Source organism: Zeus faber (genome assembly GCF_960531495.2).
Source record: "Zeus faber genome assembly, chromosome: 8".
NCBI lineage: Eukaryota > Metazoa > Chordata > Actinopteri > Zeiformes > Zeidae > Zeus > Zeus faber.
In genome coordinates, this window is record NC_137195.1 from 31,968,451 (window position 1) to 32,112,629 (window position 144,179).

Here is a 144,179-nt window from a genome sequence, read left to right on the forward strand (position 1 = left end):
ATGATGAATGCGACTCAATTCCAGGCACATTTAAGGGAGGTGAGAGGCACCCAAGTGTCACGTCAGACCATTCAAAACCGTTTACATCAGCGTGGTCTGCATGCTAGACGACGTGCAAGGCGACCTGACCACGCCACCAGGTACAGGCATCGTCTTGCATGGGCCAGGGAGCATTTACGCTGGACAAGGGACCAGTGGCCTCAGTGCTGTACTCTGATGAAAGTCGATTCTAGTTGAGCAGAAATGATGGCCGCCAACGATGTTGGAAGACGTCAAGGAGAGCGCTATGCATCTGCCACTGTTGTCACCAGACGAACCTGTGGTGGTCAGGTGTGTCTAGTCAATACAGAACTGCCCTACACTTTGTGAATTGTACAGTGACAAGCCCATACTACCTGAATAACATCATTAATCCAGTCATTGTGCCCCTGCATGAACAACACAGGCCTAATTTCATCTTCATGGACCACAATGCTCCAGCTCATCGGGGTCGCATCATTAGGGAATGGCTGCTGGAGACTGGGGTACCTCAAATGGAGTGGCCCGCACTTTCTCCAGACCTGAATCCCACAGAAAACCTATGGGATCAGCTGAGTCGCCGTGTAGAGTCTAGGCTCGTATCTCTGTACCCCAGAACCTCAATGACCTGAGGGCCACCCTTCAAGAAGTGTGGGGTGCCATGTCTCAGCAAACAATAAATCGACTTGTGAACAGCGTGAGACGTCGTTGTCAAGCTGTAATTGATGCTCAAGGGCACATGACAAGTTATTGAGACATTGACATTTTTTGTTGTGGTATACCCACCACTGTTGTTGGCTTTTGTTTCAATCAATTGTTTGAGATGAGGAAATCACCATTGCATGCTTCTACTTAATGCCCTACTTTCATGATATAATATCACTGTAGCGTGAACTTTTTACATTTTCCATAAATGTCACCCGAAAGCCAAATATCCCTAACTTTTTGTGAGTAGTGTATCTCAAAATGATTGGACGACAATGTAAAAGATATTTAATAGTCAATGTTTTATTATGAACATACAATTCAATGACTTGGAATCTGCAGGTCAGACTTGTAAAAAATCTGCCAAGAAAATTGCAATCGGTGCATCTCTAGTTGATAAACATGTTAGGTAACTTTTTGAGGTGATGCACTTCAAGGGGTATATCTAAATAATATGAATTTGTTTATTGTATATACTCAGCCTCGTTACGAGTTAGCTATGGTGTGAATAACTGAGTAATTTAGCTGCAGTAACTTGAACGCCACAGACTCCCTGTTCCACTATAATGGTACGCAACATATTAAATAAAAAAAAAAAGTGTAGTTCCATGCAAGTAGAAAAAACGAAGACGCGAGATGGAAATGTTCTGGATTGTTGTTCCATGTGTGAATAGTGTCACCAGAGGTGCCGGAAAGGTCATCCCTGTAATTTACCGGGAACTATGTGTGAAAGGGGATCAGCACAGCTCTGAGCTGAGAGGGAGAGAGCGGCTCTCGCCCTCTCTCTCCCACGATGAGTTCCAGAACACGGTGAACTGCACTTACACGGTACACCGTTTAAACGCTCTGATTTTTCTTGGCGGATTAAAAAAAAAAAAGTCGTTAATAGGCATTTTTGCACCGAACATTTGTGGGGACTCCCTGAGGGGAACTGGGGAGGTCCCCTGAGAGCTAAATACCATGGGCTTTTTTTCTGGTTGTATTCGCACAGCACTGGAACTCTGAAGTGGCTTCAGCCAACGGGGTTTCAGAACGAGTTCCGTGTTGTATTTACTACGTAACTTTCACTGATTGCACCTTATCTGTATTTTTCTTTCTTTTTTCTTTCGGCTAAGCGGTCCCTCTAATGTACTCATTCCTAATCCTGTCCATCCTTGTCACTCCCAATGAAAATCTCAACACTGCCACGTCCAGTTCAGCCACCTGCCTTTTTGTCAGTGCCACAGCCTCTCAACCATACAACATAGCTGGTCTCACTATCGTCCTGTAGACCTTCCCCTTCACTCTTGCTGGAACCTTTCCGTCACAGTTCACGGACACTCTTCTCTACCCACTCCACCCTGCCTGTACTCTCTTCTTCACCTTTCTCCGGCACTCTCCGCTGCTTTGGATGGTCGACCCCAAGTACTTGAACTCCTTCGCCTTCTCAACCTCCACTCCTTGCATTCTCAGCTTTTCGCCGCCCTCCCTCCCATTCAGGCACATCTATTCTGTCTTACTTCTGCTAACTTTCATTCCTCTTCTCTCTAATGCATGCCTCCACTTCTCCAGGCTCTCCTCAACCTGCTCCCTACTCTCGCTACAGATCACAATGTCACCCACGAACATCATAGTCTACAGAGAGTCCTGCCAGATTTCTTCTGTTAACCTGTCCATCACCATTGCAACCAAGAAAGGGCTCAGAGCTGATCCTTGACGCAATCCCACCTCCACTTTGAATGCCTTCCGCTTAAATCTGTTTTTGAACAAATTTGAGGCGAGAAGTAAGCGATCCAGTTGCTGAGCTTTCCCTCATATTAGGTCTGACATAATTTAAAAGTATGTTCCGACTTTCGTAAGGCACGGAATGGCCTTGGGAGGATGCACAGGATTTTTTTTTTTTTTCATTCAATGAATATCGGTAAAAGAAAATAAATACATCTACAATAAAAATAAAATTTTTATTGTTTTATTTTAATTGGTTTTTATTTTATCGCTGAGTGTACTATGGGCTGGTCCGCACCCAGAGCGATACAACTTGACCGGGCGGACTGTCCAAGGGACAGGCGAGGGACCGTGGACATAGGTCTGGACCAATCAACTTAGGTCACTGAAGGTTCCTCTTGTTCAGGTTAGTTCTTGCCCTGGAATAGGAGCTTAAAAAAAGTCCCTCAAGAAGAGGGTTCAAAGAACTACAATCGTTCCTAGTTCCTGCAGTGCGGACACAAAAAAGAGACGGTTCCTTGAAAACTTCTGAGATCTATGAAAAAGTTCCTGCAGTGTGAAAACGCCTATTGTCAATTGGCGATCAAGAGAGACGATTGCTGAATTGTCATTCTGCCAAAGCCTATTCCATAGCCATTACACTGTACAGTCAACATTAACTTCATAATAAGTAAAAGCAAAAATCTTTTCTTTTGCCCCTTAAATTACCAAGCAAGCAATTAAACCAAATAAACCACATATTGAAGCCGTTGTCACGGTCCTGACGTGGATTACTGAGTTTAATGAACAAACTAATACATTTGGTTTCCATAGTTATGGTTCTCAGTACTGGAATACCTTGAAAATAGCCCCCTTTTTGGACGAAGTTGGGAACCCACAATCATTAAAAACCTGTGATTACTTGGATGGCTTGGATTCAATTTACATTTCACTGGCATTATCTGTGTCGTAAAAGCCATTTTTACGTTACGATTTGAATAACGAAACGTAACAAAATAAAACATTTTCCAGAATGGCTTTTACAACATAGAAGATGCCAACGAAATGTTAATTTAATCCAGCATGGTTAGATGGCAATCAGATTAATAATTGATGGATACTTTATTGATTACTGGAGGGAAATATTATACATATAGAGAATTATAATAGATATACTAATATGACAGAATAGACAATGAAACAAAGCTTATATTATATTTGAATTAATACAGATCACATTGAAAATTGATGATAGTTGTTTTGCCTTGAAAATGGAGAAAAATACTGCTTGGGGTGGGGGATAAAGTCCTTGAACTTCATTTTGCAATGCCAGCAAGCCCAAACATTGACCCACGCACCAAGCGTCTTGACCTCTTTTGAGATTTGGTCGAGTTGCCAAAGTTTGTTTCCGCTTCTCTTCCCAGACTCACAGTGGGTCTGTGTGGAGGGTGACCTGGGCCCACCCAGAATTCGGGCAGGTGCTGGCTTCCTGTTCCTTTGACCGGACAGCTGCCGTCTGGGAAGAGATTGTCGGGGAGTCGAATGACAAACAGAGAGGACAGAGTCACTGGGTTTGTATTCTGCAGCCTTAAAACGAAGGCCTTTTAAGCACGCAGACAAGACAGAGATGACTTGGTCCACTTATACTGCCGCGTCCGCCTCAAGCTGTCTAAATAATCCAACTTTAACCAGTCTGTATATTGAAGTATTGGAATACCTTTGAAATAGCCCCTTTTATGAGGAAGTACTTGAAAGACCTTGAAAATAATTGAAAACCTGTGGTATTTCTCCCTGGTTTTGCTATTCAAATCGTATTGTAACAACATTTTTTCAGAATGGATTTTATGATGGATTGTTCCAGAAAAATATAAATAAATCTAACCCAGCATGTTTGGAAATAGACACATAATAGATGGCAATGAGCTTAAAAAAATGAGACTAATTATGTTTTCTTATATTAGATTATGTTTTAATTAATAAAATAATTTTTGTTTTGTGTGTAGTCTTTGAAAATGGAAAATAAATAGTGCTTAAAAAGTCCTTGAATTAAACTTTGTAATGCCAGAACGAACACAATTATACCAATGCAGGTAGGTTATTGTAGTACAGTATGTAATATCCAAGTTTCTTATCTTCTGTCCCAAAGCCCCGATGAAGCGTTTTGGAAAAGTAGTGCAAAATTTAATTTACACTCGTAGGGAAGAAAAGAAAACAAACAAACTTTAAATAAGAAAAATCCTCTGTCACAACTTAACCTCCAGATAAAGCGCACCACTCTGGTGGACAGCAGGACGTCTGTGACGGACGTGAAGTTCGCGCCAAAGCACATGGGCCTGATGCTGACTACGTGCTCTGCGGACGGTGTTGTGCGGATCTATGAGGCTCCCGATGTGATGAATCTCAGCCAGTGGTCCCTGCAGCACGAGATCTCCTGTAAGCTCAGCTGCAGCTGCATCTCATGGAACCCCTCCAGGTGGGACGCCGGGCACCCCTCATTTAACTTCTGTTTCGCTTAAATTACTGATACAAACTAATAAACTATGGGGAAAAATGTTATCACAGTAAAATATGTCATACCGTTTGATAACAATATTTATCATGATGTGTATGTTATGTATATTATATATACTGTCACAGAAATTAAGGAAAAATTGATTAGAGTAGCCACAGAACCAAATAGTTGTACTCCAGTATACTATGGTATAACTCCCCCTTGTGCTGCCAAAACAGCTCTGACCCATCAGGGATTGGAGCCTCTGAAGGTGTCCTTAGGTATCTGGCACATAGATATTAGCAGATCCTTTAAGTCCTGTAAATTGCGAGGTGGGGCCCCCATGGATTAGGCTTATTGTTCCAGCATATCCCACTCGATCGTACCCTAACCCCCACCATCCACATGATGGAGACCTGCCAACCTGCGCGTATTTTGTCTACCAACCACGCAGTTCTCGCTCAAAATACGCGGGAGCCAAATGCCAGCTGAAACGATGCAAAAAGGAAATATACGGTGGGGCAAAAAAGTATTTAGTCAGCCACCAATTGTGCAAGTTCTCAGACTTAAAAAGATGAGAAAGGCCTGTAATTTTCATCATAGGTACACTTCGACTATGAGAGACAGAATGGGGGGGGGACGAATCCAGGAAATCACATTGTAGGATTTTTCATGAATTAATTGGTAAATTTCTTGGTAAAATAAGTATTTGGTCACCTACAAACAAACAAGATTTCTGGCTTTCACAGACCTGTAACTTTTTCTTTAAGAGGTTCCTCTGTCCTCCACTCGTTACCTGTATGAATGGCACCTGTTTGAACTCGTTATCAGTATAAAAGACACCTGTCCACAACCTCAAACAGTCACACTCCAAACTCCACTATGGCCAAGACCAAAGAGCTGTCAAAGGACACCAGAAACAAAATTGTAGACCTGCACCAGGCTGGGAAGACTGAATGTGCAATAGGTAAGCAGCTTGTTGTGAAGAAATCAACTGGGAGCAATTATTAGAAAATGGAAGACATACAAGACCACTGATAATCTCCCTCGATCTGGGGCTCCACGCAAGATCTCACCCCGTGGGGTCAAAATGTTCACAAGAACGGTGAGCAAACATCCCAGAACCAAACGGGGGGACCTAGTGAATGACTTGCAGAGAGCTGGGACCAAAGTACCAAAGGCTACCATCAGTAACACACTACGCCGCCAGGGACTCAAATCCTGCAGTGCCAGACGTGTCCCCCTGCTTAAGCCAGTACATGTCCAGGCCCGTCTGAAGTTTGCTAGAGAGCATTTGGATGATCCAGAAGAGGATTGGGTGAATGTCATATGGTCAGATGAAACCAAAATAGAACTTTTTGGAAAAAACTTAACTTGTCGTGTTTGGAGGAGAAAGAAAGCTGAGTTGCATCCAAAGAACACCATACCTACTGTGAAGCATGGGGGTGGAAACATCTTGCTTTGGGGCTGTTTTTCTGCAAAGGGACCAGGACGACTGATCCGTGTAAAGGAGAGAATGAATGGGGCCATGAATCGTGAGATTTTGAGTGAAAACCTCTTTCCATCAGCAAGGGCATTGAAGATGAAACGTGGCTGGGTCTTTCAGCATGACAATGATCCCAAACACACCGCCCGGGCAACGAAGGAGTGGCTTTGTAAGAAGCATTTCAAGGTCCTGGAGTGGCCTAGCCAGTCTCCAGATCTCAACCCCATAGAAAATCTTTGGAGGGAGTTGAAAGTCCGTGTTGCCCAGTGACAGCCCCAAAACATCACTGCTCTAGAGGAGATTTGCATGGAGGAATGGGCCAAAATACCAGCAACAGTGTGTGAAAACCTTGTGAAGACTTACAGAATGCGTTTGACCTCTGTCATTGCAAACAAAGGGTATTAGTAACTTTTGTTATTGACCAAATACTTATTTTCCACCATAATTTGCAAATAAATTCTTTAAAAATCAGACAGCGTGATTTTCTGGATTTTTTTTCTCATTTTGTCTCTCATAGTTGAGGTATACCTATGATGAAAATAACAGGCCTCTCTCATCTTTTTAAGTGGGAGAACTTGCACAACTGGTGGCTGACTAAATACTTTTTTTCCCCACTGTATATTGTAACTTCATTTTGGAAAACAATCAATCAGTACAAAATAATTCTGTACATTTATTGAGTTGAAACTACATCCCTTGGAGTGGACCAGATGTTACGAACTGTGGTTCTATAAGTTCTCCTCTCACTCTCAACATCCCCTGATCCGCACACACTGAGTGCAGCGGTATTTCATTATGCACAGATGTTGCATTGTGAGGTCAAATGGGAAGTGGGGGTGTAATAAGCACAAAAACTCGACAGTAATGTTAAGATATAAAGCGATTGATAACAGAGATGGCCCTATCGATTTTCAGTTTGATCGGCCTGCCATCAGATATATACTACTCACAAAAAGTTAGGGATATTTGGCTTTTGGGTGAAATTTATGGAAAATGTAAAAAGTTCACGCTACAGTGATATTATATCATGAAAGTAGGGCATTTAAGTAGAAGCATGCAATTGTGATTTTCTCATCTCAAACAATTGATTGAAACAAAAGCCAACAACAGTGGTGGGTTTACCACAACAAAAAATGTCTGTCTCAATAACTTGTCATGTGCCCTTGAGCATCAAGTTTAGCTTGACAACGACGTCTCATGCTGTTCACAAGTCGATTTATTGTTTGCTGAGACATGGCACCCCACTCTTCTTGAAGGGTGGCCCCTCAGGTCATTAAGGTTCTGGGGTACAGAGTTACGAGCCTAGACTCTACACGGCGACTCAGCTGATCCCATAGGTTTTCTGTGGGATTCAGGTCTGGAGAAAGTGCGGGCCACTCCATTTGAGGTACCCCAGTCTCCAGCAGCCATTCCCTAATGATGCGACCTCAATGAGCTGGAGCATTATGGTCCATGAAGATGAAATTAGGCCTGTGTTGTTCATGCAGGGGCACAATGACTGGATTAATGATGTTATTCAGGTAGTATGGGCTTGTCACTGTACAATTCACAAAGTGTAGGGCAGTTCTGTATTGACTAGACACACCTGACCACCACAGGTTCGTCTGGTGACAACAGTGGCAGATGCATAGCGCTCTCCTTGACGTCTTCCAACATCGTTGGCGGCCATCATTTCTGCTCAACGTGAATCGACTTTCATCAGAGAACAGCACTGAGGCCCACTGGTCCCTTGTCCAGCGTAAATGCTTCCTGGCTCATGCAAGATGATGATGCCTGTGCCTGGTGGCGTGGTCAGGTCGCCTTGCACGTCGTCTAGCATGCAGACCACGCTGATGTAAACGGTTTTGAATGGTCTGACGTGACACTTGGGTGCCTCTCACCTCCCTTAAATGTGCCTGGAGTTGATTGGCATTCATCATCCGGTTCCGCAGGGCACTGTTCACAATGAAGCGCTCATCAGTGTGGGATGTGGCCAAAGGACGTCCACTTCTATGCCTTTCTATGACTCTTCCAGTCTCTCTGTTTCTGTTGCAATCTGCTGATGACACTTTAAGCTCAGTGGCCACTTCCCTCTGAGAACATCCTGTTTGAAGCCTCACACTGGCGAGGTACTGTTGATCAGTTGTTAGGTGTCGTCTTGGTCTCATGATGTCAAAATGTGAACAACATGATGAAGAGGACTGTTTAAATACCAATTCTAATTGAACCAGGAAATGTATTGGTTGATTCATGGATCAAACACCTGTTGTGAATTTTGCTGTTCAGCTCCTTGTTAGAGAACAGCAAGTTGTGCAACAAGTAACATTGAACAGTTGGACACGTGCATTCAAAAGTTTAGAGAAGGTCCAATTAAGTTCACCTTCACGGGTTATAGCGCATTTTTGGTTCATCCTGAAATTTCACCCGAATGCCGAATATCTAAATTTTTGTGAGTAGTGTATTTTCTGATTCTGTGCCGTTCAAATTTACATGCCCGTTACTGAGCTAATGTACCTGTAAATATGCTCAGATTTTCAAACCTGATTCGAACGAAATGTAGCTTCATTACGTAATTGCCGCTCAAAATAGAGAGCGAAAAAAACAAAATGACGGCTGTTTGGAGGTACTTCAAGTGAAACGAAGAAGATTGGACGGATCATTTATCGCCTGACAATATTCAAAAATTGTGCAGACTGCATTTATCGCAACAGCACAGCGTCTACTCCGGTTCGTGGTGCACAAGCTCCGATTAAAAGTTTGACACTTTTTTTATTTTATTTTTGTGGAGACTCAGTTCTTTACTAGTCACGCAGTAGAAGTGTTGTTCCATTCGATTCAGCTGGTTTAATGCACGTGAGTTCCAGTTAATGGGAGTGGAAAGAGTTGGTCATTTATAATTATTACTTTCTTTTTGAAATAATTGCAATTTATTTTGGAATAGCAAGTACCTTATACATATCATAGAAACATATTTGCATTCAAAAGTGAGACTTTCATTTCAAGTTTAAACTGGACATTCCATGTATTCACCACACACTGTGTGTGTGTGTGTGTGTGTGTGTGTGTGTGTGTGTGTGTGTGTGTGTGTGTGTGTGTGTGTGTGTGTGTGTGTGTGTGTGTGAGTGACGTCATTCTGACGTCGTTCTTCTGTCGTAACAACAACGGGTGTATCGTTGGTCTCCTCTGGTGGTTCTTGAAAATATTCTGTTTCATCGTCACATTCAGGTTGAAATCCGTTGTTTGAAATGTTCTCCAAGTCCAGAGAAATATCAGTCCAGCATCGCTGTCGGAGAACTGACTATCATTGCGGAAAATTAAGTCCAGTATGCGCTCCTTACACTGATTTGGATCTATCGCACTGGTCAGATTAAGGTCCACGATATAATTTAGATCTTCCACCACCCGCTTCTCATAGTCCATAACAACACGGAGACTAAAGTTTTCACAGACAAGTGAAACCGGATTCTCGTCTTGTTTACGGAAGTGACGTCAGCATTTCTTCTTCGATGGTATATGTTGGTACATGCCCCTCCACAATGATGTCTCTCTGTGTAAAAGTAGTACAATTTAAAGTTTGAACTCTATCACATTGTTTCACATTGTGAACTTCGGCAAGTCATCCTCACCATGTCTACATGCCTAAATACAATGAGTTGCTGCCAGGTGATAGACTGATTAGCCATTTGTGTTAACAAGCAATTGAATGTGTGTGTGTGTGTGTGTGTGTGTGTGTGTGTGTGTGTGTGTGTGTGTGTGTATCCCACCGCATACTTTCGGGTCTTTTGGCAGCTTTCGACTTTTTTTAGCATCATTTTAAAGTGGAGAATCAGAGCTTCCAAACAAGGTGTCACTTGTGCAAATCAAGCAAATATTTTTAAAGCTATGACTTGTTAATGACAAGGGTGTGGCAAACCGTGTTTCTGAGATAGTCACCTTGAAAGTTTCGCCGAGACTCGTCTTCATTCAGCTGGCTGAATGAAGACATTGGACCTAAAGTCCCCAGTCACCACCACAGCCGCGTCGGGATGTCTGTTCTGAAATCCGCACAACACATCGTACAGAACCGACAGAGCTGCGTCGGTGTCTGCTTGCGGTGGGATATAAACGGCTGTAATAATGACCGTGCTAAATTCCCGGGGGAGATAAAATGGACGGCATAGTATGGTCAGCTGTTCCAGGTTCGGCGAGCAGGAGTGGGAGAGGAATTTGGTGTTGTTGGCGTTACACCAGCGGTTGTTTACCATTAGGCAGACACCTCCACCTTTGGATTTCCTCGACTCTCCCGTTCTGTCGCCGCGGAACACGGAGAAGGACTCGGCTGGACGTATGGCTTCATCCGGCACCAGTGGGTTCAACCATGTTTCCGTAAGACAGAGGACGCAACAGTTCCTCGTGTCTCGCTGGAATTTAATCCTCGCTCGAAGTTCATCCATCTTGTTCTCCAGGGACTGGACGTTGGCAAGAAGGATGCTTGGCAGAGGTGGACGGTAAGGTTGCGTCCTCATTCTGACCCGAATCCCGAATGCAGAACTGCCCTACACTTTGTGACTGGTACAGTGATAGCCCATACTACCTGAATAACATCATTAATCCAGTCATTGTGCCCCTGCATGAACAACACCTAATTTCATCTTCATGGACGACAATGCTCCAGCTTATCGAAGTGGCGTCATTAGGGAACGGCTGCTGGAGTGGAAATAGAGTGGCCTGCACTTTCTCCAGACCTGAATCCCATGGAAAACCTATGGGATCAGCTGAGTCGCCGTGTAGAGGCTCGTAACTCTGAACCTCAGAACCTCAATGGCCTGAGGACGGCCCTTCAAGAACAGTGGGGTGCCATGCCTCAGCAGACAATAATTTAACTTCTGAACAGCATGAGATGTTGTCAAGCTGTAATTGATGCTCAACGGCACATGACAAGTTATTGAGACATTGACATTTTTTGTTGTGGTATACCCACTGCTGTTGTTGGATTTTGTCCAATAAATTGTTTGAGATGAGGAAATCACCATTGCATGCTTCTACTTAAATGCCCTACTTTCATGATATATCATTGTAGCGTGAACCTTTTTATATTTTCCATGAATTTCACCCGAATGCCAAATATCCAATGCCAAGTATTTTACGATGGATATTTACCGTCTTCTTTGGGTCAGAATTTAAATATTCCAAAAAATTCCAGACAATCGCTGTATGTGGCCCTCTTTTATCAACCATACATCAACCATACAACTTTCTCCTTTTTTTTGCTCATTTTGGATACTACAGCGGTTATAATAATTTTATGTCTGTTTTGATGTACCTTTCATATGAACTTTTGTACAAGGTATGGATACTTTGCTTTTCTTATAAAGGCTAAATTGAGTTCATGTCTTAAAAAAGACATGAACTAGTCACTTTCTGTGCCATAATGTGAAGAAGAGAAAGGCAACATGTCTCGACCATCAGATAAGGAAACTTCTGTCTCAACGAAATTTCCCCATCAGCGAAACGGTCTCATCAGCAGGACCCATGCGGAGGCGTCGCGACATCAGCTGACCAACATCTCAACGACTCGTCAGTTTCGCCACTCCTAGAAAATTGTATAAAAACACTCAGATCTCCAGTGAGAATTGAGCACTTCCTCTGTGGCACTTCTGTGTTTTAACACTGAAACTGCTCCTGTGTGATTAAATACTTTATTAACATAATGTATATGTCTCTGATTTCCTCTAACGATAAGTCCGTCCACGAACAAAGTTTATAACAATTTAACTTTTACAACAGCACTCTAGATACCTGCTGGAACGTAAAATGTATGCCAAATCCTTCTTGTTCGTAAATGCTTTACAATTCTGCATGTGGCAGTTTAAAGCGTTGTGCCCCTTGCCACCAGCTCCCGCGCCCACCCACCGATGATCGCAGTGGGGAGTGACGACAGCAACGTCACGTACGGCGGCAAGGTCCAAATCTACGAGTACAATGAAAACACAAGGTGTGTAGTTTTAGCCAGTTACACACACACACATTCCAAATGCAACATGTCCACACAACCAATCTTTTGTTTAAATGTTTTTTATTTTTTCCTATATATCGTTGACCAGGAAATACGCAAAAGCCGAGACTTTGATGACAGTCACCGATGCCGTGCACGACATCGCCTTCGCTCCAAACCTTGGCAGGTCTTTCCACGTGCTCGCCATTGCTACTAAAGATGTCCGAATCTTCAAGTTGGTGCCTTTGAGGTATTTTCAGCTGATGTGCTCGCTCGAGTGAGCGTTGCAAATGTATTAGTGGTAGCTACGCTCTTTCAATGAGTACATAGCTTTTAACAAATAAAAACATGAGTAGTCTCGTCCTGCGATGGACTTGTTAAGAGATAAAACATTAACATCAAACAATCTGGGAGGTACAGTCTGTCATTCTGTGCTGGAGTAAAGTAGTACAGTGTAGGTTGAACTTCATTGATCCTTTGTCATTACGGGTATGGGGGGGGTAATAACTATGAATCTATGCAGAGATTCCTTTGTTTAGCTAGATTATAGAACAATGTAGTGAACATCGGAAGTTAGCAAAAAAAGAACCTTGCAGGCTGTCAAGTCTGTAATTCAATTCAAGAGCGGTCTCCTGAAACCCCTAGAAATGTCACTGTGTACTGACTGCCCCCCCCCCCCCCCCCCCCCCCCACACACACACACACACACACACACACACACACACATACACACACAGGAAGGAGAGCATCTCCACAGGGCCTATCAAGTTTGAGGTGCAGATCGTTGCCCAGTTTGACAACCACAACTCCCAGGTGTGGCGCGTGAGCTGGAACATCACCAGCACGCTGCTGGCATCTTCTGGAGATGACGGCTGTGTGCGCCTCTGGAAAGGTGAGAAGATAGTTATCAGTCCGGAAGCGATAAAAACCATGAAAGAGCAATTATTAGAGGTCCATATCGACGGGCGGGAACCCTGTTGTTTGTGTTCTGATTTTTATTCTACTAGCCATTATCACCGGGCAAAGTGAGCTCAGAATAGTCATGAATATGATTTTGTATTCGGGGCAGTCCACACATGCTGTGGTCCAAGTTTGATCCACATCGGACTAAATCTGTCGGAGGAGCCGACATACCGGAAGTAGCCGAGCAAAGGGACTGGAAGTGGAGTGGTGCTTTGTGACATCATCATCCAATATTGTATACTATATACGCCGATCAGCCATAACATTAAAACCACTAATAACCACTAATATTGTGTTGCTCCCCCTCGTGGCGCCAGAACAGCTCTGACCTGTTCAGGCATGGATTCCACAAGGCTTCTCCAAAGGTCTCCTGTGGTATCTGGCACCAAGACGTAAGCAGCAGATCCTTTCAGTCCTGTAATGCCATGGGCACATTCCACGACTTTCAACAACTTCTTGTCTTGTGATCGAGAATCTTGCAGTCTTGTGGTTTGCACACTATATGACTGCTCGGTGACAGGGTCGAACATTACAACATCTTTCAGGGGCAATCTCCAACGAGTGTGTCGGGTCTCCAAACTACGTTTTGTCACGAAAACACACGCAAAATTTTACATCGGAAATGACGCAATACCAATGCGCGGGACAGGATTATTTATTTTTTATTATATTCTTGATCACTGTAAAAGAACGAACCAGCGCCCATGACCCTGTCGCTGGTTCCCCGGTTATCCTTCCTTGGATCACTTTTGGTAGGTACTAACCACTGCATACCGGGAACACCCCACAAGACCTGCCGTTTTGGAGATGCTCTGACTCAGTTGTCTACCTATCACAATTTGGCCTTTGTCAAAGTCTCTCAGATCCTGACGCTTGCCTATCTTTCCTGCTTCCAACACGCCAACTTCAAGAACTGACTGTTCACTTGCTGCCTAATATATCCCACCCTTTGACAGGTGCTAATGGAATAAGATGAGCAATGTTGTGGCTGATCGGTGTATGACCCTGAAAGGGCTTTCACATAGGATGCTGTGCGCATTGTGCCGGAATCTTTCATCATTAACTGTAAACCCTGTTATTACCCCCTGAGTTCACACACTTAATTCCGGTTGGCGTTTACATCCTTCTCCACGCAAACTCGCAGCACGTGCAGTGGCTGCTTGCCGATCAAATGCTGTATGCGGAGAGAAAGTCCCCAGACTCCCTAGTTATTGTCCTCGGGGTAGGGTCTGCGCCGGGGACAAGAGACAGCTGTAACTGATGCTGCATTCCATGGGAACTCAGAAAACTGTAATTCGTGTCGGTAGGAAGAGATGCTGCTTTTCATGGGAACTTTGAAAACTGTAATTCGTGTCGGTAGTTGCCAGGTTTGGCTTGGGCAGATTTAAGAGTAAATCATCTACTGGTGATCGACTTCATCAATCGCCATTGACATTGACAGACGAGTTGTTTTATTACATTTTTTATCTGGCGGATTAAATGCCAGTTCTAGGCATTTTTCCGCTTTGGGCAAACAGAGCAGCACGGCGGAGCGCAGATCACGGGCACCTGCGATGGTGCGCATGGGGTCATCCGTGATCCACTCTGCTGTGCGCACATCCCGGTTACACAGTAGATACATTCCTCATGAATATGCATATCTTGCTTGGAGGGGGGAAAAAAAAAAAGCCTGATAAAAAGGGCACTTTACCAGAAGTTATTGAAAATAACAACAAAAAAAGTACCTGAGTTCAATTTTTTCCCTGGATCCAATATCCTCTGGTGTTGAGTGGTCTTCTTCCTTGTCCCCGACAGCGAACTACATGGACAACTGGAAATGCACGGGCATCCTTAAGGGAGATGGCAGCCCCCTGACCGGCTCATCCGGGCAGCCCACCGCCATGAGCGCCATTGTGGGCTCCTCGGTGCAGACCTCCCAGAGTGTCCCTAACGGGACGTCGGCCGGAAGGTAGGCTGCTGCAGCATGGTGTGACCGCAGCGCCACTGACTCGATCCCGGCTTGAAATGCAATCTGCAGAACTGACGATTGGACCCAAACTCACCCAAGGCTGCAGTCATGCAAAGAGGCTTGGCTTCTGGTTTCCGTCACAGGAGTTTTCGTTTTTATTTTTTTCCCTAACTGAAGAATGGTATTGCATCGAGTTGAGATTCCTGTTGTGTTGGTTTTGTCCATCTAATAAAATTGTACACCAATTGACTACTAGTAGACAACAGTAGAAATGTCCCCGAGAGGCAAGGTTAGTGAATATTGTTTTTGGTTATTGATATTGAAGTATTTAGGCAATAAGATAAAAAAATATCCATAAGTCTTTTTTATTTTTTTGTTATTTGTGTTTTTTTTTTTTTTTTCACTTACATTGACAGGCTTACTTTAAGAACAAACAAAAACTTATTTGAGGGTAATTCTCGACCATCTTGTCACGAAACTCTTTGCAGAGTGGAGGGGGAAAACCAGATGGGGAGAATATGAACTGACCACAGCCAATTGGAATCATACAAATATTGGCTATATAAATGACATTTTCTACGTCTCGGCATTGGGCACGTGAAGGAAGGATGGACCATACAATGTAGCAATTGAATAATGACATTTTTAAGCCGTGAAACATTTGATTGCTGTTGATTTGGTGTATGGCTGAATTTATATTCCAGTCGATAACCCCTGATTCCAAAGTATCATTGCCTTTTCACATTGGCTTGTGTGGTTATTAGATTCATCCACAACTATAATAACCTGAAAATGGCATTATTTATTTTTTTACAGTACAAGAAACTAAAAACTGCCTTTTTCTGATTAACTGTTTTCACAATGTGATTATGTTTTTCAGTTAAAAAAAAAAAAAAAAAGTGACATTTCTGTGAAGATATTACAATAAAGATTACTTTAAAATGGAGACTTTGCATTAACTCGTACTGATGACAAATGGACGAGGGGGGTTTGGAATAACGTGGCGTTGTACCGCTTGTTGCATGTACATAGGACCACCAAGAAAACTGTTTTTTATGCCCCCCTTTTGATTTTGAAGTATGGTGGATGCATGATTCTGTTTACTTTGAATGTTTGTCTTCACAAAGCGTGATTGTTACGGTCATTTAAAGTAGTATAAAATCAAAAAATTAAGGCTGGATTGGAGTGGGTAACAGTTTCTTCCAGACCTGACTCAAGGCATCTGTTCAGAAGTCCTTCTGCCCCCCTTTCCCCCCCCCAATTTCTCATTTTCCTTTTCCCATCTTGTCTTTGTCCCCATCTCCCTTGTCCACCTGTTATTGTTGTTCATTTTTGTTTGTCCTCTTTTAAAATGTATTTTATTTGTGATTGTCAGGTATTTCTTTCCACCATTGGCACCGCCCAGAGCAGGCTCCACGTACGGTCACCTCCTGCCTCCCTCTTCTCTTATAGAGCACTGTGACACTGAGCCCATCCAGCCCCATCAGCAGGCACCCCTCCACAGATTCTACTCCAAAGCTCTGCTACCCTTACCAGAAGCAGAAGGCTAGCGATAAAAGTGGGAGCAATATTCGGAGGGGGAAACTGGGATATAATCGGAACCTTAAATTCTGATATATGCATACAACTAAAAAAAACACATTGATGGTAAATAGAATGCATTTATATAGCACTGTGATAGCCATTATGCCTGCAATTAATAGTGAATCCACCAAAAACTTTGACTATGATCATTTGAGTTTTTGCTTGTAAATTTACAAATTTGTGTGTGTGTGTGTGTGTGTGTGTACAGACGTGGACAAATTTGCTGGTACCCTTACAGCTCATTGAAACAGTGCTTCATTCCTCCTGAAAATGATGAAATTAAAAGCAATTTTCTCATGTAAACCTGCATGACTTTGGTATGTCAGAGTAAAGCAAAGAAACTAAATATATTCTAAAATGGCCTGGACAGAAATGATGGGACCCAGAACCTAATATTTTTTTGAACAACCTTTACAGGCAATGCCTGCAATCAAGCGATTTCTGTAGCTCTCAATGAGACCTGCTCCTATCAAGAGGTAGTTTGGCCCACTCTTCCTGAGCAAACTGCTCCATCTGTCTCAGGTTTGAAGGGTGCATTCTCCAAGATTCAAGAGGTTGTCACATACTGTATATACATATGGTCAAAAATGCAGTGAAATGTCATGACACCCGGTGATTACGCACAAGCTCTAAAAATACTAAAATGTGCGTAACTGACATGAGGCGCTCGTCTGGGCGGCCGCAAGGGGTGGTGACACAATCGCGGCTCTGGGTTCTATAATTATATAATGGTGTTAATTGTCTGTTGTATTAAATATACATTTAAATCCTCCTAAATGAAACTCACTTAACTTACTTCCAGACTCCATGTTTCAGCTCTTTCCATAGATGTTCGATAGGATTCAGATTAGGGCTCATAGAAGTCCACTTAGGAATAGTCCAATGTTTTTTTCTTATCTAATTTTGGGTGCTTTTAGCTGTGTGTTTTGGGTCATTATCCTTTTGGAGGACCCATGACCTGCAACCGAGATAGCTTTCTGACTCTGGGCAGTACATTTCACTCCAGAATGCCTTTACAGTCGAGAGATTTCATTGTGCCCTACACAGATTCAAGGCACCCAACGCAGCAAACCAGCCCCAAAACATAACCGAGCCGCCTCCGTGTTTCACGGTAGGTATGGTGTTATTTTCTTTGAAAGCTTCATTTTTTCATCTGTGAACATAGAGCTGATGTGACTTGCCAAAAACCTCCAATTTTGACTCATCTGTCCAAAGGACATTCTCCCAGAAGCATTGTGGCTTGTCAATATGCATTTTAGCAAATTCCAGTCCGGCTTTTTTATATTTTTCTTTCAAAAGTGGAGTCCACTGTCACTCAAAAAGCGACTGATGGTGTGATCAGACACTGATGTACCTTGACCTTGGAGTTCAGCTTGTACCTCTTTGGAAGCTGTCCTTGGCTCTTTTTGCACCATTTTCACTATATGTTCAATCTGGGGTCGAGTTTCCTCTTGTGGCCGCATCCAGGGAGGTTGGCTACAGTCCCATGGACCTTAAATTTCTTAATATTTGCAACCGTAGTCACAGGAACATCAAGCTGCTCGGAGATGGTCTTTTAGCCTTTACCTTTAACATGCTTGTCTATCATTTTCTTTCTGATCTTCTCAGACAACTCTCTCCTTTGCTTTCTCTGGTCCATGTACAGTGTAGTGCACACGATGATACCAAACAGAAGTGACTACTTTTCTCCATTTAAATTGACTGAATGACTGATTATACCAATTAAAGAAAATAGTTTGTTTGAAATATCACTAAAATGTAATTATTCATAATCTTTTCAAAGGGTACCAACAAGTTTGTCCAGGCCATCTTAGAATATAATTGATCTCTTTAGCAGTCATTTATCTCTTTTCACAGTTTCTTTGCTTTACTCTGACATACCAAAGGCATTGCTCTTTATTTCATCACTTTTCAGGAGGAATGAAGCCTTGTATGAATGAGCTGTAAGGGTACCAACATGTGTTTAAATAAGTATGTATGTATATATATGTGTGTGTGTGTGTGTGTGTGTGTGTGTGTGTATGTATATATATATATATATATATATATATATATATATGTGTGTATATATATATATATATATATATATATATATATACACACACATACACATATACATGTACGTATATAAACCACACACTCACCGGCCACTTTATTAGGGACGATTGTTCAATTGCTTGTTAACACAAATACGTAGCTAATCAGCCAATCACATGACATGGTGAGGATTACTTGCTGAAATTCAAACTGAGCATCAGAATGAGGAAGATTGGGGATTTAAGTGACTTTGAAAGTGGCATGGTTGTTGGTGCCAGACGGGCTGGTCTGAGTATTTCAGAAACTGCTGACCTACTGGGATTTTCAGGCACAACTATCTCTAGGGTTTACAGAGAATGGTCCGAAAAAGAGAAAATATCCAGTAAGTGGCAGTTGTGTGGACGAAAATGCCTTGTTGATGTCAGAGGTCAGAGGAGAATGGGCAGACTGGTTCGAGACGATAGAAAGATAACAGTAACTCAAATAACCACTCGTTACAACCAAGGTATGCAGAACACAATCTCTGAACGCACGTGTCGAACCTTGAAACAGATGGGCTACAGCAGAAGCAGACCACACTGGGTGCCACTCCTGTCAGCTAAGAACAGGAAACTGAGGCTAAAATTCGCACAGGCTCACCAAAAATGGACAATAGAAGATTGGAAAAATGTAAATGTATGTTTATATATATGTATCTATGTATATATGTGTATATCTATGTATATATATATATATGTGTATATGTATGTATATATGTATGTATAAATGTACATATGTATGTGTATATATATGTATGTGTGTATATATAGGTGTATGTATGTGTGTGTGTATATATATGTATGTGTATATATAGCTGTATGTATATATAGGTGGATATATATATATATGTATGTGTGTATATATATATGTATGTATATACACTACTCACAAAAAGTTAGGGATATTTGGCTTTCGGGTGACATTTATGGAAAATGTAAAAAGTTCACGCTTCAGTGATATTATATCATGAAAGTAGGGCATTTAAGTAGAAGCATGCAAAGGTGATTTCTCATCTCAAACAATTTATTGAAACAAAAGCCAACAACAGCGGTGGGTTTACCACAACAAAAAATGTCAATGTCTCAATAACTTGTCATGTGCCGTTGAGCATCAATTACAGCTTAACAACGACGTCTCATGCTGTTCACAAGTCGACTTATTGTCTGCTGAGGCATGGCACCTCTTTCTTCTTGAAGGGCAGTCCTCAGGTCATTGAGGTTCTGGGGTATAGAGTTACGAGCCTCTACACGGCGACTCAGCTGATCCCATAGGTTTTCTATGGGATTCAGGTCTGGAGAAAGTGCAGGCCACTCCATTTGAGGTACCCCAGTCTCCAGCAGACGTTCCCTAATGATGCGACCTCGATAAGCTGGAGCATTGTCGTCCATGAAGAGGAAATTAGGCCTGTGTTGTTCATGCAGGGGCACAATGACTGGATTAATGATGTTATTCAGGTAGTATGGGCTTCTCACTGTACCATTCACAAAGTGTAGGGCAGTTCTGTATTGACTAGACACACCTGCCCACAGTGTAACACCACCACCACCAAAGGCTCGTCTGGTGACAACAGTGGCTGATGCATAGTGCCCTCCTTGACGTGTCCAACATCGTTGGCGGCCGTCATTTCTGCTCAACGTGAATCGACTTTCATTAGAGAACAGCACTGAGGCCCACTGGTCCCTCGTCCAGCGTCAATGCTCCCTGGCCCATGCAAGATGATGATGCCTGTGCCTGGTGGTGTGGTCAGGTACCCTTGCAGGTCGTCTAGCACGCAGACCACGGTGATGTAAACGGTTTCGAATGGTCTGACGTGACACTTGGGTGCCTCTCACCTCCCTTAAATGTGCCTGGAGTTGAGTGGCATTCATCATCCGGTTCCGCAGGGCACTGTTCACAATGAAGCAGTCATCAGTGTGGGATGTGGCCAAAGGACGTCCACTTCTATGCCTTTCTGTAACTCTTCCAGTCTCTCTGTAACTCTGTTGCAACCTGCTGATGACACTCTGTGACACTCTTAGCTCAGTGGGCACTTCCCTCTGAGAACCTCCTGTTTGAAGCCTCGCAATGGTGAGGTACTGTTGGATCAATTGTTAGGCGTCGTCTTGGTCTCATGATATCTAAATGTGAACAGCATGATGAAGAGGACTGTTTCAATACCAATTCTAATTGAACCAGGAAATTTATTGGTCGATTCATGGATCAAACACCTGCCGTTCACCTCCTTGTTAGAGAACAGCAAGTTGTGCAAAAAGTACTGAAACATTGAACAGTTGGACATGTGCATTCAAAAGTTTAGAGAAGGTCAAATCAAGTTCACCTGTAAAGGGTACAGTGCATTTTACGTTCATCCTGAAATTTCACCCGAAAGCCGCATATCCCTAACTTTTTGTGAGCTATTTATGTACAGTGGGGCAAAAAGTATTTAGTCAGCCACCAATTGTGCAAGTTCTCCCACTTAAAAAGATGAGAGAGGCCTGTTATTTTCATCTTAGGTTTACCTCAACTATGAGACAAAATGAGAAAAAAAAATCCAGAAAATCACATTGTCTGATTTTTAAAGAATTTATTTGCAAATTATGGTGGAAAATAAGTATTTGGTCAATAACAAAAGTTCATCTCAATACTTTATGTACCCTTTGTTTGCAATGACAGAGGTCAAACGTTTTCTGTAAGTCTTCACAAGGTTTTCACACACTGTTGCTGGTATTTTGGCCCATTCCTCCATGCAGATCTCCTCTAGAGCAGTGATGTTTTGGGGCTGTCCCTGGGCAACACAGACTTTCAACTCCCTCCAAAGATTTTCTTTGGGGTTGAGATCTGGAGACTGGCCAGGCCACTCCAGGACCTTGAAATGCTTCTTACGAAGCCACTCCTTCGTTGCCTGGGCAGTGTGTTTGGGATCATTGTCATGCTGAAAGACCCAGCCACGTTTCATCTTCAATGCCCTTGCTGATGGAAGGGGGTTTTCACTCAAAATCTCACGATACATGGCCCCATTCATTCTCTCCTTTACACGGATCAGACGTCCTGGTCCCTTTGCAGAAAAACAGCCCCAAAGCATGATGTTTCCACCCCCATGCTTCACAGTAGGTATGGTGTTCTTTGGATGCAACTCAGCTTTCTTTCTCCTCCAAACACGACAAGTTGAGTTTTTTCCAAAAAGTTCTATTTTGGTTTCATCTGACCACATGACATTCACCCAATCCTCTTCTGGATCATCCAAATGCTCTCTAGCAAACTTCAGACGGGCCTGGACATGTACTGGCTTAAGCAGGGGGACACGTCTGGCACTGCAGGATTTGAGTCCCTGGCGGCGTAGTGTGTTACTGATGGTAGCCTTTGTTACTTTAGTCCCAGCTCTCTGCAGGTCATTCACTAGGTCCCCCCATTTGGTTCTGGGATGTTTGCTCACCGTTCTTGTGATCTTTTTGACGCCACGGGGTGAGATGTTGCGTGGAGCCCCAGATCGAGGGAGAATACGAGTGGTCTTGTATGTCTTCCATTTTCTAATAATTGCTCTCACAGTTGATTTCTTCACAACAAGCTGCTTACCTATTGCAGATTCAGTCTTCCCAGCCTGGTGCAGGTCTACAATTTTGTTTCTGGTGTCCTTTGACAGCTCTTTGGTCTTGGCCATAGTGGAGTTTGGAGTGTGACTGATTGAGGTTGTGGACAGGTGTCTTTTATACTGATAACAAGTTCAAACAGGTGCCATTAACTAAATACTTTTTTGCCCCACTGTATATATATGTATGTGTATGTATATATGTATGTATGTGTATATGTGTGTATGTATGTGTGTGTGTATGTATGTATATATGTGTGTGTATGTGTGTGTGTGTATATATATATATATATGTGTATATATACATATGTGTATATATGTATGTATGTATATGTATATACACTACTCCAAAAAGTTAGAGATATTCGGCATTCGGGTGAAATTTCAGGATGAACCTAAAATGCACTGTAATCTATACAGGTGAACTTAATTTGACCTTCTCTAAACTTTTGAATGCACATGTCCAACTGTTCAATGTTTCAGTACTTTTTGCACAACTTGCTGTTCTCTAACAAGGAGCTGAACGGCAAAATTCACAACAGGTGTTTGATCCATGAATAGACCAATACATTTCCTGGTTCAATTAGAATTGGTATTTAAACAGTCCTCTTCATCATGTTGTTCACATTTTGACATCATGAGACCAAGACGACGCCTAACAACTGATCAACAGTACCTCGCCAGTGTGAGGCTTCAAACAGGATGTTCTCAGAGGGAAGTGGCCACTGAGCTTAGAGTGTCACAGAGTGTCATCAGCAGGTTGCAACAGAGATACATAGAGACTGAAAGAGTCACAGAAAGGCTTAGAAGTGGACGTCCTTTGGCCACATCCCACACTGATGACCGCTTCATTGTGAACAGTGCCCTGCGGAACCGGATGATGAATGCCACTCAACTCCAGGCACATTTAAGGGAGGTGAGAGCCACCCGGGTGTGAGGTTTTTATGGGATTCAGGTCTGGAGAATGTGCAGGCCACTCCATTTGAGGTACCCCAGTCTCCAGCAGCCGTTCCCTAATGATGCGACCTCGATGAGCTGGAGCATTGTCATCCATGAAGATGAAATTAGGAGCACAAATGACTGGATTAATGATGTTGATTAATGATGAAGGTCAAATTAAGTTCACCTGTAAAGGTTATAGTGCATTTTAGGTTCATCCTGAAATTTCACCCGAAAGCTGAATGTCCCTAACTTTTTGTGAGTAGTGTGTGTGTGTGTGTATATATATATGTATATGTGTGCGTGTATATGTGTATAAACACACACACATACATACATACATACATACATACATACATATATATGGGGGGGGGGGCTGTAAAACAGGCTCATGAGCTATGGAAATGACGGAGGAACTCAGGCAAATCCCCATGAAGAATGTTCCCCTTGACTCATGTTTTACTTTCTCTCAAAGACGACCAGCCCGAGGCACCGATGGACATGGTAAACTGTAAATACTGTCTTCTGTTCTCCAAAAAAAAAAGTCCATGACTTAGCATCACATGGTTGTCTTAAAAGATGGACTTTAATCACCAGTCATATTTTCCTCTGAATACTTGGGTGTACCAATGTGTAATTCTTTAAATGTGCAAATGATACTCTGCTTTCTGACATTAGTTAAATTCAGTGGTCATTTATGTAAGCAGTTGTTTTGTTTCGACTCTAAAATGCTGGGAATGCTTCCTCTGACTTTTAAGACTTGAAGTTGGAATTTTGGCCAGCTGTCTGCAAACCATATTCTTGCAGCTGCTGATCTGAACACATGGCACAGCGATTAAATGTCTATTGACTTGAAGGGGCTAGAGAAGTCTATAGTGTTGATGTATTTATAAAAAAAATATATAATGAATCGAATGAATAAATTCATTAAAAATTATTAAATTGTTTTAAAATTTGGTGTATGGTGTCTGCTCCTTATTAGAGAATTAATGAAAATTAGCCATTTTCAGCCACATTTTTTTATTATTTATCTTTTTAGTAATAGTTAACCTCTCATTAGCATGGAGTTCTGTGTTTTTGTTGCCTGTACAGCATTCTCCTTAGAACAGTATCGAGATTCATATCAACCAATCTTAAACGACGCAGGCAAAGTGGACCGTCACGTCACAATGGGAGAGCCGTTAACTTCAACTGTTTTAATTTGGAAATACTATCAACTTCCAACGACGACCATGTACAACGTACGCCATGAGTCGAGCCCTCACGATGCATTGTGGGATACCGTTTCACCGGGTGTTATTCATGCGTTCTATGGTTTCTGGATTTACTGAAAATAAATATATATATATATATAAACACTAAGCATGGCAAAGTGAATTAGCCTGGATAAAACCAAGTCAGAAGTTGTATATTATTTCATCACCTGAATCAAATTAAAACGCTCAATGGGTTAAACATCATGAACCCTTAGTAATTGGTGTTAGGAGCAGGTCGTTGGCACTAAATCCCCACACGACTTGAACGCAACATACAACCTAAGTCCTGCCTTCCAGAAGTGACGCTCGCACGGACTTCCTGCGAGCTCGTCTTCAAGAGCCGCTGAGGCGGTGTGTGCAACTGTTGAGCACTGTGAAGCGGTGTGTGCAACTGTTGAACACCGTGTTCGGTGGGTACAGACCCGCAGTAAGACCAAGTTTTAACCGGTGGAATTCGCTGCGGTAGCGCTTTACCGCTAGCCTCAACCCTGTCCACACCAATTTAACTACACTGATCTTCGCGGAACGAACGTATCCTCCGTTTGGACTCGAGTTAAACGTAAGTTGAGTTGAACCGACTTGAACCTCCGCTGTTTAAAATCGCGACGGATTACATCGGTTAAATTAGTTACATAAATTTAGACATCACCGTTTAAACAAAGTTGCGAGTTAGTTGCGCGATTGCTTTCCACTTTGTCTGGTTTGGGACAGTGATTGGTAGTTCAGTAGGGGACGAGATTATTTTTTTTTTTGTCAAGCTCATTTGTTTTTAGCCTCAAGCTAACACCAACTTAGCTCATTGCAATTGGCGAATTAGTTCTGAAATAACTATAACGTTTTTTCTTGTCAAAAGCCACTCGTTTTGTATAGTGTAACTTAACACTGTAAAAGTGGATGCCAAGGCTGAGCGTTTTAGAAGCGGCCGAAAACTCAATTAAATCTAGGCCTGGGCGATATATTGATAAAATATATCGTAATATGATACTAGATATGATATGGGATTTTGGTTATAGTAATGTCGTGATATAGCTACATGTTGTTAAAGTATACCGTTTTACAATTTTCTGCAGTTTTCATTGAGAGAGAGAGAGAGAGAGAGAGAGAGAGAGAGATCTTTGGATGTCAGGTTTTCTCCCAAATGACCTTCACCCGAACTCTTGCTTTAGGTATGCTTGGCTAATACCCTCTCTGCCGGTCCAACGCCATGGCACAGAGTTTTATCAACCTGGAAGATGAGGCTCTTCCCAGCCTCCTCTACAGCTCTTTGGACAGTACCGGTGACCATGCCACACTGGGGAATGTGACATTTGGCTCAGGCCCTGGGCTTCCAGTGGCTGCCTCAACTGTGTATAAAATTAAAGCTTGGGCTGACAACAGGTGCGGACTATTGCTTATTGTAGAAATACTGATGAAAACCGAAGTGTTTGCTTGGTCATTATGCCACACCTGCAATTTCAACAATTCCTTCTTACTATGTCTTTGAAGGAATGTTACAAAGTCAGTTGTTACATCAATTGTAGCACTTGAGTAAAAGTATTTGATAATGTTTTTGCGATCCTCCACATGATAACCGGAATATCAAATTGCACTGGAATGAAATCACGTTTTAGGGATGCTTCATTTCCCACTAATGCTAGGAAACTGGCTTGGAAGGATGCTATCAAATCAATTTAAGTTCTTTTTGGGAAATGTTGCATGTTTTTCCCTTTCACAGAGGGCCTGCTGTTGATGCGTCGTATCTGGAGGCTGGACAGCTTTCATCCGCCAACCTGCAATCTTCCAAAGGAGAACAGGCCAAGTTTTCCCTCAGTTTTAAAGATGATTTGTGAGTACCTATGTGGTGTTAACAGGTTAATGCATGCTGTGCACCAATAACTGTGACACATGGTTAGAAACAAATAATTCATGCAAGTTTCACTGTTTTCCCTTGTGGTTCTTTATTGCTTATAAATAGTAAGTCGATTTGGCTCCAAATGATGGAAAAATAAGCAGAAAATATACATATCTATTGGGAATGCATGGATACAGATGTTGGGTGTTTTGTCTAATACTGTGCTATAGTATTGATACTTGTGCTGTGAAATGCTGTGATACCTTGGCATAATACTGACTTAATGTTAATAATGTAACTTTGTTGAATTATGCTCCTGTTTCCATGTTATTTACACCCAGTGGCCACTTTAGTAGTTACTTAACTGCATATATGTACGACCGTATGTGTATGTATGTGACAAATGATCTCTTGAACTTGTTTCTTGTACTGGATAGGATTAATTATTCACAGCATTGACCCAACAAGGTGCTGGAAACATACTTTAGAGACTCTGGTGCATATTGACATGATAGCATCACACAGTTACTCTGTTGAATTGAGATCTGGTGTCTTTTGGAGGCCATTGGAGTACACTGAACTCATTGTCATATTCATGGAACCAGTTTGGTGTATGCTTTGACATGGTGCATTATCCAGCCTGGAAGTAGCCATTAGCAGATGGGTAGGCTGTGGCATTTAAACAATGGCCAATTGGTATTAAAGAGCCTGATATGTGCCAAGAAAGCATTCCCCACACCATTACAAAACCAGCTTGCCCTGCTGATAGAAGAAGGATGTATCAATTTAATTATGTAATTTTGCAGGCACTTCTTTTATTTATTTATTTCATTTTTTAGATATTTATTTTTTAATCTGGCCCGTCAGCATGCTGGGCATACAACAGAGTATTTATATGCTATTGTATCTAGGATACAGTTAGTCTACAAGTGGAGTTCAAGTTCTCACCCTGCAATTCAACTCTTTAATTCTTAAATCATGAAGAACTGCTGCAACAACTCTTTCCTGTGGATGACCTATAAAATGACAAGAGCACAATTTTTGGTTATACAGAACCACCGCCAATCCCCCTCTTTGGAGAACTATTTGACCATGTTTGGGTCAAACTCCAAGAGGAGTTTGACCCAAACAAGCGCAAGCCCTTAGCCTATTGTGTGGTGTATGTACTGAGTTTTCACACTGGTAGAGATCGGTGAAGCGCGACCAGATCGATGCAGGGGCGTAGCAGACCAGGGAGCGTGGACCCCACCCCAGACCTGACCGTGCCCTAGCATGCTAACCTCCCATACCTGGTGGCACCCAACCTACAGCGACCAGCCACGGGCACAGAGCGGCCCGCCATGCACCTCTGCTATGCGGGGTAGCTCCGCCCCCCCATTAGGCCCCTGGTCAGCCCCCGCCCGTCAAGCATGTGGACCACAGAACAGAGAGCGGCAGACGGCCCCACCACCAGCAGCACAACCCCCCCAGTGACGAGCGCCCTGGCAACGGTACCCCGGCAGCCCAGTGTGACGACAGAAGTCTGCTCCCCACCGAAGGAGGCCACATGGTGAGCCCCGCGCCGAGCACACCCAGCCAGATTCAGGCCCCCGCGTCACAGGACCAGGCAGGACGCCTAACCAGCCCAAGCACGACGGGCCAGTCCCCAGGAGCACTGCCCCCTGTAGTCATCTCTGGTATTAAGGGAACAGTGAGTGTAAATGTCTTTATCCACAAAGCCCATTTTGAATTTTTTTTGTTCTGTGATATTAACTCTGTGCAGTATCTTATATCGGATGAGTTGCATTTTGGAATTACGGGTCATAGAAAGGTGTTGTTGCAAATAAGCTTCCACAGGTTGGTATCGGTGGGAAACGCAAGGTCTCTTTCCCATTCCATTGGAGGTAAAGATAAGGTGTCATCTGTTTTTAATAAATTTGTATATTCTGGGAAAGGGATCTTGTTAAATTACGGATATGAGTGAGATGTTCAATCATCAGAGGTGGTTGTAGGACGTTATTTGTCAATTTGATTTTAACTTTTAGAGACTGCTGTAGTTGAAGGAAGCCCTGGCCACAAATATTATATCTTTGGGTTAAGGTTGGGAAGGATATAACCTAATTGTCTTCAAAACGTGTTCCAGATGAGTAATTCCGTTTCTTTTCCAAGACCTAAAGATTATTGGTCTTTTTTTTAACCAGAAAATCTGGGTTGTGCCAGATTGGCGTGAACTTATTTGGAGATAGTGTGACCATTGAGTTTGAGGAGTTTCCACCAGGCTGACAGTTGTTGCGATAAATGGTTTTTAACGCAGTTGTTTCCTTATTGATTCAGTAAGGAAGGGGAGATCAGATATTGATAACTCCTGACATTCTGTTTGTTCAGTGTCTCGCCATCCGTGGCCCAGTTGTTGCTCTGGTTGTAACCATTTAATTATAAATTGAAGATGGTTCGGTAGATAGTAGTATCTGAAGTTTGGGGCTGCTAGGCCTCCACGTCTGTGTTTTTCTGTAGTGTTGCTAGTTTAGTTCTCGGTTTCTTGGATTTCCAATAAATATGTGCTGACTGTTGAGTTGAGAGTATTAAACCAGTGTATTGTTGGTTGCACTGGGGTCATTGAAAATACAAAGTGTATTTTTGGAAGTATATTCATTTTCACTGCTGCTATCCTACCAATTTGTGAGATGGGAAGGTTGTTCCATCGAATGAGGTCTTCTTTAATGGATTTAAGCAATGTAGTGAAGTTAAGGGTAAACTAATCTGACAGATTGGTGGAGAAAACAATACCAATGTATCTAATATTGCCCGTTGTGATGGTTAAGAGTAGTTTCGGGTTCACAGCATTGCAGTCCCTTCCACTGAGTGGTAAGAATGTGTATATATATATATATATTTTTTTTTTAGTCCAATTTAATGAATAGTCTGAGATAGCTGAGCATTTAGATACAAGATTGAACACCTCCGAGAACAAGATATCATCTGCATACAAACTGTTTTTGTGAAGAGTTTGCTGTTTGTACGTCCACGATATTACTGTTTTGGCGAAAGGCCGCCACGAGGGGTTCAATAAAGATGGCGAATAGTAAATGGGAGAGTGGACATCAAGTGAAATGCTGTGAAGTGTAACCATTGGTGATGACAGAAGCAGGTGGGGAGCTGAAGAGGATTCTGATCCATTGAATGAGTGACTCTCCAAAGCCAAATTTGTTGAGGATTGAAAACCTATACGCCCAATTAACTCTGTCAAATGCTTTTCCGGGATCTAAAGAAGCAATAACAGTATTTAAATTGTTCCTTTGAGATATGCTGATCAGACTGAATAAATGGCGCTTATTTGCCTTTGACAAAGCCTGTTTGGTCTGGGTGAATTATAAATGGATTTCCTTTTTCGATTCTGTTGGTTAGTGTTTTACAAATGATCTTTAAATTGCAATTAATAAGGCTTATGGGTCTATAACTGGAGGTGAGAGTTGGGTTTATTTTGTTCCTTATTGGGTTTGAGTAAAACCAAAATGAGAGCTTTATTCATGTGTGGAGGCTTGGTGGAAGTTGACTTGACCTTGGTAACCATTCTGATGAATAATGGGGATATACTGTAAGTGGCCAGAAGTGGTGATATTTCTGGAGAGTAATTCAATGAAGGAAGTCCTGTCCTCTGGAAAATAGATTTAATTAAGATTAAATTAAATTATTTCATCCCACAAAAGTGGGATGGTAGCTCAGGAGGTAGAGCTGGTGGTCTAGTGATCCAAAGGTTGCTGGTTCGATCCCAGGCTCCTCCTGCTAGCATGCTGTAGTGTCCTTGAGCAAGACACTTAACCCCTAATTGCTCCTGATGGCTGCGTCTGTCGGTGTTTGAACAATTGTAAGTCGCTTTGGATAAAAGCGTCTGCTAAATGACTTAATGTAAAAAGTGATGTGTTAAACTGCCACCTGCCGGGAGGGTTCCGGTTTGTTTCATTTATGAGGTTGAAACCAATCTGCCTGTGATCGGAAATTTCAATAGGGTGAATTTCAGGATTAGTGATTTTGGATATTGCGGCGTTACTTGTCAAGAAAAGGTAGATTCTAGAGAAACTTTGGAGTGAATAATATGTGTATTCTCTAAAATGTGGGTTATTTGATTGCCAACAATCTCCAAGAGCAAGATCACTCATATGTGTCCTACCACAGCAAAACTCGCCATCTTGCACATTTCTAAAATAGCCAGGAGCAGCCTAATAAGTTGAAAGGAGGAAAATACGATTTTTTTTCCGATTCGTGTTCCTTTGTGTTTTTTATTTATTTATTTTTTTTTTTTTATCTCAATCAAACAGAGTTTGATTTATAAATAGGAGAAAATGTTAAACCGTGCAGTTAAATATTCCTGTTAGATTACATGGGGAAACACAGTTCACTTACCGGGACGATGAACAGTGCTGAATAACGCCGATCGATCGTTTCCTTTAAAGCGAGCGTCCAGGTGAAGATCATTCCTCCATATTCCATGTGATGTGAAACTGTTTTGATAGAGTTCAGCCTTTAAATATTATGTGTTTCATACACACACTGAGACAACGTTTTGGAGGCAGCATGTCACTGACGTCGCCGTCATTTCAGTAAGCAAGACGAGGCTCCGGTTTCACTTGTCTGTGAAAACTCCGGTTGATTAGGAGAAGCGGGTGGACGACGATCTAAATGAAATTGCGGACCTTAATCTGACCAGTGTGATAGATCCAAGTCAGTTTAAGCAGTGCGCGCTGGACTTCATTTTCCGCAATGATAGTCAGTTCTCCGACAGCGACACAGAGAACAACAGCGATGCTGAATCTGATATTTCTCTGGACTTGGAGAACATTTTAAACAGCGGATTTCAAACTTAATGTGACGATGAAACTGAATATTTTCAAGAACCACCGGAGGAGACGACGATACGTCCGATGTTGTTACAACGGGAGAAGTTGATGACGTGATGAAGTCCGTTGAGGTTGGTGACAGATTTTCTGAGATTCATAATATTGATAGACTCGACATTTTTTTGTGTTGTCCATACTTTTAAACTCAAATAATTCCACTTTTATAAAAGATGTAGATTCTTGCTGTTAAGTAAAAGTAAAATGAGTGGTGGTGTTGAGCTGTTCGTGATTGGCCCATTCAGCAGTATGTTAATTAGCCATAAGGCTAAGGCTTTGTCCGCCAACCACATTTGAATTCTGGGAGCTGGCTGAATGAACCTCGTGTGGGGAAAACTTTGAAGGTGATTATCTCAGAAACACGGTTTGCCACACCCTTGTCATTAACAAGTCATAGCTTTAAAGCTATGAGTTGCATAGCTTGATTTGCGCAAGTGACACCTTGTTTGGAAGCTCACTTTAAAATGATGCGAGGGGAAAAAAAAAAAAATCTCGAACCGCAAAAATTACCCTAAAGTACAGGGTGGGTCATTTTTGCAGTTCGAGATTTTTTTCGATATTGGTATTGCGGTTCGATATTGTTTCACAGTGTCCGACAAATGCCAGGATTTGTGATTATTTTGGTTTGAGAACGGTCTAAACTTGGATCCATTACTGTGTTGAAGTCTCCTGCCAATATGATAATTGATTCAGAGAATTCTAAGAGTTTTGAAAATTTATTGTGAAAGAAATTTGGGCCATTAATATTAGCTATGGTTAATTTGATGTTACCTAAAATTCTTCTGGGTCTGATATTGTGGTTTTATTTTGATATGGGATACTTTGATCAATATAGGATATTTTTTTTTGTTTGATGCAGAAAACATCAAATTAATCCATTAGCTTTGAGTTTTGGTGCTTGGATGCGATGAGGTGAGTTTCTTGCAGTAGATGAAGTAGAAGCTGGGGTTCATCCTGGTGAGGTGACTTAGGATTTTGCTACGTTTAGCAGGTGAACCCAAGCTTCTCACATTCCACCAAACAAACGTAATGGGTGTCATTGAAGTTAGTTAGGGGGTTATGGCACAGTGCATCCAAGGCAACAGCTATACTACCGTGCCCATGCTTTCCCATAGCTAAGTCTGAGTTTTCCTCCTTTACATTCCTTTTTACTGTCCTGGTATTGAAGGATGTTTGTAGGGATACATCCCTACACAAACAAATGACAAGTAGACAATGCTAAACATAGAATATTGCAGAGTTAGACATACATATATTGAGAGACGGAATAGTGTGAGATATATGTATGACCGTATGTATATGTATGTGACAAATAAGAAACAGAAGAAGGAAACAGTCTTTATTTGTCACACGACACTCCACAACACATGCTTGTTAGTAGTAGTTTATCAACAACCAACCATATGCGTTTACCCTTCTGCCGGTACTCCTTCAGGATGGGATACAGCACCTTCAGTCGGTCGTTGATCTCCTGGGGGAATTGATCATCCATACCCAGCGTGGCTCCTTTCAGCTCCCATCCTTTGCTTTTAACCAGCTCCTTGTGCTTGAAGTGTTCAAACTTGGCAATAGATGAGCGGGGACGGTTCCTCGGTGTCCAAGTTGGTGTACCCGGTGGAAGGTGATCTGCTTCACTGTCATGGGGAGTTTCAGGGTGGTGTGGAGGAAGTCTTTCACCATGTGTTCTGGGGACTCGGTGTTGTTCTCTGGGACCAGAAAAGGTTAGGTTGTCCTGCATACTTCTGAATTGTACAGGATAGTCTCTTTCATTATTTTATTTTCTTTCTTTCGAACCTTCACCTCCATTGTGAGACGCTTAGGCGGTTTTTAGATCCCCGTTGTCTTTTTGCATCTTGCCGACCGTGCAGTACAGGAAATCAAGGCTGGCTTTGATCTTGGAAATGTCTCCGAAGCGGACCAAGCATGTTCAGCTTCTTGTTAATCTCATCCAAGACACAAACCTCTACAGCACCCGGGATTAGATCGTCTGTGCATGTTGCTGAGTCTGTCTTCTTTCTTTTCGCTGGATTATTGCGGTCCTGATCCTCTTCCACATCTACTCATTATAAAAAAAAAAAAAAAATTATATAATCCTGAAGGTCTCCACTTTGGTTTTGCATTTTATTTTTTAATTTATTTATTTTTTGCAATTCGCTTTATTATTTGTCTGAGTTGGAGCGGATTGTCAGTGTTTTAGTCAGTGCAGAAGGGCGCCACCATGTTCGATCTGTACTCCCGTGTTCTGGCAAGATCACAGCATGGTCCCGTGAGATACAGGAAAATCAATTAATTTAGCAGCAATTCCGTAATTTGGCAGACACTTCTGTCCGAAGCAACTTACAGTAACTACATTTGTCACAGCCAGCTAAACATTCTCTAGAAACAAACAATACGAGATGAATTGGAGAGGGTTTTATTGTATGTTAGTCTGTAAAGGGGAAAAGAGATGCTCATAGGGTAAACCGGTCTACGCAAGTAGGGTCCAGCTGTAGTCTGAAGAGATGGGTATTCAGTCCGTGAAAAAGGATGGGGAGTGATTCAGCAGTTCTGACACATGGAGCTCATTCCACCATTGGGGCGCAAGGGAAGAGTCGCGACTGGGATGAACAAGCCCATGTCGCTACGGAGGAGTGAGGCAGCATGCAGGGGAAGAGGACTGAACGAATCAGCAACGTGACCAGTGATTGGAGATATGGAGTAGCAGTTTGATGGACGGCCTTGTAGAGAACACCAGTTTCTTAAAATTTGATACAGGCAGAGATGGGAAGCCAGTGAAGTGATCAAAGGAGTGACATGAGTGAATTTTGGTTGGTTAAAGAGCGTTGTGGTCTAGACTGGAGATGAACCTTAACTTGTGCCAGCCTTGGGTGCCTTATGCCTTATTGGCTGTGTGTCTTCGGATGCTGTAAAGGGAAAACCTGCAGGAGCACGTTCTAGCAGAAATGTAGGCAGAATTACAGAATGACTCCAACGTTCTACGCAGTCTGAGATTGCGATACCTGGGTGTTCTCAATGGTGATGGCGAAGTCTGTGTGAGGGCATTCTTTCCCAGGGAGAAGGAGGAGCTCCGCCTTGTTGAGACGGAGTAATGTGTAGTATCCATGCACTAATGTGTACGCCAAATGCTTGTTGCCTCCTGTTCTTAGCTGACAGGAGGGGAATCCATTGTCTTCTGCTGTCGCCCATCCACTTCAAGCTTCTCTGTGTTGTGCGTTCAGAGACGCTGTTCTGCACAACACTGTTGTAACGTGTTTTTTTTTTTTTTTTTTAAGTTACTCGCCTTCCTGTCATCTTTAACCAGTCTGGCCATCATCCTCTGAGCTCATTAACAAGGTGTTTTTTTGCCCACAGAACTGCTGTTAACTGGATATTTTTTGCTTCCACACCATTCTCTGTAAACTCTAGGCTAGAGACTGCAGCAGTTTCTGTGAAACTCAAACTACCTTATTCAAGATGTTTTTGTCACATGCATATATGTAGTGAAATAACATTGCTGGTAGATCACCAGGTAGTACGCACCATATACAAGGCTCAGTCCTGACCGCAGCTGCCCGGGTTCATTTCCGGCACGTGGCCATTTGCTGCATGTCACCCTCTCTGTCTGTCCCCTTTGTTCCCACACTATCTCTGTTAAATAAAGCATGAAAATGACAAAATATCTGGAGGTGAGGTGAAGGCCACCGTCCGGTGGCCTTCATCTCAGTGGTCATGAAGTGGTCATTAATGCAGGCTGGGGAGGCGTTCTTCGGCACAGGGATGATGATGGACCTCTTGAAGCAGGATGGGACCACCGACTCGGCCAGGGAGGCGTTGAATATCCTAGTGAGCACCGGGGGTAGCTGCTTAGCACAGGTCTTCAGTGCTTGCCCAGATATGCCACCTGGGCCCACAGCTTTCCTGGTGTTCACACACATCAGAGCCCTCCTGACATCATGCTCAGACACATTGCACGCTTATCCCCAACTCAAATTAGCCAGTGAGCGAGCAGTGTTGCCAGCCACGCATAAAAGAAGTTCAGTTTGCTGGCTAGGGAGGCGTCCACACTTATGGCTGGGGAGGGGCTGCTCTTGTAGTTAGCAATGGTCCGCAGCCCCTGCCACAAGCGTCTGGTGTCTCGTTGCTCCATCTGTGCGCCATTGTGTCCCTGTTTGTCCACTTAGTGCCCTTCACCACCCTCTGCAGTTTATAAGACACCGCTCTGTAATTGTCCATGTTGCCAGATACAAGACTGTCATTGTCAGCAGCCGTGCAAGCTTTCAGAGCACCGCGGCTGTATTTATCGACCCACGGTTAGGAAATATCCTAGCTTTCACTGTGGGAATGATGCTGTCCGCTTACGTGGCTATGAAACTCATAGTAACTTCCATAAACATGCTGACGTCACTGGAACTTGATTGGAACATGTCCCGGTTGATGTCACTCAGCATCTTGAAGCGCGGCCTCTGATTGGTCCGACCACCGCTTTCCGTCCCTTGTGCAGTTCAACGTACGATACTATGCTTGAAAACAGGAAGCAACAAGATTGCAGCGTCGTCCAATTTCCCGAAAGCAGGGAGCGAGATGGTCTTGTATCCGTTCTTATACGGTGTAGCAGTGTGTGGCAGACCAAGGGGCGTGGTCAAGCTGCCACTGCAGACAGCCGGTGCAGGCTCCCATCCCGGGGTCGCTCAGCTGCTGCCAAATCAATGGAGGGACTCCGATCCTCCGATCCTAAACCCATGAAATAATGTTTTGTTGTCCCCACAGTGAGGATCGGCGGGCTTGCGGGACATGTTTGACCGGGCGAGTAATCCTGATATGCAAGCCGCTGGACACGGCTGGAGATCACTTAAACGCTTAAGCACATAGACGATGTTCATATTGGCCTGTGAGCCCATGATTTAACATTTTTGCCCACGAGCCAAAAATTTATTATTATTATTTTTTTAAAGACTGAAAATAGAAACATGCCAACCGCCGTTGTTTCGCCAATGCGTGCCTGCCTCTTCCTCATTCCCTGGCCCTGTGCCAGAACATACCTCCACACAATGGTCCAAAGTTCTAACTCCCCTGGTGGTACACGTGATGTGTTGGTGGAAATTAGGCAGAACCTTTTTAAGGTTTGCCCTATTAAAGCTCCCAGCCACCACCACACCCACGTCAGGATGTATGTTTTGAAGTCCGCAACACATCATATAGGTCCAATAGTGCTATGTCGGTGTCCGCTTGCGGTGGAATATAAATGGGTGTGATGATGACTGTGCTGAATTCCCGGGGGAGGTAGAATGGATGGCACAAAGTGGTCAGCTGTTTCGGGTTCGCCGAGGATGAGCAGGTGAGTCTTGACGTTGTGGGGGTTACACCAGCTGCTGTTGATCATGAGGCAGACTCCTCCACCCTTGGATTTCCCCGACTGCCCTGACCTGTCTACGCGGAACATGGAGAAGGGCTTGGCTGTACGCATGGCATGGCACCAGCGGGTTCAGCCATGTCTCTGTCAGGCAGAGGATGCAACAGTTTCTTGTGTCTTAATGGCATTAACAATCTTTCCACGGTCCAAGTCGCTAAGATCCCATGTCTTGCCCGTTCTGCTGTCTAGTCTGAACAGCAACTGAACCTCTTGACCATTTCTGCTTGCCTTTATGCATTGAGTTTCTGCAATATGATTTCTGATTTACATGTTTGCATTAACCAGCAGGTGTCCAGTACACCTAATATAGTGGTCATTGAGTGTGTTTTGCAACTGAAAACTTAATATTTGTCTCGCTACTCGGCTGGACTCTTGAGTTCTCACTTTTGGATACTTGCTGATGTCTGACTGGCTCAAGATTTCAGTCTCAATTTTGGACAGGCGCTGATTTTGGCCCTGTGTGTTTATTATTTTCGGTAATTGATTCATTAACTGCTTTTTGTTTTAACTAAATTCGCTTGAAGGCAAAAATGTCGCTGAGTTCCAAAGATACAAAACATGGAACAGAACTCTAAATACAACTGACACGATACATATTGCTTTATCAAAGCTTTTTTACAAGCAAGGTATCTATCCTTAGCACTCTGTATATGCAAATACACAACTGTAAGCACCCAGTATTTGTACTCAGTCAAAAACAAGTATCGGACCAACCCCTAATTGAAATCACTGAACTCCTGCATCTTGAAATGCATGCTCTCAGGTGACACCTAACTTATTATTTTTCTTTTTTGACTGAAAGTTATATTGATAGGGTCTTGATACCTTCCGCAGGGACAACGTAGATGACTTCATTGCAGCCCATCGTTTCTCAGATATGCTGGTTAAGATTCGCATGGATGAGTCACCATCCAGGGCCCAAGCCTCCAAACTGGGTCCTCCTCCCAAACCAGGAATGCTCCACGGGCAGCCCACAGAATTTGAAACTGGTAAGAACACCTTTTAAAAATGTGTTTATCCCGTCAAGTGCATTTCCACATGGGGGTTGGTGTATTTAGGTCTGGGGAAAAAAAAGAAATAATTTTTAAATAAAAGGGAATAAAAAGTTAAAATACTATTGTCAAATATATGAAATTATGCACATGAAGTAAGTGTCATTGTTACTGTGTTACACAAACACATTCCTCTCACTGACTTTATGCATTTGAACTTATTATTGGTTCGAAATTAAGTAGACAGGCTGAAATCAGATGTATGTCGGACTGGGCTGGTTATATCAAAATCGGGCGATTGACCGTTATAGTCATCGACACACATGCAAAAGAAGGTTGTAATAGCAAGTTGTTAATGTTGGTCTAATTTGTATAAAATCTACCTTTCCTATAAATATTTATAATTTCATGTGCGCTTAAACACCACGTGATCCCTCAAAACAAAGCCAACACTTCTCCCTGCAACAATCGTGCTGTCTCTGAAGTGCGCGGTCTTTGGAGTTTACCATGCATTGCAAATCCCATTGTTTTTCATCTCCCTTTTGCAGTAGACTATGTAGAAGAAATAATGTTGAAGACTAATTTGGACTCAACCAATGAGTATGCGTTCAGAACGTGTACATCAAGCATATTCATATCTTGCCCAGAAAATAAGTCCGCCCCCTGCTGCTCGTCTGGACTGGAACGTTTCCCTACCGGCTAAATAAAGTAATTTATTCTGGAATATGACTCATTAAAACACTATTGTTACAATGTTATTCTCCTACTATGATTATTAAAAACTAGAGTCGGGAAAGGAGTGCTTGTCTTCTTTTTCTCCACTAAAACCACACTGTGGTACTTGCGTAAATATGGCTATTATTTTGGGCTTATATTTATTCTATTTCATCCAAAGTTGACAGTTGATATTTAGAATTTGAAAAGGGGGGAAAAAAAACAAAAACCACTTCGCTCTAAACTCTGCTCCACCTTTATGCGTCTCTCTGGGAGAAACCGTTGGCCCATCAGCTCCCCCTTTCCAACTGTCCGACTTAAACAGCGGTCTGTCGGGTTGGGGACCCCTCTTAATTCGATATACAGTATAATACAGCTGTTTTGTTTCCAATTAAATCTTGATCCACTTGATGTATGTATTCATTTTTCAATTCAGTCAGTTCTGTTCTGAGGGGGTGTTCTCCAACACTGTTTCCTGTCCAACAGATCTCTCAACAGGCCTCCTGACGTTCACTCAGTGTGGAAACAGAGATATTATGGAGAGAAAGGTATTTTGGAGGTCCTTTTCACACAAATTAGGCAGTTGTATTTCTTCTGTGATGATGCTTTTATTTGCATCTATTGGTAAACCAACCGACAACTCATTTCTGGAGGTGATAATTACCTGCTCAATTCAGATCTATGCTGTTTCTCCAATAATGTTGGCCACTTGGTATAAAGCAGTTTTCATATTTATTATTTTTTGTCTATTCTCTGTGCATGTAAGTGGCAGCAGAAGCGTCTTCAAAAGATAAAGCCCTCCCTGAAGCATTTTTTCCAATGGCTCCATGCCTTCATCAGCTGATGAAATGCCATCTGACTGAAGAAAACATCTGCTATTAAACTACATTCGCTAGGTTTTGTGACACACCGCCTAATAGATAATCCTTCATCTCTTTGTCAGCTTCTTATGAGGATGACTTAAAAATGGATGCATTAATGATTCTGGATGCATGTCACTTTTAAAAATGAATGTAAGCACTTTGATAGGAAATATGTGACCCACCGCAGCAAAACCCGCATTGTCTAAAATCGCCATGAGCAGCCAAATAAGTCGGAAAAAAAACGTTCTTGAAGGAAAATTCGACTTTTCCATATTTGTGTTCCTTAGTGTTTTTCTCAACGTATTTTTATAACCGAGTTTGATTTAAAAATAGTAGAAAAATGTTAAACCGTGGAGTTACATATTCCCGTTAGATTACATGGGGAAACACAGTTCACCATCTGAGAGACAGAATAGCGCTGAACAACGCCGATCGATCGTTTCCTTGTGAAGTCACAATGTGAAACCGTTTTGATAGAGTTCATCTTTTAAATCGTACTACTTTTACACACAAACGGAGGCATCATTGTGGAGGGGGCGTGTACCAACGTCTGCCATCAAAGAAGAAATCCTGACGTCACTTCCGTAAACAAGACGAGGATCCGGTTTCACTTGTCTGTGAAAACTTTCATTGCCCTGTGTTATGGATTACGGGAAGCGGGTGGGGGAAGATCTAAATCATATCACAGACCTTAATCTGACCAGTGCGATAGATCCAAATCAGTGTTAGAAGGGCGTACTGGACTTCATTTTCCGCGATGATAGTCAGTTCTCCGACAGCGATGCTGAGAACCACAGTGCTGCTAAATCTGATATTATCCTGGACTTGGAAAACATTTCAAACAGCAGATTTCAACCTGAAAGTGAGGATGAAATGGAATATTTTCAAGAACCACCAGAGGAGACCAACAATACACCCGTTGTTGTTACAACGGAAGAAGTTGATGACGTGATGAAGTCCGTCGCGGTTGGTGACAGATTTTCAGATTTTCCGAGACTCATAATATTGATATACTCTACATTTTGTTGTGTGGTCTGTGTTTTTATACTCCAAAATAATTCAATTTTTATAAAACACGTCTCTTCTTACTGTTAAATAAAAGCTTTTTTAAAAACAAAAATAGTTGTGTGTTGATGCTGTTAAACATTCCCTCAAAACACAAGAACGCAGTGATTGCCCCATTCAGCAGTATGTTAAGTAGCCATGTGGCTTTGTTTGTCCGCCAATATCATTTGCATTCTGTGAGCTAGCTCAATAAGCCAAGTGTGGGGGAAAGTTTGAAGGTGATTATCTCAGAATCACAGTTTGCCACACCCTTGTCATTAACAAGTCATAGCTTTAAAAATATTTGCTTGATTTGCGCAAGTGACACCTTGTTTGGAAGCTCTGATTCTCCACTTTCAATCGATGTGGGGGGAAAAAAAAGTCGAAAGCTGCCAAATGACCCGAAAGTATGCGGTGGGTGGGTCACACAAAGATTTGAGCTGGGGGGAAAAAAAAAAAAGTTCTTGGCTACTGGCTAGCATCAAGGGAAAAATTAACAATATGACTCAAACGAAAGTTCAGGTGGGAGATTTTTCAATCTTTTACTGCTGAAATCTGTTATTTGTCCAAATGTACCATAGTGAAGATGGAGTTGATGTATCACAGCCTCTGATTACTTTTACTTTCTTCAATACATGCCCAGCCTTTCGGAGCCACCACTGACGAAGACTGCCCGGGCAGTGACAAACAAGACAGTGTCCCGTTCAGCGGCAGTATCTCAAGTTTCTTGGCCAATGAGAAGCTCATGTCAGTGGACAGCATTAACAATGACCTCACTGGTTTGTTTTCTTTCAGTCATCCATTTATCTATTGCCAAAAAGTATCTAAACATTTTTGGGCGTGAACTAGCCGTTCTGGTTGGAAATATCAACAGACGATGACTTGGACATGAGCAATATTCCTGACGATGAGCTGGAGATGTACTTCAAGAAGCTGGTCCCACCATCCATACAGAGGGGCAGAGTGGAGGGCCAGGAAATCCCTGCAGCCGTAAGCCTGTTCTCCGCCCTTGTGCTCAAGTTTCTGTCTATAAACAGTATCTAAAGGAAGGTCGGTCTGTCCTTCAATTATATCGAGAGCTGTCCATCCGATCCACTTCGCAGGGGTATTGCTTGGGATCTAAGGACAGTGCAGTGTCGAATTTGGTGCAATTTTGACAGGCGACACGTGTAACATTAATAAACATTAAATAAACCATCAAACTGCAAGCCGCTCAGCACGCGGGCCGGGCCTTTGCAACCAGTGAGCTGTGTGAAGCAGTGGCACGGGGCTTCAGGGCTCTGCGACAGTCATGTGTCTGCAGTGCAGCCCATTGGCAAAATAATCAGATGGTATTGATCTACACTTATTGGTGTCCATAATTATTGTACCCCTATTGATTATCAATTCTGCTGCGCCCATTCACTGTGTGGAACAAAGTTTGTTGGCGGTCGTGTGACCTTCCCTCTCCTGTGCTTTGTAGGTACTGCCTGGAGCTCCTGACAAGACGCCCAACACAAGCACAATGGATGACTGTGATCAGGTGACTGCAGTCAACTTCCACAGAGTTGTCCTGCCGGTTGACTTTGGTCCCCTGCTCTGACCCTGCGCTCTCCCTCCAGGAGGACTTCCGGATGCTTGATGTGCGGCTGGCTGCGACAGGCATGGACTCTTGCCCCGCCAGTGATGAAGAGGACACGGAAGATGAGCTGGAGGCTGTCAGGACCAACGGAACATCCACCAGGAGCAGGCAGTTGCTGCCTAGCACCTCCAGGCAGCTGGTGAGTACTTAAGAAATTTACCGGAGTTGTGAAAAGTATTATTGTTTGTTAAATCAGATAAAGTGAATTGATAGCAGTTTTTGTAAATTTCCACACATTTTCTGCAGTTGAGGGCGCAGGATTTAACAGCTCAAGTTGATGTTCGTGAACCGCCATGCATTTTCTTGCAGAGCCCATTTTAGCAATTAAATGTTGTACAATGAGTCAAAAGACATAGCTGTTTAAAGAAGTAGCAATGCTGACTTTGTGTCTACGGTCCTGGTCTCTGGAACAGCCTACCTTCCAAGACAGAAAAAATATCTTAAAACACACCATTTTAGCATGGCTTTTACATGAGTGTTTTTTTTATCTTCTGGCTATGTTTTAATCCATATTCCCTGTGTTAATTTAACTTTACCTTAATTTTAAATATTGCTTTTTAAATATTTGTATTTATTTTCTTATTTCATATTTTCTTAATTTACTTATTGTAATCAGTATATTTTATGTAAAAGCACTTTGATTGGCATTTGCTGGCCTGAAAAGTGCTCAATCGATAAAGTTGGATTTGAATTCACTCTCAGCAATGGAGCTCCTCACGGTAACCCTATGCTCCCTGAATGAAGGTGGAACTGCGTTTCAGTCTTCAAACAGTTTGCCTGCGGTTGCCACCCATTACAAATTTTACATTTTTACGATAAGTTGTACCATACACTAGTTGGAGAAAACATAATTATTCTTGAAATGATGGCTGCTTTTTGGTATGATCATTTCGAGAATGCCCGTTCCTGGTATATGCATGTAAATTTTTCTTTTAACGTGGAGGTGGGAGAGAGTAATCGTCCCAGTTTCCGACCGGGGCTGGAAGGAGGCAGCTCGGATGACGAGCCGTTCACCGGGCGTGGCGGACCTTCTGTGTCTGGGATAGAACAACGATGTTCCGCTGAGGGACAGGTCATCAACCCCCCTGTCACAGGTAATACAGACAAGCTAGGGCTGTCCAATATTGCCAAATTGAAATATCACTTTGTTTTTACATAGTACCATTGATCAATTGGTCGTATTTTGTGGACGACTATTGTTGCTTTCATGAAATATTTACACTCCGCAGACTATCGTATATGGTTTTATGATTTTGAGGGATTCTGGTGTATGTGTGTGTCACCATCAGGCAATGGCGGGGACGGCAGCAGTGGAAGCGAGGAGAGCGGGAACGACGGAGGGGTTTCAACCATCCCTCTAACCTCCACCGGCGTCCAGGCCGCCTACAACATGTTAAGGGGGCTGGGCATGGTGGGGGCCAGCGGCGTCGGCGAGGACAGTAGTAGTGATCTGAGCCACCTGCCCGTGTTTGGAAGGAACGTCTTCTCCACGCACTCAGGGGTAGGAATTAAAATAAAAAATGCCCATCATACTACGTAGGAATAATTGTTTTTATTTAATCTATTAGGGATAGGAATCAAGAACCGGTTTCAAATTGTCCAATTCATCAAAATCTCATGCCTCCAAACTAAAATTATAAATTCCTTTTATCGATGCTGGCATGTTTTTCTTGACACGACAAAGCAGTCCTAAGGGTGGCTTCATTCCACAAAGAAAAATGGCAATCTATGCCTGCAGAGTGAAATACCTTGCGAGCCGTGTGGAATAGGCTTCTTGTGGCGTTCCAGCTCCCCCAAGAATGAAGGCGTCCTACTAAAGCTGACTTTGGATGGCAATTGCATAAATTTGCCATCCAAAGTTTATAAATTGAAAATGTGAAATCCCCACAAGTTGAAAGCGTCACCTAATGCCACCTCTTCCCGCTCTCCCACCAATCGTCAGTCCTTTGGCGCATCTGCAGAGACCGATTTGATGCAGCGTATTCATGCCGAGAAGAAATGTTTTCCTTGATGTTATCTTATTGCAGAAAAAAAAAAAACTACAATTTAAAAAGTAGCATCACTTCATGTGACCTGGGATCCCATCACAAATCGAGATAATGACGCTTGTTAATACCAGGTGTAAATGCAAAGGCCTGTGATCATTTATTAAAAAAATAAAATAACTTACCAACTTTTGAGTTCAGTTTTAGCTCACTGATGCTAAAGAGACAAACTACATGTGTTTGGAACTTTGGTGTTGAATCCGACCGAATCTTGATAGTGAAAGCCAATATAGTGAAAGTATTGAATTTGCATACACAGCCTTGCTACTCACTATTATCAACAAAGATGCCGTCTTGTTTTTTTTTTTTCCTTTTCATTAAATATTTGGGTAGACTATATTAAATTACATGTGTTGCAGACATATCGGTGCCAGATAATATACTGGGAAGAGACCATACACCTAAGAAGGAGATTCAGTCACAATATTTAGGGGTTAAAAATAATTTTCCTCAGCTACCGCAGGCATGTACTTCCCTTTCTTTAGTCACAAAATGTTGTTGTGGCAGCACGATGATGCTTATTGTGCGTGTTTTTTGTGGTTGGAATTTTCATCCTCCCATGTCCATTGACCTGAAATTACACTATATAAATATTCAGCCTTATTTCTTGCTAATTTCTATTAGCAATGTATCAAAGTTTTTGCTGTTGTGTTTCAGATGGGAGACCGTGTGGGTCCTGTGGGAACAGGGGAGGCCAGCTCCTCACCAGGGGCCCTAGTTGGACTGCAGAGGCAGTCACCAGTTAACTGGAGTATGACCTTGGACCGACAGGAAGCACTGGTGGGTTACAATTGAAATTAGGATTTTATAATAAATAAATAAATGAAATATTTATTATTCAGCTTTATTGCTGAGTCATGAAATCTCAAAGATGCAACCTCGTATTTGCCTCAAAATAAGGCTCTGCATATATTTAGGGTGGGGGCCACAATCCACAAAAGATTTGAAAGACTTTAGCTGGCTCCAGGAAGAGTTTGCAAGCTGTTAAATTTGCCAACAGTGTTAGTTGGACTGCAGTCAAGACTGTCACTTAATAAATGGTGATTAAAATTCCGCTGTCTTCGCAAACAAAAGATTTTATTGAAATCTAATCACAAGAACCTGCCCAATACCCAGACCCAAAAATCAAGCCCAGTTGTCTATTCTACAAACAACTAAACTACTACTACAACTAAAGCTGGTTGAGTTAATAAGTTTAGATATGTTGGGTTCAGATAAACTGGCTTTTTAAAAATATATTTATTTCTAGGGCTGCCCTCAACTTAAGATTTTCCTAGTTGACTCTTAGTCGTCAGTTCAAGCCATTAGTCGACTATTGTTACATGTTTACAAAATATTTAAATGTTTTTGGAGCATCAGAAAATGGTTTGAGTTCCAGGGCTGAGAAAGAATGTTATAACTCACAATGTTAACACCGTTAACACAAAACCTAATAACCAGCCTTTAAAATGTATATTTAATTGTGCTGCACAGTGTGCACACGGGAATAGAGCTGCCTGTTAATTACACCTGTAACAGGAATGGGTAGGTAGGCAGAGGAAAAGTGTCAGACAGGCAACAATGCCAGAGGCTTTACTTTGGGGGTTGTTCCTTAACTTCATGGTGAACATACGCTAATGCTAGCCCAGGCTCCTGTGGCAGCTCTCACAACGGCCTTTTATCCTTGTGAGCTTCCCTATTGAGCCTAATTGATTGCAGGTGTGGGACACCTGCCCAGCACTGCCTGCAATGCAGCCACTGGGCAGCGGGTGGAGCAAATGTGCAGGAATGTAGAAAACCCTCCACCACCATTCCCCTCAGTCCCTTATATACAGGTTAAACATTACATTGGTTCAACTTATAAGGCCCTTTTATTATCTTATTAATCGACACATTTAAATAACATATGACATCATTTGTACTGAAATCCCCGCCTGTAAATCCCAGTCCAACGGGGACTGGGAGCCAATGCACCCCAGGGCTCAGGCGCACCGCTGACATCCATGCATTTAAATACGATTTGGTTATTGACGAATGTTATTAACAGTCCTAAATGGCACCTATAATATACGCAATATTTATTCAGAGTTTTTGACCAGTCGATTTCATGCGACACGCACAAATAAAGTGAGCCGCCTGGAAATTACCGGCAAAAGCCGCTCATCGAAAGCTATATTCTTCTAAATGTGTAAAATCAACCAGCAAGGAAACTGAACATGAATTTTTGTTACAATGGGTCTCAAATTAAAATCCCTCTTGCGTTTCATACACTGGTGTAGTATATGTTTTAAGATTCATTGTGGGTTTATTTATTTATTTATCTATTTATTTATTTTTGTTGACACAAACCGACCAATGAAAAACTTAGTCGACAAAGACTAATTGGGGGCAGCCATAATTATGGCACAAATCTGTGGTCAAATTCTCCAAAATAATACAAGTACATTGAGAAGTTTATATACATCTGAACGTCCTCTTCAGGATGTGAAGGGTGTATTGTAGGCTTTTAGAGTATCATTTGTTGCCTTAACCCAACTGTCCTCCATCTAGACGCTCCTCCCAGACTGTTGTGGTGCTGATGAAGATGACGGTATGGATGAAGCTGACGGAGCCACGCCATCCCTTAGCTTATGGGGAGGGCCCTCTGGCGACGCCACAAACAGCACCAGTGAGGAGGACAACCAGCTCCTCTCAACTTCCCTGGAAGCCAAGTATTTCTCTCAGACCTTCCACCAGGCGCAAGAGGACTCAGAAGACGGCTGGAGCAGAGGCCCAGATGGGCTCAACTTTCCACAAGGTGGGGGTTTGTGTGTGTGTGTGTGTGTGTGTGTGTGTGTGTGTGTGTGTGTGTGTGTGTGTGTGTGTGTGTGTGTGTGTGTGTGTGTGTGTGTGTGTGTGTGTGTGTGTGTGTGTGTGTGTGTGTGTGTGTGTGTGTGTGTGTGTGTGTGTGTGTGTGTGGCGGGGGAAATAAGTATTGAACACAACATTTTTCTCAGTAAATATATTTCTGATGGGGCTATTGACATGAAATTTTTACCAGATATCAGTAACAACCCAAGTAATCCACACATACAAAGAACCAGGTGCTCCTCACAAGATTTCTGACGGAGTCAAAAGAATAATTAGAAGTGTTGTCCAAGATCAAAGGACCACTCGCAGAGAGCTTCAGAAAGACCTGGAATTAGCAGGTACAGTTGTTTCAAAGAAAACAATAAGTAATGCACTCAACCTCCATGGCCTCTATGCACGCTCACCGCACAAAAGACCATTGCTGAAGAAAAAGCATGCTGAGGCTCGTTTATGGTTTGCTGCACAACATTTGGACAAGCCAATGAAATACTGGAATAAAAAAGTCTGGTCAGATGAGACTAAAATTGAACTCTTTGGATGTCATAGCACACACCATGTTTGGAGGAGAAATGGCACTGTACATCACCCTAAAAACACCATACCAACAGTGAAGTTTGGAGGTGGAAACATCATGGTGTGGGGCTGTTTTTCAGCATATGGTACTGGCAGACTTAACATAATTGAAGGAAGGATGATTGGAGAAATGTACCAAGTCATTCTTGATAAGAATCTGCTGCCATCTACCAGGATGCTGAAGATGAAACAAGGATGTACATTTCAACAAGACAATGTTCCCAAACACACGGCCAAGGAAACTCTCCATTGGTCTCAGAGAAAGAAAATAAAGCTTCTAGAATGGCCCTGTCAACCACCTGACTTGACTTGAATCCAAACCAAATCTATGGAAAGAACTGAAGATCAGGGTTCATCGAGGCCCCAGGAACCTTCAAGAAGACAATTTGTGTGGAAAAATGGGCAAAAATCAAACCTGAGCAATGCATGAGACTAGTTTCTTTATACAGGAGGGGTCTTGAAGCTGTCATTACCAACAAAGGCTTTTCTTCTAAGAATTAAAGAAATTTCAGCCAGCATGTTCAATACTTTTTCCCTGTTTCATTCCACTTTAATACACATAACGTAATTTATGGACATATGTTTTGATTTTTTTGTGTGGATTACTTGGGTTGTTACCAACATCTGGTGAAAATTTCATGTCAATAGCCCCATTGGAAATGTATTTACTGAGAAAAATGTTGACGTGTTCAATACTTATTGCCCCCGCTGTATGTATATAATATGTCAACTAACCGCGTTCTTTAGGGTTATTTGGTGGCATTTGACATTTTTTCCCTGCATCATTTGGAAGTGAAGAATCAGAGCTTCAAAACCAGATGTCACTTGTGCAAATCAGGCAAAATATTTTAAAGCTATGACTTGTTAATGAGAAGGGTGTGGCAAACTGCGATTCTGAGAGACACCTTCAAAGTTTTCCCCACCCTTGGCTTCATTCAGCCAGCTCCCAGAATGTAAATGGTTTGAGGGCCATCAGAGCCTAGCTAGTTGTCACATGGCTACTTAACACCCTGCTGAATGGGGAAATCTCTTCTTTGTTCTTTTCTTTTGAGGGAATGTTGAACAGCGTCATCTTTTGTTTTTAAAAAAGCTTTTATTTAACAGTAAGAATATACATGTTTTATAAAAGTGGAATTATTTCGGAGTTTAAAAGTGCGGACAACACAACAAAATGTGGAGTCTATCAATAATATGAGTCTCTGAAAGTCATTCTCAGTGTGTCATTTAATATATAAATGTGCGTATGCCAAATATCTGATAAGTTGTTGGAGTTATGTTGGCTTATCCCAACCCTACCCCACGCTACACTCTGAGAGCCTGGTTGGGGCCTCTTTTCATTTTCTGTTCATTAGCAGGTAAACTTAAGAATCTTGTGCATTACTACTTGTTCATATGTCAATCACCAACCCAGACAACAGACTTCATCAGTCATCAACTTCTTTCGTTGTAACAACAACAGCCGTATCATCGGACCCCTCCAGTGGTTCTTGAAAATATTCTGTTTCATCGTCACATTCAGGTTGAAATCCGCTGTTTGAAATGTTCTCCAAGTCCGGGATAATATAAGATTCAGCTTAGCTGTTGTTCTCAGCATCGCTGTCAGAGAACTGACTATCATTGCGGAAAATTAAGTCCAGTATATGCTGCTCACACTCACTTGGGTCTATTGAGCTGGTCAGAGTAAGGTCTGCGATATGATTTAGGTCTTCCTCCACCTGCTTCTTGTAATCCTTAACAACACGGAGATTAAAGTTTTCACAGATAAGTGAAACCGAAGGAGCCTCGTCTTGTTTATGGAAATTACGTCAGCATTTCTTGTCGATGGTACACGCCCCCTCCACAATGACGTGTGTGTGTAAAAGTAGTACGATTTAAAGGCTGAACTCTATCAACGGTTTTGCATTGTGACTTCACATCACATGGAATATGAAGGAATGATCTTCACCTGGACAGTCGCTTTAAAGGAAATGATCGATTGGCGTCGTTATGCGCTGGTCAGTGAACTGTTTCCCCTTATAATCTAACGGGAATATTTAATTTGACGGTTTAACATTTTTCTCCGATTTATAAATCAAACTCGGTTTTGAAAATACGTTGAGAGATTGGGGGGGGGGGGGGGGGGGACGCAAAGGAATACGAATCTGGAAAAATCGAATTTTCCTTCAAGAAATGTTCTACTTACTTGGCTGCTCCTGGCGATTTTAGAAATGCGCGAGATAGCGGATTTTGGTGTGTGTGTGTGTGTCCGACATTTTAGTATATTTTTTTCCTTTTTTTTTTTATCACCATGTCCGCCAAAAATTAAACGGCAGTGATCTCTCCTATGGCCGCAATGCACTCGTGGATATAAACATTTTCCTGAAAGAACAACTTTGGGACTTTTTATCCGCGGTTCCAAAGTGGCTGCCGGAGATTTTACGCGCCAACATTCTCAACAACAGCAACAACAATGGAGCCGCTGTTCCACGGAGCAAGCACCGCGGTAAACCTGGAACAGCTGACTATTTCATGCTGTCCATTCTACCTTCCCTGGGAATTCAGCACGGTCATCACAGGCGTTTATATTCCACTGCAAGCGGCTCTATCGGACCTTTTTGATGTGTTGTGAGGACTTCAGAATGAACATCCCGATGCGGCCGTGGAGGTGATTGGGGACTTAAACAAGGCGAACCTTAAAAAAATAGAACTATAGGACTTTGGAGGGAAATTCAGTCTCGGTGAGGATCCTCAAGGCCTTCTACTCTGGAGCAGTGGAGAGCATCCTGACAGGCAACATCACTGCCTGGTTTGGGAGCTGTACTGCTCAGGACAGGCGGGCCCTGCAGAGGGTGATGCGTTCAGCTGAACGTACCACTGGAACTACCCTCCCCCCCTTGCAGGAGTTATACACCAGGTGGTGTAGTAGCAGAGCCCGCAGGATCATGAAGGATCCTCACCACCCCAACAACGGACTGTTTCAGCTGCTGCGCTCAGGCAAGCGCCTCCGCAGTCACACAGCGAGAACAGAGGGACAGTTTCTTTCCGCAAGCCATGAGGCCTGTCAATGCTGAACTCACCAGGGGCCCTCACTGAGCCACTCACATAGGCCCCACTGCCTTTCTGACCTGTATGTAGCATATTGTATTGTATCACTGTTCTGTTCTGGTTTTACTGTATTGCTGCGCCGTACTGTTGTATACTGTACTGTATATTTCCGTACACACTACCCCACTTTATTCACATCCCACTTTATTGCACATAATGTATACACAGTGGGGCAAAAAAGTATTTAGTCAGCCACCAATTGTGCATTTCTGTGTGGAGTTTGCATGTTCTCCCCGTGCTCACATGGGGTTTCCTCCACCTCTCGTCAGTAAGGACCCCCACCAAAAACATGCACCCATCATCGTCTGTCAGCGATGGACACTTATCACTTGGTCCCCGGGCGCGTCCACGTATGCTGCCCACTGCTCCTGGCTGTTCCCCCCCGGAGGAAGGACAAGCCAGGATGGCAGAGGATCCATTTCACCGGCCACCATCAAAGCGTGTGTGTGTGTGTGTGTGTGTGTGTGTGTGTGTGTGTGTGTGTGTGTGTGTGTGTGTGTGTGTGTGTGTGTGTGTGTGTGTGTGTGTGTGTGTGTGTGTGTGTGTGTGTGTGTGTGTGTGTGTGTGTGTGTGTGTGTCGAATAAAGACAGTTTCTTCTTTCTTCTCTCCATGGCGATAGTGGCGCCGCCCCTAGCGGTCGCCTGCGCCGGCGCTCCGGTTACTTTCTTACTCTTTAGTATTTTTTTCCTTTTTTTATCACAATGTTCGCCAGAAAAACATCAACAATTAACTCATACGGCCGCGATGCACTCATGGATATAAAAATTTCCCTAAACGAACAACTTTGGGACTTTTTATCCGTGGGAGCAGAGTGGCCGGCGGAAATCCTACGCGGGAACACTCGCAACAACAACTACCACAACAAAAATGGAGTCGCTGTTCCACGAGCCGGCCCACGGAGGAAGCACCGAGGTAAACGAGGCGGCATTCGGGTCAGAATGAGGACACAACCTTACCGTCCACCTCTGCCAAGCATCCTTCTTGCTAACGTCCAGTCCCTGGAGAACAAGATGGATGAACTTCGAGCGAGGATTCAATTCCAGCGTGACACGAGGAACTGTTGCGTCCTCTGCCTGACGGAAACATGGCTGACCCCACTGGTGCCGGATGAAGCCATACGTCCAGCCGAGGCCTTCTCCGTGTTCCGCGGCGACAGAACGGGAGAGTCGGGGAAATCCAAAGGTGGAGGCGTCTGCCTAATGGTAAACAACCGCTGGTGTAACGCCAACAACACCAAATTCCTCTCCCACTCCTGCTCGCCGAACCTGGAACAGCTGACCATACTATGCCGTCCATTTTATCTCCCCCGGGAATTCAGCACGGTCATTATTACAGCCGTTTATATCCCACTGCAAGCGGACACCGACGCAGCTCTGTCGGTTCTGCACGATGTGTTGTGCGGATTTCAGAACAGACATCCCGACGCGGCTGTGGTGGTGACTGGGGACTTTAACAGGGCCAACCTTAAAAAAGTTCTGCCGAATTTCCACCAACACATGACGTGTGCCACCAGGGGAGACAAAACTCTGGACCATTGTTACACTCCTTACAAGAACGGATACAAGACCGTGTCGCTTCCTGCTTTCGGGAAATCAGATCACGCCGCGATCTCGCTGCTTCCTGTTTACAGGCCTCTGATCGCGCGGGATCTGGTGATGACGAGGGAAGTGAAGCGGTGGACGGACCAATCAGAGGCTGCGCTTCAGGACGCTCTGACTGACGTAGACTGGGACGTGTTCCAAGCGAGTTCAAGTGACGTCAGCGAGTTTACGGAGGTTGTAGTGAGTTTTGTGGCTACACTCGCGGATGAAATCGTTCCCACGGTGAAAGTTCGGATATTTCCAAACCAGAAACCATGGGTTGATAAATCCATCCGCTGCGCTCTGAATGCGCGCACGGCCGCTTACAACGACGGACTTGTATCTGGTAACATGGACAACTACAATGCGGCGTCGTACAATCTGCGGAGGGCGGTGAGGGACGCTAAACGGACGTACAGAGACACCGTGGAGCTGCAGATGGAGCGGGGGGACACCAGACGCTTGTGGGAGGGGCTGCGAACAATAACTAACTACAAGAGCAGCTCCTCCCCAGCCACGAGTGCGGACGCCTCCCTAGCCAACCAACTGAACTCCTTTTATGCGCGGTTCGAGTCTGGCAGCAGCACCGCTAGCTCGCCGGCTAATTGGAGCTACACCGCTGGGGACGAGCGCGCACTCTCAGTGTCCGTGCACGAGGTCAGGAGGGCTTTGATGCGGGTGAACACCAGGAAAGCTGCGGGCCCAGACGGCATATCTGGACGAGTACTGAAGACCTGTGGTAACCAGCTAGCTCCGGTGTTCACCACAATATTCAACATCTCCCTGGCTGAATCAGTGGTCCCATCCTGTTTCAAGAGGTCCACCGTCGTTCCTGTCCCGAAGATCGCCTCTCCAACCTGCCTGAATGACTACCGTCCGGTGGCCCTCACCTCGGTGGTCATGAAGTGTTTCGAGAGGCTGATTAAGGATTACATCTGCGCCTCCCTCCCCCGCACCTTGGACCCGTTGCAGTTCGCGTACCGGCAGAACAGATCCACGGATGACGCGGTCTCCCAGGTACTGCACACCACGCTCACGCACCTGGATGGCCAGAAGGGGGCCTATGTGAGAATGCTGTTCATTGATTATAGTTCAGCTTTCAACACCATAGTCCCCACCAGACTGGCTGTCAAGTTGTTGGAGCTAGGATTGAATGCTCCGCTGTGCACCTGGATCCTGGACTTCCTCACAGGCCGCCCCCAGGTGGTCAAGGTGGGGAAGTACATGTCAAGCTCCCTCACCCTGAATACAGGATCCCCCCCAGGGCTGCGTCCTCAGCCCCCTACTGTACTCCCTGTACACACATGACTGTGTGGCCAGGTCCAGCTCCAACACCATCATCAAGTTTGCTGACGACACCGTTGTCGTGGGCCTGATCACCGACTGCGATGAGAAGGCCTACCGCGAGGAGGTGGCTGACCTGTCACTCTGGTGCCAGGACAACAGCCTCCACCTGAACGTCAGCAAAACCAAGGAGCTGATTGTGGACTTTAGGCGTGGATCACAATCGAGGACGCACGCGCCCTTGTGGATTAATGGGACTTCTGTCGATAGGGTGAGCAGCTTCAGATATCTGGGAGTCCACATCACAGAGGACTTAACATGGACTGTTCATACAGACACTCTGGTGAGAAAGGCGAGGCAGCGTCTCTACCACCTCAGGCAGCTGAGGAAATTCCGGGTCTCGGTGAGGATCCTCAAGTCCTTCTACTCTGGAGCAGTGGAGAGCATCCTGACAGGCAACATCACTGCCTGGTTTGGGAACTGTACTGCCCAGGACAGGCGGGCCCTGCAGAGGGTGGTGCGTTCAGCTGAACGTACCACTGGAACTACCCTCCCCCCCTTGCAGGAGTTATACACCAGGAGGTGTAGTAGCAGAGCCCGTAGGATCATGAAGGATCCTCATCACCCCAACAACGGACTGTTTCAGCTGCTGCGGTCAGGCAAGCGCCTCCGCAGTCACGCAGCGAGAACAGAGAGACTGAGACTGAGTTTTTTCCCTCAAGCCATCAGAACTGTCAACGCTGACCTCACCAGGGGTCCTAACTGAGCCATGCACTAGGCTCCACTACCTACCGTACTGTATGTAGCATACTGTACCGCATACTGTATCACTGTTCAGGGTTGTTCGTGATGCCGTATTGCTGCGCCGTACTGTTGTATACTGTGCTGTATTATCCCAAACACTACCTCACACTATTCACATTCACATGCCACTTTAATTCACATGCCACTTTAAATGCACATATCTGTATATACATAGCCATATTCCTTCAACCTATTCCATTTTATTTCAATTTATTTTTTATTGTATTTTATCCTATATATTTTTTATCTTATTCTATAAGTATTCCACTTACTGTATTACGTTTTAGGAGTCAGTTAGTCGGTCTATTAGAAAGGAATTTTCTACTTTTTATTTTATTTTATTTTTGTACTTTTTCCTAGGACTTATTGTGTGCTATCACCGGGTGCGTTGCATTACATTTCACTGCATATATGTATGGAAGTATGTATATGTATGTGACAAATAAAAATCTTGAATCTTGAAATCTTGAATCTTCAGAATGGGGGGAAAGAATTGAGGAAATCACATTGTAGGATTTGTAATGAATTAATTGGTAAATTCCTCGGTAAAATAAATATTTGGTCACCTACAAACAAGCAAGATTTCTGGCTTTCACAGACCTGTAACTTTTTCTTTAAGAGGCTCCTCTGTCCTCCACTCGTTACATGTATTAATGGCACCTGTTTGAACTCGTTATCAGTATAAAAGACACCTGTCCACAACCTCAAACAGTCACACTCCAAACTCCACTATGGCCAAGACCAAAGAGCTGTCAAAGGACACCAGAAACAAAATTGTAGACCTGCACCAGGCTGGGAAGACTGAATCTGCAACAGGTAAGCAGCTTGTTGTGAAGAAATCAACTGTGGGAGCAATTATTAGAAAATGGAAGACATACAAGACCACTGATAATCTCCCTCGATCTGGGGATCCCACCACAGCAAAACCCGCCATCTCGCGCATTTCTAAATTCGCCAGGATCAGCCAAATAAATTGAAAAAAACTTTCTTGAAGGAAAACGTGATTTATTTATTTATTTATTATTATTTTTTTGTTTTTCCAGATTTGTGTTTTTATTTTTTTTTATCAACGTATTTTCAAAACTGAGTTTGATTTATAAATAGTAGAAAAATGTTAAACCGTGGAGTTAAATATTCCCATTAGATTACATGGGGAAACACAGTCCACTTACTGAGACGCTGAACAACGCAGATCGATCGTTTCCTTTAAAGCGACCGTCCAGGTGAAGATCATTCATCCATATTCCATGTGATGTGAAGTCACAATGTGAAACCGTTTTGATAGAGTTCAGCCTTTAAATATTACGTGTTTTATACACACACAGAGACAACCTTCTGGAGGCAGCATGTCACTGACCTTCACAGTCACTTCCGTAAACAAGACAAGGCTCCGGTTTTACTTGTCTGTGAAAACTGCGGTTGATTAAGAAGCGGGTGGAGGAAGATCTAAATCATATCGCGGACCGTAATCTGACCAGTGCAATAGGTCCAAGTCAGTTTAAGCAGCGCGCAGACTTCATTTTCTGCGATGATAGTCAGTTCTCCGACGTTCAGTGACGCTGAATCTGATATTGCTCTGGACTTGGAGAACATTTCAAACAGAGGATTTCAACCCGAATGTGACACTGAAACTGAATATTTTCAAGAATCACCGGAAAATAAATTCCTCTTTTATAAAACATGTATATTCTTACTGTTAAATAAAAGCTTTTTTCATAACAAAAATACGTTCAACGTTCCACCAAAACACAAGAACAAAGCAGTGATTGGCCCATTCCGCAGTATGTTAAGTAGCCATGTGGCTTTGGCTACCCCATTTGCATTCTGGGAGCTAGGTGAATGAAGCCAAGTCTCGGCTAAACGTTCAAAGTGATTATCTCAAACACAGTTTGCCACACCCTTGTCATTAACAAGTCATAGCATTAAAAACATTTGCTTGATTTGCACAAATGACACCTTGTTTGGAAGCTCTGATTCTCCACTTTCAAATGATGCGAAAAATGGAACTGTATAGAAGTACAGTGCATCCGGAAAGTATTCAGACCCCTTCACTTTTCCCACATTTTGTTATGTTACATGTTTATTCCAAAATGGATTCAATTTCCTTTTTCCCCTCATAAATCCAACACAATACCCCATAATGACAAAGCGAAAAAAGTTATTTTAGAAATTTTCACAGCTATTTTCAGGTCTTTCCTGAGATGTTAAATCGGGTTCAAGTCTGTGCTCTGGCTGGGCCACTCACGACATTCATAGACTTGTCCCGAATTCACTCCTCTGTGTCTTGGCTGTGTGCTTGGGGTTGTTGTCCTGTTGGAAAGTAAACCATCGCCCCGGTCTGAGGTCCTCAGCGCTCTGGAGCAGGTTTTCATCAAGGATCTCTCTGTACTTTGCTCCGTTCATCTTTCCCTCGAACCCTGACTAGTTTCCCAGTTCCTGCCGTAGAAAAACATCCCCACAGCATGATGCTGCCACCACCATGCTTCACCGTAGGGATGGTATTAGCCAGGTGACAAGAGGTGCCTGGTTTCCTCTACTCGTGACGTTTGGCATTCAGGCCAAAGAGTTCCATCTTGGTTTCATCAAACCAGAGAATCTTGTTTCTCATGGTCTGGGAGTCCTTTAGATGCCTTCTGGAAAACTCCAAGCGGGCTGTCATGTGCCTTTGCTGAGTAGAGGCTTCCGTCTGGCCACTCTACCGTAAAGGCTTGATTGGTGGAGTGCTGCAGAGATGGTTGTCCTTCTGGAAGGTTCTCCCATCTCCACAGAGGAACGCTGGAGCTCTGTCCGAGTGACCATCGGGTTCTTGGTCACCTCCCTGACCAAGGCCCTTTTTCCCCGATTGCTCAGTTTGGCTGGGCAGCCAACTCTAGGAAGAGTGCTGGTGGTTCCAAACTTCTTCCATTTACGAATGATGGAGACCACTGTGCTCCTCGGGACCTTCAGTGCTGCAGAATTTTTTCTTTACCCTTCGCCAGATCTGTGCCGCCATACAATCGTGTCTCAGAGGTCTACAGACAATTCCTTTGACTTCGTGGCTTGGTTTCTACTCTGACATACACTGTCAACAGTGGGACCTTATAGAGGTGTTTGCCTTTCCAAATCATGTCCAACCAATTGAATTGACAACAGGTGGACTCCAATCAAGTTGTAAAAACATCTCAAGGATGATCTGTGGAAATAGGATGCACCTGAGCTCAATTTGAGTGTCATGGCAAAGGGACATATATGAGGCATGTACATATGTACATGCAATATTTCAGTTTTTTAGTTTGAATACATTTGCAAAAAATTATAAACCTTTTTCTATTAGTCGTTATGGGGTATTGTGTGTAGATTAGAAAACAAGGAATCCATTTTGGAATAACGCTGTAACAAAGTCTGTGTGTGTGTGTGTGTGTGTGTGTGTGTGTGTGTGTGTGTGTACACTACTCACAAAAAGTTAGGCATATTCGGCTTTAGGGTGAAATTTCAGGATGAACCTAAAATGCACTATAACCTTTAGAGGTGAACTTAATTTGACCTTCTCTAAACTTTTGAATGCACATGTCCAATTGTTCAATGTTTCAGTACTTTTTGCACAACTTGCTGTTCTCTAACAAGGAGCTGAACGGCAAAATTCACAACAGGTGTTTCATCCATGAATCGACAAATACATTTCCTGGTTCAATTAGAATTGGTATTTAAACAGTCCTCTTCATCATGCTGTTCACATTTTGACATTCTTCTTGAAGTACGGCCCTCAGCTTATTGAGGTTCTTGGGTACAGAGTTACGAACCTCTACACAGCGACTTCAGTTGATCTCATAGGTTTTCTATGGGATTCAGGTCTGGAGAAAGTGCAGGCGACTCCATTTGAGGTACCCCAGTCTCCAGCAGCCGTTCCCTTATTATGCGACCTCGATGAGCTGGAGCATTGTTGTCCATGAAGATAAAATTAGGCCTGTGTTGCTCATGCAAGGGCACGATGACTGGATTAATAATGTTTTTCAGGTAGTATGGGCTTGTCACCGTACCATTCACAAAGTGTAGGGCTGTTCTGTATTGACTAGACACATCTGCCCACACTGTAACACAACCACCACCACCAAAGGCTCGTCTGGTGACAACAGTGGCTGATGCATAGCGCTCTCCTTGACGTCTCCAACATCGTTGGCAGTCATCGTTTCCGCTCAACGTGAATCGACTTTCATCAGAGAACAGCACTGAGGCCCATTGGTCCCTCATCCAGTGTAAATTATCCCGGGTCCATGCAAGACGATGATGCCTGTGCCTGGTGGTGTGGTCAGGTACCCTTGCAGGTCATCTAGCACGCAGACCACACTGATGTAAACGGTTTTGAATTGTCTGACGTGACACTCGGGTGCCTCTCACCTCCCTTAAATGTGCCTGGAGCTAAGTGGCATTCATCATCCGGTTCCGCAGGGCACTGTTCAAAATAAAGCGGTCATCAGTGTGGGATGTGGCCAAAGGACGTCCACTTCTATGCCTTTCTGTGACTCTTCCAGTGTCTCTGTATCTCTGTTGCAACCTGATGACAGTCTGTGACACTCTAAGCTCAGTGGCCACTTCCCTCGGAGAACATCCTGTTTGAAGCCTCACAATGGCGAGGTACTGTTGATCAATTGTTAGGCGTTGTCTTGGTCTCATGATGTCAATATATTAATATTGAACAGTTGGACATATGCATTCAAAAGTTTAGAGAAGGTCAAATTAAGTTCACCTGTAAAGGTTATAGTGCATTTTAGGTTCATCCTGAAATTTCACCCGAAAGCCGTGTGTGTGTGTGTGTGTGTGTGTGTGTGTGTATTTTTTTGTGTTACTTTACATTTTGTTTGTGTTGTACCACAGACAGTGTGGTGTACCTGAATGAAGAGGGGAAGTGGGTGACGGACTTGGCTTATTACACTTCCTTCGAGAAAGTGGCAGACGGAAACATGCCTGAGAATGTTGTGCAGTTTCAGTCGGAGGACTTCCTTCCTGCTGGTACGCATCATCACACAAGTCTCTGGCTTTAGTTCCGGATGGCGTCTTGTCAAAAATACTCAGTGTTCTCATAAACAGTAAGCACCGTTAGTTAGTCTGTTAGTCCATCTAGTCATCAACTGTCTGCACATTTGAAGATCCCTAAACTTGTTCAAAAATGTTGAGGGGAAAATTTAGATAACATCCAGTTTTTCTGCAATCACTGCCAATGAGCAGAGGGTCTTGTGATTGACTGATTTATTGATTCATACTAGGGATGCACGGTATATTATGGAACCATTCAGTACGCCCACTACGGTTCAATACGCACACGTAAACTGCAGTAGAAGTCCACTGGGCGCGTTGGCGCGGCGTATGGGTGCGGCATGCCGTAAGTGTACGCTTCCTATTGAATCCACTGTTGGCGATCCACTGGCAGTGTTTTGCGCTAGAGGTCTATTTTTATTTAAAGAATGTATAACTGTGCACGGCTCCGCAAGCCTTTTTCAATTGATACACAACATAAATCTCCATAATAATGTTTTTGTAAAGGGTGCAATCAATCAAGGTGTCAGTAAATTGCAGCTCTAGGAAGCTATTCTGACATTCTGCAAAGAAATTCAAGCAGAAACTCACAAGTTCAATGGATACAAGAACTGTGAAGGTATTTGTTTAGCGAATGCAAAGTCCCTAAGCCAAGTAGTTGCTTCTGGTCTGCTGTATGGAGGGTGACCAATCCTCCTTTCAGTTTTTGAAGAGGGCAAACTTCTACGATGTGATCCATAGTTTGCTGCTCTCCACAAGCACACAGTTGAGTGGGGCTACTGCCCCATTTGTGAAGGCTGGCCAAGCAGCATGTCCAGTCCTGAAGCGATTGAGCGTAGACCATTGTCTCCTTGGGAGGTTGGTGCCAGGGACCTGTTGATTGGGGTCTGACAGAAAGAGAAAGAAGGAACAGTCTTTATTCGTCACGCAACACACCACACTACAACACATGCTTGCACACACGCACATGCTTTGATGGTGGCCGGTGAAATGGATCCTCTGCATTTGACCCATCCTGGCTTGTCCTTCCTCTGGGGGCACAGCCAGGAGCAGTGGGCAGCATACGTGGACGCGCCCGGGGACCAGGTGATAAGTGTCAGTTGCTGGTCAGACGATGATGGGTGCATGTTTTTGGTGGGGGTCCTTACTGACGTGAGGTGGAGGAAACCCCTTGTGAGCATGGGGAGAACATGCAAACTCCACACAGAAAGGCTCCTATTTGGGAGATAACCTGCTGGAGCACGGTGCCAACAGCGCCCCAGGTGGGAATCGAACCCAGGACCTTCTTGCTGTGAGGCAGCAGTGCAATGCACTGCGCCACCGTGCCACCAGATGTCTGGCATTTCAAGCACCAGACTTTGATGAACTGGAACGGGTGCTCACTGATGACCTTGCCAAACATTGCAGCTAAGCACTAACCTTAGCTGCCGTCCCTTTTAGGTGTTCCTTGAAGGATAGGGTCATGTCAAGGGTCACTCCCAGGTAGGTTGGATTAAAGGCATGCTTCAGCTTGAGTCCGCCATGATAGATGTTTAGTTCTCTGGCAGCTTTTGTGTTATGGAGGTGGAATACACTGGAAACAGTTTTTGCTGGACTTTTAGGCGCCAGGTTCTGCAGAACTGGTCCAGTTTGGCAAGGTCATCAGTGAGCACCCGTTCCAGTTCATCAAAGTCTGGTGCTTGAAATGCCAGACTGATGTCATCTGCATGGATGAATTTGCGAGATTTGGTGGAAGGTAGGTCATTTGTGTAGAGGTTGAACAGAGTTGGAGTTAGAACTGAGCCTTGTGGGAGTCCGTTTGTTTGTCTTCTCCATGCGCTTGTGTTATGACCAAGGTGAACTCTGAACCTCCGATTTGTCAGAGTTTGTATTATTGCCGTTGCCCAGGCAGGGAGCGCCTTTATGAGTTTGAGTAGGAGGCCTTTGTACCAGACTGTATCATAGACGGCTGTGAGGTCGAGGAACACAGTCCCTGCCTTCAGTCTGCTCTCGAAGCCATTTTGGATGAAGGTGGTTAAGGCCAGTACTTTTTCTCCTGTGCTGTGCTCCTTGCGGAAACCTGCCTGATCCACGCAAAGAATTTCCTCTACTCCTGGAGAGATGCATTGTAGTATTAGGCGTTCCAGGATTTTGTAGGGAACGCTGAGTAGGGAGATTGGGCGGTAGCTGGCAGGTAGTTTGTGGTCTTACCAGGTTTTAAGATGGCAATAACTTTTGCTGTCCTCCATTTCTTTGGGATTGAGTTCATGTTTATGATCTTGGTATAGAATTGTGTCAGCCAGGTTAGGGCTCGGGGGCCAAGGTGTTTCATGAACTCTGGAGAGATGTTGTCATATCCTGCTGCCTTTCCACATTTCAGGCCCTGCAGGACTTTCTCCAGTTCAGCAACCTCAAAAGGTTCAGGGTTTCTATGGCCTCTGAGCACTTTCTTTAGCTCAGTTGTAACTGCTCTTCTGGTGGGCTTGTCTTGGGTTGCTTTTGCAATAAATAGTCAGTAGGTGGGATGCAACTTGGTTGGGTGTGACAGATGCTCTGTTTTGGCTGGGGGGCTTCTGTGCAGCTCCTAGACGGCAGATGAGGCTCCAACATTTCCTGCTAGAGTGTGTGAAGTTCAGGTCAGCTACTGTCTCCTCCCATTTCCTTCGCTGAGCTGTATTTAGCGATTCAATGCGATGGTCTGCTGTCTCAGGGTCCCCTGATGTTTTGTAGGCTTGTAGGAGTGCAGCACTTTCTCCGTCCGGGCATGGGACGTAGAGGGGTCGGTTGCCTCGTGGGATTGCTGAGTGGGCAGCTTTGTAGATGGCGCCGCATAAGCGGTTGTATGCTTCATCTACAGTGATGGTGTGGGATGGTAACAACACTCCGCTCCAGGATTTCAGTGTATTTCTTCCAGTTGGCTTTGCGGAAGTTCCAGCGCTTCTTCCTTGGGCTGTCTATGACTGGGAGGTGTAGGCCAACGTGTACAAGCAAGGGCCGGTGTTGACTGTGTTGAAAATCGTCAAGAATGAGGATCCTAGCAGGATAGGGCGTTCCATTCAAAGAGCTGACCCAGCACAGGCCAGGAGAGTAGTCTTTTTTTCCACCTGGCGGAGTGGAAGGTTCCTTTTTTTTTGGGATCATGTATCAGAACAAGGTCATTTCTAGATGCCCAGTTGAAACTGCCTCTCCATCACTATCCACTACTGGATATCCCCAGTCAGGGTGGTGGCTGTTGAAATCCCCCACATAGATGGCGGGGTGGGGTAGGGTGGGTAGGCCCTGCAGATCCCAGTTGGCACTAGGGGGCTTGTACACATTGACAATGTTGAAACCACCAATAGTTATGGTATCAGAGAATTGTGTTGTTGTCAAGTGATTTGCTTCAGCTATGTCAGAACGCATAGGTGGCACGTCCATGTTTGGCATGTGGAGCGTAACACAGGAGATCGAAGCCATTGATGGTGTAGCGGCCTGCTTCCTCTGTGCCAATGTGAGTCTCTTGGAGGCAGGTAACGTCAATCGAGTGTTGGGAGGCGAGGACTTCGATGGGCTGCAGAAAGGCCTTCGACGTTTAGTTGTAGTATTCGAAGGGCAGGTCCCACTGCAAGGTGCTCTTGAGGCTGTCTGCTGTCGGCTTTGGGACTGTGACTAGGATTCTTTGACTTGGCTCTCAGGCGTCGTCTCTTAGAATTTTAGTCTGCTGGGAGGATCATTTGCTTCCCCGGGCGGGCCCAGGTACTGACGGGGGGCGCGACGTGACACTAATCCATTGACCCCCCTGTGAAGGTGATATCAAAGAAGGGGTCCTATGTTAACATGTAACTTGGCCTGTTAAGATGTTTTTGATTGAAATAGCTTTTGATTTCAGTAAATATGACCTCCTAATGCTGCAAATTCAACAAATGACCATTTTCAGTTCTTTACAACCTATAAAATGTTTAAAACTCTGTTGTGCATAATAATTTGGAACCGTGCATTTAGAGTTTTTTATTTCTGAAAAAAATACTGTTATCATTGGGAGGTTTGTTCAATAACATTCAAATCAAACCCTAACGGTTGATGACTTGAAAATTATACTGACTGTCATTTGCATCGACTATTTAGGAAAATCTGAGAAAAAGAAAATTTGCATAATAATTTGGAACGCGGTGTAAAGATACCTTACCATGGCCCAAAAACTGATATATATATATATATATATATACAGTGGGGCAAAAAAGTATTTAGTCAGCCACCAATTGTGCAAGTTCTCCCACTTAAAAAGATGAGAGAGGCCTGTAATTTTCATCATAGGTACACTTCGACTATGAGAGACAGAATGGAGGGAAAGAATCCAGGAAATCACATTGTAGGATTTTTAATGAATTAATTGGTAAATTCCTCGGTAAAATAAGTATTTGGTCACCTACAAACAAGCACGATTTCTGGCTTTCACAGACCCGTTACTTTTTCTTTAAGAGGCTCCTCTGTCCTCCACTGGTTACCTGTATTAATGGCACCTGTTTGAACTCGTTATCAGCATAAAAGACACCTGTCCACAACCTCAAACAGTCACACTCCAAACTCCACTATGTCCAAGACAAAAGAGCTGTCAAAGGACACCAGAAACAAAATTGTAGACCTGCACCAGGCTGGGAAGACTGAATCTGCAATAGGTAAGCAGCTTGTTTTGAAGAAATCAACTGTGGGAGCAATTATTAGAAAATGGAAGACATACAAGACCACTGATAATCTCCCTCGATCTGGGGCTCCACGCAAGATCTCACCCCATGGGGTCAAAACGATCACAAGAACGGTGAGCAAACATCCCAGAACCACACGGGGGGACCTAGTGAATGACCTGAAGAGAGCTGGGACCAAAGTACCAAAGGCTACCATCAGTAACACACTACGCCGCCAGGGACTCAAATCCTGCAGTGCCAGACGTGTCCCCCTGCTTAAGCCAGTACATGTCCAGGCCCGTCTGAAGTTTGCAAGAGAGCATTTGGATGATCCAGAAGAGGATTGGGAGAATGTCATACGGTCAGATGAAACCAAAATAGAACTTTTTGGTAAAAACTCAACTTGTCGTGTTTGGAGGAGAAAGAAAGCTGAGTTGCATCCAAAGAACACCATACCTACTGTGAAGCATGGGGGCGGAAACATCATGCTTTGGGGCTGTTTTTCTGCAAAGGGACCAGGACGACTGATCCGTGTAAAGGAAAGAACGAATGGGGCCATGTATCGTGAGATTTTGAGTGAAAACCTCCTTCCATCAGCAAGGGCATTGAAGATGAAACGTGGCTGGGTCTTTCAGCATGACAATGATCCCAAACACTCCGCCCAGGCAACGAAGGAGTGGCTTCGTAAGAAGCATTTCAAGATCCTGGAGTGGCCTAGCCAGTCTCCAGATCTCAACCCCATAGAAAATCTTTGGAGGGAGTTGAAAGTCCGTGTTGCCCAGGGACAGCCCCAAAACATCACTGCTCTAGAGGAGATCTGCATGGAGGAATGGGCCAAAATACCAGCAACAGTGTGTGAAAACCTTGTGAAGACTTACAGAAAACGTTTGACCTCTGTCATTGCAAACAAAGGGTATATAACAAAGTATTTTCCACCATAATTTGCAAATAAATTCTTTAAAAATCAGACAATGTGATTTTCTGGATTTTTTTTTCTCATTTTGTCTCTCATAGTTGAGGTATACCTATGATGAAAATAACAGGCCTCTCTCATCTTTTTAAGTAGGAGAACTTGCACAATTGGTGGCTGACTAAATACTTTTTTGCCCCACTGTATATCTATATATATATATATATATATATATATATATATATATATACTGAACCGTCGGCCCACTATACCACTGCATCACTAATTCATACATGCGAGTGTTCTGTAACACTGTCAAAACGAACATTGCTTTAGCTGCTAGTGTAGCTTTTTGAAAGGCTCATTGAGCTAAAAAGGATCATTTTGGTTGCGTGCACCCTGAAAGCCAGTAGTATGCAGTAGAGTTAAAACTATTTTTTCAATAAAGTTTGGCAACGCTGCCTCCTTTATGTGATAATTGATATATTTTGTGTTTGCAAATTGTTTTTGGGAAGTTACAAGGTTTTTTTTTTTTTGAGGATGCCAAAAACTAATTCCCCTTTTCCACTGTGGCAAAAACCAGGTAACACCCGCTGACATCAGGCATTTGTCATCAGTGGGGAAACGTTACACCCAGGTTTAAAATTACCCTGCAATAGACACTGCAATAGACATAGGTTTTTATCACCTTCGCCTCCAATCGGCTCTGACGTGAACAGGACACCCAGATCAACCTGCTAATTTTGGCCCCTTTACCTGGGCGATGCGAAGTAGGTCGACATTCCGGACGTTGGCGCTTAAATAGACAGGAATATCAGTGTATCTTTCGATCATTTCATATCTGATTTTGAATCCAAAATCAGAAGTTATTGACTTTTTCCCACATGCGGGACCATAAAATGTTTGTGGGATCGCTCCGTGGGAACCACAGCAGAGAACCCCCACGCTCCGACCCCGTTTACCCCCGGTAAACCCACAAATTTTGGTGTAAAAACGGTATAAGTAATCAATGTTGACCAATATTTTCCATTCATTTCTGAAGAATGAAGCCATGAGAGTACATTTTAGAAATCCCTTCTGTCAGAAAGGAATCTCCTCTCCCGCTAACTGGCTACATTATCCAGTTGGCTGACTAATCCAAACTGTATTGAGAACTTTGAACCCCCTTATTGAATGTTTTTAAGCGCTTTAACCAGAATTCTCCCTGCCGCAGGTAATTCCATTGAAAAGATCATCAATGATCAACTGGAGTTTGAAAAGGAGCACCAATTCATGCAGGTGTGCAATTGATTAATGACAGTATTTGGGACTAGATGGTATGAAAATATGGCATCGCTACAGTGACTAAAATTCCTAGGGTTGTTGGTATCGTAGTGTTGTGTCAAAATAAATAGAATTTTAAATATTATGATGACTATTGTAAGGGCTTTGGTATCAAATTGATTTATTTTATAGGCCTTTCCTATGGAATTTTCTCTTCTATGCTCAGGAGGAGCAAATTGAAGCGACCAGCGGTCCCAGTCTTGGCGAGGCCTCCTGGAAACCCCCGGTCAGTGGCCACATCTTGATGAGGGCTTCGCAGGTCTCCTCTGAGTTTGAACAGGGGAACCGTAGCTACTTGCGCCTCTCCTTAGGGGAGTTCTTCCAGCAACGCTCCGAGGCCCTCGGCTCCCTGGGGAACGGGCATGACACAGAAGCCATTAAACGGGTCAGTACTATTTAAAATGTCTTGAATTGGAACAAAAACATGTATTTCATAAATCTGTGGACAGTGAAATCTAAGTGCCATCTCTGCTCCCTTAGCCGTCCTTTGGCTATGTCATCACCTCTCCAGAGAAGAGGGAACCCTTTGCACTGATCCGTCCTTCAGACTTCTCGTCCCAAGACAGCTCACTTCTCAACATCACCGTGGAGCTGAATGAAGCGGATCAAACGCTGAACACAGGTTTGTGCTGTTATCACTGTTATCCGTCCCCACACAAACCATGAGAGACTTGTATAACATTGACGTTCTATCTTTTTTTTTTTCCTCTTTGCAGAGGACCTAGACAGAACTCTTGAAGCTCCAGGGAGCAGGTTGTCTCCTAAAGGTGACACTGATCCAGAACCTCATGAAAAGGAGGTACAAACAAGCATATCGATTATTTCGTCTCTCTCTCTCTCTCTCTCTCTCTCTCTGTGTGTTGAGCCTCCCAGGACCATTAATTAACACTGATTGCTTTGTAGTTGGCTAACTTATGTGACCCACCGCAGACTTGAAGTACTTTTGGTGGCTTTTGACTTATTTTCCACGTCATTTGAAAGTGAAGAATCAGAGCTTCAAAACAAGATGTCACTTTGAATCAAGCAAATATTTTTGAAGCTATGGCTTGTTCATGACAAGGTGCGGCAAATTGTTTCTGAGAGAATCACCCTCAAAGTTTTCCCCAAACTTGCCTTCATTCAGCCAGCTCATGCAAATGGTTTGGAGAGCCAACAAAGCCGCATGGCTACTTGCCACATGGCCACTTGACACCCTGCTAAATGGGGCAATCTCTGCATTGTTGTTGTATTTTGAGGGAATGTGAAACAGCGCCATCAACACACATCTTTTGTTTTTAAAAAGGCTTTTATTGAACAGTAAGAATGTACATGTTTTATAAAAGTGGAATTATTTAGGAGTTTAAAAGTGCGGATAACTCAACAAATTGTACAGTCTGTCAATAATATTAGTCATTGTATATCAACCTCAGTGTGTCATTTAATATATAAATGTGGGTACACCAAATATATTCAATGTTCTTGGAATTATGTGGGCTAACCCCAACCCGACCCTAGCTACACTCTGAGAGCCTCTTTGGGACTGCCTCTTCTGCCTGGTGGTGCTAGGCAGGTGATTCCCTGGGCATGGTCATCAGAGAACTTTCTGATCTTGTGGAACAAGTAGCTCTGTCTGCCTCTGTCCAGTCCAGGTGGCGACATAACAATGAAAATTGTCGTTGCGATTTGAGGCTTTGATGCGCACACACCAAGGGATTTTGGAAAGACTAGCCCTGACAAAATCAAACATGTTCGATTGAATCACGACCTGGCCTATTGAGATCACATTGAAGGAGATTTCAATCTTTCACTTACAAACACATATCGATGACAGCTATGATTCTACAGCGCAAGTCTTTCTACACCGAGCTCAAATCGTTGCCAAATCAGCCTTGAATACTACATAATGTGGCCCTAGTTTTAGAGATACATAGATCTTCAGAGATCGCCAACACCAGTTATTGAGAGTGATCAATGGCTGATCCGGTTTCCATTGGCAAGTGAAGCCCTACTTCTATCATGAATTATTGTTATTTACATTCTATTAGATAAAGTATGTGTACACCAGTCACTGTACCTGCACTAGTCACTTCATGGGAGACGCCACTTAAAAGGACACATTTTCTGGCTCCAGCCTCTGATGCAATTACTTCTACATCAGTATATTTTATATCTTTTCTATCAATTTTTCAGTGATTCCATGAGTTGTCTCCTCCTCTTGTCTTATCTTTGAGCAGTAGCAGGATCTTTTGTGTTTGCAGAAATCCAGGCGTAGTTTTTTGCTTATTACACAAAACAAGCATATCGGGCTGGTGATTTTGCCTATCCAGCTTTTCTGCACACAAAGTATGAACATCTCCATGCATATGTTCGTGGTTGAGGCACACTGAGACTAAAATAAATTAATTCATTTAGATAGATTAAATTGTTTATTCATTTGTGTTTTTATTTTTTTTTGTTTTTTTTAAGGATCCATCTATCGCCGCTGGATTACCTTTCAACTCTGGATCTCCTGGTGCTGTGTCAGATATTACTAACCAGAGCCTCATCTCCCTCAACAACACCAGCACTGACCTAATGCTAAGTATTAGCACCATCGCCTCAGCCATCGCAGATGCGTCCATCAGCACCGATCCCTCCCAGCTGGCTGTCATGATCATAGAACTGTCCAAAAGAAGAAAGGCCAAGAGCCACCTTGCAAATGCCAGACCTGCTGAAACCGCCTCTGGTGCCCCAGAGGAACCTACGCCAGTTGAATATGTAAGTTGTGGTTGTGCAGGTGTTTGATCTACTGAATTGGAACATTTTTTGATTCATTAATCTACAGTAGGGCTGAGTATTGGGCAGGATCTCAGGATTTGATTCCATTTTGATCCAATATTGTGACAAGACTGTCTGTTGCAGGGCAGAGATGAACCAGGAGGCAGGGAGAACAAAAAACAGTTGTTGATGGGTGTTTATTTACGCAGTTGCCACATTTGTCTTTGCAGTCAAACATATAAATAATACTTGGAGGGTGGGAGGGATGGAGAGAGCACAAATATATATGATATTCATATGATACAGTTCTACATTGAGATATTATCTGTATTCCATAGATAATAAGAACTTCAGTATGCCATCTGACGTGCTTTACAAAACGTATTTCACAGAACAAATTCTATTTTTCATTGTATGGTTGTGTTTAATTTTCATGGATGTAATGGATTTATGACTTCCAAACAAAAATATTGATATTAGAATTTTCAGATTGATTCACATATTTAAACAATGGAATTTAATTCTATCACGAGTATCCCTTTTTATTTTTATTTTTTAATTTTTTTTTAAACCAGCCCTAATCTACAGTGGCCCTATAAAGTGTTTGACCCTGAAATAGTTGAGTGAGTTGAAATCATCAAATGAGTCAAGTGAAATCTCCAATGGCAGGAAACCCTTGGGTCGACACAAGTTCTTGTATTTGAAGTGTTCCGCACTGAAAAAGTGTAACCTTTCCGACTCCAAAACTCACCCAGTGATCAGTCTAGATATTGTCTCTATCCAGACCAAGCCAGCTCAGGTGGACCAAAGTGCCCTTCACGATACGCTGCAGTTCGACATGGAGAAGTACCTGAGGCAGGCTGACGTTTCTGGCAGTAGCCCCAACAGCGACTCTTCGGTTGCACACAGCACTTTCAACCTGACCGGCTGGAATTCCCTGGATGGACATCCTGCCGAGGTGCACGGGGACTCTTCTCAACCACAGGGAAATTATGTACGGCAGAAGTCGGATCTCCAAAATGGGGACGGAAATGGACGAGGAGAAGCTGTGACATTCTCTTCAAATTCAACTAGAAGCTCTATTCCTCGGCCCAAGGCAAGCTGTATTCCAAAGCCATTGTCCAGCTCAGCCAGGAGGTCCACGGGCTTTGGACCCTCTTACACACTCAAACCATCTGCGGATGGCAAAGCAGCTGCCACAACTGCTGAATGTCACAGCCCTCCAGCTAACAAGGGGAAGCCAAAGGCCGAGGCCTCCCCAAGAGGTGCCTCAAACGCACACAGAGTCGCTCTCGGAACCGTGCGTCTGCAGGTGTCCAACATCAAAGCTTCCTCAGCTTCGCAAAAGGGCCAGAACAGTCGTGCAGTGTCTCCTGGCAGTCAGAAAACTTCCCCGGGCCTGAGGAAAGTGCGATCAGGTCTGCCCTGCCCCAAAGCCTCCTCCCCCCCCTGCCAGAAGCTGAGGAAGTTGGGCCAGCTGCAGCCTGAGCAGGGCAGTGACATTCAAGAGAAGAGCACTGAGCCAAGGAGTTCCGTGGTTTCTCCGTCGCCACATGCTGGTTTCGCCTGCCAAAGCCCTCAGCATACTGCAAATCTCATGTTTGGTAGGTACAATGTTTTATCAATCAGTTAATGGGAATAACTTTTTCAAAATCTGTAATCTCGCCACCGCTGTGACAAATGTCAGTATTTTTATCATAATACTGAACAAAACAATACTGGCGTATCCCTAGATAAAGTTATTTTTCTCTTCCTTCAACAGCTTCTCACTCCTCCTCTGAGCCCTCTGTGGTCGAAACGGGGGAGAGCCCTTGTAACTTCAGACCCTCCACGTCGCCTCTCATCCACTCCTCTCCCAGTCAAACTTCCTTCCCTAGCGCTGACAGGTAGAAGCACGATTCTCACAATCTCTGCTTGTCTAACAATGGTTTTCATGTTTCAGACCATCGCTCTACTATTTTCCATACCCCGATATTTAGGCCAAACTGGTTTTGGATCATTGTTTTTCCTGTCATTTATTCATTTACAAATGAAGCAGAAACGCCAGTTAAAGGATAGGTTTCACTATTTTGTTAACCAAGGTCTTTGTCCAAATGCTGGTTGACTTAATTTCTAAATGTTCATAGCACAACCTCGCTGAACACCTGCATTATCGTCACATGCTTTTTGAACATGTTTTCGAGAATAATATGACATTTGATTTAACATTTTTTTCAATTGCTGAAGTACATCCAATACGTTGGCAAAGGTAGGTTGCCAGTAATAAGTGGCGAAACTTCCTGTTTCAAGTGTTGTGTATTTAATTCACATTAAATATGTTACGTACTGTATAAAGCCTTGCTTGCTTGCCTAGGCTATTGGGATATTTTTCAATATAACATCCAAAGATTGTTCAAATAATGCCTAGGCTGGGGGAAAACCCAATCTGTGTGAACCTGGGTGAACCTATCTTTTAATGTTGAATATTTAGTCTCTGGTTCTGCTGCCAAATGAGCACACTTGATGGACCACAGACATTAGCACCTCGCTGCCTGTGTTGTGTTTTCTCCCCCAGCACGACATCTCCCCCTTCCTCCAACGGCGCTGTGGCGGACAGAAGCCCCGGCTGTGAGCTCTCTCCACAGTCCACCTGCTCCAGCCCCAGCCCCAGCAGGCTCACATACATCTCCATCAATGACCGTACGGTCATTCCGACACCAGAGAGGAAAAAGGTACTGCAACATGGAATCAAACCGATGTGGTATGGCCTGGGACTCCATATCTTTGAAAACTTTCGAAATCTCGGTCTTCAATCTCAACCGTAAACACTATATCCTGTGGATGCATAACCAACAGACCCAGTGAGCAATTAAACTTTCGGTTGCAGAAAAGCAGAGTATGGATTAGGGTGTAATGATTTGGGAAATTTTTCTATTTGTGTTTTAGTCCAATATTGTGATTTTGTATGGAATTATTTTTAAGTCCTTTATCTTCTGTATTATTCACTAAACACAAGCAATAAATCTTTCTAGTATGACCAACACAGCATTGGATACAACATATAAACTGCTCTTTCCTGTCAACCAGGCCTACGATATGATGAAATGCAATGAATATTGATGCATGAATTAATATGAACATATCTTTAACTATTGAATTGTAAAAAGAAAAACCTTCAATCACAGTAAAATATTAACTGATTGATTTAACTTCAAGCCTTGTAATTGTTCGCAATTACAAGACAATTGCTGTCCCTGAGCACATGGAGCGGTGCTCCGTGTGCTATGGGAATGCTTTATTCAGCTTTATTTATTAGCTCATTGGGGGGGGGGGGTAAATACAAAAAGGGCCAGTGTTCTGGAACAGGCTCTGTCCGGACTCTATAGGTGTTCCGGGCTCTGCCAGCAGCACATGCCTGGCACAGCGCACTGCGACCCAGGTAGGAGCACCAGCTCTCACCGGGGGCAGCATGGAGGTCATGGGGAAAGTGTACACATGATTCTATATGCACTTGTTTCGCTCCATAAGGAGTAAAATAAAAATACACTGTTGTGGCGTGCCGATTGCGGGCACCCCATCGCATCTTCGGAGGGCGGCACAGATCGCCCCCCCGGGATACTGTACCAGTTGGCTGCCTATCTCGCCTTTCGGAAGAGCCGGCATTGGACAGCCCTATTGGTTAGATTCTGTGACATAACAAAGTTGCGAAAATTGCGTTCTATTAAATTGCGATATTGGTTTGAATTCAATTAATCGTTCAGCCCTAGTATGAATCCTACTGTGAGTAAATATACTCACAAAAGGATTCATTCATAGAAAAAAAAATGTATATGAGGCTTTGTCAGAAAGACACTCTTTTTAAATATGAGTTTCAGAGCAGGCATATTAGTTTGTGTTTGCCACATAGGTGGGGGAAAAAATGTCCGCTTCGTATGACTAAGTGCAGTATGGATAAATAGGGTTCTGCAGTTGAAAATATGCTAATATGCTATATGTTATTATTGTTTACATCAGGGCTCTCAAACTACAGGCCCTGAGGCCACATTCGGCCTGTGAGACAATTTAATGTGGCCCGCTACATGGTGTTTGATAATTCTGGTCCACAAATATTTTTTTCAAATCACAATCGTTAATTAAGCCACACAAATGTACTTAATGTTTTCAAAATATAAAACACAATTAAATAGATCATAAGAGGGCTATTTCAAACAGGATTACAAGGCAATTCTCTAATGTGTGTGAGGAAAGCAAAAAACAGGCCGTTTTTCCTTTTAATTAAACACGGCCCACATAGAAGAGGACAACCTGGCCAGTGCCCCCAAGGTCATTTGAGTTTGAGACCACTGGTTTACACAGAGACTTTGAAGAGTTGTTATTGAGGTGTTTCACGATACCTTTCAATTGTGGCACCACTCTAGACAACCATACCATCCCGAATGCACCTCAAACATTGCAGTAATATCATGTTGATTTTGTTTTGTCCGTAGAATGACTTCACCATGGCGCTGAGCACCACCATCATCAGAGCGAGTCCAACTCTGCCCATAGAGCCGAACCAGGAGCTCAACTGTCCTTCCAAGAGCCTCGACCAGCTCCAGTCCCAACAGTCTAAAAGTCTAGATCAACTCCCGCCTCATCAGGGTAAAAGCCAAAGTTCCTCGGCCCTCGGCTGCACCCGCAGCAAGAGCGAATGCAGCTACCACTGGGGTGAGGGCAGCAACGCTGGCGCACCAGCAGGGTGCGGTCACAACAATCACTACTCTGATTCTGGTGCGCGGCAGCTCGCCAAAGTGGACTCTGGCTACTCTAGTAATCTGAACATCCAGCAGCAGGGTGGCACCGCTGTCACTCATAACTACCAACAATGGGGAGCTGTGGGCTCCATCTCGACCCAGGCTTACCACGGGGGGGGACTTGACATGCCGGCTTCATACTCCTCAGAGGAGCTGCGCTATATGCCAGTCTCGAGCGTTAAGCCACAGGGAGGCGGCCTGGTCAACCCACCCCACAACGCAGGGATTCAGTCTCTCCTTGCGGGACGCCCTCCCTTCAACCACCAGCTTGCTCCGCAGTACTTGGGACCTGAAGCTCCGCTAAATCCGGTGCCTTACATGAGAGTAGCAGCAAATGGTCTCTACGGTGTGGCCCCATCGGGAATGCCCTTGCTTGGTACTTTCTTTTAAGATTTTCCACGATATAATTTGATAACAATTTAACACCTTTGTAAGACTACACATTAATAACCATGATCTGCATATTCGGAGGTGCGGTCAGACTTGGACTGGGCAATATTTTGATTATTAAAGGGGGGAAAAAAAAGCATGTATCAACACACTATGTAATAACACTGCATTTTGTAATTAAGATCTTGAACGCTATACATTTTGTATTGGACTATTCCGTAGTTGTGGTGTGGTGGTTTTTGTGGGGGTTACAATATTTTATGTTGAATATGTACTAATTAAATCCATTATGTAATGACACATCAAAATTGCTGTCAGCTTATCTATCAAGTGTCAAAATTTACTATGCCGCAGTACGCAATAACCACTGAATTATGTCGTGGATTATTACAAAATGCAGCAAAACTTAATGCATTTTGTGTTCAAGATGTTTATTATAAAATATGGGCCTTATTACATTTTGATAAGTTGAAAGGCGAAAATATTGTACTGTAACAAGTGATTGAGCATTTTTTTGTAAAGTGAGGCAAAATTACATCTATTCTTCACATAACCTTTTTTAATGTAGTTTATATACTCATACATTTATTCTTTTCATCTCTTTAAAATCTGCATACCATCCCAAGGTGACCCCACAACGAGGCAGCTCCACAGCATTGCTGGTCCTCTGGGGGTTTCTGGGACTACAGACTACCACCAGGTCCTCAGACCCCACCAGAACAGACTGGAACTGGGCATAATGGGGACGGGCAAACCTTTCAGTCAGCACACTGTGGAGCCCTGGATGGCTGGAGGTCTGGATGACCTTCAAGGTAGGAATGGCGCATTCTACAGAGGCCATTATTTTTTATTTTTTTATCTAAAGCACTGTGGTTGTTCATTTCACTCTCTGTGTAGTGTAGCTCACCTCCACCCTGCAGGGGGAGGTGAGCTACAAAGTCCCACTTCCAGCTCACATAGTCTGCCTCTCTCTAGGGCAAGTGACAGTACCCAATGAGCTGCGTTTCCCCCATGGCTGCTGTGTTGGCATCGCCTCTCAGGCCTCCCTCAGCCTCTTCAACCCTTCTGAGAGATGGCAGCAGGTTTCCATCGTTGTCACCAGCCTGGCCATTGACGGAGAGAAGGCAAGCAGCTTTAAAAATATCAAATAAGTTAAACTACCAAAAGAACTGCCTTGTTGAATCACTAAAACACATTTTGACCATTTTATTTTGTCACAATTTATGATACACAACATTATTATCCTAAGCTAGTGGTTCTCAAATTGTCTGTCAATTCCTTTTGGATGTATACAGTACGTGCACTTCTTAATATACTGTGTGTACACCTCCACTGTTTCAATCCGTGGCGTGTGTCATGACCTCAAATCACAATTATCCCACAAGTCATACAGTTGTATTGAGCCGGGTCAAATTAACTAAAAATTAATCTAAACAGATTGTCACTTCCTACACACCCAACATTTCCATATCAAAGCTAATATGTTCTATAGCTGTTCTCTTGCAAACTTTGTATTTCTATGATACAGTAAAATTATCTCCTTTTGCACTTATGACTTTTATAACATTCATTTTCATAGTTCACTATTGGCAAGGGGCGGAATTGATAGGCAGGTATTCATGAATACCAGCCGCGATCATGTTGAATACCAGCCACTCACTTATGATTGTGAAAGGGGTAAAGGCTCACGTGTATCTGTTTTACAGATTATACATTTAACTCTCCTGTCTAACAGAAATTAAAGCATAAACTTGAACCACCCCGCCTACTCCGCAGGTGGAGACCTTGCCCTACCAGTGGCTGATCATGAAGAACAAGACCATCATTGGCCCGAAGAGCACAGAGGAGCAGAAGGTGTTATTCATTCCTCCGCAGGCTGGTGTCTACCAGTGTGTCCTCAGTGTGTCCTCCTGGCCCACCTCAGCCGAGTCCGAGGTGGCCGCCAGGGCCGAGGTCTTTGCCAAAAGAGTACTACTGGTGGCCATAGCCCAGAGTCCAGCGGTGGAGGTAGGAGTCTCCACTTCCTTTTGAGATCAATTTGATTGGCTTATTCAGCCCTTTTTTAAATTTGTTAATCATACTCATTTCACCTTGTTTATTCAAGGTGAAATGAGTAAGGGCCGACTTACAAAAACAGAAATTTCAAAACATCTTTCCTGACTTTTGTAATACAGTGTATTGTACTTTTTATTTTTTGAAAAATTCCCAAATAGAAATACCCAATGCAAGAATAACATGAAATGATACATTTTGATTCCCAGGTTGATGCTGGAAAATCGAGCTGCCTGGACTTCGGAGATTTATCCGGTGGGAGTGCCAAATCTCTTCCCCTCAAACTTTTCAACAGAACAAATGCCACGGTGCCTATCCGCCTGGTTATAAGTGCGGTAAGTGAAAACACAACTTTTTAGACTTCTTAGTTATACACGCACAGATATTATACATTGTTTGTACGTATGAAATTATTTTTAAAGACCATGAGCCTGGTTTGTTGATCTATATTTGGAATTGGATTTTGGTCCATATTAGGACAGTGCACTTGCATTACTATACCATTTTTTCACGAAAAACCCAACACCAAATATTTGAAAACTTCTACATCCCTTTATCCCTGCAGAATGCCACAGCCTGGAGATGTTTTGCGTTCTCCAAGAACCCCGTTGCCACAACAGCTGAAGGGTCCCTCCATGTGGGTCACATGACCCAATTGTCCTCTCCGTCTGTGATGAACCATGTAATGCATGCCACCTGTGGAGAGGTGAGCATTGCCAAATCCTGGGCCGCAGCTTTCTCCGTCACTGTTACTTTACTATTAATAACTGTGGTTCTCATGTCATAGCAGAACAGGGCTCAACACTATCTTTTAAAAGTGGTTGCTGGCTGGCAACCAGGCATCAGCTTTTTGTTGCCGAAATTGAAAATATGGTTGCCATTTTTGATCGCCTTATATTTTGAGTAATTAAGATTATTATGCAGTTATACTAGGCGTGTCACAATTCGAAATTGAAAATCGATCGAGAGTACAATTTCAAACTTGGAAATCAAAATCAGGTTTGCGATTCTCCCCGTATTTTTGTGAATAATCTTGTCCGACATGGTCGGCATATAAGGGCAGTCATGATCCTCTGGTGAACAAATGTAGTGTGCGCAAGGGGGTGTGGGGTCCTCCATGAAGTAGACTGCGGCTCCGAACCGGGAGCTGTCATCGGCTTCACGGAGCGCCACTGCGCTGCATCCCTCAGCGCACACTGCACCCTCCCACCTGGCATGAGGGCTGTGGGAACGAAATTCGAATATAATTTTGGGGAAAAAAACAAACGTTCTAAAGGTGTTAATCCAGTTTGTTGCACAGTGAACGCAAATTTGAGAGAAATATGGGACCCACCACAGCAAAACCCGCTATCTCGCGCATTTCTAAAATCGCCAGGAGCAGCCAAATAAGTTGATAAAACCCTTTCTAGAAGGAAAATGAGATTTTTATATATTCGTGTTCCTTTGTTTTTTTTATCTCAGCGTATTATCAAAACAGGGTTTGATTTATAAATAGTAGAAAAATGTTAAACCGCGGAGTTAAATATTCCCGTTAGATTACAAGTGGAAACACAGTTCACTTACAGAGCTGCTACAGCGCTGAACAACGCTGATCAATCACATTTCACATCATTGTGGAGGGGGCGTGTACCAATGTATACCATCAAAGAAGAAATGCTGGCCTCACTTCTGTAAACAAGCCAAGGATCCAGTGGCAGTACTGTTAATAGCGCTTCTTTTTTAGTGATATCACTTAACACCATACGAATGAAAATGCACAACTGGGCTGTGTCACTCACGTCTGTAGATTCGTCCAACTGCAGTGAGAAACACTTGCAATCTCCGATGTCCTTCCAAAGTTGCTGGGTTAAATCCTCAGCCATGGCTTCACAGCGCCATGTAACTGGACTTCTTGACAGCTGGAGAGCTTTGATCGAAGTAAATATTTCTGCCTTATTTTTAAAGTCTCGGAACAATGAGTCAGCTGCTTCAACAAATTCCTCTATTACCATACCTCTGTCTTGGAAGGACTTCTTGTTATTAACGATGACGTGACTCACCCGGAACGATGCTTCGGTGGCGGCTTTCGCTTTTGAAGTTTGTGTGAAAAATGACTGCTGTCCGGACAACTGGGATTTTAGTTCCTTCACCTTTCTCAGCTGGCTTTTCAGCGGGAAGTCGGTGTCGTATTTTCCATGAACAGTCCAAAAATGCCGCTCCACATTTCCCTTCTTTGGTATTGCGATGGTAGACTGGCAGACGAGACAAACGCACTTCGAAGATGTCATCGTGGAAAAAAAAGTCCTCCTCACATTCCGTATGAAAGTGATAAGTTTTTGTCTTCTTACTTGGTCCAGCTCCCCCACTCATTTTTATACCCTTTCTTAGGTTTAAGAGAAAAAACCGAGGGCTTAAAATTGGAGGTAACTCGCTGACTAGTTTGTTAGTTTTGCTGCACTTAGCGCCATTGTTTACGCATGCGCAGTGACCTAAGTGTCAGAAAAATTCAGATGTCATCTGACTGGCTGCCCTCAAGTGACAGGATGGATGATAGGCTGACGTCTATTTTTTTAATGTCATGCGATCTACCAATACTACCTTTGCGATCGACTGGTAGATCGCGATCGACGTATTGAGCACCCCTGATCTAAATCATATCGCAGACCTTAATTTGACCAGTGCGATAGATCTAAGTCAGTGTAAGCAGCGCATACTGGACTTCATTTTCCGCTTTGATAGTCAGTTCTCTTACACCGACGCAGAGAACGACAACGATGTTATTACGTGACTGGGTATAGTTCTTTTTTGTTTGTTTTGTTTTTTATAAAGTCTGCGAAGAGAACTTGCACCTCAGAACCTTAGTTAAATAGAATTTTACGCTATGGTCAAGAATATGGTAGACTCCCCCGTTATTAACTTCATTCCGTTCATTTTGATTCTTAATTCCTTAGCTCATGGATATGAAGATAATGTTATTAATTATTGTTCTGGAAGATTTAAATTGAGTTGCTTGACCCTCCTCCACAGAGAGACCAAAGCAAAAAGTTGTGCTATTGACTTCTGGTGTTTCTGTTTTTCCCTTCTAGAATCCAGAGAACTTCATAGTTTGGGTTCACTTCAGGGCCCCTCAGATGTACGCCCCCTCAGGTAAACCTTTTTGAGTTTCCCCAATTATTGCACATTAAATGTGAAACCACACCAACATCCACCCTTCTATACTTCCTAGCCACTGCCGTTTCCACATAGATAATAACAGACACAAAAGTAACTTAAATAAAACTTGGGGGGAGGGGACTAGTTTCATGGTAAAAGCCACTTTTATATAGCTTAGGTTTCAGTTTCATCTGCGGTTACATTTAAAAGGACATGGACTCTTAAATTTCAAAAACAGCAGTACAAATGACCAATTCCTGGCAGTCCTACCATTTCACACACTAAACTCATTCAAAATATTATGTCCATTTAAGTGTGAATGTCCTCGGTGTGCTTTTAATTTCTCAGTACAAAGGAAGGAAGAGGAATAAGACTCCATAATTCCACAAACCTTTGGAGGGTCAGTGATAGGTTACAGCAATATAGGATTATTATTATTATTATTATTTTTTTTTTTTTTTTTTGTGCTTCTATGAAGGTTATCTTACAAGAAGGTCTGTCGAAACAGGTTGCCTAGTTTGGTCCAACAGACACAGATGAGGAGAACTCTGTAATTGTATTCATGCAGCTAATATCCCAGTAGTTGGAAAGTTCTGAGCCTATGTGAAATGGCCTCCTTCTGATTCTAATACATTAATGCTTCTCTGTGTACTTTGTCTAACAGCGTTAAATCAGTAACTGTCAGGATATGGTAAACTCAATGTAGAATTTTAAGCTGCAACATTTCATGCCTCATGCTCTCGAATTATAAGGGCATGTTAAGCTTCCCAGGGCCAGAGCTTCTCGGAATGACTTGGATATTAGTCAAAATGCGTAATTTAGGGAGCACGTGGTTCGTAGAGTCTGAGAATGGGATAGTTTACGTACACTATAGTTCCTTAAATAACAATAACAAGAGATCCTGAAATTCCACAATGGCTTCATTATGACTACCATGACTTATATGTTCCACCATTAAATACCACTGGTAGAGATGGCAATCTTCCGGAAAGAACTGCAATGTTATATTGGGAGATCTAATTTTTTGGATATTATGGGCCAAATGCCTTTTCTCAGAGCAGTTCAGAGTTAAGAAATTATCGATTGCTCTTCCTCCCTCGCTGTTCTTACAGCACATTTATCACTGTTTAATCGCACTTAACGGAGAGGCCAAATCATCCGATTTCTGTTGAGGCAGGGTCAGAATCCCTGCTTGGTGTTTAAGATATACCAACTTGATCTAATACTTGGGAGAGCTACCCTGCTAAATATACTGGATAAGACTTTGAATCTTGGAAAATATATATTTTGGGGCCCTAATGGGAAGGGACTACAATTCTAATCCTATCTGATCACATTTAGAGTGTTTTCCGTCTTGTAATACCACTTTTGGTTTAGCTAGAATAGGTTGATAAATTGTATAAACTTTAAGCTTACTAGGCATCACCGCTACAACATATTTAAACATTTTTAGGACCATTACCATTGAGAAATGCTTTCTACGGAACCAGTTTCTGGAGATTTGGTAGTTTATCAATCTTTACAATCAATCTTTACTTTACTTTCTTTGTAAAGTGAGAGGGATAAATACATTTATCATCTGGAGTAGGAAAGTTTAGAGAATATTGAGGGTTTGGCAGAGAACAAGATGTCATCAGCATATAATGATATACGTTGTGACTCATCCCTATGGTATTTTCTTAACCTGATTAGCTTGACTGGAATCTGTAAGTTGCCCATTGCAATTTAGACTTGTCATAAGTGAGCATATGTTAGCAACTGGATTCGTAGCTATAAATGTACACGGTTGTTGGTTAAGAAACTCATTGAAATTGTTCATGCTTCACAACAAATCATGAATGCCATGCTAATCACAAATGTCCTGTTTTGATTCTGATTGTCAGGAGAGCTGGGCCCGGCTGATGAGTACATTGCTCGGATTGACATCGAAGTAGACTCTCCAGGTCCATGTCATGTAATCCAGAGCATCACTCTAAGAGGCCGGGCTGGGACAGCTAGGGTCCATGCACCAAGGGACCTGCAGGTATTTCTGAAGGAATAAGAAGGAGAAGAATCTTTAATTGTCACACAACACGCCACTACAACGCATACGCACACACACATATGCTTTGGATGTTGGCCCGTGAAATGTGTGCTCTACATTTGACCCATCCTGGCTTGTCCTTCCTCCGGGGGGGGTAGCCAGGAGCAGTGGGCAGCATTCAATGACGCGCCCAGGGACCTGGTTCCATATGTCCATCGCTTGGCCGGCGATGATGTGTGCGTGTTTTTGGTGGGGGTCTGTGGATGTTAGATGGAGGAAACCCCATGTGAGCACAGGGAGAACATACAAACTGCACACAGGCCCTACTTGGGAGAACCCACCGGAGCACAGTGCCAACAGTATCCCTTAGAGCCTGTCTGTGTATCCCCTTCATGTGGGGTTAGGGCAGCATTTCCCAACCTTGGGTTAGTGACCCGATGACCAACATCTTTCAATATAATGTAGTTCAGTACAACACCACATTTAACAATGACCTTGGTCATGAACATATAATTGAATTTACACATTTCTGACTATGTCAATCATTTCTACCATGTCAATTCTAACATGGAAGAACCAGATCACATTTGGCCCTGTTTACCTTGTAAGGAGATGAAGAATAACAACAGGGATCCTGGAGGTGCATTGTCAGGGATTGTCCGCGTCTCCCAGGTCATTTACAAGTTCCTGTGAATTTACTGTTTGAGGTTGGCATCCAGGGAGACAGTTGAGGGACACAGACTTGTAAATGACTTCTGACCAAAGCCACACCCTCTGTTGTTGTATAAAGCCCTCTTGATCAGAAATAAGATTAGACTGATCAGAAGACTGCTTTGGAGCAGTACTGAATCTTTCTCTTTATTCTGCAGAATAAATATCTTGAATATTCTCAGTTTTTGTTTTCTTGTAGCGGGCAGATTAACCTCACCGATCTCTCTCTCTGTGTGTGTGTGTGTGAGATGCACCGACTCTTTTCAGTTCCGATTCATTGGTTCCGATACCAGAGCTTTTTTTTTTTTTTCCCCCTTTTCCACGTGCAGTAGAAAAAAAAACTTTTTTCTACTCCATGTAGATCACAAACCCTTGAATTTCAAAATATAAAAACTCATTTAAATCTGTTAAGATATGTAAACATTAGTTATTTTTATCCATAAAGCTTTACTTGTATACAGGCCAGTCTTGCCCGTTCCAATATAGCAACGACTTTGAGGTATGGCAGCAACAGCCAAAGCAATCAATGCGACGTCAATGGTGTCAGGCGCGCGCAGGGGATGGGACCCTCTGGTGGAACAAGCATTTTCAGCGAATGCAATCATGGAAGAGCTTGTAGCGAAAAATAATACAAAATCCCTTATATGGGAATCTTTATGGTTTTAAACCACAAGCAACAGGCAAGCCAAAGAACGTATCTGTGTAGTTTTTAATCCTCATCCGGTGATTCATTTCAGTGGGCCGCTGCACAAATAGAACTACAACTCCAGTCCTATGGCATTGCATATTATATATGTCATGATCATAACATCTTATTTTGTGGACCAAAATTACTGAATGGCCGCTTCAATCAGTGACGGCAGGGCTCCAGAATAACTTTTTACATTGGTGGCACTGGTGCGCCTAACTTTTTCATTTAGGTGCTTATGATTCAGGTGCATCCAAAAGATTTTCAGTGCCTTTTGGTACCGCAATAATACACTCTCAAAAAAATAAAAGGGAACACATAAACAACACATCCTAGATCTCGATGAATGAAATATTCCAGTTGAAAATCTTTATTCATTACATAGTGGAATGCGTTGAGACAGTTTGCGCAGAAACATGCACCTTAGTGGCCTGCTGAAGATAATTTTGTAGTGCTCTGGCAGTGCTACTCCTGTTCCTCCTTGCACAAAGGAGCAGATAGCGGTCCTGCTGCTGGGTTGTTGTCCTCCACGGCCCTCTCCATGTCTCCTGGTGTACTGGCCTGTCTCCTGGTATCTCCTTCATGCTCTTGACACTGTGCTGGGAGACACAGCAAACCTTCTTGCCACAGTGCGCATTGATGTGCCATCGTGGATGAGCTACACTACCTGAGGGTGGGTTGCAGACACCGCCTCATGTTACCTCTAGTGGTGAGGGCACTGGCAAGAGTGACCAAAAATCAGCTAGAAAAGATGAGGACAGGGAAATGGTCTGTGGCCACCACCTGCAGAACCATTCCTTTATAGGGGTTGTCTTGCTCATTGCCTCTCATTTCCACCTGTTGTCTATTCCATTTTCACAACAGCAGGTTAAATGGATTCACAATCAGTGTTGCTTCCTAACTGGACAGGTTGATATCCCAGAAGTGTGATTGACTTGGAGTTACATTGTAATGATTGTGTTCCCTTACATTTTTTGAGCAGTTTACATTTTGAGCATTACCTTTCGTCAGTTCCCATACACATTGCTAAATTCTTAACACATTATGTAAATTATTGTAAACAGGCGCAAAGGTACAGATAAATGTTTTTCTTTATTAAAATGACAGCACACTCAACAAGAAATCGTGATAATCTCAATGTTAAAATTTTTTGACTAAAAGTGCTTGTGTTTTAAGTGCTTGATAAACTCAAATAACTCACGTCGACGCATGCCCTCCTCATGCGCATCAATGAGCCCATAGGTGCCCATGAACCTGTCGCCGGTTCACCGGTTGTGCTTCCTTGGACCACTTTTGGTAGGTACAAACTACTGCATACCGGGAACATCCCACAAGACTTGCTGTTTTGGAGATGCTCTGACCCAGTTGTCTAGCCATCACAATTTGGACCTTGTCAAAGTCACTTTGATCCTTACACTTGCCAATTTTTCCTGCTTTCAACACAACTTTTAAGAACTTACTGCTCACTTGCTGCCTAATATATGCCACCCCTTGACAGACACCATCAGAACGAGATTAGCAATGTTATTTATTTCACCTGTCAGTGGTTTTAATGTGGCTGATCTTTGTATATCCAAGCGGTTCCCACTCTGGTGTGCGCGGCCCCCAATCTGGCCCCCTAGAAATATCAGACGGTCCGCATAATTAATATATATTTTTTCTATTTTTGTTGTTTCTATGTTTTAATTTAGAATGTCATGTAAACAGGGTTGTTTGTTTTAAAACGGACTCATTGCAAAGGAAAAGGAGAACCGTAGCAGCTTGTTAATTGAGAACAGAAACAAAAAATCATAGAATTGCTATAGCTCAATGCACTGCTTTTTAATAGCAAAATCTCATCTTCATTCAAATTCCCATCTATCATGAGAAAAGTATCCAACAGAAAAGAAATGTCAAATGTCATTTTAAATGGCTGCGGTAATAGGGTGGAGAGGGAGTGATCGGAGCGCATTTTGCGCACCTGTCTTCCTCTCCGACGGTACAGATGATTTGCACGCCAGTGATGGGGTGCCCGCGCCTGGTGCACCAAACCAGTGTGTTTATGTGTTTTATATAACTAACATTTCCATGTTAGTTATATGTTGTGTCCTACTTTTTAGGAGGACGCAACATATTACTACCATGGAAATTTCCTAAGTGAGAGGTTGCAAAGGTTGCATTGTACTGAAACTTGGGGACAGTCCCATATTCCATTTTACTGGAACTCTGTGACCCATCCATGTTCTATAAGTGTTCCATAGAGAATAATGAACAATAGTAAACAGTGTCAAAATCAGCAATCTCACTATTCTTGTGGTAACTGAATATTGCAGCGGTAGTCAGTATGTGCAGCTGTCCTATCACTTGAGCGTGATCAGATTACGCGCTGTATTTTTTCATTGATGTACAGCAGATATACAGAATAAGACCAAATGATAAGAGAATTTGGTTGCTCCAATCACGGATATGAACTCAAAATGATTCGACGGCAATGTAAAACATATTTAATAGTCAATGTTTTATTAACATGCAATCGAATGAAAATCAGATTCCGCCAAAATCAAATAAAAAAATATATATATCTGAAATTGAAGCGCCCAAGAAAACTGCAATCAGTGCATCCCTAGTTGGTAAACATGTTTTATGAGATGTTGCATTTCAGGTGGTATAATCATTTATGAGATTCATTTGTATACCGTACATAGTTTGCCGTAGTTACATTGTGATCAGCCTCATTACAAGACAGCTACGGTGTAAAAACTGATTGAGTTACTGCAGCTAAATTACTTCCAACGCCACGGGCACTCCCTGTTACACTTTTGTGGTACTCAAAATATTTTCCCAAGATTGACAGGTCTGATATAAAAATGTATTTATGATTCCCGTTATTTATACTTATGCTCAATAAATATTATCCCTGTGCATTTTGTACAGTAAGTTTCTCTCTGTTTTATCCTGTTATTGAAATGCACACTGACACAAAAAAAAGCGACTGCTTGACTTGAAGAATCTCAGTAGACTTCGAATTGCACTTGGATTTTCACACTTAGACTTTTGCTAAATGAGGGTAACTTATCTGCCCCGGTTTTTACTTTTTGTTTTGTTACATTGTCTAGACTGTCAGCCTCTCCACTCCACTGGGTAAATCCACTCGGCAGAATCTGCCTTTAAAGAATGCCGGCAACATAGACGTGCAGTTGAAGCTGAAGGTAATTCTGACCTTTGCTTTTCTTACAAGTTTTGCCATTTGGATAATCATCTGTGACGTTTTGGTACGGAATGCGTGACTCGCCACTGGAAGACATGTTGATATGTTTATCTCCATTTTGGCTTCTCGCCATTCTTCTCTTGTTCCTTCTCCCACCTTTCTGTTTTTTTCTTTTTGTTTGTTCTTGTTTTTTTGTCTCTATTCACTTTTTAAAATTTATTTTTCTTTTTTTTTCTTTCTTTAGAGCAGTGATGCTGACAACTGCTTCTCAGTCCAGCCTGATCAGCTATATCTGAGAGCTGGAGAGGAGCAAGCCATCGAGGTCTCATTCAGTGCACAGGGTGGCATGAAATCCAGAGAGGGGTACGCACTCGCTTTTTCTTTTCTCTATATTCTCATAGTTTAAATAGGACTAGGGTCCAGTCGACTAATCTTGGTGTTGATCGTAAGTGACCCGTCCTCTGTCAACCGAATTGCATTTACCATGTGTCCCCACTCCGTTTGGTGAGTGAAGGCTTGCCCATCTGGTCCGATCCCACAGAAGAGCTTCTGTAGCACAAATTGCTGAAAAAACGAATGCTGGCTATGATAGAAATGTGTCAGAACACATAGTGCATCACAGCTTGCTATGTATAGTGCTGCTTAGTTGCACACTGGTCAGAGTGCCCATGCTGACCCCTGTCAACTGCTGAAAGCGCCTACAATGGACATTTGAGCATCAGAACTGAACCATGGAGTAATGGAAGAAGATGGCCTGGTCTGATGAATCACGTTTTCTTCTCCATCATGTGGATGGCTGGGGTTAGGGTCCGATCAACCATCTGTGGGTTGTGCTGGAACACATCCCACAGATGAAGGGAGGGAGAGAGAGAATCATGCACAATGTTATTCTCACAAATAGTTGATGCCCTTATACTAGATAGGCCATCTATATGCATTTTTCTTTGACAAAATATCCTTGCAGCAGAAAGATACGTTGGTACTTGATCATACATGTTGAGGTCAAAATCGTAACCCTTTCCCACTCTCCCTGCAGCCTTCTTACCATCCTGGTGCTCCCGTCTGGCCCCCAGTACGAGGTGTCCCTAAAAGGAGAGGTGATTCCGGAAGCCACTGCCCACTCTGGCAGCATCTTAGCCCCCGAAGTGGCTGCCAATGTACCCCCCATTCTCTCCAACAAACAGTTTGTGGCCTGGGGAGGGGTCACTCTAGGGAGAGCAGTGTAAGAACACAATTAATTGACCACTTTATTTCACTCAATGGGTATTTTGGAATGGAAACGGGGGCACTACATAACATTACATAAAGTAAGGAAAAACATGTTTTTGATTGATATGCTATGAATTCTCCTGGCTTGGCCATCTATCTCATTTCATTAGATGCTCTACAATGTTATTCATGAAAGGGACTGAACAGACCTTGAGGGAATATTATTTCTCAGATGTCATTTCAAGATAATCCACAATTATTTTATTTTTTAATTTTTTCCTTTGTGTACTGTATGTGAAGGCAGTAACGAAGAAGATATTCTCCCAAAGGTGGGCATATCCCTATATAGATGTAAACAGATCCAGCCCTAAGTTGGTTGTCCGACACATGAGTTAGGACACAGGCAGCCCATTTTCATCATCTACCGCCAGAGTTTTTCTCTAACCACCGCAGTATTCAATAGAGACTGGGTCACGCCGTTTGCGTCAATTCAGAAGTTTGTTCATTTCAAACGAGAAATTTAATTTTTCTTTTTTATTCACCTTTATTTTTGCACTTAAAATCCATGCTGATTTATCCTGACAAAGGGATTTTATTATTTTTAATCTTTTTGGCATTTTTTCCATCTAAAAGTATCTGAAACATGGCAATCGCAGTACACAGCGCGAGGGGTCTCATTGGAACCGGAACCTTTCGGACTTCTTTTATTTGGGTTTGATCAATATCGAGGTACATTTAGAACAATTAGTGGAAAAAAGGTTGCAATTTTACCGGAAGTAGAAGAATGTTGGAGCGACTTCATTAGTTTGAGGAGCGTGGCGCTTTGAGACATCCAAAGTATTTTAAGTCCAAGCATCGTCTCTTGTAAGTCGTTCGCAACCTGCCTCCTGTAGGCTGCATACGTTTGACTACGCACGTTTGCATACGTACTCCTCACTTAACGACCAAGTTCCGTTCCTCGGACCAGGTCATTAAGCGAATTGGTCGATAAGGGAGGACCCATGTTATTTCACAGTAAGGGGGGCGTAGCGATTGTGAATGCTAGTGACCGTGAATGACCGACTCCGGGAATGAAACTGAGACTGAGAACGGTGATGGGCGATGAGATGCTTGACGCAGAGACAGCGCACATGTAGCGCGCACGCCGCCGTATTGTATGCAGCACGCAATACCAACTGGTAGGAAAGCAGGTTGTGAGTCCGAACAGTCGTTAAACAGGTAGGTTAAGTGAGAAGTACCTGTATTCCAAAAATAAACTTTTAGAATAAACTATTTGAATTGCGATTCAGTTGTGTACAAATTGGCTTACGTTAGCGAATCAATCCACATGTGATTAAGTTTTGGATAAAGCAATAAAGTTCAGTATAAGTTCATCCAGTTTGTTGCACAGTGAACGCACATTAGAGAGAAATAATCCGGTAACTGTGCGAAGTCCGGCGGAGACTCGAGTGCACTAGCATGTCTCCCTCTCTTCCAGCGTTTTGCTGTGTGTACAAGGCAAAGTGCATCTTCCACTAGAATGTCCAGTAATTCCACTGTGGCCATAAAAGTGAGAAATAAACCCGAACATCGTTGATGGAATGTCCTTTAGTGCAGAGGTTCCCAGGCACCAGATTTTTTCAGGAGCGATCTTCAATCTGCTCCGCAGCTACTAGAAACGGAGTACATTAAATACAGCACGAGTTTTTATTTGCTCTGTTTGCAGAAAACATCGCTCTAGATTGGAGCTGCGGAACTGTGCGTAAGCGGCTACTAAATTTGAGCATAAAAAAGTTTAATAAATTTGAATATTAAATAAAAAGCATCCAAATTCGAAGGGGATAATAGAGGAATAACTGCTGCCTTGATATTATTTGTATATTTTTTTTCTCTTGAGTTTACATATTTTCTATTTTATTAAGTGTTTAAGGTAAAGACATGAGAATACACTTAAAACTGTAACTTGAGCGTTATTATTATTCAATATATATATCGTAAAAACATGTAGAATTTAACAATGAATGCAATAATCCTCTTTCCAAAATTGGAGATCGAAAAAACACAAATAACAATAATGAATCTATGTGCATTGATAATATAGAAAATGCAGATCTTGGTTAAGAAGATAAAAATATTGATGAAACATTAACTGATAAACAACATGGTATGTTTATGGACATATGTTGACAGCCACTTGATATTGTACAGGAAGTATTAGACCAGCACTTTGATGATATTGTGTCTGTCACACAAGACAAGACAGGCAAGGAAGGTTTATTTGTGTATAGCACATTTCAACAACAATTGAAAGTGCTTTACATAAAACCTAAAAAGCATTCAGACAACATAAAAAGCATTATGTATTTAGTGTTGTTTTGTTCTACTCATCTGGCTATACCAGCAGACAGCCAAAAAAAAGATCTGTGGGTGGTAGGTTGAAAATCTCTAACGTAAAGCCGTGTGGCTTTCTTCCAGGCAACAGAAGCTTGTTCTAAGGAACAACTCGCCCAACGCCACGCAACAGCTCCGCTTACTGATCCGTGGTCAAGACCAGGACTGTTTTCAGGTAATTTCACGCCAGCAAGTCATCTCTTATCTCATCATCTATCATGGAAATAATCTATATAGAGCTAGTTGTTTTGGTGGATATTTCATCTACCCTTTTGTCATCTCCCTACATTTATAATACAAGGAATCAGAGAAACTTTAAAGTGTACATTCGATGAAATCCAAACTCTGTGCGCCTTCCCTCCCCCTACCAGCTGCAGAGCTTGTTCAGCCCTGAGGAGCGCCTGACCGGACACGGGGAGCTGTCCATCCGTACCAGAGAGGATGTGGCCGTCCACCTGCTCTTCGCTCCCACCAGAGTGGCCTGCATGCTGGCCAAGCTGGAGATCAAACAGTCCGGAGTGCAGCCCTCGCAGCCAGGGGTCAAGTTCACAGTAAGGATCTGGTTCCTTAATAACACATGTATTAATTGATGGATTTATCGTTTCCCCTCCCTTGTCCAGCTTCTGTCTTCTCTGTAGTATTCTGAGCTCGATCAATGGCCTCATCAACTCCACATCATGTCTCACCACCTTTGAAACTGAATAAACGTCAAATAACAGACAAAATATTATATCTGATTACGTAACAATCAAATTATCACATGCTTTTGTTGAGATATTTACTGTTCTGATAGAGTAGAGGGTGGTAAAGTAGACACCCCTGTTCCCCTCTTTTCTTCCCTGGTCAGACGATTTGAAACACAATTAATTGTGGATTCCCTTGGTAAATTATCTCCATGTCAACATTAAAATAATGCTGTCCCATTTCAGATTCCCCTTTCGGGTTACGGTGGTACCAGCAACATCATCGTGGAGGACCAGAGGAAACGGGCAGATGGCTATGTAGCTACAATGATGGGCGTCGCCGTCGGCCATGTCAGTAAAGTGTGTCTTTGCGTGAGGAACACGGGCTCAAGAGCAGCCTTCATCAAAGCCGTAACCTTCTCAGACATCCAGAACCGCTCCGTTATGGATCCCTTGGTCATCAGCGTCTCCCCATCACAGTTTGTACTAAAGGAGAGGACACAGGAGGTATGAGAAGGGATGGAAATAATAGGAAATGTTGTAGTTGGACTTGATAAACAAGCTGTCGTCTTCTTTAAAAGTAACTCAGGGCCAATATGGGCCATTGGCCCCAACTAAAAAGATAATCAGAAGTTAAGCAGGAAAGAGTGGATTCTTTTCAAACAAGCAAGGCCATTTATTACAATTTTCTCCACCTTAAACCTCAAATATCAGGATTTTTGTTTTGTTCAATTCAAGTAGGAAACTAAGGGAAACTAATGCATCTAAATCTAAAATAAAATAAAAACAGCCTGTCTTTTTGTAAGCTTCTCACAACACCCTGTTTATCCGGGGAGATTCTCTCCCGATGATTTCCCCGGCTCTCTCTTTGAGAGACTCTCTCGCATGAAGAAGGGGCTCTGGTCTCCTCGTGGGATGGAGCGGATGTTTGCGGAGCAGCGTTTACGTTTTCCATTTCACAAAAGTAGGAGACATGGAAATAAATCTACAATAAAAATACATTCTGAGCGTCTCTCCACATCTCTTCTACTTGCCAAGTTGCTATTCGGCTCCGTCACATCTCCCTCCTGTTAAGTCACGTTCAAGTTTTTGGACAATGTCAGAATAACAGGCAGGACTCATTTTTGTAATGCGATTAGTGACGCCCACTCAAAAATCGAAAGGGGGAAAATATCTATAATAATTCTTAATTTCCCCACACATTATTTCACTGAGTATGCCAACCTGCAAGTTGTCCTTAAAAATTAATTCACATGATTCTCCTCTCACTCAAAAAATTTCTTTAACCAACCTTAAATTGTATTTAACAAATGTCAACTGTCTTGCTAACTTCATTGATATTCATTAGTGGCTTGGCTAATACCACACAGTTAATCAAGGCAGACTAATCTGTATTTATTTTGCTGACATATCACAAGCAAATGAATGCACTCGGAAACAAAAAATGCCAAAAGTGGAAGGAAAAAATAAGGCATCAATCAAATTTTGCAAATGGGGTGAGAACACTTCACTTGAACCTTTTTAAAACAGGGAAAACTGGCCATAGGAGTGTGGATAGCATCAGAAGTCTGTTGATGTCTATTTAAAATGACTTATTTCACTCAGAAATCTACATTTTCAATCATATTTCCTTAAAGTTAGCAGAGTAATCTCTTACAATGCCAGTTAATTCATCACAAAATACATAAATGTTTTAAGTGTTTGGTAAGATTTCATTTCTATGAGGAGACTTTGTTAATGTTTTGGTTAAAAATAGATGGACAATAGGAATTCCTCATTTTTTTATATATATATATATATATATATATATATATATATATATATACACACACACACACACACACACACACACACACACACACACACACACACACACACACACGCACTAATATACTTAAGGTTTGAAACTGCATTTATAGCATATACAAATGAGCGCTTAAATAATCCGGGAATTGGATCTTAGTGAACGTGATCTTTGCTGTTGGTTGTGTTTTGTGTGCTCGTCTAGGTCATCACAGTGCTAATGAAGTCCACTCAGAGGGAACTGTCCCTATGTCAGTCTGCAGATGCCACGCTGGCTGCCGTGTTCTTGTTCTGTGGAGACGAGGTCTCTAGGCAACAGTATCGAAGGTTGGACTTGGCCTCCGTTGTTGTTTTATTGAAATGGTTAAGGTTGAATAGCCTCATTCAGTGTTCAAATGAGACATCAATAATGTCAATGCCACTTGGGGTATTTATTTTCTTTTTGCTGTTTTTGTCATAGATTAACTCCATAGTCACAGTCCACTATCACAATGTGAAATTGGGTGTTCTGTGAATGGCGTTATCGCTTGAAGTGTATTTCCATTCCCCACCCTAACATTGTTTGAAACTGGGTGTCGAAATACAGTTATGAATAACAATAATTCAATAATAAACAATAAGCTATAATTCTCACTTTCACTACTCAAATTTCTCCAAAGAAAATGTTATTTTTAATAGTAGCCAGGTGAAATGTTCCGTACACAGAGCATATCATTTCACATAAAACTGTCCTCGCAGAGTTGGAACTGTTTTTAGAATGTTCTTTTTATTGGTATAAGTTTGCCTCTTTTGGTCCCTTACAGCTTGCTCCATTTCAAAGCGGAGGCTGGGAGGAAGGTTCTTTCGGATAATAGCTTGTTGAAAAATATCAACTTTAACGAGAAGTTCCTGGGAGAAGAACAGATTACAGAAAGTAAGAAGAATTTGAATGAGAAACCGTAATCTTACTTATTGTGAATTGTGATTTAATTACAGTACATATTTGTGTCTTAGTTTTGTTCTGTACATTCTTAATATAAGTCTATGATAACCTCTTATACTACCAGAAGATTGTGTTTGCTCTATGGAGAATCTATAGAGTGCATTTTAATTTAATGCACTCCAGTGACTTTCACAGTAATATGTGTGTCACGGTTTATATATTTTTCATCGAACATATATAAGTAAAACTTACTAGAAAACCTCCATACTGCTTGAAACGACACAACTTCCCAGCAACAATCTCCTTTGCTTTTTGAGTTCTCATCTGTTTTTTTTTCTGTTTTTTTGTTTTTTTCCGTTTGTTTGTTCGTTCGTTTCTTTATTGGGGGGGGGGTTCAAGCTGTCAAGGTGAATTTGCTATACAGCTCATTGACTGTGTATACAACTCTTGTCAACATCCCGTCCTGACTACAGCTTTCAACCTGCCTCAGAGGCCCAACGAGGCCCAAATCTTCTATGGGAACATGAACAAGGTGGTGGTGTCCCTGCTGGGCAGAACTGACTGCTTGGACTCTGGGGAGAAGGACGGCGTTGAGCCCTTTCAGTCCTTTGGCGGCGGACACGGTTCAGAAGCAAATGGGTAATAACTCCACCACAGCCCTCTTATCCCTCAGTGAAATGCAGACAATTTGGTTTGATAGAATAAATACTGCTTTTTCCTTTTTTTTTTTTTTTTTTTTTTCTATTTATTGAGATGCTACTCAGGATAGACACAATAGAGAAATGTCTGCTCTTATCCTATGTCTTTTTGGATAGCTTTGTCATATTCATCTTGTTTTGAAAAGGATTATACAACTGATACTCGACTGGTTTGTACACAATCCAGGCTGTATTATGCAAGATGATCTGATTTGAAAATTTTCTACTCGCTGTATATGGGTGCGTTGACATCTTGGGCACTGTTACATACTGTACTTTCCAGTTTTACAAATGGGAACGTGTCTCTGGATGTGCTGCCGGTGAAAGGCCCTCAGGGGTCGGCGCTGAGAGTGGCAGAAGCATCTTTGAAGGTACCAGTATATGATAGGCTGTTGAAACATTTTTAAAATGCTAAATGAAAATTCATTCGATTTGCTGTCATTGCAACATGTAATTCATTGAATGCACAATGAACATTTGCGCCAACTTTTGAGCCCTTGAATGTCTCTGAATAAAAGACTGCTGAGGCCTCGGATAGACGGCAGGACTCCTGGTCCGTCCAGCCCGAGCAGATCGCCCTCACCCCTCCCACCATCAGTGAGTACACGCAGAACTTTCAAGGTGTAGAACCATGTCATGCCGGCCTCCACTATCCTTCACTCCAAATAAGAATGTTGAGATGAGCGTTCTGTAGAACCCTTGTAGCATGTGTTCCTTACCTCAATGTCCAAGTCCACATACTGTCACGAATCTGGAGCTTCTGTAGACATTGTGTAGAGAATCAGAATCAGAAATACTTTAATAATCCCAGGGGGAAATTACTTTAACACACCGATCGGCCGTACCATTGAAATCACTGACGGGTGAAGTGAATAACATTGCTCATCTCGTTCCAATGGCACCCGATAAGGGGTGGTATATATTCTGCAGCAAGGAAACTGTCAGTTCTTAAAGTTGATGTGTTGGAAGTTGGAAAAATGGGCAGGCATAAGGATCTGAGCAACTTTGACAAGGGCCAAATTGTGATGGCTAGACGACTGGGTCAGAGCGTCTCCAAAATGGCAAGTCTTGTGGGGTGTTCTTTGTATGTAGTGGTCAGTACCTACCTAAAATGGTCCAAAGAAGTGCAAGGGGTGACAGGGTCATGGGCGCCCAAGGGCCCATTGCTGTGCATGGGGAGCGAAACCCTGCATGTCTCTCTGTCCTGCATGTCTCTTGCTGCTTATGGGGTTGCGTAGCAGCAGACTGATCAGAGTGCCATGCTGACCCCTGGCCATCACCGAAAGCGGCTACAATGGGCATGTGAGCGTCAGAACTGGATCATGGAGCAATGAAAGAAGGTGGCCTGGTCTAACAAATCACTTTTTTATTACATCATGTGGATGGCGGGGGCATGTACGTTGTCAATCTGGGGAAGCGATGGCACCAGGATGCACTATGGGAAGAAGGCAAGCCGGCGGAGGCAGTGTGATGCTCTGGGCAATGTTCTGTTGGGAAGCCTTGGGTCCTGACATTCATGTGGGTGTTACCTTGACATGTACCACCTACCCAAACATTGTTGCAGAACAAGTACACCCCTTCATGGCAACGGTATTCCCTAATGGCAGTGCCCTCTTTCAGCATGGTAATGCACCCTGCCACATTGCATAAAATGTTCAGGAATGGTTAAAGGAACATGACAAAGAGTTCAAGGAGTTGACTTTGCCTCCAAATTCCCCAGATCTCAATCAGATCGAGCATCTGTGGGATGTTCTGGAATAACAAGCCTGATCCATGGGGACCCCACTTTGCAATTTATGCCATGGGCACACTACACATCTTTCAAAGTTGTCAACTCGCTGTATTGTTCACAGTCACCAAATTTTTGCCATGTGATTGGGAATCCAGCAGTCTTGTGGTTTGCACACTACATGACTGATTTGTGACAGGGGGTAACACCATTACAAGATCTTTCATCAGGAGGAATCCCAGAAGAGTCTGTCGGGTCTCCAAACTATGTTTTGGAACAAACACACATGAGAATTGACACCGGAAATGACACAATACCCATGCACAGGACAGGATAATTAATTTTTTATTATATTATTGGGGAAAAAAAAAAAGCTGAATTTAAATAAGAAATATATTAAAAATGTAAAAAAGTAAAATAGATATATTGTGTGTTTCTGGCTGCTGCTCCATGCACTTCTGTCTCTCTCTCCTTCTTGACTCCTCCCCTCTCCCTGTCGCCCCATGTCTGCTCTCATTGGCTGAAGCTCGTTGCGTCACTCCCTACCCGATCCCGACACGACCAGATATTAAGCTTGCTTGATATCTTACTACATCTGCGAGCGCTCGGATCGCGTCGTGAGCAGTTTACACCACATGCTCGCCCCCTTATGGGAGCGTGCTATGATTTTCGGGGGCTTTTCTGGGCAATCTCCAAAAGCTTGTCAGCGAGTGGAAAATCAGCCCAGAATCACGTAGTCTGAACTCGCGATTATAGGACTTAAAGGGATCTGCTGCTAACATCTTAGTGCCAGATACCACAGGACACCTTCAGAGGCCTTGTGGAGTCCATACCTTGGCGGGTCAGAGCTGTTTTGGTGGCACGAGGGGGACCTACACAATATTAGACAGGTGGTTTTGTTTTGGCTGATCTGTGTAGATTACTTCTGTGGTCTTCATGGCAAGCAAACGGCTCCCTATATTACAATGTGCAATAAGGAGCTGTTGTATTTTTTTATTACTGCTGTTTGTATGACAGTCATGTTTTTTTTGTAATCGTGACCAAAAATGCTTAATTTTGCAGCAGCATTTCTCCAAACGTGAAAAAAAAAAAAAAAGTATTTTTTAAAGAGAAGCAAGGTGCAAAGTTAATGGTTTTCTCTTTGGTTTTCTCTTTCTATTAAAGCAGTACTTTATGACAATGCGATGACTGAATGTAGGCTCATCATTCTTCATCATTTATCAACATAACATTCTTCACGGTATAAAAAATAAATAAAATGAAGTTGTCTCTAGATAGCCCCCTAGCTTTATTCAGTCTTGAAAGCAAAAAAATACTCCCTTCATTAATAAATGACAACCTACAATGTACTTGTGTTGAGGTCAGGAACATACAGTATCCAGTCCAATCCTGCAACAAGGCAACCACTTAAGACGCCGGCGTATTTGTCAAGCCCCGTATCTTACGAGCAGGCTGCCATGCTGCCCACCCTCTGTTTGCCTTTTAGATGACACAGCAAGCCCCAGGAAGGTTCAGATGAAGAACAACACGTCCAGGGAGTTGAGCTTTGAGCTGTCCTGGCCAGCCCACTGCCTCACCATCACCCCTCAGCATGGAGTCCTGGAGCCGCAGTAAGGATCTGCCCTTTCTTCTAATTTCTTTGTCGTAAAGAAATTGTTGTTTTTGTTGTTAAAGTCCCAAATGCCAGTTTCCAGTACATGCTAAATATTTTTTCCAAGCGATATTAGTTGTGAACTAATAATTGTAAACTTTCTACAAAGTTAAAATTAATAAATAAAAGGTGTTTTCCAGATTTCATAGTAACATGTTCGCTTTAGAAGGAACTCTGCTAATCGTTTTATTTATTTTTAACCCAGGTGCCAACTGCAGATTCTGATCAGCCCTAACCCGTCACTGGCAACAAAACCCTCCCTGCTGCCCTGGAGTGGACAGATCTACGTCCAGTGTGACGGTACACAGAAGGTATTGGAGCCCTTACAACTAGTGGATGTGTGTGAAAATGTTATCCAATGTAAATTTAAGATCAATTGACCAGTTCTTGATCCCATATACTAAACTCAAAGCACCAGAGATCTGGGGAAAAAGTGCTGCAACAGTGCTTGAAGTTCAATGGATTGTACCCATACAAACCCTGAACATAACCCCAGTGGAATGAAACAGTTACGTTCTTGCAGTTCATCAAGGTGCAGATCCGGTGGGACCTGGACTTGGATGTGTCGGTGGCTCCAGCGAGTAGGACACTGTCGGCACTAGCCCCCCAAGCTGCCACCCCTCTGCTGCCTGTCACCAGGCCCAACCACCAGGCCTCTGCATCCCCGCTGCAATTTCCACAGGCGCCTGTGGAAATCCGCAACAAGACCATTGCCTTCCCTACCACTCCCCCAGGGGAGACCTCAGGTGAGCCACTCGTATCAGAACTCAATGTGTCACTGCAGTGAAACTGTAACAATTTTTTTTATTTTTTTGCTTTTCCTTAGAAGCACATCTGGAAGTGGAGAACAGGCAAGAGGAAGTGAGGTGGTACCTGTCCTCTTTTGCTCCGGCATATGTCAAGGTACATGGCAAATACGACACACTGCTGTGTCCATTCTCTCCATCACGGAATCGCTCTTTTAACTTATGGATGATGGGGAAAATGTTTGGAAGTTCTAGCTCTTTTATCTCATCATGCCAGGGTTTTCAATTTTGCAGGTCACACTCCTACAACTTGGACACATGCTACCTCAGTGAACAGACAATTTCACACTATTTCTTTGCACGATTTAATGATTGATCGTTTGATTGCAACAAAGAAATTTCGCTTCCGGAATGATGAAAGTACATATCGATCTTTAGAACAGCAATGTTTTGTACGGAATTCAATTTGGTTCAACGGAATTTTCAAAGAATTATCGCAGCTTTGTTTCCACTAGGTGGAGGTAAAATTGTCACCACGTATTTGCAGGGAGCTTGACCTTGGTGAAATTGAAACGTGCACATTTCTTGGCCTGACTAATCGCGAAACTGCATCGGCTGTGTTGACCGCCGAGCGGGCATTTTTGACAGAGAAACGGAAATGGAGGAAGCAAATTATGAAACTGAATGTTTATGTCCTTCCTTTATTTATTTTCTCTGTTCGACTCTTGTTCAGAATCATCCTCTGGCAAATGCGTTTGCTACCTTCACATGTGACCTGTGCTGCTCATGTCTCACTGTGGTTTGCTCTCTTGCTTACTCCCCTCAGGGTGTCGATGACAGTGGAGATGTGTACCGGGCCACCTACACTGCATTTAGATGCTCTAGGGTCTCCGGTGTGATGGGAGCCCAGGAAAAGATGCAGGTAATCCCGAAATTACACTTTACTCAGGCCGAAATGACAAAAATGATAGGCGTTAGACCGTAATTTATCCTCAGCCACCATGGGAACAGCGTCCGTTTGATGGAATTAAATCTTCTGTTGAATAAAAGAGCATCTGCCCCATTGACCCCACGGTGCCCCTCTTATCAGGCGCGCTTTTTATTTTTATTTTAAATTATTGGGTATCGGGGTAGCGAATTGTCTGGGCAAGATATATTCATGACCTCGTAACCCTCGCACCTCAGCGCACCTGCAAGGTGCGAGGGTGTGCACAGCGGCTCCACTGTGCTGCTCCTTTTGCCCAGAGCTACAAAATGCCTAGAACCGGAGCTTTTTATTTTTTTTATTTTATTTTATTTTTTTTTTTTTAAAGCACCTGCCCCTAAAAGTCTGTAGGGCCGGTAGAGGGAAATGAGACCCGATAACCAGTGGTTACTCAACAGCTCTGAGCGGAGAGGGGGAGAGCTTCCTCCCTCTCTCCCTCTCCGCTCCAATTTCAGAACACAGTCAACTGCACTTACACCGTTACAACTCTCAGATTTTTCCTGGCAGATAAAAATGTAAAAAAAAAAAAAAGTCTGCGATCGATAGTCGATTGCCAATGACTGAGTTGATCGCCGATAGACGATTTAATCGTAAATCGGCCCAAGCCTAGTGGGAAGGCATAAAAATAGAGCAGCCATTGTATTGCCTCACTTTAACAGCATTACAGTCCAGATTTGTAAATTGAGGGGTTTTGTGACTCTGTTAGCAAAAGAAAACGGAATCTTTCAAAAGGTTGCTGTAACCATCCCATAACAAAGTGAATGACAGAATTTGGGTTTTTGGGGACAAATTGAGGCTTGACACTGTCCCTTTGTGGGTGTGGGTCTGTATGGGCTTACATTTCAAGCCTACCGTGCTCCTCAATTGATAACAGGGAAATGGCCCCTTCAGCCTAAATACGCGTTATGCCTCTTTTGAAATATGAAACGTAGCCATGATGAACTTTAAGAGGACCTGTTATGCTCTTTTTCAACAAGTTTAATATAGGTCTCGGAGGTCCCTTAAACATGCTTTTGGATTTTTTTGCTGAAAATACCTCTCAGAATGGTAAGAGTGCATAATCTAACATGGCTCTAAACCATCCTGGTCCAGGAAGCATTGTTTCAGTGGGTGGGGCCACCCTCCTGAGGCCCTTAGTTCTTTGAGCCAACGGGATTTCACTTTATCAGTCCACCAAAATCTGTTTCCGAACAAATTTGAGGCGAGAAATCCAGTTACTGAATCTTAACTCATGATGCCCCATACGACGTAGGGAGATGCTGCAAATCTAAAGGGCTTTTTTCATCACATGTTTTCACAAATAGACAGCTCACAAAAAACTGACCTGAGTTGTCTTAACTTGTTGTCTTGTTTGTGTGTTAGTAGGCCCATCAGAGACCCAAATGTATGTGCACAAGCACTGCAAAACTGAGCTTTTCATAATAGATCCCCTTTAAATATCATTTTTATTGAAGTGACAAGATCACCAATTTCACTTTAAACTCAGAGATAAGCGTGGGGAGCGAGAGTACCAAGAGAAATTCTTGTTATTTACACCCATCCAACATAAAAAATGACAAAATACATTTTCTCAACATTGCGACTTTGTAAATGCAGCCTGTGTGCATGAACTTGTTCTTTACTATCCAATACAAGGCTATTGAGAAATAATCATATACTAACTTCACAGTAGACACCCAGATATACTGTATATTGTTTTGCACCTTGCAGCCGCCGTCGCACGTTTTAAACTTGAACATTTCTGCTCTTCCAGGTGTCCTTCACATTCCTACCCAGGGACCGAGGGGACTACGCCCAGTTCTGGGATCTAGAATGCCACCCAGTGTCTGACCCTCAACAGAAAACCAGAGTTCGCTTCCAACTCTGTGGGACGGTGAGGAAACCAACCGCATTTAAACATTACATTTCAAAATTTGACATTTTTGTTTGTTTTTCCACATAATAGGTGGGATTCTCGCTCGGATTCTCAAGTGTAGAATCCGAACTTCAAAACGAGGTATCAGTTTTGGGAATCAAGCAAATATTTTGGAAGCTATGACTTATTAAAGATTAAGGTTTTGTAAACAGAAGTTCTGAGAAATCAGCCTATAAAGTTTTACTTTGCTGCTCAAAATACACATTTAGAAACACAATTAGTGCTTTAAATGGTAAGATTTTTGATAGTGCCGTACTCTTTCAATGAGATGTGTTGAATGTGTTTTTGTGAAATAATATTTGAATCACATCAGTAAAGCTGTATTTTTTTCCATTCTAAGTTCATGCTCACTGTAGTAGGATGACCCCTCTATTATTCTACTTACTTTTATTCTACTATTATTCTATTCTACTTTTAAAATGACCAGGTCAAAATGATCTACCGGCATAGAAAAATGCTAAATATATTCATTTATATATATATACTGAGTATACTTTACATAAACAATATATGTTGGCGTACCTTGCATCACTGCATGAACCCTTACGGCACAGTACAATTAAATACATTTATGGGAACTACCATACTCTAACGACTTGCATTGAATGGGGTCGGCCAGAGTTCGGACAGTAGCTGCTGGTAGCCAGCCTCAAGCAGGCTTCCAAATGATCATCAGTCATGGTGGAACGGTATTTGGACTTAATTATCTTCATGTGGGAAAAGGCTGACTCACATAAATAAGTAGAGCCGAATAATGCAGTCAAGGAGGTAGCACATTTTCTCATGTTTGGGTAATTTTCCTCTGTGAGTAAGTTCCAAAACTGTCCATGAGCCCTGGACTACAGCTGAATGTCAGCCTGTAGTGTTAACATCTCATCCTCCACTGCAGATGAGTTCAGGTGAAACAGTGTTGCAATTTTTGATGCGAGTGAATCAACCTCAATATCTTCCCTAAATGGGTAGCACATAAATGTAGCAATTGGCTCGAGTAAAGCAAAGTCTTGAAACCATTTGTCAAAGTCTGACAGACTCGTAATCACCGGGTGTCATGACATTTCACTGCATATATGTATGACTGTATGTATATGTATGTGACAAATAATCTCTTGAACTTGAACTTGAACTTGAACTCAATCTGCTTTGTGTAGCACGCTGTCAAGTTGTGCACACGCCTTCCCTTGGGTCTCCAGCTCTGATGCAAGGTTTTGAAAGTTCCCCAAATCATGGCGCTGCAGCTTTAAGGACAGAAGTTGCATTTTTCGTCTGAAAGCATTAACTGAACTGAACATGTTGACCACAGTTTTGTCTTTTCCTTGCGGCTCTAAATTAAGCTCATTCAACATGTTGGTCAAAAAAAACCAAAAACGTATTTTGAATGTCGCGGGATCACTATCTTTGCGATCTACCGGTCGTTCTACAACTTCTAAACATTCCATCCCATTTCCTGCATTTATTGTTTTATAACAATGATAGTTTTAAGGAAGTGTCACTTTTCAGATCGCGTGCATGAAAACCCAGCGTTGTCCAGGTTAATTTAAAACGTTTTTATCAAAACGGTTTCACATTCTTACTTCACATCACACTGAATATGGAAGGATTATCTTGATCTGCATGTTTGCATTCACTGTTTGCACTGTTTTGTGAGTGGGTGAGTATCTGTTTTTCCCTGTCTAATCCTTAGAAATCAAACTCGTTTTGAAAATACTGTCCCTGGTACTGAAATTGTGAGGAACCTATTGTTTTCTGCCGGAAGTTGCAGAACGTTCGCATCGCCGATATGCCATGGTTCAACAACTTCCGATTGGGTGGTGGAGCGAGATGAGATTGTGGAGCAGGACGCTTTGTGACGTAATCATCCAATTTCCAATCCAAATCTTGTAATTCGTTATACTGTATATGTGCAGGTTGTGGCACATCGTGCAAGGTGTGTGTGGGTGTGTGTGTGTGTCCCTGTATCCGTGTGTGTCCGTGTGTCCCTGTGTCCCTTACCATATGCTGTGTTTAGTCCATTTGAATGAAACCCTGGTACAGTGTGTTTGACCAGGTGTGAATGCAGAAATGGAACTCGGTTGCAGACCAGTACAACAAGTCTGATACCGCGTGTGAGAGGTGGTGTCAGAGCGGTTTGCTTGCAGTGCAGGGCTCCAGATTACGATCATTTAGTCGCATTTTGCAACCGTTTTTGCAGACAGTGCTACTTAATTTATAACTCGGAGCACCCGCCGTGTGTTGCAAATATTCCAACCATTTCTTTTTTTGGATCATCGTAAATCATGTGAAACACGAGGAGGGAGGGTGTGCGTGCGTGTTGTCAACAACATACAATTTTAAAATGTTTGACCAACTTTCGGAGTGTGTTATTGCATGTTGGCTTGGGTGAATGTGTAAAATTTTAAGCGCCCAATCGTGGCCCCAACCTCCTCAGGGGAGCAGGGACCCAGACTGGGGGGTCAGACAGCTTTTTTTTTCTCCAGGATAATTACACGATTTGATCCTTTTATTTTGCTCCTCCACTCTTTATGATTTGAGATTTTAGGACGCGGTCCCAAAAAAATGGAAAATTGAAAAAACAAATAGCCTAATTAACGATTGTTTTAACCGAACCTCAGTGCTGCCCCCAGTGAGACCCAGGTCTCCATCCTGGGCCACGGTGAGCTGTGCAGGGTGTAGTCTGCTGGCAGAGCCCGGAAAACTTCTAGAGTCCAGGGGGAGCCTCTTCCAGAACACTGCATCTGTTTGTTGTTTTTTTTAAACCTTTTTGTTTTATTATTTAATGAGCATAAAGCTTTCCCTGCACCTGCTCAGCTGGATGACTTGAAAAAGAAATAGAAGAAAAGAATAGAGCACACGGAGCATGGACAAAGCTCATTTACATTCACAAAGAGGATCTATGTAGTCATATGTGTGCAACATTTTGAGAAAAAATAATTAATTTCTGCTGACAATTTCACTCCAATGACACATCTTTTTTCGAATGCAAATTTTCAGATTCAGAGCTTATGTAATGTAGTGACACATACCTTATGTTTACATTTTGTTTATTATTTGGTGTCTATGTTTAAAAACTATTAAACATAGTCAACTACACTATTTAACTAAATTATTTTTTTCTACCCAGATCATGGCTTTCCCCAACTGACAAACGAGGGAAGTGGGCACTGGGATGTCAGGAGGAAAGCAGGTCACAATTCAATCAAACATGTTGGATTTCTTTTTCTTTCTTTTTTTTTTATTTTTTATTTTTATTTTTTTTCTTTTTACCTGTGCTGTCAGCATGCTGGGCATACAACAGAGTATTTGTATGCCATTGCATTTAGGACTGAGTTCAACTTCTCAACCAGCAATACCACTTTTTATTCATTCTTTAATCCTCAAGAACTGCTCGCGACAACTCTGTCCTGTGGACGACCTTTGGGATGACAAGAGCACAGATTTTTGTTACACAAAACCACCACCAATCCCCAACTTTGGAGAACGAGCTTACCATGTTTTGGTCGATAAACAACTAATCATCATGACTACTCCAAGACGGGGAGAATCACCATGAGTGAGACAAATAAACGTAAAACCAAACAACATCTAGATGGTAAAACAAACATCGAAACGTCAGATTACATGTATATACCAAACAGAGTTAATGCAGTCCAGGAAAACTGGAACAGCAATTTGAGCATGTGGCCTCTTCCTGTCATAGTTATGGCAGTAAATGTGCGAGGAAAGAAGAGGGATGTAATCCACCCCCAGCCTTCCCCCTAGTAGCGAGTGCCCTGCGCACCGAGAGTGCCAGAACAGGTACCCAGGTAGCCAGGTGCGACGACGGGAGTCCGCCCCCCACCACGGGACACCACATGGGGAGCCTGCACCGAGCACACCCGGCCAGGCTAAGGTCCCCGCTCGCCCCCCCACATCAGACACAGAAGGACACTTAAGCGCCGCCCCCCCACACACAGGGCAGGGGACCCCAGCAGCGCGCCGACCACTTGGCCAAGACTCGAACCGCAACCACGCCTCAAACACACGGACGCCAGCCACAGGCACGCCCCAGGGCCATGCACTCACGCACACCCACCCACACAATCGGGGACCAGCAAGCTCAATCCAAGGATAAAAGCAGATGCCCGGGGCCGGGACACCCCCATTCCCACAGCACCAAGCACCACAGATGTCCCGACAGGCGCTCAGCACCTACCCAACTGTAGAGCCCCGGTGAAACCCGAGGGGACCCGCGCATGCTCAAGGAACTACACTGTGCCAGACCCGCCCGGTCTGTTTGACGGTCACGTCTGGCCCATGTACGTCAAATACAAGAACATTGTGTCTTCAGGTGGAAATAGAACGACTCAGACAAGAAGTCGAATCGGGGCAAACCCTCGTCCAAGAACTTTGTCTTCAGCTGAAGGAAATCGGAAACCATAAAGAGGAAACTCTAAGTCAAGTGGTAGGTTCTCGTTGTTGTCACAACATTGCTACGACTTAGGAAGGCTGAAGTATTAATGGATGAAGTTATGTCAGTGATTAAAGTAGCCCATATTTCATTAAATTAATCATCCTTGTTTTTGGATATTGCCAATAGTTTTTCCATTGAGATTAATTCTATTTATAAATGTAACCATTGGGATGTGGTGAGATTATCTCTGTTTTTCCAACTGAGTAATATTATTTTCTTGGCAATTGTTAAGGCGATCAAAATGGGTTGGTGGTGTTTGAGTGGTAGGTCAACTGAGAGGACCATCAGCCAGTTTCTTAGGAGATGGCTGGGGCTCCCTCGGTCCTTAAGCAGCATTGCCCTGTATGGCCATTCCACCAAGCTGCACCTCCCTTTCAGTGGACTAACAGAGGAGTTCAAAGTCACCCATTCCAGAGAGGTGATGATGTACAGGGATTCGGCAGATGCGAAGGTGTCCTCGGCAGGAATTCTCGTCAAGACCGGGAGGAAGTGGCAGGCACAAGAAGCCATCAGCAGAGCGGAGGCAAGGCTGAGGCACAACACCTTGGTCGGAACCGTGGCAATGGGGAGGGCAGGCCTTGGTAGCTTTCCAAAGCCACGCGTGCCTGTGGAAAGGAGAAGCGACAACTGGTCCAAGACGAGATCCGTGCAGAGGTGGAGGAAGAACGCAAGTGCAAGATGGTTGATATGTCCAAGCAAGGGGCGTGGACTAGGTGGGAGCATGTGGATCCTCGCAAACTCACCTGGGCAGAGGCCTGGAGAGCTGAACCTCTGCGCACAAAGTTTCTCATCCAGTCAGTCGACGACGTTCTCCTGAGTCTGGCCAACCTTCACACCTTGGGCCTGGCAGACACTCCTGAGTGCAAGTTGTGCCAGAGGAGGGGCACCATGGAGCACATTCTGAGCTGCTGCCCAAAGGCGTTAATAGAGGGGAGGTATCGCTGGCGCCACGGCCAAGTTTAAAATCCTTGGCGGATTCCATCTGCACAGCGATACAGAACAGCAAGACCCAGGTTGCCCAGAAGTAGTCAATCACGTTTGTTAGAGCGGGCAGAAGGCAAACCATCAGCCCAACGCTTCAGGAGGGCTCCTCACTACCGCTCGTGACTGGCAGCTCCAAGTTGACCTGGGGAGGCAACTCAAGTTCCCAGCTAACATAGCTACCACTTCACTCCGCCCAGATATGGTGTTTACATCGGCGTCCACCAAGCAAGTGGTCCTGCTAGAACTGACTGTCCCATGGGAGGACCGGATTGATGATGCCAATGAGCGCAAGAGGGCTAAGTATGCTGAGCTCACCAGTGAGTGCCGGAGCAACGGCTGGAAAGCCCGCTGTGAGCCTGTCGAGATCGGGTGCAGAGGTTTCGCAGGTCATTCACTCCTGAGAGTGTTCAAACTCCTTGGTATTAGAGGACTGCAGTTGAGGAGAGCCACTAAGAACATTCTTGAGGCCGCCGAAAAGGCCTCACGGTGGCTGTGGATCCGTAGGGGGGATCCGTGGTGCGCGCTACTTGTACACAAGCCGGGGGGTTGATCGCCCCTGGTTGGGTCGCCTGGTGGAGGGTGTCCGATGATTAAAGACCCGAAACACCCTGAGAACCCAGGTCCATCGCTGAAGATGTGTGTCCAAGTACCACCGTAAGGTGTATTAAAGTTCTATCGCCAACAATTGCCAAGAGAAAGATCACTCATATTATTTTATAATGTCAGACGAACGCTAGGACTTGTAATTATCTCTGGTTTGTGAACGGTCTAAACTTGGATCAAGTACTGTGTTGAAGTCCTCTCCAAGTATAATAATTAAGTCAGAATTCCAAGAATTTTGAAAATATATTGTAAAAGAAATTTGGGTGTCATCATTGGGGCCATAAATATTTGCTATGGTTAATTTGATGTTTGATGTCCTCAAATTCTGTTGATAGTTATGCATCACCCTTCTGTGTCTGATATTGTGGTTTTATTCTGATATGGGATACTTTTATTGATCAATAGAGCAACAACTCTTTGTTGGAGTTGTATGATGCAGAACACATCTAACCCATTTAGCTTTGAGTTTGAGGTGCTCGGATACAGTGAGGTGAGTTTCTTGCAGTAGACAAGCTGGGGTTTATCCTGGTGAGGTGACTTAGAATATGAGAGGCTAAGGCTCACCAGCTAAACGTAGAAAAATCCTAACTCACAAACCTAATGGGTGTCATTGAGGTCAGTTAGGGGGTTATGGATCTGGATTTTTAGTTTTCCCATGCAGCAGCACTGTGCATCCAAGGCAATAGCTATACTACCGTACCCATGTTTTCCCAAAGATAAATCTGTGTTTTTCTCCTTTACATTTCTTTTTACTGTCCGGGTATTGCACAACGTTTGTAGTGCTACAAATCTACACAAACAAATGACATATAGACAAAGATAACATAAAACATTGCAGAGTCAGACATACATATAGTGAGAGTGGATAGAGAGTGAGAGTGAGCAATATTTACAATCCTGACATAGATAGGATGTTAATTTCTACATCTCGCATATCAGAATAACAATCAGTGTGGTGGAGGAGTCTCGGAATAACAGACTGTCTACATAAAGTTTATCAACAACCAGCGATACCCGTTGACCCTTCTGCCGGTTCTCCTGCAGGTTGGGGTTACAGCACCTTCCATTGGTCATTGATTTCCCAGGGGAATTGGCCTTTTTACCCAGCGTGGTTCCTTTCAGTTCCCGTCCTTTGTTTTTAACCCACTCCTTGTGCTTAAATTGTTCAAACTTGGCAATGATGGAATGGGGACGGTTCCCTACGCAGTGTCCCAGTCAGTAAACCCGTTAGACTGGATATGCTTCACAGTGTCTGTGGGGACTCTCGGGGCGGTTTTGAGGATGTCTTTCACCATGTCTTCTGTGGTCTCGTGTTGTTCTCTGGGGTCCCAGAAAAGATGAGGTTGTCTCGCATACTATCCTGGATTGGACATCCAGGATGGTCTCGTTCATTGTTTTATTTTCTTTCTTTACAACCTCTGTCTCCTTTGTGAGACACTTCATGGAGGTTTTTAGATCCACATTGTCTTTTTGCATCTCCCTGACCATGTGGTGCAGGTTAAGGCTGGCTTTAATCTCGGTAATGTCTTAGGTACAGGGGACCAAGCATTTCCAGCTTCTTGTCAATCTCACCCAAGACAACAACCTCTACAGTGCTGGGGATTCGTCTGTATCGATAGCTGAGTCTGCCTTCTTCCTCTTGGCTGGGTTGTTACAGTCCTGGTCCTCTTCAATCACGTAATCGTAATAATAATAATTAGTATAATCCTCCTAGTATAAGGTCCTCTGGCAGTTTCAGGGCCCTCCGGCACAGAGACGCAGATGATGGTGTTGAGAAAACACAGTTTATTGTAGAGAGTGGGCTATCAGAATGGAATAAGCCCAGGAGCAGATGGACATGTGTCATGACAAGGGCTGCCCTCCTGTGTGTGGGACGATGGGGGTTTTACCTGTTGCTCGTTAGACCAACCAATGAGCAACAGGTATGCAGCCACACTGATTCTGGGCCACAATTACCCAGGACAGGTGCGGCAGCTCAAACCACACTATCCCCACACCACATCCTTCACTTTACATTTGCGTAGTGTGTGTAGTGTGTTTTTTGCAATATGCTTTATTTGTCTTGAGTTAGACCAGATTGACGGTGTCACTTCCGTGTTCTTGCGAGTTCACAGCATGCTCCGTCACCTCTCCTATCAAACATGTTTGTTATTATAAGGGGGTAGTCCTTCCAAAATCCTTTGGTGTGTTCCTGTCAAACAGCCAATGAGATTGTGCAGCTTTAGACATAGAAATGTTTGGGTTAGGTACTGGTATTTTTTTTTTTTTATGTCTCTTATCGCACCCAAGAAACGAGACACAGGGGGCCAGTAGTTCAAAGTTATTTGGCAAAGTGCTCAGCAGGGTCTAGAGCACATCGTCACTCAATAGAACGGATATGACAAACACTTTGAAGCGGCCACATGCAACATGTTTGTATCAACAGGGAGTAAAGTCCGGACCTTTCGAAGCCCCACAGGAGGGAGACTGCTTTCTCGTGAGGACTGAGGCGTCCGTCAAGTCCAGGAAGAGAGCAGAGGGCCCTGCCGCCAAGATCCGGTGAGACGGGACAAACGTGGCCCTCCAAAACAAAGCGAGCTGTCTCCTCCTTACCAGAGCAACCGATCCTCCTTTTGATATAGCTCGGAAAAAGATGGCTTAAAAAGTTAAAACAACGTAAAGAACACGCATATTTCTCATTGGGTCTCATTCATGAACAGCGATTCACAGATTTGCGCTTATGTCCTGCGTATGCACAATTTTATACAGAAATTCAGGATTTAACAATATGTTCGTACTTGAATTTGTTCTTACTTTAGAAGACAATTTAGAACTGCCATGGACCATGTGTACCAGGTGTCATGGTTTGAGTCCTGGAAAATTATATTGCCAAACTTTAACTACATGTAAGTGGCATATTAGAACCACAATTAGCAAAATTAAATAAAATTGTTAATATTCCATAATATATTATGTAAAATAATATTTACTACGAATAGTGTGTGTGCGTGTGTGTGTGCACCCTGAAGTAAAATATTGCAGTAAAGGAGTTGCAACAAAGCTTAGGGGCGGGACCGCACTGTATGTGCAGCTGTCCTATCACATGTATTTGACATAGAGCAGAGACCAAATGTACGTACCCAATGAGACCAAATGATTACAAAATATTTCTTCAATCACGGATACAAACTCAAAATGTTGCGCGATGATTACGAAAATGAATTAGGCTTGGGCAATTGTGCAAAATTCCAAATGTAGTTGGTATACGATTTTATCAGGGGCGCGCGCAGTGGGGTTCTCATGCATGTAACGTAATGTGTCTCCCCGTTTCACAAGTGTAGGATTTATTATTTACAAGTAAAGCATTTACACAAAAACATCCACTTTTTACTAAGTTAAGTCCCAAAGCAACGGGGAGATGTGCGTGCCCATTGTCCCGACAGTGCACAGGGTTTTTTTGGAACAGCACAGAACGGGACAGTCCCTTAACCCAGTTGTGTTTAAAAATGTTGTTTCATACATGCAGGAGACAAACAAAAATTAATAGATCTAAAATAAAGAGACAGGCACGGGAGCCGGCACACACCACTGTTTGGAGAAGAAACCAAAAAAAACTCCACTCCAATTCTCTGAGTTAGGCTGTATTTCATTTTCCATACAAGTAAGAAACTAAGGAAACTAAATAAATCGGAATCTTTCTCTATTTCATTATATTATGTATCTCCTATTATAATCACAAGAATATGATCTTTTTTATTTTTTTTTTAAGTGTTATGGGTATCGAGGGTGTGGATTGTCTGAGCAAAATCATGAGTAACACTTCATGAACCTCGGCGCACCTGCAATGTGCGCACAGCGGCTCCGCTGTGCTGCTCCGTTTTCCCAGTGCTGCAAAATGCCTCGAACCGGAGCTGGGGGTCCATGTGCCTTTTTTTTTTTTTTTTTTTTTTGAGCACCTGCCCCTCAAAGTCTTTGTACAGAACTGTAGAGGGGAAGGGATATCCGATCACCAGTGGTTACTAGACAGCTCTGAGCGGAGAGGGGGAGGGCCTTTGTCCCCTCTCTCCCTCTCCCTACATCTCCCCTCCATTTAAAAAAAAAAGAAAAAAAAAAAAAAAAAAAAAAAAAGTTTGCCATCATCAATGAATCAACAAAAGTAATGTTCAAACAAGTTACTTTGATGGAGGGCTTAATTTTATTAGTAATTTGTTACATTATTCGTTACTGGGAAAAAGTAATTATTACTAAACTGCCCAACACTGTTAATGAATGAGGCCCATTATGTCCCAAAGATTATTATTTTTTTTTAATTCATAGCTTTGTCAGCATTATTGTTTCGTCAGTTTCACCCTAATCGCTTATGTTTGCTGTGACTTCTCAGTCCAGATGAGGTCACCTGGCGGGGGCTCTACTCACCCCAGGAGCTGTACACCTTCCCGAATACACGGGTGGGGCAGTCCAGCACCCTGAAGGTCAACATCCGCAACAACTCCTCCGACGCGCATGAGGTGAGCCAAAAACACGCAGGCCTTTATTATGTCAGCAGAAACTGAAATGCAGCAGGTCCTTCAACCCCATTCCACCCACAAATCATAAATTTTACATTAATGGAGCAGGGGATTTAATATGCGATAACAGTTCAAACTTTCAAGGCTGTACTCTGTTGTTGCCCTATGACCTTGACTAGCAAACAATCTGCTACTTGATGAGACTTCTTCTCCCCGCTCAACTACTTAGAGGGTGAACGAATGAAGGAAAGTAGATGTCTGAAAGGCCTTAAAATGTTGAGAATCCTCAGCTGAATCCCTGTACGCACTTGTGTAATACAGTGTGCTACCGATTGTAGTTGCGTGCATGCGTGCGTCCGTATGATAAATGTCATAACCCTTAATCGCTGCCCCATTGCTTTGCATGGATTTGATGTTTGGCTGTTCTAATTGACTTACAGCTGAAATTTGTAAACCCTCGGGAGCCGTTCCATGTGAAACATTCCAAATATTCCCTGAGGTGAGTTGAGTTGCTCGGTATCCTGTGTTTTTTTTTTTTCCTTCATTTTTTTTACTTTGCTTTTAAAATCTAAAACCCTACTGAAGTAGAACTGCATTTATTCAAACCCCACTGCAGTGACTGTAGTTTCAGGAGATGGTGATAATATTAACTATTGATTGGTTTATTAGAACATTATCCAACGTCTTGCTAACTGGCGGCAAAAGGGGAGAGAGAGCTGGTGCGATTGTGTTTTAGAAAAAGGGGGTACTACTCTACCCAATGTGAAATTGACCAGCTAGATCCGTTCATTACCAATCATTTCCTCGTAGAACTCTTGTTTTGGTCTGCATAGTTAAAAATCACCAACACCTATGAAGATTGTTATACCCGGGGTTTTGTTTTGCCTCACTCTCCTGTTGTGAAAGCCCACAATGAGGGTCTCTGGGATGCGGTGACCTGAAGATGATGTTCCTGTCACGATAACAACCTTTGTTGGACGATGTGTTCCACCACAGCAAAAGCGGCCATCTTGCGCATTTTTTAAATCGCCAGGAGCAGCCATATAGGTTGAAAATACCTTTCTTGTAGGAAAATTAGATTTTTACAGATTTGTGTTGCTTTGTGGTTTTTTTTATCTCAACGTATTTTCAAAACCAAGTTTGATTTATAAATGGTAGAAAAAAGTTAAACCGGGGAGTTAAATATTCCCATTAGATTACATGAGGAAACGCAGTTCATTTACCAAGCCGTGGAACAGAGCTGAATAACGCTGATCGATCCTTTCCTTTAAAGCGGGCGTCCAGGTGAAGATCATTCATCCATATTCCATGTGATGTGAAGGCACAATGTGAAACCGTTTTGATAGAATTCAACCTTAAATCGTACTACTCTTACAGACACGGTGCCAAAAAAAACCCCAAAAAAACACAAAGGAACACGAATCGCAATGAACTTTTTATTCCTAAGAATATTCAGACATTGTAATGTAAAATAATATTAAAATATCCTGAATAAATAAAACATAAATAAAATAAAACCACAACCAAAACAATAAATAAATTGGGCTCTCGGGCTCAAGTAACACGTTATCTTCACTTGGGGGGTGGGGGGGTGCGCACGCTCGCTCATGGCAAAACTCCGGCACAGGGCAGACGAGAGGACAGATGCAGCGCGACCAGGAATTACAGCAAAGCGTGTCTCAGCATAGTTTTTTTTTTTTTTTTTCATTCAGCTCAGTTACATTAATTTTTAAAATGGTGTACACACAACCCCGCAAGTAATACATTATTTATTTGTGGATCTAGAAAGACATTTGTCTCTATTTTTAAATCTTACTACAGATTTGTAGATTGTAGTATTTATCGATCTTTTCCCATTTGTATTTTTTGCATTATATGTATTTGTGAACTGTTATAGACAATTCCTTCCATAATGTGTTTTTATTGACTTTGAAATATGCAACATTTCGACTCCATTGTAATTTAGCTGGCACTTGTTTTTAAAGCCATTTCCAAATATATACAAAAAAAACGGGTTGATGTTATGAGCAGCTGGAAGCAGCAAGTTATTTTCATCGTAACTTACCACGACTTGAACGCAGCGCCTTTGCGTTTTTTTTCGCAGTGCCGGGGATCGACGCTGCTGCTCAAAATATCAGCGCAACAAAACCTAAACAGTACCATGTGACAGAAGAATTCTTTAAAATCACCTTCTATTCCTTATCTTTTGGAGTTTTCAGAATGACCACGATGATAGTCCCTGCATGATGTTTTTCTGCTAGAATCCACGGTGGACACGCCACTGTTACTCCTACAGATGCTGCTTTCTGCTGCTCCATAACTACTTTACTTATAATTGAATTTATGTAAAAATATATTTGGAAATGGCTTTGAACAAAAGTGCCAGCATAATGATGTAATGTAGAGGTAAAGGTCGTATGTTTCAAAGTTAATAAAAACATGTTATGGAAGGAATTGTCACAATTAACAAATACTGTGAGTTACATCTAGATGCTTCCAGATGCCAACACTTTCAGTCACCTTGTTACTGTAGCTTTTGGCAAGGAGAATATGTCATCAGGTGGTGACCAACCCTCAGTCAGATGTTTCAATGCTTAACCACAACATCCTCGGGTTGGCAGTGGTGGCCAAATCACTGCCCATCTTCACCTGGCTACCAGCTCAACTCCTCCCACCTATTCCAGAGCCAGCAAGAGGCTCTTTCTGAGGCCTCCCTCAACCTGCGGGCTGCAGTCCTCTTCTCCCTTCCTGCTATACCCAGGGCTGTGAGCATCTTCCACACAGACTGTGCAGGAAACCCCTGCAGCACCTCTACTGGAAATAGCCAGGCCTGCCAACCTTTATCCCTGCAATCTTGGACCAGGTCCTGGTATTTGGTGTTTTTCCTCTCCCAGGCCGCTTCACAACCATCTTCCCACGGGACCATCAATTCAATCAGGATGATCTTTTTTGCCTCCTCCGACCATATGACCATGTCTGGTCTCAGGGTTGTTTGGACGACCTGGGGAAAGTGTAGCTTCTTCCCCACATCTACCCTCATCTCCCATGATGGAGCTGCCTGCAGGAGGCTCGTCCTGGTCTTCTTGGAGGCCGGTGGTTTCTCTCCTGCTTTGATGAACTGGATGGAGGGGGCTGGTTCGATGTTTTTTCCATCTCTCCTGCTTCAAGATGTCAGCCAGTGCTTTGAGGACCTTGTTATGATGCAATCAGTATCTCACCAGGCAAAGTGCAGTCTTGCACCCTGCCAGTATGTGCGCCATTGAGCCTGTCTCACTCCCCACAGAACTTGCACAAGGGGATCCTCCCTCAACCCCCACCTGTGCAGGTTTGTCGGTGTTGGGAGAGTGTCATACACTGATCGGAGCAGGAAAGAAATACGGAAAGGCTCCAATCGCCACAGTTCAGGCCACGAGATCTTCCGCATTGGCAGGTCACACTTGTTCCAGGTTCCTTGTGATCCAAGTTCCACGGCTCTGGACCTTCGCCTTATCTCCTCCAGGTGCCTAACCTCGGCTTCGATAAGTTCATTTCTTTGCCTTGGGTCCGCTTTCTCCCATTGCCTGAAATGGGTGGTTCCGAGTCCTTGTCTTCCAGGGCATGGGTTTCCAATGATGTCCTTCAACTTCAGCATGCTCTCTGCTTGTGCTACTGAGGAGTCAGCTGCCCACTTAAGTCCTGATCTTTTGGTGACGCCTGCACCTCTGACCTTCTCATCGCGGGAGTCTCTGAATATCATCACAGCCCTGCACTTGGCCACCTTGAACTCCTCCACCACTGATGAGAGGAGTAGCTGTAGCTGTCCAGACCTGATGTATATTCCCTCCCTGCTGCTGTTATAAGCAGGTTCATTCCCATGATGGAAAAGGAAATCGTGACAGGTTGCACCATCTCCCCCATCCTGTTCAAGTCCTGCCACTCAGTTGCAAAATGGGCAGCTTTGAATCGTAACTTGAATCCTCCAAAGTAGTTGGTGATCATTCCCTTGATGTGATTGGGGATACCATAGTGCTCCATAGCTGTGGTGATGAGGTTGTGGGGGATTGATCTGTATGCATTGGCCAGGTCGAGCCAGACTGCTGTCACATTGCTCTTCTTGGCCTCGCGGATTAGCTGGTTGAGGACACGTGAGTTCCAGGCACCCAGAGAAGTCAGGGATGCCACCCTTCTGGACTGCTGTGTCGATAAACACCATGTAGTTTGTCATCCTTTTGGCAAGGACAGAGAAGAAGATCTTGGCTTTGACACTCAGGAGAGAAATTGTTGGCAACTGGGCAATTTCTGCGGAGTCAAGTCCTTTTGGTACGAAGCAGCCCTCGGCTCTTTTCCAGGATGACGGAATGATGCCTTTGGTCCACACGCTCCGCAAAAGTTTCCATAACCTGCGGAGTAGTATTGGGCATCTCTAATATACTTTATAAGATATACCACTTGGTCCTGGGGCAGATGCTGATCGGGCTTTCTGTACAATGTCTTGGACTTCTCTCCATGCTGGCTCACAGGTGTCAAGCTCTTCATCTGGAGGTTCAGTTCTGGCAACTTTCAGGTGTGCACTTAGAGCTTGGTCCCTGAGAGTGTCGCTGTGGTTCCCTTTGAGGAACTCCTCCACTGCTTCCTTGGGGCTGGTCAGCCTCCCTGATCTTGCTTCACCCAACAGATCTTTGGTGAACCTGAATGGGTCCTTGATGAATTGGACTCTCTTGACCTCCTTCTCCTTCCTCAGCTTCCAGGACCTTTCGGCCCTTCTCAGAGTGCGCAGTTGCTTTCAAAGTCCACTGGTTAGATCTTTAATGCCCTCCCTTTCGTTCATACATATAATGCAATAAATATAAATGGAAAAGTTTAATAAATACTGCAATCTACAAATCTGTATTAAGGTTTAAAAATTCAGAGACTGTAATGAACTAATTTTTTGGTCATGCTGCTGCTGTCCTCTTGCCTCCGGAGTTTCACTGTGGGCCGGGCTCAAGCGGGCTCTTCTGCAAGCTTGCACGCACACAGCCAGTGAATCAGGTGAAGATAATGTGTTACTTGAGCCAGAGAGTTATTTTGGTTGTGTGGTTTCTTTCATATTACAATGTCTGAATAATCTTGAGAATTAGAAGTTAATTGTTATTTGAAAGGGTGTACTTGCATTATTATCATTATATAATAGGCAAGAAATGGTCAAAGGTAGTTATCGTGACAGGCCTACTGTGCACCCTTGCTTTCCACCACCAAAGCAGCTATCCTGATTTAGAAGTTGTGTACATGTTTACTTTAGTGTGTGTGTGTGTGTGTGTGTGTGTGTGTGTGTGTGTGTGTGTGTGTGTGATCAGCTGTGCAAAGACCAAATATTCAATCTAATCTATGTATATAGATTTACTTTATAGGTCATACATTTCCTTTATTCAAATGCTATCAAGTGCTAGTCTCATATTTGTATTTTAAGCCGACATCTGTTAAACTCATCAATTCATCACCTCACTGCACCTCATTTCAGTTTAAACCGTCACCTGTAAAGGCACTGGTTTTATTATAAAATATACAAACTTTGTCCTTAAATGGCTCCATCTTGCTGACATGCTCCCTGTTGAAAAACTGTAGTCTTTCACTTTGACACAGCATGTTGACAGTATGGTGAGGGCAATTTGTTTATTTATTTACAGCATTTTGCCCAGCGACGGCAGAGATTTTTGGGGTGTTTCACTGTGCAGCAGAGCAACGATAGCTGTGTCACATAAAGAGTCAAAAATAATCCTCTTTAAGTCATTCAGCCACTTATGACCTTTGTCTGAAAATTGACACAGTGTAAGTCATGTCTGTTTGAATATTAGCACATAAAAGTGATCTTAACTTTATCGATTCTCCCCCTCGCAGGTCACAACACTATCTGAAACTGCCCGTCCAGTTCAAGCCGAGCACGCCAGGCCCACACACTGGCGTGCTTCTCATCCAGTACGAAGCAAGCACAAGTTTCACTATTCAGCTGGCTGGTGAGGCCTTGCCTTGAATATGAACATGCTACACCAAGCTGCTCCACATGCAGCGATGGCTGGCTAGCTGGATATCTCTTGGTGGGCAGGGCTCTTCTGTCCTGTGTATCTTCAAATGGATGGAGAGGCAGAGGGTCATGGGTCAAATGAAAAACTGGACTCTGGCCTCCTATCAGACTTACTGATACTTAATGATTGTTATTACATGCTAAAGTGTGTAGGTGTGCGTGAAATTAAGAACTGGACTCTCGCCTCCCATCTTCCTACTCATCCTACAGCAGATCCAGATGCACTTAACCGAGAACTAATCAGGACAGCTCCCAGCAAATGAACTGATAATAAATGATTATTACATGCTAAAATTCCGGTGGTGGTTTCGTGTTCAGCAGTTGACCACAGCAGTTGACCACACCAGTTGTGTGGTTATCATGGCGAAAACTTTTCAATGGATAATTGCTGTTCCAGTTAGTGAATTAAATCTCTCATTTGCTCTGGGGAGAAGCGACAAACTCACTGTGGGGTTTTGGAATCCTATCAATATTTTAATTTTTTGTGTGTAGGAAAATCTACACAAGGTATTTCAGATTTTTCTCATGCTCCGAATAGGGTGTTATTTATGCTTTGGGAAGTATTTTGTGTGTGGGAAGAATTTCCTCTGATGTCTTTGCACATTCTTTAATCTCATTTGACAATTATTGTCCATGTAAAAATATTGAGTAGTCAATAAAGTTGTGATAAAGATTGCTTTGTCCTTTAATATATTGTGTGTGTGTGTGTGTGTGTGTGTGTGTGTGTGTGTGTGTGTGTGTGTGTGTGTGTGTGTGTGTGTGTGTGTGTGTGTGTGTGTGTGTGTGTGTGTGTGTGTGTGTGTGTGTGTGTGTGTGTGTGTGTTTTACTCAAAAAGTTAGGGATATTCAGCTTTCGGGTGAAATTTTAGGATGAACCTAAAATGCACTATAACCTTTACAGGTGAACTTAATTTGACCTTCTCTAAACTTTTGAATGCACATGTCTAACTGCTTAATGTTTCAGTACTTTTTGCACAACTTGCTGTTCTCTGACAAGAACTGAGCGGCAAAATTCACAACAGGTGTTTGATCCATGAATCGACCAATACATTTCCTGGTTCAATTAGAATTGGTATTTAAACAGTCCTCTTCATCATGCTGTTCACATTTTGACATGAAACCAAGACGACACTTAACAATTGATCAACAGTACCTCGCCATTGCGATGTTTCAAACAGGATGTTCTCAGAGGGAAGTGGCCACTGAGCTTAGAGTGTCACAGAGTGTTATCAGCAGGTTGCAACAGAGATACAGAGACACTGGAAGAGTCACAGAAAAGCATAGAAGTGGACGTCCTTTGGCCACATCCCGCACTGATGAGCGCTTCATTGTGAACAGTGCCCTGCGGAACCGGATGATGAATGCCACTCAACTCCAGGCAGATTTCAGGGAGGTGAGAGGCACCCAAGTGTCACGTCAGACCATTCCAAACTGTTTACATCAGTGTCTGCTGCGTGCTAGACGACCTGCAAGGGTACCTGACCACACCACCAGGCACAGGCATCTTTGTCTTGCATGGGCCAGGGAGCATTTACCCTGGATGAGTCTGCCTCAGTGCTGTTCTCTCATGAAAGTCGATTCACGTTGAGCAGAAATGATGGCCGCCAACGATGTTGGAAGACGTCAAGGAGAGCGCTATGCATCAGCCACTGTTGTCACCAGACGAGCCTTTGGTGGTGGTGGTGTTACAGTGTGGGCAGGTGTGTCTAGTCAATACAGAACAGCCCTACACTTTGTGAATGGTACAGTGAGAAGCCCATACTACCTGAATAACATCATTAATCCAGTCATTGTGCCCCTGCATGAACAACACAGGCCTAATTTCATCTTCATGGACAACAATGCTCCAGCTCATCGAGGTCGCATCATAAGGGAACAACTGCTGGGGACTGGGGTACCTCAAATGGAGTGGCCTGCACTTTCTCCAGACCTGAATCCCATAGAAAACCTATGGGATCAGCTGAGTTGCTGTGTAGAGGCTCGTAACTCTGAACCTCAATGACCTGAGGGCCACCCTTCAAGAAGAGTGGGGGGCCATGCCTCAGCAGACATTGAGTCGAATTGTGAACCACATGAGATGTCGTCAAGCTGTAATTGATGCTCAAGGGCACATGACAAGTTATTGAGACATTGACATTTATTGTTGTGGTATACCCACCGCTGTTGTTGGCTTTTGTTTCAATAAATTATTTAAGATGAGGAAATCACCATTGCATGCTTCTACTTAAATGCCCTACTTTCATGATACAATATCACTGTAGCGTGAACTTTTTACATTTTCCATAAATTTCATCCGAAAGCTAAATATCCCTAACTTTTTGTGAGTAGTATGTAGATTAGATTAGACTTAACTTTATTGGCACTAGCAGAGTACAGGTACAGAACCAATGAAATATGGTATATGTGTATATATATATGTATGTGTATATATGTGTGTATACTGTATAAATGTATGCGTATATATGTGTGTGTGTGTATATATATATGTATATATATGTGTATGTATATATATATATATATATGTATATATACCCGTACTGTATGTATACTCACAAAAAGTTTGGGATATTTGGCTTTCGGGTGAAATTTATGGAAAATGTAAAAAGTTCACGTGGCCTAGTCGAATCTAGTAGAATCCGATTGAGATGCTGTGGCATGACCTGAAAAAGGCGGTTCATGCTCGAAAGCCCTCCAGTGTGGCTGAATTACAACAATCCTGCAAAGATGAGTGGGCCAAAATTCCACCACAGCGCTGTAAAAGACTCATTGCCAGTTATCGCAAATGCTTGATTGCAGTTGTTGCTGCTAAGGGTGGCCCAACCAGATATTGGGTTTAGGGTCCAATCACTTTTTCACACAGGACCATGTAGGTTCTGATTTTTTTACCCCTCAATAATAAACACCTTTATTCACTGAATTTTGTGTTATCTTTGTCTAATATTTAAATTTGTTTGATCTGAAACATTTAAGTGTGACAAACATGCAAAAAAAAATCAGGAAGGGGGACAGACTTTTTCACACACGTGTCTGTGTATATGTAACCCCGCTACTAAGTTTCTGAGCATAGTTTGCAAAATGACCTAATTCATCTCCATAAGATTGCAACAACACAGCTAACATAAAACCGTCTCCCTCATCCACAGTTCAAGTAATCCAGAAAACCCACATGGAGCTTGTGCAAAAGCTTGTTTGAAAATCAACAAACGTTCTTCCGTCTAATGGCTGGGCAAGCATTTCCATATTTCACAATCTGAAAACAACCACAACAGCCAAGAAAGGCCATGCCAGGGTGCAACCCTGAGGAGAAAAATAAATGTCATTACTCAAATAATGAACGTTCTTTTGTGCTCGCTGGAGTTATAAGGGAAACATAAACTGATCATGTTCTAAGTATTTTAGGAAGTCCTGTGTATCCACCACACAAGCAGATCAATAAACCATTAATAAATCATCAAATTAGTGTGCTACCATTAAACTCAAAATCAGTCTAAATAAATTTGTCATGTGGCAGAAGAAACATTACCGGAGGCTCCACATAACTTCAATAAGTTAAGCAACTAGAGAGGGTAAGGAAAAATGTGATTCACATACTAAAACGTTTTATAATTGAGCGTTATTCAATACTATACCTATCCTAAACTTTGCTAGTCTTACCTTTTGGCCAGGGAGTATTCAACTGTAAGTCACATCATTCTGCAGTCTGATTAGAGGAATATTCGATGTTATTTGGCATTTCCAATCCAATCAACACCTTTATTAAAAAAAAAAAAAAAACATATATATATATATATATATATAAAAAAATAAATAATGACAATGACATAGCCAGCATTCAAATTAAGACCATCTAAAATCTAGTAGGGCTATTACTAACATATTTGCAAATGAATTAAGCAATCACTCTCGTCTATAATCTGTGCCTAAATCTCTTTCTACTTAATAATTAAATTTACTAACTATTCGAAACTTTCCCTCAGATTTTGGAAATTATTTCATTTGAATTCGCCAATATTCTTACAAGAATGTAGTTTTTCTTAGAGAACATTTAATAATTTGTGTACTGAGGCTGAGGTAATCACACAGATATCATTTCCAGCAGGACTCCAGGTGGTCAGTCATTCGACAGCTCTCAGTTGGAGTAAAAATTTCAGATTGCAGTCATTCAGTTTGATGTGTTGTCTGATGCAGTGACATCACCGAATGCAGGTCAAAGCAGCATCGTTGATTAGGCCCCTCAACTGTGCACAACACCTTTTTCAGTTGTGCGTTCGCTGTACTTGGAGGCCAAACACTTCATGTTCGTCGGTGGATGGGAGAAGCAGCAGGAGTCAATGTTTGGATTTAATTTCACATAATAGAACTTTGTTTGTTGTCAAGAAAATGTCCCAAGTTATTCAGCCTGATGTTGGCCAAACTGGATCTCTGTACACAAGGTCTTCACAGACCTTCTTGGAAATGCAGGAGTAGGCTTGTCTCAGAGCAGGATATCAGGAAAATAGAAATGTCTCTCCATTTATATAGTTGCATGAATTTCATCTCAAAATAATTCCAATTGAGCCTATTAAATAATCAAATTTGCAAATCAGTTAAATACAAATAGCAATAATATCATTATTTAACAAGGACCTTTGAATGCTGGACATCTTATGGCCTAACTCAGTTGTAGAGCAATTCTCTTCGATCAATCCTGTTGTCAGTCCTCCAAGTCTTCCCAATCAGAGGCAGTCACATCTACACTGGTCAAAAATCAAAACTGCCGCCAGTGGATTCCTGCTTAAAACTGGAGAAATAAAACACTGAATAGACAGGTTGGTTAATCAATCAATACACAATAACAACATTTATCAAAGTTATTTTCAAATTGAAACTTAACATTTTTTGAATGCCAAAATTAAAAGCCATTGATACGGCCAACGTATTTTACATTTATTTTAGTGATTCAATTTTTAGTAAACGCACGTACACAATCCATTACCTCTCGAGTGTATAAAACCAAAATTATTCCACTTGTTAAAGTACTTGCTAAATTTTATACTGTATATCAAAAGCTGTCTTAGTCAATGTCAAATCGAATTTTTATTTCTTGAGTAAAAAATAAAAAGTAATAATGCTGTTCGATTATACTTAAACAATGACCAGCCTTACCGAAACAAAAGTAACAGTTAAGGATTTGAAACCCACAAACACTACTGAATATCACACCTTCTTCCGGCTGCTCCCATTAGGGGTCGCCACAGCAGATCATCTGCCTCCAATACCTTCTGTTCTGCGCATCTTCCCCCTTACACCAACCGCCTGCATGTCCTCCCTCACCACATCCATAAACCTTCTCTTTGGCCTTCCTGTTTTCCTCGCAGCTTCATCCTCAGCATCCTTCGCCCAATGTAACTCTCCTACACACATGTCCAAACCATCTCAATCTCGCCTCTCACTTTTTCACCAAACTCATTCTTAATCCCAACGTCCAGGCTGGTCGCCAGCAGGCTTCCCGGCCTGGACGTCCCTTCCAGGCACCTCGGACTGCTCGCCCCCCGCCCTCACTCCCGGATATCAGATGCGGTGTTGTGACCCTGGAGCACGGCCTTGGTCAAGCCTCCAGGCCTGAGCCTGGTTACACCGATACCTGCCTGGTCCCTTCCTGCCTCCGAGAATCCCGAGCAGTCCCCCTTCTGGGGGTCGCGCCTCGTGTTTTTCTCTCGGACCTCCAGAGATTCGCCGGGAAAGGGCACGGCCCAAAGGGTCCTCGAGGGCGCCCTTGTTCCCTGCGGCTCCTTGTTCCTGCCTCCGAGCTGCAGGCCGCCTCCGCCGAGGTCGAGCCGGTCCCCCACCTCCGCCGAGGTTGAGCCCGCCCCCCTTGTCGTCCTCCGGAGCGGCCTTGCTTTTCTGCCCTAAGGCCGGGTTGACCCCCCCCGAGTGGCCCGGCGCCTGGACCCGGTCCCCTGGTCGTCCTCCGGAGCGGCCTTGCTCATCTGCCCTGAGGCCGGGTCGACCCCCCAAGCGGCCTGGCGCCCGGACACAGCCCCCTGGTCGCACTCCGGAGCCCTCTCACTCAGCTGCCCTGAGGCCGGGTCAACCCCCTGAGTGGCCTGGCTCCCGGAACCGGCCCCCTGGTTGCCCTCCAGAAGGCCTCCGCCTACCTGCCCTGTTGGCCTGGGCAGGGTTCCAGCTCCCCGGGCGTCTGCCTGATGGGTGCGTACTCTTTTTTTGCCCAACTCTGGGGGTACGTGCGTGCGTGCCCTGGACTCTTGGTTCCCTGCCGGTTCCTCTGCTCCTGGTCCCTGAGTCCGGATTCCCTACCTGGTCGTGAGTCCCTGCCGGTCCTGATCCCCGTCTGTTGCCTGTTCCGGAGTCCCTGTGTGTTCTCAATAAACCCCTGTCAATACTCCCTAAAACCATGTCTTGCAATTGGGTTCCTCCCCCCTGACCACCACCTAACATATATATTTATATGTGTATATAATTATTTTCCTGATTTGATTGCATCAGACATTGTTGTGAGTAAGACGGAAACTTTGAGTGATTTTTTTTTTTTTTTCGATTTCAGATTCCATGCCCTACATTATAGTACCTGTGCAAACCAGTTATTGGTTATTGATATACAACGGTTTGAAATAACATAGTCACCTAAATCTTTCAAAAAATCGATCTATTTTTCTAACTCTGTGCCAAAAACCCATGTTGACAACATCCATGAGTTTGGGTGTGGGGTGGCCTTAGAAATTGAGTGTTGTATGCCCAGCCTGCTGACCGCACAGGTTTAAAAAAGTAAAAGTAAGTAAAGTAAGTTAATTAAAAAATTAATTGTTTCATCTGACGGCCTGTAATTTACTGCCTATACGACTGAGGGAAGAACAAACAAAGTCAGTTACGTTCGTATAGTACTTACGTAGCGGTAACAGGTACAGCAATGGTGCACTCTGGTCTGATCCCAAGGTAAGAGACGTGGTTCTGTCTTATCTTATTAGCTCCCCCGAGTGGGAAAACTACTGTAAGGACGGCACACAGAATGAGTGGAAAATGTACAGAGTTGTACAATATCGAAATTGAAAGTTGCAGACTTCGAGAGAGGGGGAGAAGTTTGACCGAAGCCTGTAAAATAGATTTCAACCCCCTAAGGATTGGAACATCCACATATTAAGAAGCAGTACAAAAACAAACCAAAATAACAGCCAAAAATCAACACATCTAAAAATAAAACAAACAGGCTTTCGGGTATGGCATATTGCAGAGCATATGGGCACAAGAGTACTTAAGAATTTAATGAGTCTATGTAGCGAATCAAATGTTGCAAATTAAAACAGTATTTTTGGCGTTGTATATGGGCATCTCCTGGGAGAGGAGACAAAAGCAAGGGATCAGTTTCCGCCATCCTAGTCATTTGCTGCACACCCACAGCCTTCAAAATCATAACACAGATGATCGGAGCAAGCTGGTCATATATTCTTAAGGGCGGGTACATGTGCATAGCGAGAGGGGCCCCTTTTGATAAGACCTTATCATTATCTTTGCCGAGTACAGATGTTGGAAGCTCCTAACAAGCTCTTTGAAGGAGTTCTTTGTTCAGTCATTCTGAGACTCACCATCACTTCACATTGCTTCTATATGTAACGGGTGTGGTTGGGACCCAATTGCAGCACAAAGACAGGCAGGGATATTTTGTTATGTCTTTTATCTGTAGAGCAGACGGAAGACAGGCAGGATACGTTGTTGGAGCGAGGCAGAGTCGGTAGCGGGGAATCAGTCCGGAGAACGCTGGAGAGTCTGGTGCAAGCATCGAAGACAATCTGGCAATGGGTGACTTGGTGAGAGAGGCATATATAGTGGTTAGATTACAGATCGGGAACAGCTGTGTGCGCAGGTGAATGGAGTTGGATTAATGAGACAGGTAAGGAGGGGGAGGGGAAGGTAGATGACGGCGGAGATCATGACACTATACTTTGATGCAAATAATCACAATATTCAAACAAGAAGATGGAGGAATGAACATGGCCATGGCGTGGAGACCTGGACACTTCACCTGAGTGATCTATTCAGAATCAGCCAATTCAGCTCATTTTGAGCTAATTTTAAGTTACTGAGTTATGGACTATGACACAGAGAGAGACGAAGGGGGATGGACAGAGAGGAGTAGATAGAGAAGGAGAGAGAGGGGGAGAAGTTTGACCAAAGCTCGTAAAATAGACTTCAGCGGGGAGAAGGGCTATAAGATGAGACAGAACCCTGTCTCATCACTCATACCTTGGTATCAGATCAGAGTGCACCATTGCTGTACCTGTTGTAATAAAACTATGTATGTACTGTATGAACTTTACTGACTTTGTGTGTTCTTTCCTCAGTCGTATAGGCAGTAAATTACAGGCTGTCATCTGACCAGCTGGCCAGGAGGTGCCGCCGTCCTCAGACACGCATTGGTCTGTGGCCCAGTCAGCCAATGACAAAACTAGGAAAAATTGGTGAGCAGAGCCATTTTCATAAAAATCTGTTTTAGCAATGTTGGACTGTCAGGAACTGTTGACACTGTGTGTCTTCGGGATCGCGTGCCTCCTTTATGAACCAAAATTCTGAATTCGGTCAGATTGCCAAATTTGTAATTCATAATTGATGACAAGACAAAGGGTTGTCAATATAACAACTGTGAATTGAATTAAAAAAGACAGTTATTTATAGAAAACGGGCACATTTACATCAAAGGATTGTAATCCAACTCTGGTCAGGAGAAGCCAACAATTATAAAGGACGATAGTGTAAAAGATAGAATTTTTGTACTGCTATTGGTATAGTAAATGAACAACTGGAACTGCAGGGCCACGTTGCCATCGGTGTAAGTCAAAGGCTAGGAGGCCTTAGTCTGTGTCCCTCCAGAGTTGGTGATAGAAGGCCGAGTGGTAAAATGTGTGGAAACAGCTGTCATTAAGGAATGTGTATGGTACCAAACTGTGATTGATTGTGTAGGTTGTTGTTAAAGAGAATTAAGAAATATAACAGAAACTGCATTGTGGGGGGCCCAGAAAATTGTCGTGCTAGTTGGAGAATTATAGTTTGAGTAAAATATACGGTTGTTGTGAAAGCGCAAAGGGTAGACAGAAGTTTGTGAACTAGAGCAATAAAATAGTTTGAAATATTGCTGTTGGTCTGCTCCACGGCGAGTACTGTAAGGGAAGGAGATAAGGTAGTATCACCTTCGGAGAGCTGAAGCAGAGTGAGAAGGAATGTGGAAGCTGTTTCCGTATAGATAATGTATGGTTGTGACGTCACAAACGTCATTTCCCTGTGTGTGTGTGTGACCTGATACTAACTCCCATTCTACATTTAGCTGGATCCAGACACTTTGACTTTACACGCATCCCCACACAGTGAATACACAAGATAGCGAACCCCACCCACACACATTGCTAAAACCTAGCCGAGGCTAACCACTTAGCTCTGCCACAGACACCCCCGACCATGACTGACTACTTTCCACCACATACCCACAAGAAACCCCAATGCAGACGTGTTGAGATGTCACGCCGAGTTTACAAAGGACATCAAAACCACCACCTCTAAGTGGACCAAATGGATGGTCCGTTGCACTCCAGGAACTGAACCAGACAGCGAACCCAAAGTGCCATCAGCCAAAGCTAAGTAGTTTGCACCCACACTCTGCATTAGAAATGTCGGCTTCACACAGCACGGCTAGACCGTGGCACCCCTTCAGGAGGATTTGCGGACCATGAGGCACCTTGTTGTTCCTTACGATATTAACCAAAATGAAACTCAGCAAATGGGGAGAAATTCTTGCTAAGGCCGGACTCATTCTCATAGTGGTCCTCATTGTGCTTATGTTGGTTGGGAGTTGTGTGGCTCCAATCATCCGTGCTATGATTTTGAAGGCTGTGGGGGTGCAGCAAATGGCTATAATGGCGGAAACTGATCCCCTGCTTTTGTCTCCTATCCCAGGAAATGACGACCCTGATACTGTGACCTTGGAAAGGATGATCGACCAATGATGGTGAGCACCTGTAGGACAGAACCTTTGTTTGAAGTGTCCGTTATAAGCCTGGTGCCTTCGGGTAAGATGTTGATGCGGTGAAGATGCAGTACCCATTGGAACCTCCCTCTCCTTCTCTAGCCACCCCTCTCTGTACATCCCCCTCTCTCTCTCTCTCCCTCCCTCTCTCTCTCTCTCTCTCTCGTAGTCCATAACTCAACTTTCAGTTTCCATATTGTACAACTCTGTACATTTGTGCCGTCCTTCCAGTACTTTACCACTTTACTCTGTGTGCTGCCCTTCCAGTAGTTTTCCACTTCCACTTCCTTCCTCTCTTCAGCACCAGAGACCTGGATTTTGACTGTTTGCAAGACATCAGAGCCAAAGTGAACTGGAAGGGCAGCACACAGTCAGAGAGAGAGAGAGAGAGAGAGAGAGAGATAGTTTGACTGACGCTCGTAAAATAATAGTAATATACATCACATGATGCACTTAGACACATCCTCAGTGATAGTACCTGGGATCATAGGGTGTTTCGGAAGTAGGACTTGCTCGCAAAGCCCCTGCCGTCCACCTCCATGGGCAAACACTTTGCACGCCACCCCTTTCTACAGCACCTTTCATGACATGACCACTTGTTTGGATGTTTCCGAGAACAGCACAATGTCCAGGGTGGTCTCTACGATGGCTTTGGGGAATTTGAGTTGGGTTTCCAGGTCCACCCTCATTTGCCAGTCACGAGCTGACCCAAGAAGGCCTGCCTGGGCTTTTGGGTGCGGGTTTGGATATTGTCCCGCTCTCACGAATGCAATTTCTCATCTTGATGTTGGGAGACGCTTGCTCTGGTCGATGGCGCTACAGATAGACTCAGCGATTACCATCAGCACTTGGTTGTGTCGCCAGCGGTACCGAACGGTACTTCTTTCTGGACCAGGTCCCGCCTCTCTTTCCCCTTTGCCTTGATGTAGTTGGAGGTTGGTAAGCTGCCCAGTCCTGCTCTGCCAACAGCCATCCCACCAGCGCTCTGTGGCGTAAACCTCAATGCCTGTTTGGGAAACTTTTGGATCCCTGGACTCCCTATATTGCAAGACCTCCCTTGCTCTGGCAACCTTGAACTCCTCAGTCAGACTGTTGCAGGGGAGTGTCAGTTTATTGCTGTTGCCATACAGGGCAATGCTGCTAAGGCTTCTTGGCAATCCCAACCACCTACGGAGGTGGCGGCTAATCCTCCTCTCAAACCCCTTGACTGCTTACAGTGGGAATACATACACCAGCAGAGGCCACAATATCCTGGGTAGGATGCCATGCTGGTATATCCAGGTTTTGAATTTCCCCGGTAGTCCTGATCTGTCAACAGTTTTCAGCCATCCCTCTAGTTCTTGGGTAGTTGCTCTGATGGAGGCAGCATCCTGCAGGGAGCAGTTAAAGATTTTCCCGAGACTCTTTATGGGTTTTTCTGTAACTGATGGAATCTGGATACCTCAGAGGGAGAAGCGGAACCGGACTGTAACCTTCCCTCTCTTCAGCACCAGAGACCTGGATTTTTTGACAGTTTGAAAGACATCCGAGCCCAAGTGAACTGGAAGGGCAGCACAGAGAGAGAGAGAGAGAGAGAGAGAGAGAGAGAGAGAGAGATTGATTTTTACGGCATCTTTATTTTAACAATTTCTCTAGTTCACAGTTACAGACAATACAACAAACACACTTGGTTCACTAACAGAGTCCTACACGTTAAAAACAGACTGGAAGCACAGGTCGTTCTCCACCAGGGAACAGATGGCGTCATTAAAACACCACAGCTTGATGAAGACGTCCAGACTCTTCATCAGTCTGTGAAAGTTAAAATCAATCACGACTCTGGCCCTGACCAACGCTACAAACACTCTTCCTAAAACACTCTCCTTTCCCCTCAGTTTGTTCCTCCTCGTGAGGTAGATGGCCATCTTCGCTTCCCCTACTAGAAAATTAAGCAGTCGCCATTTCTCTGCGTTGGCCCTGTAGTATCTAGCCCCAAAAATAAAACAGTTTCTGGACCACTCCTCCTTAAAGAGCTTAAAACTTTCCTTTAAAAGACTAAAAAGCTCTAAAAGTCTGTCGCACTCTGCAAAACAGTGAAACACGGACTCTGGCAGTTTGCAGAATGGACATTCATTTGCGACCGTGGGATTAAAAACAGAAACAAAGCTGTTGACAGCTATGGCTCCATGTAGGACCCTCCATTGGAGGTCCCCCGTCCTTTTCTTGGAGGGAGCTTTGTAAAAACTCCTCCAACACGGCCTCCTGTCCCCCCATCTGGAGCCGTCCCCTCCTGACAGTGTCCTGCCGCCCCTCCAGTCCCTTCCTATTTAAAACAATCACACACTCTTTGTAAAAAGCCTTCCCGCTGGCTGCGTGCAGGTCCAGTTCTGCATAAAGTGCCCTGTGCAGCAGCTTCCCGGAGGACCCCTCCAGCTTGGGGGTCAGGGTCATCTCCGGGTTTGGCTCCTCCGCGCCTTCGCCGTACTCCTTCAGCAGGGCCAGCTCCTCCTCCGTGAGCGTCTCCCTCCACCTCTTGAGCACCAGGTGTACGATCCTGGTGGACCTCACCCCCAGCCGCTCCGCTATGGCCTCGCCGTCCTGCAGGTCGCTCCCCGCCGCCACCACCACCTGCCTCAGGGTCAGGACCCCCGCCTCCCTCAGGATACTCCTCAGTCCTGGAGTGGCCCCGTCCTGCACATCCAGCCTGGCTCCTCCGATCACCGGCTCCTCCAGGAGCCAGTGGAGGGAATCTGCGGCCTCCCTTTTCCTGTTCTTAAATAACCCCCATGCTTTAAAAAGCTCCTGGTAAAAACGGGGTAAGCCCGACTTGTTTAGAAGACTCGTGTCCATTAAAAACAACGAGCGGTCAAGTCCCATCCTCCCAGTCCTCTTTAAGACCAAGCCCGCCACGTCCTTCCAAACGTTAAAGTACCCCGTTAACAACTTCTGCACAAACTGTAACCTAAAAGTTGCCACTCTGCTTTTGATGTCCACCACGCTGTGCCCCCCTTCCTCTTTAGGCAGAAAGACCCTTTCCTTCCTGACCCAGTGGAAATTCCGCCCCCAAAAGAAATCCATCAGCTCGGCCTGTATCTTCCTAACTAGCAGGTCTGGTGGTTGGACACAGGCCACTCTGTGCCACAGCTGTGAGGCCACCAGGTTGTTAATAATGAGCGTCCTGCCCCTTTAGGACAGCTGTGGCAGTGCCCACCTCCATTTTCTTAGCTTGCCCTGTATCTTTCCTAGCAGTCCTTCCCAATTCTTCCCCACCACACTTTCGCTCCCTAAAAACACTCCCAGATACTTAAACCCATCCCTTCGCCACCGTAAGCCTCCTGGCAGTTTTAAAAGTCCCCCTCTCCATCCGCCCACAGCCAGCGCTTCGCTTTTGCCCCAGTTGACTTTCGCTGCTGATAGCAGCCCAAAGTCCCTGACGATCCCCTCCAGTTTGCTGATTTCGTCCTGTTTCTTTATTAAGACAATGACGTCGTCCGCATAGGCTGATAGAATGTGGCTTCTCTCGAGACCGTTTAGAAACACACCCTCGATGTTCGTCCTTAATTGACACAGCAATGGTTCTATGGCCAGAGAGTACAACATCCCTGAGAGGGGGCAGCCCTGTCTCACCCCTCTACGCACTTTAAAAGGGCCGCTCAGCCCTCCATTAATCTTCAGTATACTCTCGATGTCCTGGTACAAAACCTGGATCATGGCTATCAGACCATGGCTGAGGCCAAAAGCCTCCAGAGTTTTCCAGAGGTAAGGGTGCTCAACCCGGTCAAACGCCTTTTCCTGGTCTAGCGAAATGAGCCCAGTTTCAATGCCCAGAGAACTAGAGACGTCCAAAATATCCCGAATTAGGGACACATTGTCCAGAATGGACCTACCAGGCACACAGTAAGTTTGGTCCTGATGGACGACCAGGTCCATCACCTCCCTCAGCCTGTTGGCCAGTGCCCTCGACAGGATTTTATAGTCCGTGCACAGAAGGGACACAGGACGCCAGTTCTTGATCTCCTGCAGGTCTCCTTTCTTGGGTAGGAGAGTGATGACTGCCCTCCTGCAGCTGACTGGCAATAACTTATCTTTAAAAACTTCATTAAAAACCATTAAAAGGTCCTCCCGTAACTCCTCCCAGAACTCTTTGTAAAACTCCGCAGGAATCCCGTCGATGCCAGGGGCCTTACCCCCCTTCATGCTCTGCAGGGCCGTGGAAAGATCCTGCAGGGTCAGAGGTTCCCCCAGCACCGCACTGACATCTTCCGGGACCCTGGGCAAATTCCCACAAAAGGAGTAAAACAGTTCTTTTTGCTCCTCGTACTCACTTCTGTACAGCTCTGTGTAAAAGTCCACGGCTCTCGTCCGGATCTCCTCCGGCCTCCTGAGCTCCTGTCCTGTGTCTGATCTCAGGGCGTGGATAAACCTGCTCTGCCCGTTGCTCTTCTCCAGGCTAAAAAAGAAACTAGATGGTGCGTCCATCAGTGCTGCGCTCTGGAAGCGAGAGCCGACCAGCGCCCCCTGCGCCTTGGTGCCTAGTAGGTCTGCAAGAGCAGCTCTTTTAGACTTGAGGTCCTTAATGTGATCTCGATTCCCAGTGGGTTCCACTACACCCTGTAACTCCACAATGTCAGTCTCCAGATCCCTCATAGATCTGCTGATGTCCCGTGTGACATTGAGAGTATACTGCCGACAGAGCTGCTCTATCTCCCTCTTCCCATAGTCCCACCACAGTCTTAAGGAAATAAAATCCTGCTTTCTGTCTCTAAAACCTTCCCAAAAAAACCTAAAAGCATCTTTAAAGTTGGAGTCACATAGTAGGGTGGTGTTAAAATGCCAATATGCGCTTTTGGGCTTTACATTGGCGATAAAAACACGGCAAACAACCAGGGAGTGATCGGTAAAACCAACAGGCACCATTCTACATTCCTTAAAAATGTTAAAATGGTGCTTAAAACAGTAAAACCGGTCTAGTCTGGCCAACGATAAAGAGGTGCCTCTGCAGTGCACCCAGGTGTACTGTCCTTCATCCCCGTTGGTTCTCCTCCACACGTCCGTTAGCTCGTTCTCATTTGAGAGCAGCCTCATCGCGTTCTGCGATGCTCTGTGAGGCTCACAGTGGTTCCTGTCTAACAGGTCGTTCTCGGTGCAGTTAAAGTCACCTCCTAGAAACAAAAACTCCCCAGTACGAGCTTTGCTTAAAACCCCATTTAAAACTTGCAAAAAAGTGACTCTGTGTGGTCCTGTGGTGGGAGCGTACACATTTATAAAGACAAACTTATGATGCTCAAATGCTGCCCTCACCACCATCAGTCTGCCCTCCACCACCTCCTCCACCTCAAAGGATGCTGGGGCAAAGCTCTTAGAAAAGAGAAGAGCCACCCCCCCGCTGGTGGTGCTCTTGTGGCTTAGCACCACCTCCCCCCCCCACTCCCTCTTCCAGTCAGCCTCATTGCCAGAGTCACTGTGGGTCTCCTGCACCAACAGCACATCCAGCCTCTTCTGCTCCATCAGCTCATACAGCAGAGACCTCTTAGCTGCGTCTCTGGCCCCATTCGCGTTCAGCGTGCTGATGTTAAAGTCACTCATTGCAACGGAAAAGGGAAACAGCCCGAACAGCAGCACCCACCTCCACCTCCTCCCCATCCTCTCCGTTGTTCAGCTCCTTCCTGATCTTCTGCACTATTTTCTTTAGCCTGTACACCTCCTGGTCCGTGAACCCTCCTCTCCCCTTACTCCTCATCTGTTGCTGGGCCGCGTTCGCCAGCAACTCTTTGTCTGAGAAGAACTCCTCCACCTTAATCCCTTTCACATTCTTCGTCCTGTGCAGAAACGCTTTTATTTTGCCCACACTGTAGCTTTTTTTGCCCTTTTTCTTCTTTACGCCGAGAAAAACCTGCCCCTCACTGTCTGCAGCAGAGTCCTCCTCCATCCAGGACTCTGACTCCGAGCCTCCCTGCTCCACCTCCTGACTTGCCTTCCCCTGGCTTGCTGTCCCTCTCTTCGCCTGAGAGTCTCCTGCCATTTTGTTGGACTTTCTTTTGAGCCGGGGGACTCTCACCCGATCGTCCTCGTCCCCCATCTCAAAGTCACTTCCTTCCAGTGCCTCCTCCTCCCTAGCTACGTCACCTGCACTCCTTTGACTTTGTTCCGTAGCTTCCTTTCCCTCACCAGTCCCCTCCTGTCCCCCCGCACCCACCTGCCTGTCTTCCGGACCCTCCTCCTTCCCCTCCTGTCCTCCCACCCTTACCTGCCTTTTTTCCAGACCCTCGCCTGCCTCCCCCCGTGTCTCCACGCTAACCTGGCTGCGCTGTCTACCTCCACCCGTTCCCTCCTGCGGCTCCACATTCCCCTCCCCCCCCTCCTTTTTTTTCCCCTGCCCCTCGCCTGCCCCCTCCTGTGCCCCCACCTTCACCTGTTTCTTCTCCTTTCCTTTCCGCCCTCCACCTGTCTCCCCCTGTGCCCCCACCTCCACCTGTCTTTCCCCTGCCTCCATTTGGCCCTCACCTGCCTCTCCCTGTGCCCCCACCTTCACCTGCTTTCCCCCTCCTTCCTTCTGGCCCTCCCCCGCCTCCTCCTGTGCCCCCACCTTCGCCTGCTTTTCCCCTTTCTGACCCTCACCTGCTCCCTCCTGTGCCCCCACCTTCGCCTGCTTTTCCCCTTTCTGACCCTCACCTGCCCCCTCCTGTGCTCCCTCCTTGTCCTGTCCACCCTTCTGCCCCTCACCTGTCTCGCCGTCTGCCTTCTTACCTGGACATGCCCTGACCTGGTGTCCCTCCCCACCGCACCCAAAGCACTTGGTGGTGTCAGTGTTGACAAACACCACGTAGTCAAACTCATCCGCCCTGATTTTAAAAGCTACGTTTAACTCCGCATCCCTGTTGTTCAACACCATCAGGACGTGCCTCCTGTGCGACACCACATGCTTGAGCAGCGGCGACTTGCACCCCGACGGGACTTTTTTAACTGGCGACACCACCTTCCCGTGCCTCGCCAGTTCCTTAGTGAGGGTCTCATCCTTAATAAACGGCGGAACATTCGCCAAATTCACCCTCTTCGCCGGTGTGGAGAGAGGCAGGACGGGAACAAACATTTTGTTCACCGTGACGCCGCTCGCCACCACCGCGTTCACCTTGTCTACGCCATCCAGGAAGATGACCACCGCGCTGTTCATCCGCGCTGCGGACACAACGCTGCTGTAGCCGACAGCCTTCCCCACCGCCAGGCTGCAGTCCTCCACCGAGACCGAGGAAGCCACGGGCAACTTAATTCCGTGCTTCCTCGTTAGCCTGGTGAGGTCCGACATGGTTGCGGACCCGCACCACCACCACCACCACTACCACCACCACCCCCCACCCGCTGTGCGCACACCCTACAACCCACAAAAAACTAAACCCGTCACCAACAAATAATTATAAACATGCAATTGATAGAAAAAGTTAGAGAGAAAGTCACTCACTCTACCAAACGCTCACACGCTCCGCTCGCTCACACCTCCAAGAGAGAGAGAGAGAGAGAGAGAGAGAGGGAGAGAGAGAGGGAGAGAGAGAGAGAGAGAGGGAGAGAGAGAGAGAGATTTTTTTGATTTTTAAAGCATCTTTATTTTAACATTTTCTCTAGTTCACAGTTACAGACAATACAACAAACACACTTGGTTCACTAACAGAGTCCTACACGTTAAAAACAGACTGGAAGCACAGGTCGTCCTCCACCAGGGAACAGATGGCGTCGTTAAAACACCACAGCTTGATGAAGACGTCCAGACTCTTCATCAGTCTGTGAAAGTTAAAATCAATCAAGACTCTGGCCCTGACCAACGCTACAAACACTCTTCCTAAAACACTCTCCTTTCCCCTCAGTTTGTTCCTCCTCGTGAGGTAGATGGCCATCTTCGCTTCCCCTACTAGAAAATTAAGCAGTCGCCATTTCTCTGCGTTGGCCCTGTAGTATCTAGCCCCAAAAATAAAACAGTTTCTGGACCACTCCTCCTTAAAGAGCTTAAAACTTTCCTTTAAAAGACTAAAAAGCTCTAAAAGTCTGTCGCACTCTGCAAAACAGTGAAACACGGACTCTGGCAGTTTGCAGAATGGACATTCATTTGCGACCGTGGGATTAAAAACAGAAACAAAGCTGTTGACAGCTATGGCTCCATGTAGGACCCTCCATTGGAGGTCCCCCGTCCTTTTCTTGGAGGGAGCTTTGTAAAAACTCCTCCAACACGGCTCCTCCTGTCCCCCCATCTGGAGCCGTCCCCTCAAGACAGTGTCCTGCCGCCCCTCCAGTCCCTTCCTATTTAAAACAACCACACACTCTTTGTAAAAGGCCTTCCCGCTGGCTGTGTGCAGGTCCAGTTCTGCATAACGTGCCCTGTGCAGCAGCTTCCCGGAGGACCCCTCCAGGTTGGGGGTCAGGGTCATCTCCGGAAAGGGATCCTCCGAGTTTGGCTCCTCCGCGCCTTCGCCGTACTCCTTCAGCAGGGCCAGCTCCTCCTCCGTGAGCGTCTCCCTCCACCTCTTGAGCACCAGGTGTACGATCCTGGTGGACCTCACCCCCAGCCGCTCCGCCATGGCCTCGCCGTCCTGCAGGTCGCTCCCCGCCGCCGCCACCACCTGCCTCAGGGTCAGGACCCCGGCCTCCCTCAGGATGCTCCTCAGTGCTGGAGTGGCCCCGTCCTGCACATCCAGCCTGGCTCCTCCGATCACCGGCTCCTCCAGGAGCCAGTGGAGGGAATCTGCGGCCTCCCTTTTCCTGTTCTTAAATAACCCCCATGCTTTAAAAAGCTCCTGGTAAAAACGGGGTAAGCCCGACTTGTTTAGAAGACTCGTGTCCATTAAAAACAACGAGCGGTCAAGTCCCATCCTCCCAGTCCTCTTTAAGACCAAGGCCGCCACGTCCTTCCAAACGTTAAAGTACCCCGTTAACAACTTCTGCACAAACTGTAACCTAAAAGTTGCCACTCTGCTTTTGATGTCCACCACACCGTGCCCCCCTTCCTCTTTAGGCAGAAAGACCCTTTCCTTCCTGACCCAGTGGAAATTCCGCCCCCAAAAGAAGTCTATCAGCTCGGCCTGTATCTTCCTAACTAGCAGGTCTGGTGGTTGGACACAGGCCACTCTGTGCCACAGCTGTGAGGCCACCAGGTTGTTAATAATGAGCGTCCTGCCCCTATAGGACAGCTGTGGCAGTGCCCACCTCCATTTTCTTAGCTTGCCCTGTATCTTTCCTAGCAGTCCTTCCCAATTCTTCCCCACCACACTTTCGCTCCCTAAAAACACTCCCAGATACTTTAACCCATCCCTTCGCCACCGTAAGCCTCCTGGCAGTTTTAAGAGTCCCCCCCTCCATCCGCCCACAGCCAGCGCTTCGCTTTTGCCCCAGTTGACTTTCGCTGCTGATAGCAGCCCAAAGTCCCTGACGATCCCCTCCAGTTTGCTGATTTCGTCCTGTTTCTTTATTAAGACAATGACGTCGTCCGCATAGGCTGATAGAATGTGGCTTCTCTCGAGACCGTTTAGAAACACACCCTCGATGTTCGTCCTTAATTGACACAGCAATGGTTCTATGGCCAGAGAGTACAACATCCCTGAGAGGGGGCAGCCCTGTCTCACCCCTCTACGCACTTTAAAAGGGCCGCTCAGCCCTCCATTAATCTTCAGAATACTCTCGATGTCCTGGTACAAAACCTGGATCATGGCTATCAGACCATGGCTGAGGCCAAAAGCCTCCAGAGTTTTCCAGAGGTAAGGGTGCTCAACCCGGTCAAACGCCTTTTCCTGGTCTAGCGAAATGAGCCCAGTTTCAATGCCCAGAGAACTAGAGACGTCCAAAATATCCCGAATTAGGGACACATTGTCCAGAATGGACCTACCAGGCACACAGTAAGTTTGGTCCTGATGGACGACCAGGTCCATCACCTCCCTCAGCCTGTTGGCCAGTGCCCTCGACAGGATTTTATAGTCCGTGCACAGAAGGGACACAGGACGCCAGTTCTTGATCTCCTGCAGGTCTCCTTTCTTGGGTAGGAGAGTGATGACTGCCCTCCTGCAGCTGACTGGCAATAACTTATCTTTAAAAACTTCATTAAAAACCATTAAAAGGTCCTCCCGTAACTCCTCCCAGAACTCTTTGTAAAACTCCGCAGGAATCCCGTCGATGCCAGGGGCCTTACCCCCCTTCATGCTCTGCAGGGCCGTGGAAAGATCCTGCAGGATCAGAGGTTCCCCCAGCACCGCACTGACATCTTCCGGGACCCTGGGCAAATTCCCACAAAAGGAGTAAAACAGTTCTTTTTGCTCCTCGTACTCACTTCTGTACAGCTCTGTGTAAAAGTCCACGGCTCTCGTCCCGATCTCCTCCGGCCTCCTGAGCTCCTGTCCTGTGTCTGATCTCAGGGCGTGGATAAACCTGCTCTGCCCGTTGCTCTTCTCCAGGCTAAAAAAGAAACTAGATGGTGCGTCCATCAGTGCTGCGCTCTGGAAGCGAGAGCGGACCAGCGCCCCCTGCGCCTTGGTGCCTAGTAGGTCTGCAAGAGCAGGTCTTTTAGACTTGAGGTCCTTAATGTGATCTCGATTCCCAGTGGGTTCCACTACACCCTGTAACTCCACAATGTCAGTCTCCAGATCCCTCATAGATCTGCTGATGTCCCGTGTGACATTGAGAGTATACTGCCGACAGAGCTGCTCTATCTCCCTCTTCCCATAGTCCCACCACAGTCTTAAGGAAATAAAATCCTGCTTTCTGTCTCTAAAACCTTCCCAAAAAAACCTAAAAGCATCTTTAAAGTTGGAGTCACATAGTAGGGTGGTGTTAAAATGCCAATATGCGCTTTTGGGCTTTACATTGGCGATAAAAACACGGCAAACAACCAGGGAGTGATCGGTAAAACCAACAGGCACCATTCTACATTCCTTAAAAATGTTAAAATGGTGCTTAAAAAAGTAAAGCCGGTCTAGTCTGGCCAACGATAAAGAGGTGCCTCTGCAGTGCACCCAGGTGTACTGTCTTTCATCCCCGTTGGTTCTCCTCCACACGTCCGTTAGCTCGTTCTCGCTTGAGAGCAGCCTCATCGCGTTCTGCGATGCTCTGTGAGGCTCACAGTGGTTCCTGTCTAACAGGTCGTTCTCGGTGCAGTTAAAGTCACCTCCTAGAAACAAAAACTCCCCAGTACGAGTTTTGCTTAAAACCCCATTTAAAACTTGCAAAAAAGTGACTCTGTGTGGTCCTGTGGTGGGAGCGTACACATTTATAAAGACAAACTTATGATGCTCAAATGCTGCCCTCACCACCATCAGTCTGCCCTCCACCACCTCCTCCACCTCAAAGGATGCTGGGGCAAAGCTCTTAGAAAAGAGAAGAGCCACCCCCCCGCTGGTGGTGCTCTTGTGGCTTAGCACCACCCCCCCCCCCCCCCCACTCCCTCTTCCAGTCAGCCTCATTGCCAGAGTCACTGTGGGTCTCCTGCACCAACAGCACATCCAGCCTCTTCTGCTCCATCAGCTCATACAGCAGAGACCTCTTAGCTGCGTCTCTGGCCCCATTCGCGTTCAGCGTGCTGATGTTAAAGTCACTCATTGCAACGGAAAAGGGAAACAGCCCGAACAGCAGCGCCCACCTCCACCTCCTCCCCATCCTCTCCGTTGTTCAGCTCCTTCCTGATCTTCTGCACTATTTTCTTTAACCTGTACACCTCCTGGTCCGTGAACCCTCCTCTCCCCTTACTCCTCATCTGTTGCTGGGCCGCGTTCGCCAGCAACTCCTTGTCTGAGAAAAAATCCTCCACCTTAATCCCTTTCACATTCTTCGTCCTGTGCAGAAACGCTTTTATTTTGCCCACACTGTAGCTTTTTTTGCCCTTTTTCTTCTTTACGCCGAGAAAAACCTGCCCCTCACTGTCTGCAGCAGAGTCCTCCTCCATCCAGGACTCTGACTCCGAGCCTCCCTGCTCCACCTCCTGACTTGCCTTCCCCTGGCTTGCTGTCCCTCTCTTCGCCTGAGAGTCTCCTGCCATTTTGTTGGACTTTCTTTTGAGCCGGGGACTCTCACCCGATCGTCCTCGTCCCCCATCTCAAAGTCACTTCCTTCCAGTGCCTCCTCCTCCCTAGCTACGTCACCTGCACTCCTTTGACTTTGTTCCGTAGCTTCCTTTCCCTCACCAGTCCCCTCCTGTCCCCCCGCACCCACCTGCCTGTCTTCCGGACCCTCCTCCTTCCCCTCCTGTCCTCCCACCCTTACCTGCCTTTTTTCCAGACCCTCGCCTGCCTCCCCCCGTGTCTCCACGCTCACCTGGCTGCGCTGTCTACCTCCACCTGTTCCCTCCTGCGGCTCCACATTCCCCTCCCCCCCCTCCTTTTTTTTCCCCTGCCCCTCGCCTGCCCCCTCCTGTGCCCCCACCTTCACCTGTTTCTTCTCCTTTCCTTTCCGCCCTCCACCTGTCTCCCCCTGTGCCCCCACCTCCACCTGTCTTTCCCCTGCCTCCATTTGGCCCTCACCTGCCTCTCCCTGTGCCCCCACCTTCACCTGCTTTTCCCCTCCTTCCTTCTGGCCCTCCCCCGCCTCCTCCTGTGCCCCCACCTTCGCCTGCTTTTCCCCTTTCTGACCCTCACCTGCTCCCTCCTGTGCCCCCACCTTCGCCTGCTTTTCCCCTTTCTGACCCTCACCTGCCCCCTCCTGTGCTCCCTCCTTGTCCTGTCCACCCTTCTGCCCCTCACCTGTCTCGCCGTCTGCCTTCTTACCTGGACATGCCCTGACCTGGTGTCCCTCCCCACCGCACCCAAAGCACTTGGTGGTGTCAGTGTTGACAAACACCACGTAGTCAAACTCATCCGCCCTGATTTTAAAAGCTACGTTTAACTCCGCATCCCTGTTGTTCAACACCATCAGGACGTGCCTCCTGTGCGACACCACATGCTTGAGCAGCGGCGACTTGCACCCCGACGGGACTTTTTTAACTGGCGACACCACCTTCCCGTGCCTCGCCAGTTCCTTAGTGAGGGTCTCATCCTTAATAAACGGCGGAACATTCGCCAAATTCACCCTCTTCGCCGGTGTGGAGAGAGGCAGGACGGGAACAAACATTTTGTTCACCGTGACGCCGCTCGCCACCACCGCGTTCACCTTGTCTACGCCATCCAGGAAGATGACCACCGCGCTGTTCATCCGCGCTGCGGACACAACGCTGCTGTAGCCGACAGCCTTCCCCACCGCCAGGCTGCAGTCCTCCACCGAGACCGAGGAAGCCACGGGCAACTTAATGCCGTGCTTCCTCGTTAGCTTGGTGAGGTCCGACATGGTTGCGGACCCGCACCACCACCACCACCACTACCACCACCACCCCCCACCCGCTGTGCGCACACCCTACAACCAACAAAAAACCTAAACCCGTCACCAACAAATAATTATAAACATGCAATTGATAGAAAAAGTTAGAGAGAAAGTCACTCACTCTACCAAACGCTCACACGCTCCACTCGCTCACACCTCCAATCACTCAGAGAGAGAGAGAGAGAGAGGGAGAGAGGGAGAGCGAGAGAGAGAGCAAGAGGTAGTTTGACCGAAGCTTGTAAAATAGACTTCATCGTAAAAAAGAAGTTTGCATGCAAACTTTTTGCAAGCCCAAACCATACTTTGTGTATTCTGAAGATTTCGCAAAAGCTTTGTGCACGGGCTTGGCCCAAGTCTGCAGGATTTTCAGTAAAGACTTTTGTGATGTTGAAAGGTTCGACCCTTTATTTTTTTTGATGAGTCACTTGGTGAAAAAGGATATTACATATTAACCTAATTCCCTCAAATGTATTTTGACAAAGAAAGTAAATCAAAAGTGTGAATGAAAACAATTCCCTTCTGCCAAAAGGATACCGTTTGATGGGATGAAAAGTGTCAATTGGTCGCATTCAATATGAATTATGCCAAATTGATTGTCTTTTCTTCGACATAATTAGTTCTCCAGTAATTATCTTCAGTTCGCGAGTGGAGCGACTCCCGGCTCCCGAGTCATTTTAAAAGAACCGTTCGCTTCGAACGAGTCGTTCACGCGTCCTGCACCACTACCCCACACCGCAAACCACTGGAGTGCACTTGGACTTGACGTCTAGCGCTACAACAGCAGACAGGGCGACATAAAAACAAACCTCATGGGCAACTGTATTATCAGGTAGGAATATTGTAACTTTCATTTTCTTCGTCTGCGCGTTCAGTTCTGCGATGCAACGCAGCCTGGCTGTCAGCCCGATGGAGGTCATGCTGGGTGGGCCAGCCGCGGCGGCTATGCGTTAGCAAAGGGGGTTCGACGAGTCGTCTTACTTCTGGGTCGAAGCGGCGAAAGTTGCCGCTGTATAGTTGGTGCTAAGCTAGCCGGATAGCCGGGCTGCTACTAACAAGCAGACTAGTGCGTCCTCCGTGGCTGCCAAGCCTTACCCTTGACTTCCGAAGCCTTACCCTTGACTTCCGAAGCCTTACCCTTGACTTCCGAAGCCTTACCCTTGACTTCCGAAGCCTTACCCTTGACTTCCGAAGCCTTACCCTTGACTTCCGAAGCCTTACCCTTACCTGGGGCTGTACAGCGTCCCCGGCGCGTGATTTCAGCAGCGTTTCCAGATGACTGTTACTCGCCAGTTGGTGTGCAAGCTGGCAGTTGAACTGGGAGAGTTGATTAAGAGCTTTCACTTTTTTTTAAAGAAGAACCTACAGGAGTGATCCCTTTTAGATTCCCAGAAGACAAGTAGTCTGTCATCTAAACCGGTGGGTCTCATTTGAGACCACCCAGGGGACCTTCAATAGGTTTCATGGGCTCCCCTGTCGTGGGCACTGTTTCCTGGAAGACTGCTATGGAAGTTTGGACCGAACCATATCAAACAGTTGATAACAATTGAAATCGACATGAGATCGGGTGTCTCAGAAATGCAATCTTTAAATTTTGAAAATGATCAATGTGACTATTTCTAAGTTGACGCATTAACGCCACTATCACAAAGCCCAGTTATTGCTGACGATTCAGTGTCAAATAGATTGTTTTGCAAGCTTTTGGGGGATCCATGTTAAATACCTGTGGTGCAGAATCTGCAGCCTGTGCGGCTTCTGGTACACAACTATTCAGAGTTATGTTTAGGTTTCAATGTGCGCTCTTGGGTTTTCATGGTTCTCTGTTTCGTGTCCTTAACTGACTGGCTGTTATGTCATTACATTACATTGTAACCTGCCTCTGTTTGTACTGAAATGTTTGTGGCAGTGAGTGAGCGGGGAAACTCCCCCATAGTGGGGCACACACAGACTTGTTCCCATTTTCTCCCCCTCATTCTATTGATATCTTTCCCAGAGTAGGGCGACTTTCACTGCAGTATTCGCCACAAATTAGAAATATTCTCTATCATTGGATACGATCACCGGGCAGATTAAATTGTTAGTTTATTTCACTAGCTATAGATATAGATATATAGATTATCCTGAAGTGTGTGGAGATCGTTTTGGAGATCTTACCGAGAGTAACTTCGAAACCTTGGTGGAGTTTTAACTGCAAGTTATTATTATTTTTTATTTCAGAGTTGGGCTGCACATCTGCACATCCATTTTTTAAATTACACATTGTTTTTACTCTTGCTGAGTGATACTTTATTGCCTGGGTAAGCCGTCAAAGTTTACAAACCAATTTTTTCTGTTGTTGAGTTCTTGGCCAGGCTGCAGATCGTGGCTGGGCTTTTCGTTGTTTTTGTATTTTTTTTTAATTTTTTATTTTGGAGACCCTTTGACACCTCCTTTTTGCCTTTATATATTCCAGCTGTAGCTGTGAAGAACGATGGCGTATAAATTTCCCGGGTCAGGGTTGCAGCAACTAAAGATTTTACATGATCAATCAGTTAAAAAAAAAAGCCCCAACAGTGTTCTCATGCATTCAAAAAATAACATGTTAGTTGACCACATATCCCACAGTTGGAATATGTGCTATAAGCGGTGTAAGATAAGGTAAAGTTTTACCTTATCTTATATTTTACCCCTAATAGCACATATTCAAATGTAATCCCCATGTGGAAATTTGGGTGTCAAAGAAGCAAACAAAAAAAACAAAACAATGCAAGTCAAGAAAGGGATAAGAATTAAGGTGGAGATGAAAATGAAATTGAAGTAACATATGTACACGTCTGTACAGAGGAGCACTTTGTTTACTAGTAGTAGTCAGCCCAATGTGGGCAAATGGTAGTTAGGCTGAAGTTAGTAGCAGCAGTGTAGCAATAATGCAGTGGGTATCACACAGTCAAAGTGGTTATAGCAACAGCAGCAATATTTAGAGTGTAGTTACAGTTAGTACAGTAGGGTAAATCACAATTGTCACAGTTTGGTATGATACACTGTACAGGGTGCACTGGTAGATGCAGTCAAAATTTGAATGACAACTACTTTTAAATGTAGAACATACCTTCTGTATTCCTTTTATATTAAATTTGCAAAAACAATGAATTCAAGTATAACTGTTGAAAAAAATGAAAAAACATATATCCTATATCACCCCTTTCTTTCCAATGTATACAATGTGTCCCACCACAGCAAAAGCCGCCATCTTGCACATTTCTAAAATCGCCAGGAGCAGCCAAATAAGTTTAAAAAAACCTTTCTTGAAAGAAATTGCATTTTTTTCCAGATTCGTGTTCCTTTGTGTTTTTTTTTTTTTTTTTATCTCAACGTATTTTCAAAACCGAGTTTGATTTATAAATAGTTAAAGGTTAAACCGTGGAGTTAATTATTTCCGTTCGATTACATGGGGAAACGGAGAACGACAGCGACGCTGAATCTGATATTACTCTGGACTTGGAGAACATTTCGAACAGCGGATTTCAATCTTAATGTGAAGATGAAACGGACTATTTTCAAGAACCACTGGAGGACGATACGTCTGTTGTTGTTACAACGGAAGAAGTCGATGACGTGATGAAGTCCGTTGAGGTTGGTGACAGATTTTCAGATTAGTATGTTAATTAGCCATGAGGCTTTGTTTGTCCGCCAACCCCATTTGAGCAAGACACTTAACCCCTAATTGCTCCTGATGGCTGCGTCCGTCGGTGTTTGAATAATTGTAAGTCGCTTTGGATAAAAGCGTCTGCTAAATGAAATGTAATGTAATGTAATTTGCATTCTGGGAGCTGGCTGAATGAACCTGGTGTGAGTCAAAC

General features: G+C 44.1%; 4 protein-coding genes across 7 annotated transcripts in view; all 4 read left to right on the forward strand.

Moving 5' to 3' along the window:
• Positions 1-18,822, forward strand: part of seh1l (SEH1-like) — a 23,342-nt gene extending 4,520 nt beyond the window's left edge. The window contains exons 3-9 of one of the 2 annotated variants that reach the window (XM_080005953.1): positions 3,831-3,977; positions 4,668-4,879; positions 12,238-12,336; positions 12,446-12,586; positions 13,074-13,228; positions 15,094-15,247; positions 16,623-18,822. In XM_080005953.1, coding sequence (XP_079862079.1) covers positions 3,831-3,977; positions 4,668-4,879; positions 12,238-12,336; positions 12,446-12,586; positions 13,074-13,228; positions 15,094-15,247; positions 16,623-16,797 — 1,083 coding nt within the window. In that variant the 3' untranslated portion in view covers positions 16,798-18,822. Of the gene's footprint in view, positions 1-3,830; positions 3,978-4,667; positions 4,880-10,491; positions 10,850-12,237; positions 12,337-12,445; positions 12,587-13,073; positions 13,229-15,093; positions 15,248-16,622 lie in introns of those variants that run through there. The other variant, XM_080005954.1, reaches the window with a different exon arrangement.
• A 6,224-nt stretch (positions 18,823-25,046) lies between these two features.
• LOC307233560 (centrosomal protein of 192 kDa-like) lies at positions 25,047-41,252 on the forward strand (the record flags this gene model as incomplete). Its single annotated transcript, XM_080004898.1, has 7 exons — positions 25,047-25,226; positions 25,834-26,044; positions 26,382-26,492; positions 37,593-37,747; positions 38,951-39,012; positions 41,015-41,150; positions 41,221-41,252. The coding sequence occupies exons 2-7, from the start codon at positions 25,872-25,874 to the stop codon at positions 41,250-41,252; spliced, it is 669 nt and encodes a 222-aa protein (XP_079861024.1). The 5' UTR covers positions 25,047-25,226; positions 25,834-25,871.
• An 18-nt stretch (positions 41,253-41,270) lies between these two features.
• Positions 41,271-117,618, forward strand: cep192 (centrosomal protein 192). 3 transcript variants are annotated; one of them, XM_080005075.1, is made up of 45 exons: positions 41,271-41,361; positions 41,834-41,893; positions 41,973-42,131; positions 42,936-43,086; positions 43,282-43,493; positions 44,695-44,817; positions 46,567-46,813; positions 59,044-59,178; positions 65,966-66,030; positions 66,242-66,460; positions 66,556-66,697; positions 66,792-66,874; positions 68,521-68,811; positions 69,596-70,415; positions 70,574-70,697; positions 71,366-71,522; positions 73,278-73,959; positions 74,600-74,785; positions 74,949-75,097; positions 75,750-75,980; positions 76,235-76,360; positions 76,591-76,731; positions 79,091-79,151; positions 81,041-81,180; positions 85,675-85,767; positions 86,011-86,129; positions 86,803-86,988; positions 89,430-89,520; positions 89,717-89,896; positions 90,275-90,535; positions 92,037-92,158; positions 92,635-92,744; positions 93,227-93,392; positions 93,735-93,822; positions 93,970-94,048; positions 96,667-96,790; positions 97,037-97,142; positions 97,355-97,577; positions 97,658-97,734; positions 98,404-98,499; positions 100,316-100,435; positions 108,937-109,049; positions 110,872-110,998; positions 111,439-111,497; positions 116,855-117,618. In XM_080005075.1, the coding sequence occupies exons 1-45, from the start codon at positions 41,290-41,292 to the stop codon at positions 116,985-116,987; spliced, it is 7,449 nt and encodes a 2,482-aa protein (XP_079861201.1). In that variant the 5' UTR covers positions 41,271-41,289; the 3' UTR covers positions 116,988-117,618. The 3 variants fall into 3 exon arrangements, with proteins under 3 accessions (XP_079861201.1, XP_079861203.1, XP_079861202.1); XM_080005077.1 differs by having other exon boundaries at positions 73,278-73,497; XM_080005076.1 differs by lacking the exon at positions 111,439-111,497.
• A 23,467-nt stretch (positions 117,619-141,085) lies between these two features.
• LOC307234024 (low-density lipoprotein receptor class A domain-containing protein 4-like) overlaps positions 141,086-144,179 on the forward strand; it is a 237,295-nt gene continuing 234,201 nt past the window's right edge. Inside the window, exon 1 of the mRNA XM_080005566.1 lies at positions 141,086-141,172. The gene's annotated coding sequence lies outside the window, so the exon portion shown is untranslated. The remainder of the gene's footprint in view (positions 141,173-144,179) is intronic.

Excerpts from the sequence above, each read along its gene's own strand:
- cep192 (XM_080005075.1), top strand. The coding sequence starts at position 41,290 with ATGTACTTCAAGAAGCTGGTCCCACCATCCATACAGAGGGGCAGAGTG. Across the intron at positions 66,031-66,241 it reads AGGAGCACCAATTCATGCAG|GAGGAGCAAATTGAAGCGAC; the intron begins GTGTGCAATTGA and ends TTCTATGCTCAG. Across the intron at positions 100,436-108,936 it reads GCTTCCAACTCTGTGGGACG|GGAGTAAAGTCCGGACCTTT; the intron begins GTGAGGAAACCA and ends TTGTATCAACAG.